Below are 118,396 nucleotides of genomic sequence, written 5' to 3' on the forward strand. Positions count from 1 at the left end.
GCTAACCCATAAAATTCCAATTTTTTTTTTTGCTAAAATTTAATACGGTTTGTATGTTTTGAATTGTTTTAATGTGCTAATGTCAAAAATAATTTTTAAAAATAAAAAAAATTATTAACATACATTTTAGCATAAAAAATTATTTAAAAAATAACTATTACCACACTACTAAACATAAAAATTAGCTTTGCCATTGGTAGCAAGAAGAGCCTGGAATTCACAAATAATATTTCAACGAGGATGAGACATTAGTCTGGCACTAGTTTTTAAAGAGAGAAATAAGATTATTGGAGGTTGATTATGTTTTGCACGAAAGAATTTTGAGAATTGACTTAACGGCAAGTAGATTCTGCTTTTTTTTTAAAAAAAAATATGAACATTTTAAGTAAGCTTTTACATGATTTGATTAATTTCACAGCTCCTGAAATTAATATTATATTCTGTTTTTAAATATTAATTAAAGAGAGAGGGGAATTTAAAATCTACTATTTAACATGATTTATGAGTAATTATTCAAATTATGTTTTGTGCAAGAATGGTCTCCCACCATGCTTCTCTTCCTGCTTGTTCCTGTAATTGTTTCCAGCATAAATTACACAGGTTAATGTTTCAGCTTTCTTCCGACTAGAAACAAAAACCCCACGTATTTATACACTCATGGAGGCTAATGTGTGGTGCAAGGGAGGTTGTACGGAATGCTTTAATGGAGTTGCCTATAAAATATGATTTTAGGGAGGCTAATGGCAAACTACCTGATCTCCACTTTGGACATGCTCTTTCCCTTGAGCAGCCCAATAAAGAAGGGTTTTTTTTAGACACGTTGAAAATAGATTTATCACATGCCATCAACTATAACAGTGACAGCTTGGCTCATATTAATATACAAGTAGATGCAGCTTGCCATCAAATTAATATTCTAAAGATTTTATATAATATTTATAGCCCATAAACCCTTTATTTCGTTAAGAAAAAGACATGGAGTGTAATCTTACCATGATAGTATTTAATGAGTTAAAAATATTATTTACATCTATATTAATATTTGATAGGAATATAATAGGTTTTTGAAGGATTTTTATACACTTGAAAGGTATAGAAAGATTAGGGTCCAAGACTTCAAAAGTAGCCAAGTCCTTGGAGGCTAAGTTTTTCTTCAAGGAAAAAGTTGATCATTTTCTTGGGTGTATCAAGAGAGGATGGTCATTCCCTTAGAAATATCTAGTCTAAATGTCTTGGATTTAACATGTTAATTAATCTCATGTTACTTCGGACTTAACGAACTGTCAAGTGTCTTGGGTCTAGTATACTTATCAAATATATGTTGTCTTGAACTTGATTGACTATCAAGTACAAGTGTCTTGGGTCTGATATGTTTGTCAGATTCACATTACCTCATTTCCTTGAACATGTCAAGGGAAGATGGTCATTACGTCAAGCATTCCAAGAGGGAATATGCATTCTCATGGGCATGCTAGGGGCTTAGCATATTGTCAAGCTTAGCATGCCCAAGACTTGGTCAAAAGCATCAAGGTTTGGTTGACGCCAAACTTAACATTTTGGAACTTGGCACATTATCAAAACCAATCATGATTGGGTCTAGCTAATGTCAAACCAAGTGTTTTTAGAGCTTGACACACTATCAAGCCCAATTACATTTGAGTTTGACTAACACCAGACCCAACATGCCCAAAGCTTAGCACACAACCAAACTTGTATTAATCCAGGCATGCTCATTACCTTGACCATGTCTAATGAAAAAGGGTCATGAGAATTTTTTAAACCCATTAAAAATAGGTTTATCACATGCCATCAACTATAACAGTGACAACTTGGCTCAAATTAATATAGGAGTAGTTGCAGCTTGCAATGTCATATACCAGAGAATAGCAATCTGAAAGCTACAAAAAGCAGCCTCCATCTAAGTTCCTAGAGTCGTGTGTTCTCACATGGCACACATGACAACATCAGCAACATCAAATATGAGCGAGGGAGAGGAGTAAAGTGCAGAACTTAAATGCATAGGAAATGATGGAATATTATTATGGCATTGCGTGGGCTTCATTAGTAAAGAATTTAAGAACCTGCACTGGGGATATTCACAGCTGCTCATTCGACAAGATCTCTTTGAGGATCAAGAACTTGAATCAGCCATTGACGACAAGACACGAGCTCTTCCCAGCAACGTGTGTACAGTACGCATCCATATTCCCTTGCTTCTCTCTTACAATCTTGTTGCCAATTATACCAAAGACTGACAGCTTCCTCAGAAGAAAGCTGAGACCAAAGATGGCGATGAACATGCTTGTGGATAAACACGATTCAATTCAAATTAAAGTGAGCTGCTAATTGTTACAGGTTTATCCTGCAAAAGCTACCTTCTGCATGATCCTAAAACAAGCTCAGCCAAAGTTTTTCCATGTGCAATAACTGAAGTCAAGCATTTTAGCTCTTCTCCGTTCAGAAGCAGAAGGCATCTTCAAATATGTAGATATCATGCAGTAATACCAGGCAAAGTGAACGTGATTCTAATACTAGAGGTGACAAAAAAAATCAAATCCTAAGAACAAACCGAAGAAACTAATTCGGTTTTAAAAAGACTGATTTAAATCACCATGTTGTTTCTTTTTATTTTTAAGCTATTTGAAGACATTAACTTTCTTTATATGTTAGAATTCCAGCGAATGAAAACTGAACAATAAAAATAGGCTTTTACATCTATTAAAAAGTTTTTAAAAGTCTATAAAAAGCCTGTAAAAACTCATCAAAAGTCTACAAAAACCTATGGAAATAAAAAAAAAAATACCAAAAAACCCAATAAAATTTAAATAGGTTTTTCTAGTATTTTTACATCAATTAACTAATTCAAAATTTATTGGTTTGAACCGATTTTAATTTAATATTAGTTTTGAATTTAAAAAAATAATTCAATCTAATTATTTTTTAAATAAAAACTAGAATAAAAAATGCTCCTAATTCTATCATTATAAAAAACAAAAAGAACCAAATGTAGATTCATTCAAAGGCAGAAAAAACGTGCAAAGAAAAATAAATAAAAACATTTCTTTTGACTAGGTTTGCAAAATACTGTTAGAATTTATTTTTTAAAAAATATAGATAATGGTTGTTCAATATTGTAAACTCATTTTTAGAATTAAGATTTTTTTAAAAATCATTAGTAATTAAAATTACTTTAACAAGAAATATTAACTTATTTAAAACAAATTATTAAATTAATAATCACAAGTTTTTGTAAACTCAACTCTTAATTTCATGTTGAAAGATTAAGAATTTTTTTATATTATATATAATGAAAAGTTAAAGAGTTAAAATTATATCTATAAAATACTAAAGCTTTTAAATAGGAGAGGTTCTAGGTTAAGTGAATTTTGGATTTAAACCACACACGGCTTCAAGGATGAGGCTTGAGTTTACAAAATAAAAATATTTTTTTGGCACTTAAAAAATTATTTTTTGGCTGGCTCATGAATAAATAGTTAAAGCAATAATTTATTTTTGTATTGAACAATCTATTTTCAAGGAAAAAACATCTTGTTTAACCAAGTTGCTATTAAATTATAAAAAAAATATATTGAGATTTTATTTAATAATTTAAACTATTAAATTAAATTAGTTATTTAATATGATATTAAAATTTTAATAACCAAGTAAATGTATGTTTAAATCTCCCAACCTTCATTCTAAAATAATATATTTAGATAATTTTCAAGAAAAAATATATTAAAGAGTAAAATAAAATTATTTTTTGAATATCTATTATGACAACTTATTTTTTTGGATTAAAATTGTTTGATAACATTGTGGTACCAACATAATCGAAAACAAGAAGTTCATTCCTTCCTAAATTCGAGGCCAGAGAATACGATCCCTATTATTTTCTGTTTCTTTAGAGGTGATGTTAGTGTTTATATATATATAAAAATTTCAATATTTAATTAATCCATGCATCACTTCAGATTTTACATCCCTGTTCGTCAGTTAGCTGGGCTATGAATCACAATTGGATCTTAATCACTATCAGTATCAGGACAAGGCTTCTTGATATCATCATCATCTACTGCCCTCTCCTCAGCAGCATCATTACGCACTGCTAAAAATTCGAGAGCTGTTACAACATCACTCATTAATGGCCTGGTAGAAGCTTCCTCTTGGAGACACATAGCTGCAACTGCAAGTGCTTGATACAGACCTTTCAAAGGGTAGTTGCCTTGTAGCAAAGGGTCTGCCATTAGTTTAAACTTTCTTCTGTCTTTAAACAATGGCGTTGCCTGCACAGAGAAATGCAAGTCAAGATAAGGCCTTAGATGTTAGGTTCTAGCAGTCAAATGTTCTGGTCATTGAGTAATGGAAAATCACATAGAACAGTTCAGGATCAGAAAAAAACAAGGATGGAGAGTTATGCCAATACATAATCTGGTGTCGTCACGACGAAATTTCATCAGAGGAAGAATTTAATGGAGAATCAAAAGAATTCTACACGTACCCAAGAAACTAGATTCTGCTCTTCAGTTTGTCTTGAATTGTCGATGACTCGTCTACCGGTGATTAGCTCCAAGAACACAACTCCAAAGCTGTAGACATCGGATTTCGCTGACAGTTGTCCTGTCAAAGCATATTCAGGAGCACAATAGCCATAAGTCCCCATCACCCTGGTGGATACATGTGTCTTGTCCCCGGTCGGTCCGAGCTTCGCCAGCCCGAAATCTGAGAGCTTAGGGTTGAAATTCTCATCTAACAATACGTTTGATGCTTTAAAATCACGGTATATTACCGGAGGATTTGCTGATTCATGCAAGTATTCAAGCCCTCTTGCAGCCCCTTCAGCTATTTTCATCCTTGTATTCCAATCCAATGGCTTTTTATCTGGTGCCAACTCTGAAAGAGAAACCCAGCTGATTAGAGTAAAAAACTAGCAAGAAACAGGAACCTATTCTCTAACAATGGCAGAAATGCTTCATCACAGGAATCGAATCTGCTTTAACCTGTAATCATTTATGCAATGAAATATATCTTGTATGCAAAAGTGCAGGATATCCAAATGAAGTTACTTCATACATACCAAGAAGGTGATCCTCAAGGGAGCCATTAATCATGTACTCATACACTAAAATCCTCTGGTCACCATCGGCACAGTATCCAACCAGGCTGACAAGGTTAGGGTGGTGAAGAAGACTCAGCATTAAGACTTCTACAAGAAATTCTCTGTTTCCCTGAAATCCATTTCTGTCTAGTTGCTTAACAGCAACAACCTAATTGAAACAGCAATAAAACGAGAACGTTTAACTCATTCTCAGTCTCTTGCAAAGTAAAAACAATGAAAGAACGCTAAAATAATACTGCAAGAGTAGTGGTACTTGGTTTGTTTTCTGTATAATCCCTTTGTACACCCTCCCGAAACCACCCTCGCCTATCAGATTTTCATGGTTGAAGTTCTTTGTTGCCGTAGTTAGATCGCGGAAGGTGAAAATATCAGCAGATATATTTCCCTTCCCGATTTTCCTGATTTCTTCAGCAATGTATCTTTTTCTGCTGCTATCTGTGGAGAAATCATGTTCATTTTGAATTAGACACTATTATCAAGTTCCAAATGGGCTTCAGAATCATAACTTGGAGAGTTGAGCAACATATTCTGATTTGCTGATGCCAAAATATTAATTATGAGATCCTTGAATGTCTTCAAGAAATGACAATTACATTCTGATGAAATGAAGAGGATAATTGCAACATATCATGGAAACATTGTTGATGAATCCACAATATGAGAACACAGCAAGTTGGCAAGGAAAAACAACATTAACATGAAACTTGGCTTGCTATATTCAGTTCGTAATTTCGTCCCCTGAGAAAAAACAAACGAAACTCTTACAACATGGATAGATTATATCAGGAGCACAAGATAGCACATAAAAATACCATCCAAAAGGGACACAATTGTTCTTCAGATATGAGATGTACGGATTGACAGCAATCAGATCTAGGCTGTGAGACAGACAAATTACAACCTTTCAAAATTATGATTGACAATTCTTGGCTTCGTGAAATTTAATGATTGCTCATTAGAACAGAACAGTTTACCTGTCTTAAATGAGATATTAGCAAAAGAGGCTAAAGTTCTGGCATCATGGTATTCCTTAATGCTTTTTTTCAGTGACTTTTTGCTTAATCTTTCCTTCGACATGCAACATTTAAAGCAGCCCATCGTGCCTCCCTTGTAATTCTTCAACCAGCATAAACATAGGAGTGGAATTCTTAGAAGGGTAGTACCAAGCTCAAAAGCTTAGCCTAGGTGCACAAGAAAACAATACGTCTGGTCTTGTCAGAAAAACAGAAGAAAGTTTTTGCCACCATGCTTGTTTTTAGTTCATCATCTATCTCAAAATCCATGGAGCTAGGAAAAGGAAAAGACTAGGTCAAAATTCTGCTAATTATAGCAACAGTTGCCTTGTCTTTTGCATGGCTACAGCCGCATTTGCAAAATGGGCTTTTTGACAGGCTTTGTTCTGGCACCTGTTTGCAAGTTTGTTAATTCCATTTGGTATTTTGTTTTTTAATTAAAATATAAAATTTTAGTTTTAAAGTGTTTTAACATTCTATTTTGGAATTGTACTATTCACACACACACATATATAATTCAACAAACATAATTTAAATTTAAAATAAATTATGCAATACAAACACAATATCAAATAAATATAATTTTAAAATTTAAAATATTCCTAAATAATCAAAATTAAATAGAATTTTAACTTAAAATAATTCAACTTAAATAAAATACCAAAATATTATAAAAGTAAAATATTATAACACAAAAAAAACATAAATCAAAATCCGAACTTTTCACTTCTAAAAAATGAAGCCACGCAAGTCATTTATGTCAAAACGTTACGACAATTAATTCTTGAACGAAGGTAGAGGGAGTTAGAATCTGAGTGTCACATTTAGGTTAACACACGAACATCACCTAATTAGTAATTTTTTTTAAAAAACCCTTAATTAAAACTATAAGTTTTGTTTGTCACCCCTTTAAATTCCCTTTAATTTACTCTTTCAATATCACGAGAAGATCATGCTTTTTTTAAGGATAATAATAAATAGTTCGGTGCTTTTTATATTATAATCGTATTGCAAAATATATTTTTATTATGATATTAATGGAGAATGATTTTTGATCTCCTAACATTTTATATAAAAGATGGGCAACTCATGTTTTGTTCAACCAAAGAAATCGAAGGAATGTAATAGATATTGGTGTCAATGAAGGTTTGTTAGGAGAGGGGAGTTCAATGAAGATGAATTTTTTTTTGACCATGCCAAAAAAAATAGATTAGGGTCCATAAATTTATTGTTATTATTGTTTTGTTTGATTTTTTATTTTTAGATTGATTAAATATTGTTTTGTAGTTGAAAATGAAGTTATTAATATTTATATGGTATTTTTAAGATTTGTTTTGGTTAAAATAAGTTGAATTTGGGTTCGATTCAATTGCTTTTTCAAGCCAAAAACAAAAAATATAAAATAAAATAGGAATATTTTCAGCCGAAATTTATTCAGAAAATCTAAAATAGATCAAGATTTAAAATAAAATGAAAATTATTTTATTTTGTTTTGTTTTTTGTATTAATACAAAATGTTTTAAACTTGGACTTATCGAAGTTTTGATCAAGTTGATCAGCTTGAGGGTTGAGCTATCTGGTCAATTAAGTCAATTCTCATCCAGCATAACATGAAACTTGATAGAGCTCGGGTCCTAGAAAATCAATGGGTCATAGCATTAACAAGTAAAGCCCGGCTAGGTATAATTAATAACAATGTTTAGAAATTGTCTAATGCAATCTTTTCTAATTTCATAATATTATTGCATTTTTCCCATCAAAACATAGTAGTTGTTATATGAATAAAATCATTAAATCAGGCTTGAACTTGGTCTTAAAATGTTTGTTAATTATTTTTATGACATATGACATATCTCTCAAACCATACATCAAATCAAGATGAAATTTTACGGGAAGATATTATATATATATATATAAATATATTATAGTAAATATTAAGATTATATGGAGTTTGAGAACATATTATTTCATATAATCAAAGTTACTAGAATAATCTTGTCAAATCTATCAAACTAGACATTTATGTATTTTTTGGACATATCTAGAACTACAGATGGGTTGTTGCTGTGATTTAAGTTGTGCTAGAAACTAGACATTTCAAGCTTTTCAACCATATATGGTAGGTCCAATAATTCATCCAGTAGAGAGAGATTGACGTGTTTTAAGTCAGGCTTGAAATTTTTCAAGAATGTGCAAAAATTTAAAACTCAAGTTACATGAAAGGATTTTAGCATGGAGACTTTGTTTTTATTATCCGATTTTATTTATTTAATGTTAAATAATTATTTTTAATATGAGTTTGTTCTGGTATATTAGACATTGTTTAGTGATTTATTTTATTCTTAGATTTATATTACTTGATTACTAGTTTATATATGTTAGTTTGCAACTCAAAAAAGGTCTATTAGGGTTAGTTAGAGGAGATTATATTATGGTTTTTTGAGCTGCGAATTTCTGAGGCAAGTTGAAGAATAAACATGAGTTTTCCTCTTGTTTGTTTGTTATAAAACAACATTTTTTTATAGGTACAAAAATCATACATTGATTTATCAAAGATTAATTAGCTTTATGATGTCATTCACATACTTAGAATTCTTAGATATAAGGTTATTTTTTGATCCAAGTGTTTTTTCAATACCTTTGGCTCTTAAGTACAAGGTTACTTCTAGGTTAGGGTTCTATCAAACATAATTTTTAGTTTTTAGGTTATTCTCTACTTTGTTGTTAGTTGCTTAATTATGTGATTAAAAGGTACACATCAAGTTATGAATTGGTTCTTATCACCAAATAGAGAATTGCAAAATATAACATGCTTTTCTTAGCCATTGTCCAAGACTTTTGTTCCATCAAGGAATCATCTATAATCGAGGATATAGACATGCCTATTTTTAAAATTATAACAATTCTAATTTTTTTAAACAACATTTAAACATAATTTTCTTATGATTAATTTGTTTCTTAGGTGAATTTTTTTATATATAGATTTGCAACTACAAATAAAATCTATCAAAATTTCAACAAAATCTCTCTTATATCAAGAGATTTCAAGTTATCAACTAGAGTCTATTCTTAAATCAACAATTATCAAACACAACTTGAACTTCATCGAATCATCCTGAATATTCTCATATCAAATGAATTACATTAACTATTAATCTTATATTCCAACACTTCCATCATTGTAGTTTATTTATCATATAAATATATAAACAAATATACAGGTTATCAATAAGTCATTTGCATACATTTAATTCTATCATAACAAAGAGATATAATTCATAAAATTTGATTAACATATTCTGATTTAAATAGTATAATAGGAAAAAAAAAAAAAGGAATTCACATTCCTTATATACCAAGTAGACATTACAAAAGAAATACATGATTACATCATCATTAAATTTAACAAAAAAGAGATCTTATATTTGTCTCCTCGTCTAGTCAATGATGTAAAGTACTTGAATTTAATTCAATATAAAATAAGGTGAATTTATTTAATAAATAAAATTAATTAAAAGAGATAACTTTAGAATATTACTTTCATTTCAATTGTATTGTATCCATATCAATAATTTCTTTTACAAACCAATTTAATCTTAATTAGATAATATGACTTAAAGTTACCTTTAACTCTAAGTTACGAGCCCAACTCCATAAATTCATTTATTCATCCAGATTTTTATTTTCATCCTTCATATCTGGGAGATTACCCATCACCAGGCAATTAAGTCTCCCTACCTATTTTCCGGGCACTACTCCCATCATTAGAAAGCTAATTTCTTTGCTCATCATTGAGCATTAGTTCCATTACTGGAAAACTAATTCTTTCGTTTATTATTGAGCACTGATTCCATTACGAAAAAACTAATTTATTCATTTATTATCGAGCACTAGTCTCTTTACCGAAAAGCTAGTTCCTCTACTCATTACCGATCATTAATCCCATTAATTGGAAATTAACTAATTCATTCTCTCATTACTGAACACTAGTTTCATTACCAAGAAGCTAGTTCTTATGTTCTTTACCTAGCATTAGTCCCATTACAAGGGAAGCTTAAAATTATACATTGGCAATTAATTTACTTTTAAAAAACTTAATAAACAAAAGAATTAAGGTGTTAAACTCTTACCGCTATCGAAACTTTCATAATGTCGCTTTGCTGTTGCACAACTCCCAAGACCTATTTAGTAATAACAAGTATATACCATTATAATTCATTTCACTCTACAATCACAACAATTTAGTTCTTACATTATAACAACTCTTAAGCAAAATAAACGTTAGCCAACCATCATTGGTCAATCCATCTTAACCATTTTAAAATACAATTTCTTTTTTTATTTATAACTAAAGTTATTAAAATTCAGTTCTGGGTGTTGCTTGTTTCTTATGAAATATAAGATTTCAAGCTATATATTTACTAAAGAAATGAAATCCTCGTCTACCATTAATGCGCCCAAATCATCTATTATCGTGATTTGTCAAAAATGTTCAATATAACTTTCAGCTTAACCTACCCTCAGATTTTGACCCATATCTAGAGTTTTAGAACTTCAAACTAAACAAGGTTAGTTCCGTTGGAAAACTAGCACCTCAGGCTACGACTTCTATGAAGAAGCATATCCCATGTTTTATCACTTTCATGCCTCAATCTCCCTCGTACTTTTAGAGACGAGGCTGTCTAGCTCTTCATTCTACAAGTTTACAATAAGCCAAACATTTTTATTCAATTTCTCACCTTTCAAAACAATCCTTACTATGTCATTTACATTGTAATATCTTTAAATATAACTTTATGAAACCTGGCTAGTATTTATTTAAAATCAACAAAACTATTTCAAGGAAAAACACTCTTATCATAGGAATTCCTACTTATTTTACTTTTCACAATACTAGCATAGTCGTATACACTTGTAACTTATTACAAACATTTATTATAATTCACACTAATTGTCATAATCCAATTCTAGGTTATTCCCCAAAATTCATTAATATTTTCAAAAAAATAAAATAAAATAAATAATGACTAACAACGTAGAGAAAGAAGTCCGAGGAAGATTTTAAAAATACATAAACATCAAGCTGTATTTTTGGAAGAAAATCGAGGTCTATTTGTATCTCATTATGCCCAAAATTGAGAAATGATGCAGATTCAAGGTTAAATTAAATGATTATTGGATGAATCTGCATAAAAATTAAATCCAAGAACATAATTAAATTTTTAATAGACCAATTTGATTTAATCATGGGACAAATCAAATTTTAATTATATTTAAAAAATAATTTGGGTCCAATTGAAGGATTTAATTAAGTGAAAGGACTTAATTATACTTTAAAAGGATCAAATTAATTTTATTAGAGGCTTAATTGGTGAAAAATTAAGTTTGGAAGCCCATTGAGCTTAATTGAGAAGATTAGAATTTTTAAGAGACCAAATATAATTTTTATCAAGTTAATTAATTGAAATTAGGGGCAATATTACAAGAACAATAAGTTTTGGGGTCAATTAGTAGTCAAATTGAAGAAATTCACAACCAATGACCATTTACAAAAGGTGTTGAACTATAGACGCTTAATTGACAAAAACCAAGGGTTCAATTGAAGAAAATTAAAAAATTGATGGTCAATTAAGGGTCAAATTGCATAAATCCTAGACCAAGGATCAAAGTACAAAAGGCACCGAAATCTGGGGTTCAACTTGAAGTTCGACAAGGGCTCAATTGCATTAAATCAAAAGTTTATGGTAAATTAGGGGTGCAATTAAAATTAATTGAAAGGTGGAGGACTAAATTCAATATTTTAAAAAAAACTAGACAACACGTTGTCTAGTCACTGTTTATTATCTTCCACAATTTTTAACTGAAAAGCTGTCCAAATGGCTACTTTTCAAGGTCATATAATCTTTATTTCTTCACCAAATTTGACAATTTTTCCAGCTTATGTTTCTCTCTCTTCTTTCTCGCCCCCAATTGCTTCTTTTTCCACCACAACCTTCTTCATGTCGTGACAAACAGTGGCTTAGCCTCCCTATGAACTCATCTCCTCGTCGACGCTAGGGACAACCACCATTTCTTCCTCCCTCTCACCTCTGCAAAATTCTTCTTTCTCCCTCTGACGTCGTCTCTACCACAGCCTCAGACACCGTCCTCATGTCAGCCCCACCCTATCATGACCAGCTAGACCTCCAACTAGGCACCCAGGTGCCAAGTGGGGTCACCCCTTTCCTCGCCGCTACAAGGTTGTTGTATGTAGAATGAGAATTATTTTGCATGCAGCCTAATTAATTAGGATAGTTGCTAAGTCGAGCCAGTAACCATGCGGGCTTGGGCTGAACCTGCTTTGTTTCGGCCCGACCCATAAAAAAAAAAAGAGATCTGTTGAGGTGAGATTGGCCCATCCTAACCTTTTTAGGCCGACTTTAGCCCAATTAGTTGGGTTGGGCCTAACCCATATATATTTAATATATAAAAAAACAAAAAAATTCAAAAAATAAATTTCAAAAATCCTTTCAAAAAATTTTGATTTTCTCAAATATTTTCCTATTAATTCTTCATAATATCGGGTTAGTATATTTACACTGTATGATACAAATCCAGTATTAAAATGTTTGGTTTTCTCTAAAAAAGTTCTAAAAAAAATCATAAAATAAAAAAAATCTCGAAACTTTTAAATTAATTTCTCTTTTCAAAGTGCAAAAAAATATATATTTTATTTTCATGCATACGTCCAAATCTTAAAATTTTTCCAAGCATATATTCATAAAAACATAAATTGCATCTTTCTCATGTTTAAAAATGCAAAATGAATATCGTAAACCAGTTTATGATTATTTATTAGGGTTTGGCCATAATATCGAAAATTCTTTTCCAATTTTTTTTAAGGGTTTAGATGTAGATTTTAATTATATGTGATGTGTAAAACTACATGATGAGTACACCTCCAAGTATAATAGATACAAGACATAAACTAAATACAATGCTAAAATTCATACTCTAGAATGGTTAGGATTTAACTCGATAAGGTAGAGACCCTCTCACAAAGAGAGATTTGCCTTAAACCTTAGAAAAGACCAATGAATAGACACCCGACTTAAAAAAACAATCAAATAACAATGCAACTTACCTTAGATAGAATGCACTAGAAGTGATGCGTCTTCTCTTTGCACAACCAATCCCTTACCAAGACTCTCACATACCATATGTTCCTAGTAATCATAATATTAAATGGTGACTTCTAAATCTTAATCATAATTTTACGATTAAATCCAAAAACAATTGTGTAATGAGATAAAAATGTATATCTTATATTAACTTCTCCTTTATACACAAAATCAACCAATCACAACGACTCTTATTTTCTCAATTCTTTAATCATTCTCAAGATTTTGATTCATAACGATATAATCAATTCAATCATGTTATACAATATAACTAAATTTACCAAAAATCATGTTACACACAAAACTATGAGTTGATAAATCATAATTCACTCAAATAAATACATGTTATTATACATCAATTAGTACTATTTGGCCGACCATGAATGCCTTTAGGATTACCATGTTTTCTTCATCAACTCCTACTAATTTAATATCCATTACAAGTCACTCTAACTCAATTAAATCAATTCATATTCAATTTATATTTTTCCTAAAAAATTTCCTTAAACCCTAACCTAAAATTTATAATTTTTACTTCAAATGTTATTAGAATTGTATAAAATTGTTAGAATAGGTCTATAACCCCTCAATAAACATTATTCTAGTCTTTGAATTATAGCTTGTTGAAATGTTTTTATCCTCCCCTCGATTCCTCACTACCATGAGTAGTACAACCTTCCCCGTTGGTTTTTCTCATTTTTCTCTCTTGATTATATGCTTAAGATGTAGCGTGTTTAACAATTTTCTTCATTCTCCTCTCATATCCTTAATTTTCCATGGTTTCTACAAAATAATTTTCTTCAATTTTATTGGTTTCTCTCTCTTATGTTCTTCAAGTGTGTTTGGCAGTGCGGTAGCGGTTACTTTTCAAATAGCTTTTCGTGCCGAAATACATGCTAATGATGTTTTTTTATTTTTTAAAAATTATTTTTAACATCAGCACATCAAAACGATCCAAAAGGTACAAACCAAACTCAATTTTAGCAAAAAAAAAAAAAAATCAAAATTTCAGCAAACACAAGTTCAAACTCACTACCAAACGGTCTCGTCTTTCTTCTGGCAGGCCTTGAGGAGTGAGAGGGAGGGAGTTTTTATAGCCAATTTTCTTCGCTAATTACATATTAACCCCTCCCATTCCTTTAACTCTAAACTTGTCCCCACAATTTTCTAATTGATTTCCTCTCTTATCATTTCCTTTCAATTTTGCCCCAAAAAACCCATAAATTGAAATTGGAAATCTCATGGTCGTGCTCTTGTTTCCCTGCATGATCTTTGCTTTTGACTAGGATTCCAAAAATAAAAAAAAATACAACAGAAAATATTAATAAATTATAAATTAGTTTTTTAAACTGAATTAAACAGTTTCATTAGTTTTATAAATTAATTAATTAGTCCTTGTATTCTTCAATCTATTTATAACTTAATCCTTTTATGATTTATTAAGTCTAATTTATTTTGTTTTTTGTCAAAGGAAAAAAAATAATATGGAAAAATTGATGAGAAAATAATATATTTTTTAGAAACAAAGAAATATTATTTAAACTATAGTAAAAGACTAATTTATTTATTTTTGAAACTAGAGAAACTATTTAATTTATTTTGAAAAATCAGATGGACTAATTTATACATTTACTTCAGAAAAGTGGATAGTAATTCTATGCATATTAGGAATAAAGTTTTTAAACCTAGTTAGGTTCAAGGTCTAGGTTCTAGGTTTTACCGGGTTGTTCAGGTCAATTTTGATTTTTTTTTTTAAAAAAATCAAAATAACATCATTTAGTATATAAAAAAAAAGTTAAGTGGTTGCAACCAAATTTTGACTTTTTTTATTTTTTTAAAACCTGACTCGGTTTTAGTGTTGGGTTGGTCTAATAAACGGGTCGGGTTTCAAAACTATGGTTAGGAAAATAAATTTTTTTTTTTTTAAAAAAAAAAACTTTAAAACTTGATGATATTAACTATTAAGAGATTTACATAGTGATTAAGGATACATGCTCCATTTTTTTATTTTTTTTTTAAATTTGAACTTTTTTTTTTTTATTTTATTGTTTCTCTCCCTCTCTCTCCTCTCTTTATTTTAAATTATGTCAGCCTTTTGGAGGGAGAGCTAAAAACAAAACAAAAAAGTCCCCTTTCCCCCCTCTTTACATCTAGGGCAACGACAACAAGAAAACCTCTCATGGTCTCATTTAAGCCCACCAACAAGAAAACTGCATTTCTCTCCTCTCCTTTCCTCTTCACCACAGCAAATGTCAAGAACCCTCTGTCATTGGAACCCAACTTCAAAAAATTTCGAATCAAGTACTAAAAAATGGCTAAACCATCTTCAAGTAACACAATCTTGGAGGAAAGGAAAGATTTCATGGTTTCACCTTTTGGTGATACTAAACCAACTTTAAGAACAGCCTATTTCTTGAAACCTACCGCAACCTCCATGGAGGAACCTGACCTTCCTTCAGACTCTATCTCTCCACTACCACCACAAACATTGCAACGCAATAACTTTCCACTGAAGGTCTCATCCATGTCTTGGATGCACCCCCAAGAAAATTGGATCACATGGGTATCTCGCATGCAATCTAAGCACGAAGCTGCTTGGAAGAAATCCGGTATTGATCAAGCAATATTGAGTTCTACTTATCAGATTAAAAAATGTTTTGAGTTAATTATTGGTTTATCAGAGAAATGGTGTACTGACACAAATACGTTTGTTTTTCCATGGGGAGAAGCTACTATTACTTTAGAGGATGTGATTGTTTTAGGGGGTTACTCTGTTTTGGGATCCCCTGTTTCATGCCCTGTTGTAAACAGAGAATGGAAGGTAATCGAAGAGAAGTTGATGGATGCTAGAAAGGAAGTGGTAAGAAGTAGAGCTAGGAAAGCATGCCAGGGTTCATGGATGAAGATGTTCATTAACGGTGGGAGTGAAATTGAACATGAAGCATTTCTTGCTTTGTGGTTATCAAGATTAGTGTTTCAAAATTCATCTCACGTAATTAGGAAAGAGGTTTTCCCTATAGCAATCCGCCTAGCAAGAGGGATTCCAATAGCTCTTGCACCAGCAGTTCTCGCTAGTATTTACAGGGATTTGAGTCAACTGAAAAGGGCAATTGTTGCGGGTAATATTGAATCTAAACTTGAATTTTTCTCGCCGTTTCAGCTGGTGCAACTTTGGGCTTGGGAGAGATTTCCGATCCTGCAGCCAAGGCCTGATGTTCTCAACTTGGGTGATCCAAGATCAGCTCGATGGGACAAAGCCACAATTTCCAAAGTCGAGAATGTGAGTTTGGCTTTGGATTCGGCCGCAGAGAGTTTTCTTTGGCGGCCATATGCCAAAAATTTGCAGAATTGGAGTTTCCCCAAGTTTTATAGAGAAAACGAAGAGTTGGTGATGGCTGATTCAGGATTCGATAGGCATGTGGAGTCATTTATTCGTTGCTTGAGGGTCTCCAAGATTTTTGGGTTGGATTATATGGAAAACTATTTTCCGCATCGAGTCGCAATGCAATTTGGAATGGATCAGGATCTTCCTGGTCGTGTTACTCTTGATAAGACACGAGAAATTGCATGGATGAACTTTAACAAGCCTACTAGTGATACAAAATTTCATATCCCATCACGGCTCTTTGAATCAGATGTTACCACCCGATACTTGAAGTGGTGGAAACAAATGGTTTTATGCCAGAACAAGAAGGTGAGTGGTTCTGCCCAACAGCAAAGAAGTGCAAAGAGATCAAAACCGGATCTGCAGGCTTCAAAGGGAAAGCAAACTAACATTGATCCTGATGTCCCGCCGCCTGGTTTTCGTCCCAACATGAACGAATCAAGAATTTCAGCTGAGAAAGACAGACCAGCAGCTGTGGAAATGTTTACTGGTAAAAATCAGCAGAGTTTTGGCAATGATGTAATCGCTAATGGTGATTTGCCTTGTCAATGCCAAAGTAATTTTGCTTCAAATACACATGATGGAACTGACAGGAATATGGGACCACCGTCACAATCAGCACAGAAGATATCAGGCAGCGAGGCTACCACGGGGGCATCAGGGAGTGCCATGGATCAGATGGAAGTTGGCCAAGAGAATAGAGCAGGCAATATGACTTCTTATAGAGTAGGCATCAATGGCAAAGCAGGAGAAGCTAATGCTTATAAACTTGATATAGCAGAGCTCGAAAACTGGATTGGATTGCTTGAAAGAAAGGTTGCTAAGCTGAAAGCAGCAAGAAGACTTGGGGCACAGGTTTGATCAAACCTACACAAGAACGCTGATCTTCTCCAACTACTTTTTCATTTAATTGCGTTTCTTATTCCATATCATTGACGCATTGTTAAATTGGATGAGATCATAGCATTCTCTATTTTGATGGTTCATGTTTTAGGCTTGCTAGAGAAGAACGTCTTGGATATTAGAAATTATATGAATGCTAGCTGTAGTCCAGCATGTCTCTTGGCAATTGTATCACGCTATTAGAGACCTAATTTCACCGGAAAAGCCATGGTAGTCTAGTCCGGTCAGTCACTATGGATGAACTATATGAACGCATGAACTTCGATCATCTTCATCCTCCCCGTTATAGTGATCAAACAAGCTAAGTTTATAATTTCCAAAGAAACTTGGATTTTCTAGATTTCCTTCATTTTAAAAGGTCAAGCAGCCATTGAACAAGCTTCAAAATAATACAAAACCTTTGCCCTCTCAGTCCATCAACAATGGTAAAGGCGGACCAATCTCTGCATTTATTCTGGCCTCTTTTATATTTAACAAATTAGTCTTAGTTATAAAGATTTAAAATATTATGTAAAATAGATACGAGTAGAAAACTTGACTTCAGGAACATAAACAGTGTAATGCTTTTAAAGAAGAAAATAATTGTCGTGGGCTGGGTTTTTATTATACAGTCAGAGTGGAAAAACTAGAGAGACAGGATTACAGGTGTTGTTTGTTTGTGTCGGTGCATCACACATAAAAGACAATACAAAAAACATAAAATATATAATTTTAAAGTGGTTGAAAATGTGATAATAATTATAGTGTAAAGTTTTTATTTTTTGAAAATATATTAAAATAATATATATTTTTTTTAAATTATTATATAAAAACGATTTTAAAATATTTAAAAAAAATTGAAAAAAAAATTAAATTTTAAAAAAACATAATTTCAATCTTTAAGTTCTGATTGTGAAAAAAAGATGTAGCAGCCTAACATTGGCAAGGGACATCTTGCAAAGCTCTATGTTACTGCATGGTGCATAGGCATAAAGCAGCCTGGAACATGGACATCTAGCAAAGCTCGATGTTACTGCATAAACGAAAACCCAGAAAGCCAAAAGGATTTAAGCAAAAAAAAAACTTTATAATCAAGAAAAATACAGGATTTGAGGTGGAATTAGAAGAAGAAACCTGCGTAAGAGAAGGTGAACAAAGCCCACCAGCTTGTTCTCCTTGATCACCACCACCTCGCTGCTCAAGAACCCAACCCAAACAGCTCCAACTAATCTCAACACAGCCCCACGCCGCCGTATCAGCCATCACCATGGACTGAGCAACATCCAAAACAGTAACTAGAAGCAGCAGCTAATGGCAAGAAGAACACTGCTGCAGCCCTCCACTCTTTCCTTTCCCGGAATCATTTCCTTCTCCCGCTACTGTCACCTCCACGCAAACTAAAGAGTGCTACAGTAGTACTCACTATATGTAGCTAGTAGTGTTCACAAAACTTGGATAGGGAGTCATTTGAGGAGCAACAATGCCATGGATGGAAAAAAAAACCTGCGAGCTACTATAGCTAAAGAGCCTCAATAGAGAGCATGGACGTGGATGCTCTAAGATAAGATAAAATTTGATTAAGAAATCCATTGAATTTCAGGCTAAAAGGCTAGAGAATTGGATAATCCTTTTCTCTCTAATCCTTTATCCTTTGTGTGATTGGAAATGGATCTATACTAATTAGCACCTTGCTAGAACTGACTTCACAGTGTAAACATGAAGCTCCCATCTTTTCTATTCATTCCAAACAAGATCATGACCTTGTGAACCAAAAACAGCAAAAGAGTCTGCCTAGTATTTCCAATTTCACAATTTAAAGGGTCAAGTCCAGTGACCTCACAGGACTTGACCCTAGCCTTTTCCACGAATAATTCTAACAAGCCCATGCGATTGCTTGTAGTTTGTTAACTGATCCTATATCCACTGATAATGGCTAAGCAAGCAAAGATTTTCACTATCAGTTTGCTTCATTCACACAGAGAAACTCAGCTAAGAACTGACTAAAAAATGAACCATTGCACAATGCTGGTGTATTTTACATGTATCATTACAGACAAACCTGCTAAAAAACTTGCGATTGTTTCTGCAATGACACAAGTTGGCTCCAAACAATTTGCTACTTAGTTCATGCAACATAGTAACTACAAAAAAAGCCAAAAGAGCTGTAGAACTCCATATATCTACCTCACTCGGCATGTTAATTCTATTTGTATTAACTACAAGTTGATATTGTTGGTCAGACAAACCTTCTTCTGGCTAAATTTAGCAGCCTTTAGCCCATCAATTTCTTTCCTAAGCTTGTCAATCCGAGCTTCAAGTTCTAATCCATCTGTGTGAATATCAAAACGACTCCTACTTCCTCTTTCATCATCTTTAAGAAGACCAACACCATGACGTACTGGACTAGGGCTATCTAATTTGTTTTTGCTGGTGTTTTCTGTGGTTGTGCTTTCTTTTCCACTCCTAGGTTCCTTCTGAAAGCTGTTTTCTTTCAATTTCATCTCTGCATCTGCATTTGCAACATCATTGTTTTCTGCAGAAGAATATAACAGACTATGCGTAGTTGCCAGTGAAGACTTGCAATCACCATACATTCTATGATCAACAATTTTGAGCTTTTTATGAGTAAACAACTCCTTCAATGTTAGATTATCCTCCTCATCAGAGTCCAAGACTTCAACATGTTGACATTTAGGAGGGAAACCAGGAGGGCACAGAGGATCATGATCTGACTTCTTCCCTTTGAAACTTGGAGCTGAAATCTCTGAACTTTTTGGATTTCCATTTCCATCTTTCCCACCAACCACTGATTGCTTCCACCATTCCAAGTATCTCATAGTAACATCTGGCTTACGATGTCTTGATGGAATATATAGCATTGCATTCTTGATTTGCTTATCAAAACGCTTCCAGGAAAGTTCTTGAGTTTCATTCCTTCTCTTTACAGGACCTGGAAGATCTTGATCCATACCAAACTGCATTGCCACTCGATGTGGGCTGTACTGCTCTACACACCCTATTCCAACTAGTTCACATGCTCGCAAGCATCGAGTAAAGGACTTCAATTCCTCATCAACATCACCATCAGAATCAACATCAAAAAGCACCCACTTCTCTTCATCACCATAGATTCTGTAACTCAAACTCTCCACCGCTGTGGCATAAGGGCGCCACTGGAAACTTCCTTCAGAATCTAGGGCCAATCTTACATTCCTAACGGTTGAACTATTCACATTATGCCATCTAGCTAGTCTCGGCACTTCCAAGTCAGTCACATTAGGCTTTGGTTGCAATTTTGGAAACCTCTCCCAGGCCCAAACCTGAACTATATGAAATGGTGACCAAATGGTGAGTTCTAACTTTTGATCATCATTGTCATCCTCAAAAGACTCTAAATTGGACAAAGCTAGAATCTTTTTCTTCAACAACCTCAAGTCTCGGTAAATGCTTGCAAGAAGGGCAGGTCCAAGTGCAATTTTGATACCTCTAGCTAGACAAACAGCAATTGGATAAAGATGTATGGAAATTCCCATAAATGGGAGACTGGGAAAAACAAACCTTGACAACCATAGTGATAGAAAAGCCTCGTGCTCTACTTCGCTGTTGTTTTCCATGAGATATTTAATCCAGGAATGTTGGTTCACTTTTTTCGCTTTAGACCGCCTCAACTGTTTTCTGATTTCCATTAGCTTTTGTTCAGCTTCTTTCAATTCCTCTGTTTCAGGAGGGCTAAAAACAGGGGACCCCAAAACAGAGTACCCTGCAACCAAAATATCTTCCAAGGTGATTGTTGCTTCACCCCAAGGAAAAATGAATGTGTTAGTTTCGAGACACCATTTCTCTGCTAACCCAAGAAGCAAATCATCGTTTCTTGCGATTTGGTAAAGAGAACTCATGACTGCTTGATAGATTCCAACTTTTCTCCATGTTGGTTCATGCAAAGCAGCCATTTTATCAACCCATTCTTTCCACTTCCTTTGAGGATATCTCCACCCATGGAACGTGATTCTTAAAGGCCACTTTCTGGGTTCAAATTTAGAGGGCAATGAGTTGTAGTGTGAAGGGTGTTTGGGAGTGTTTTCATCAATGGAGGAGGTAATTGAGGGTTTGATAAAATGGGCTGTTCTAAGTGTTGGCTGCGCATCACCAGAGAGTGAAACCATAAGTTCCTTTCTTGTTTCAACAATGGATCCTTCTGATTTGTCCATAAAAAAATTGGTAAAGTTTCTTGCAGAGAAAAGAGGATAGGTTAGGGCCTAGGGAGAGCCAAAGGTAGCGACATGATTGTTTTAAATTGCAACAGTAAGTTGACGTTACCTTACAATTTCAAGGACTCAAAGCTTCCTCTAGAATCAACCTCCACAAACCACTCGTAGTGACTACGTGGTAAATAATATAAATGATTATTTTAATAGTATTAAAAGTTAGATTTATTAATATTTTAATATTTAAAAATCATGTCAGAAACTATGTAATTTGATACTAACTATGTGAGATGCAAGACAATTAATTTTAGCATTAAGTTTTATAGGGTGCTTAGATTCATATTTTTTGGATCTGGTATGATAGTCAGATCTCATGCACTTGAATTTTATAATGTGTTAAACTCTAGGACACATTGAATTTCAAATGAATTACTAGATCCAAATATTTTAGGTTTGGTATAAGGCCATACTTAGGGTGTTTAGATTTGAGTAAGACCTTGCTATACCCCAATGCCTAAGGTTTAACAGGCCTTATCTGAACCTAGTGCTTGGGCCTGGCTGTTTTGCCACACCCAAACGTCCTGGGTCTAATCCCATACCATACTAAGATGTTTGAGTATGGTAATAATTCTATACTCAAGGCGCTTTGGGTCTAGTATTAATGTCACACCCTAGGTGCCTGTGTCTGGCATCAATGCCCATAACAAGGACCATAGGTCTAGCACTATTACCAGACTCACGGTGTCTAAATCTAGTGCCTTTGCTAGGCCCCAGGCCAAACTAAAAGCTTTTGGGTCTGACAATTAAGTGTTGGGTCTAGCAGCCGTATGAAAAACGATGAAAACACTCTTAAATACATCCAATCATCTTAGGTCTAGCAATTATTTCAAACCTAAGGCGTTGGGTTCTGATAGCCAGACTCGAGCACCTCGGGTTTGGCAGTCATGCCAAATACTAGTGTTTGTCTGTCAAACTCAAAGCGCTGGGGTCTGGCAGCCATATGAAAACGATAAAAAAAACCCCTATATTCAGCCTTGTTTTTGTTGAAACTCAAGGGTTATTTTGTATTTGAATTGTTTCAATAAAAGGAAAAGATAATGGAGACCCTCAACACATGCATATTCCCCTCCTCAGGGACATGGTTACATCTTACTATTTTTTTTTTTTTTTTTTAAAAAAAGACAAAAGAAGTCTCCAACCCAAAGGTTAAACTTTTGTGCCCTGAAAGACAAATCAATATCTATATTGCAGCTTACAAAACTCGAATAAAACATTTTATCCCTAATTATTCTTTCAATGTCAAATGTATCTTATGGAAAAGATAATCCTGCCTCCACTGCATGCTTATCAAGTTTCTTTGGTAAGAATAATTTTATCATTACACTACTCCAATCCACATAAATATGTGTCTAGATGAACAGTGAAACACTGATCTCTTTTAGTATTTGTTGTAATAAAAGTTATGTTATTTTTTTTAAAGTTATTTTAAAATAAAAATATTTAGATAATATTTTTTTTGTTTTTTAAATAATATATCAAAAAGATTAAAAAATACATAAAAAATTTAATTTGAAATAAAAAAATTCAATTTTTTTAAAAGATACAACCTCAATCTCAAATATCTTTTAAACGTATAGAAAAATTTAAAAAAACAAATCATATTTATAAGACTTGAATTAACCTAATAGGTTAACTAGTGACTCAAATGACTTCAAACTTGAATTAATCATGTATTAATTAATCTAGGTTAAGAAAAAAATAAAAATAACCCGACATCATATTTAGTACATGTTTGGTATTGTGATATAAAATGTTTTTTTTTTAATGTTTTTTGTTTAAAAATACATCAAAATAATTTTTTTAAAGATTTTTTTTATTTTTATAATAGTACATCAAAATTATCAGAAAAACACTAAAAAATATATCAATTTGATGTTTTTAAATATAAACACACATTTAAAAAAATACCTAAAAACAAAAACTACCGCATTTCCATACGAGCTATTTAAAAAGCAAGGAGAGAACTTTTGAAATGAATAAAATCAATAATTGCAATTGCTAAATTTTTTTAATGTGTTTTTGATGTGGAACACATAATAAAAGTCTTATCTAAAAATAAATCAAGTGTATCAAATGACATATATAACAAAATAAGACCATGACTTTTAATTCAATAATTAAATTTTAATAAAAAAAAAAACTGCTATAACATTTTAAAGGACTTATTCTTTATAGAAACATCAACACAATATCATTAATGTTTTATGTATAGAGGTATCAACTATAACTTGTTGTCTTATGATATAGAAATAAATATCTTCTAGGGCACTATAAGAGTTTTAAAGGTAGCATAAAGAACCATAATATAGATAGTTGATTAGCAAGAGAATTCCATAGCAAACTTTATTAAGGGGATGGATCAACTACTAGGAGGATGCAAATAAAAAACTTAGAGAAGAGACAGACGTGCTTAAAAACTTGGAGAAGAAACAGACGTGCTTAAAAACTTATCTTGAGATGAACCAAACCCTAGATCTATTTCTACAAACTCATAAAGACATCATGTCTATTTAGAAAGTGGTTTATACGATGAACTAAAAACTTCATTTATAGCTAAACTTTCATAGACATTTTTCTAATTTCGATGAAATTCCTTTTGTTGATGAGAATTTTTTTTTTAAAAAAAAAAAGGTTTGTTAGATTATTGTCAAAGTTAAAAGCTTACTTTTATTTCAACAAGATTTTTTTATTATCAAAATAAGGATTTTCATACATAAATTTACTTATTAAGTTGAAGGTTGGTGGTTCAATCTTGTGGTTGATGGAGCTTGTATTGATAAATTTATAATTTCATCATAAAAAAACTATAAAATATGTTAATTTTAGAGTTTGTACAATATGAATAAAAAGAGATTTTATTTTGGTAATATAATCACAATCAAGTTATTATTAGTTACCTTATGTTCAACTTTCAACAATAACACAAAAACAAAACATGGAGGAGAAGTAGCCTTAGGCTAAAATTATTTGAGTCAATAATAAGAAATAGTTGAAAAACAATTCAATTTCTAACTTAAACATACTTATTGTTCTTACTTTATTGATCAATCTTGTATTAATGGTGAATTAATTATTTTAGCTATAGTTTATTTTTAAAGAAGTAGAATAACCAAAATTATCACCATCCTTAAGCAACAACATGAAAGCATAAATATAAATATATTGAAAAACCAAAGTAACATGAAGTGGAGGTAACATTTCAAAGAACAATATGAAGATAAAGAATATGTTGAAATTAAACCAATGAATGAAAATGTAGAAAAGTTACTAATTTACTCAGGAAATTAGAGTTAAAATTAAAAAAAAATAGAAAAATATTATCTTCTTGAAATCACAAAAAAGTTTTGTCTGAAGGATGAAAAGAAAGAGACTCAAAAAATTTACTTTGTTAGCATTTTAGTAAATGAGGTTTAATTTATGAATATGTTAATTATAATGCTAAGTATTTTTTTTTTTTTGGGAATGGAAGATTTCAATTTTTAACTGTGAAACTCACGAATGAGTTCTTCTCAAGTAAAGAAGCTTGACACGGGATGTGCAACAAAAGTCTTAACTTAAGAGGAAGTTTGGATGTGTTAAATGATATTTTTGACAAAAAAAATAGTTATAATTTTTTATTCACTTGTTGAATAAAATTAAAATTTTAGAGAATGTTCTAAGGCCTTGTTTCATAATAGGAATATCAAGGCAACATCATCCAAGTTTAGGAACATGCCCACATTAGATAAAAAAAAAAAAAAAAAATGATGGAGATTTTTTTTTTTTCCTAGTTGTTTTAGGATTGTTTTTTATGTAAAGTTTTAGAATATTATTTGATTCATATTTCTATACCTAAGTTGGTGTTATCTCTTGTTTAAACATGTTAAACAATCTAAATATATAGACAAAAATACAAAAATAAGAGAGGAGGAGATTAAGATTTCATTGATATTCTATAATCAATATAATCTAAATGTATAAGTTTGATCTAAATACAAAAAAGATTATATATAGACTAAAACTAAAAAGAAAAAAAATATTACTCTACTCTTAATAAATAAAACAAAATAACTTATATTTCTTAACAAAATAGTCTTATGTGGAATTTTTCATTGGAGAAGATATTGGTTATTAAAAAATTTATTTAGAACTTTTAAGTTTTAGAGTTTTTTTATATAATTTAGAGATGTAATTTTAAGACTTGAAAAAATTTAGTTTCTTTTTCATAAATAGTTTATGGATGTAATTGAAGAATTTTGAGAGAAGTCTTTCTCTTTTCTTACTATTACCAGCCGTATGTTTGTACAATAAATAGGGAAGAGAAGCTAACCTACTGACCCTCAAAACAAGAAATAAATACTAGATAGGAAAGTATTCTACACTAAACTAGAAAGCAATAATCTAGAGAATCTGGATAGTTAATACCAAATTCTATTTCCTAAACCATAAATACTAAGATTTCTCTAAGATCCTAACTGATTTTGAGACTGATTTCCACACTCCCCCTCAAGTTGGGTTGTATATATGTTATACATGCCCAACTTGTGACTCAATTCTTCAAAATTAGTTATTGGTAAAGCTTTGGTGAGGATGTTTGCAATCTGAGATTTTGTTGGAGTGTAGATAAGGTGAACAATGTTCTTCTCAATCTTTTTTGTGATGAAGTGTCGATCTATTTCAATGTGCTTTGTCCTGTCATGATGAACTGGATTCTTTGCTATGATTATGGCTGCTTGATTATCACAATGCATCTGGATAGGTGTTAATGATTCCATACCAAGTTCCTTAAGTAATCTGAGTATCCATATCCCTTCACAAATACCAAGAGCTAGAGCTTTTAACTTAGATTTTGCACTGCTTCTAGATACCACATGTTATTTCTTGCTTCTCCAAGTTACAAGATTTCCCCAAACATAGGAGCAATATCTAGAAGTAGATTTCCTATCTATAATGTCTCCAGCCCAGTCTGAATCTGTGTAGATTTCAATATTTTTGTTGTTACATTTCTTGTATAGAAGGCCTCTACCAGGAGTCATTTTCAGGTACCTCAAGATTCTATTAACTGCTGCCATATGATCTTCTGTCGGGTTGTTCATGAATTGGCTTACAAAACTGACAGAAAAGCCAATATCAGGTCTGGTATGTGAGAGATAGATGAGTCGACCCACAAGTCTTTAATATCTCCCCTTATCCACTGGTATACTATCATTTTCTGCTCCTATCTTCTTTGTTGAATCCATTGGAGTGTCTGTAGGTTTGCATCCAAGCATTCCTGTTTCTTTTAGTAGATCTAAGACATATTTCTGTTGAGAAACATATATACCTTTCCTTGATCGTGCCACTTCCATGCCAAGAAAGTATTTGAGATAACCAAGGTCTTTGATCTCAAATTCCTTGGCTAAAATTTTCTTCAATCTCACCAGTTCTTGCTCGTAATCCCCAGTTAAGATGATGTCATCCATATATACTATTAGGATTGCTATTTTTTTTTTTGGAGAGGTTTTTACAAATAGTGTGTTGTCTGCTTGGCACTGGGAATATCTATACTGTGCTATTGTCTTTGTAAATCTGCTAAACCATGCCCGAGGTGATTGTTTGAGTCCATATAGTGATTTTTTCAGTCTGCATACTCTGTTGAGGTTGAAGGATGTTTCTAGTCCTAAAGGAATATCTATGTATACTTCTTCTTCCAAGTCTCCATTAAGGAAAACATTTTTGATGTTCTAGTTGAATGTAGTGGCCAGTCTTGATTGGCTGCTAGGGACAGAAGTACTCTTGATTGTATTAAGTTTGGCAACTAGGAGCAAATGTTTCTTGATAATTTATTCCATAGGATTGAGTAAACCCTTTTGCAACCAGACGAGCTTTTAACCTTTCAATACTCCCATCAGCCTTATGTTTGATAGTAAATAACCATTTACACCTAACTGGTTTCTTTCCAGGTGGAAGTTCAGAAATTTCCCAAGTTCTATTCTTGTTTAAGGCACTTGATTTCATCACTCACTACCCTTTCTCCACCCTGAAATCTTTGAGAGCTTCTTCAATAGATTTAGGAAATCTGTACACTGTCGATGGCTGAAACAAATGCATGATAGATTGGTGATAACCCTTCATATGAAACAAATTTGTTGATGGGATGACTTGTGCATGATCTAACACCCTTTCTCAAAGCAATTGGAATATTTGAACCATCAATAACAGAGGCAGTATTCTCACAGTCAGAAGTTTCCATACCTGAGTATATTGTGGCAGAATCTGGACTTGGTTCTGAATCTTGATCATGTGCAAGAGGTATTGTATGCTCTATTTCCTATCCAAGTTTTTTTCTTCTAGAATAAGTAAGAGGCTCATGATTTGTGATCTGTTTTGGTGTAGGATGAATCTGGTTAGGAGATTGGACTAAGGCTAGTGGTGCTGGGACTGATTGGATTGAGACTGAAGGTGTAGTGTAAGGACTCAAAGTAGGAAAGCTCATAGTGGAATTACTTTGGACAAGACTCTGTTGGTTGTCTCCTGAGTTAATTGCATGATCGGATTGTATATCCCAATTCTGATATTCTCTCATGGTTGCCCCCTGAAGATCAGACTCGGGATAGTATGCTTGATGTTCAAAGAATGTAACATCCATAGAAGTATAGACCTTTTTATGGGCAGGAGAATAACATTTATAACTCTTTTGGTGTGGAGAGTATCCTATAAAAATGCACTTGAGAGAGGTAGGGTCTAATTTTCCTCTATAGTGTATATGGACAAACACTGAGCAACCAAATACTTTAGGGTCTAAAAAAGAGAGTAGTTTGGTGTGTGGAAAGGCTTGTAGAAGGACTTGGCTGGGAGTTTTGAAGTTTAGAACTCTAGAAGGCATTCTATTGATGAGATAAGTTGTTGTGAGTACAGCTTCTCCCCGGAATTGTTTTGGCACATGAGTAGAGAGCATAAGGGATCTAACAACTTCCAACAGATGTCTATTTTTCCTTTCAGCCACTCCATTTTGTTGTGGGGTGTTAACACAAGAGCTTATATGGATAATGCCTTGATTTAGACAAAAAGTATTAAGGCTAGAATTGAAATATTCTTTGGCATTATCATTTTTTAGGATTTGGATTTTAGTTTGGAATTGGGTTTGTATCATGAAATGGAAGTTTTGAAAAATCTGGCTGACTTCAGATTTTTCTTTCACAAGAAATAACCAAGTCAATCTAGTGTGATCATCAACAAAGGAGACAAACCACCGAGTTCCAGTTATATTGTGCACTTTTGAAGGTCTCCATACATCACTATGAATCATTGTAAATGGATGTGATGATTTATATGAAATAGTGGGATAGCTACTGCGAACATGTTTAAAGAGTTGACATATTTCACATTTGAAGGATTGTGAGTTTTTATTGGAAAAGAAGGATGGAAACAACCTTTCAAGGTACATGAAGTTTGGATGACCAAGGCGATAGTGCCATAATAGAACATCACTATCTTTGTTGACATGAAAATTTAAAGCTGACTGACCCTTGGATGATACATAGCTTCTGTTTTGGGTTTGTCTTCTTAGATGAATCTCATTTTTTAGGAGATAGAGCCCAGAACACATCTTGACACTGTCAATCTTCTTCCCCGTATCCAGATCCTAAAATATACACAAATGAGAAAAGAATTTAGCAACACAATTAAGGTCACGAGTCAATTTGCTAATTGAGAGTAGGTTGCAGTCTAGGTTAGGAACATGAAGAATAGAGTTTAGGATCATGTCCCTTGAGAGTTTGCTCAGGCCTATTCCCTTAACTTGGGAGGAAAACCCATCAGCTATACGGACTGTAGAATTAGTAGTGCATTGATTGTATTCATTAAGAAGAGTGGCATCTCCTGTCATGTGATCCTCCGGAATTGATGATCCAAGGGCTTGAGTGTTTCTTACTAACAGTAAGGGCTGTTGAAAACTTACCTTTTTGTGCTAACAATCCAGATCCAGAACCAGAGGCTAACATACTTGGTTAAGACAGTGAATTCTGACTGAAGAGTTTTTGTAAGATCTTAAGTTGTTCCTTGCTGAAAGGACTTGTTTCTGTTGGTAGGATGGTGTTCTTATCTCAGTTGTTATCTGAGTATACATTGTTGGCACGTCTGTCTTTGTCATTTATTGATTTTGATGGTTTCCAATCAGCAGGTTTGCCATGAATCTTTCAGCAGTTTTCCTTGACATGTCCTGGTTTGTTGTAGTGATCACACCAAGGTCTTCCTTTCTTCTATCGATTATCATAGTTGCTTTTTGAATAGCCTCGAGCAGCAAGGGCAGATCCTTCCATTATATGAGTTGAGTTGTGAGGTCCCATCATCACTTTCTTTCTACTTTCTTCACGTCTAACCTCAGAGGATGCTTCTATGAGATTTGGGAGAGGTTTGGTTCCCATTATTCTTCCTCTAACTTCATCAAGATTCTTGTTGAGCCTGAGAAGAAATTTGAAAGTTCTTTTCTGCTCTACAATTCTTCTATATAAGACTGTGTCTTCAGGGCAATTCCAGTTGTGAATTTCAAACATATCTAGGTGTTGCCAATGACGGCAGAGAGTGTTAAAGTATTGAGTAATAAAAAGTTCTCCTTGGCGTAGATCATGTAATACTGCCTCAATCTCAAATAGTTCTGATGTATTTTCAGAACTTGAGTAGGTTTTCCTTGCTGCTTCCCAGATTTCCTTTGTTATCCCATATAGGAGAAAATTGTCGCCAATTTCATTGGTCATTGAATTGATCAGCCATGACATTACCATGTGATTTTCAGTCTTCCATGTTCGAAACATGGGATCATTCCTTTCTGATATGATGATATCCCCTGTGAGGTAGTCATCTCTACCCTTTCCACAAATAAACATTATGATTGATGATGACCATTGAAGATAATTATATCCATTGAGTTTGTGTCTTGTGATTGGTGTGAGGTGCCTTCAGTGCCTCTTGAGAGGCTAACAGCTGAGGTCATTTCTGGCTGTGAGGTCACCTTAGAGAGAGAGCTTTGTCCTGCTGCTGTTATGCCTTAGAGAAGTAGATTAGGGTTCAAGAGTAGGCTCTAATACCATGAAGAATTTTGAGAGAAGTCTTTCTCTTTTCTTACTATTACCAGCCGTATGTTTGTACAATAAATAGGGAAGAGAAATAACTACTAACCCTCAAAACAAGAAAATAAATATTAGATAGGAAAGTATTCTACACTAAACTAGAAATCAATAATTTAGAGAATCTAGATAGTCAATACCAAATTCTATTTCCGAAACCATATATACTAAGATTTTTCTAAAATCCTAACTGATTTTGAAATTGATTTCCACAGTAATTTTTAATACTTGAGAAACATTCTTCTCGAGAAGAAAAAAAGGAGATAAAAAGTTAAGGGCTTGGACTGATTGTGTTCTGGTGCTAAAGTCTAAAGTTTGGGGGTTATGGGGAAAGGGTTTTGCCAAGGTTCAAGAGGAAATGGGCAAAGCAAGGACAAAAGTGAGCAGAGTGCATGCAGCTGGGAATCGCGAAAAGGCACAACTTTCCTGGCACACCGGAAAATCAATAATAAATTAATACAGGTTAGCTGCTATCAATTTTCGAAATGCACTCTAGTAATTTGAAACATTTTTATTGCAAAATCGTCCTTAGCCCACAGGAAATGTATTTCAGTTTAGTGGTTTCTTTGTGATTAAAGTGGTAACAAGAAGAAGCAACCGCCGACAACAAGAACACTGCTGCTGCCCTCCACTTTCCTTTGTGAACTGTTCACAAAGCTTGGACAGGGAGGCACTTGAGAAGCAACAATGCTACATGCCTGATGGCTACTAGGTAAAGGATGCTCTTACAGACGCCATTTGAAGAAAAAAAAAAGTTCAGTTTTTGTAAAAACAATCTCGTAATCTTTTCAGAAGTTTACCCCTAACTGTGTTTCTTATTGTATTTAAGATAAGATTTGATTAAGAAATCCATTGAATTTCAGGCTAAAAGGCTAGAGAATAGGAGTATCCTTTCTCTCTAATCCTTTATCCTTTGTGTGATTGGAAATGGATCTGTACTAATTAATACCTTGCTAGAACTGACTTCACAGTGTAAACATCAAGCTCCCATCTTTTCTATTCATTCCAAACAAGATCATGACCTTGTGAACCAAAAACAGCAAAAGAGTCTGCCTAGTATTTCCAATTTCACAATTTAATGGGTCCAGTGACCTCACAGGATCCTTCTAGCCTTTTCCACGAATAAAATTCTAACAAGCCTATGCGATTGCTTGTAGTTTGTTAACTGCTCCTATATCCACTGATAATGGCTCAGTTTGCTTCATTATCAGTTTGCTTCATTCACACAGAAACTCAGCTAAGAACTGACTGAAACATGAACCATTGCACAATGCTGGTACACTTTACATGTATCATTACAGACATACCAGCTAAAAAACATACAATTATTTCTGCAATGAGACAGGTTGGCTTCATACAATTTTTGCTACTTAGTTCGTGCAAAAAGTAACTAAAACATAAGCCAAAAGAGCTGTAGAACTCTATATATCTACCTCACTCGGCATGTTAATTCTATTTGTATTAACTACAAGTTGATATTGTTGGTCAGACAAACCTTCTTCTGGCTAAATTTAGCAGCCTTTAGCCCATCAATTTCTTTCCTAAGCTTGTCGATCCGAGCTTCAAGTTCTAATCCATCTGTGTGAATATCAAAACGACTCCTACTTCCTCTTTCATCATCTTTAAGAAAACCAGCACCATGGAGTACTGGACTAGGGCTAGCTAATTTGTTTTTGCTGGAGTTTTCCGTGGTTGTGCTTTCTTTTCCACTCCTAGGTTCCTTCTGAAAGCTGTTTTCTTTCAATTTCATCTCTGCATCTGCATTTGCAACATCATTGTTTTCTGCAGAAGAATATAACAGACTATGCGTAGTTGCCAGTGAAGACTTGCAATCACCATACATTCTATGATCAACAATTTTGAGCTTTTTATGAGTAAACAACTCCTTCAATGTTAGATTATCCTCCTCATCAGAGTCCAAGACTTCAACATGTTGACATTTAGGAGGGAAACCAGGAGGGCACAGAGGATCATGATCTGACTTCTTCCCTTCGAAACATGGAACCGAAATTTCTGAGCTTTTTGGATTTCCATTTCCATCTTTCCCACCAAACACTGATTGCTTCCACCATTCCAAGTATCTCAAAGTAACATCTGGCTTGCAATGTCTTGATGGAATATATAGCATTGCATTCTTGATTTGCTTATCAAAACGCTTCCAGGAAAGTTCTTGAGTTTCATTTCTTCTCTTTACAGGACCTGGAAGATCTTGATCCATGCCAAACTGCATTGCCACTCGATGCGGGCTGTACTGTTCTACAAACCCTATTCCAACTAATTCACATGCTCTCAAGCATCGACTGAAGGATTTCAATTCCTCATCAACATCAACATCAACATCAACAAGCACCCATTTCTCTTCATCACCATAAATTTTGTAGCACAAACTCTCCACGGCTGTGGCATAAGGGCGCCACTGGAAACTTCCTTCAGAATCTAGGGCCAATCTTACATTCCTGAGGGTTGAACTATTCACATTATGCCATCTAGCTAATCTCGGCACTTCCAAGTCAGTCACGTTAGGCTTTGGTTGCAATTTTGGAAACCTCTCCCAGGCCCAAACCTGAACTATATGAAATGGTGACCAAATGGTGAGTTCTAACTTTTGATCATCATTGTCATCCTCAAAAGACACTAAATTGGACAAAGCTAGAATCTTTTTCTTCAACAACCTCAAGTCTCGGTAAATGCTTGCAAGAAGGGCAGGTCCAAGTGCAATTTTGATACCTCTAGCTAGACAAACAGCAATTGGAAAAACATGTTTGGGAATGCTCGTATTTGGGACACTGGGAAAAACAAACCTTGACAACCATAGTGACAGAAAAGCCTCGTGCTCGACTTCGCTGTTGTTTTCCATGAGATATTTAATCCAGGAAGAATGGTCAACTTTTTTGCTTTTTGACCGCCTCAACAGTTCTCGGATTTCCATAAGCTTTTGTTCAGCTTCTTGCAATTCCTCTGTTTCAAGAGGGGTAAAAACAGGGGACCCCAAAACAGAGTACCCTGCAACCAAAATATCTTCCAAGGTGATTGTTGCTTCACCCCAAGGAAAAATGAATGTGTTAGTTTCAAAACACCATTTCTCTGCTAACCCAATAAGGAAATCATTGTCTCTTCCGATTTGGTAAAGAGAACTCATGACTGCTTGAAAGATTCCAACTTTTCTCCATGTTGCTTCATGCAAAGCAGCCATTTTATCAACCCATTCTTTCCACCTCCTTTGTGCATATCTCCAACCATGGAATGCTATTCTTAAAGGCCACTTTTTGGGTTCAAAGTTAGAGGGCAAGGAGAAGTTGTAGTGTGAAGGGTGTTTGGGAGTGTTTTCATCTATGGAAGAGGTTATTGAGGGTTTGATAAAATGGGCTGTTCTAAGTGTTGGCTGCGCATCGCCAGAGAGTGAAACCATAAGTTCCTTTCTCGTTTCAACAATGGGTCCATCTGATTTCTCCATAGAAAAAAATGGTTAAGTTTCTAGAGTTCGGGCTTAGGGAGAGCCAAAGGTTGCTGACATGATTGTTTCGAACTAGCAAAGGAAGTTAATGTGACGATACAATTTCAAGTATTCAAAGCTTCCTCTAGAATCTATACCTTCACTACATCTCTTCCAAATAATGTGTTAAAAAGAATAAAAATAAAGGCAGAAGAAATGTCAATATAAAGTCACAGCTCATGATTGCATGAGGGAATTAATTTAATTTAATTTTTTTTTTTTTTTAATTTTTGATGCGTAAGAAGTGGGGAGAGAACTTTATAAAATGGATAAAAAGAGATTCCGTTTGTTTTTTTTTTTTTAAAAGTTTTTTTTAAATAATATTTTTTACTTTAAATAAATTTTTTTAATATTTTTACATCGTTTCGAAGAAAAAAAGAGAAACATTCATTGGGAAGAAAAAAAAAAAAGAGCTAAAAAGTTTAGGGCTTGGACTCTCCGTTTCGGTGCGAAAGTCAAAGTTTGAGGTTTTTGTGGCAAGGGTTTTGGACTGAAGAAAGCAAAGGTGGATGCAGCTGGTGATCGTGAAAAGGCATAACTTTTCTGGCAGACCGGAAAATCAATAATAAATTAATACAGGTTAGCGGTTAGCCCATTTATTTGACGTTTGAACTAGTAATTTGAAACCTTTTTATTGCAAAATCGTCCTTCGTCCATGGTGTGTACGCTGTGGTTTAAAATTGCATTTGAAAGTGTTTTAATTTGAAAAAGCATGCTGATATTGTTTGAAGTTGAGTTTCAACTTGTTTTCATTAAAATTTGATTTTTTTTAAAATTAAATTTTTAATATTTTTAAATTGTTTTGAAATGTTATGTTAAAAATAAATTTTAAAAATAAAAAAATTATTTTAATATATTTCTAAATAAAAATTACTTTGAAAAATAACAATCATCACGCTTTCAAACACTTTCTAAATACATTTTTGAGAGTGTTTTAATCTGTGTTTTGAGAGTGTTTAAAATATGTTTAATTGTATTTCAAAAATATATTTGTCTTGAAAAAATATTAAAATTGATATTTTTTAATTGAATTTTGATATATTGATATTAAAAATAAATAAAAATTTGAATTGATGTTTTTTTCAGTGTTTTTTGAAAAATTTTGATATATTGACATAAAAAAATAAAAAAAATTATTTTTATTTATTTTTAAATAAATAAAACTTTTTTGAAAAATACATGTATCATAATATCAAATGTGTACTAAATTGATGTTTTTTTTTTTATTAAATGTTTTTTAATAATTTTTTAAAAAAATACAGGACAAAAACATAAAAATGGATTGCAGCTTTGTTACAGAAATACTGCTCATCCTTGCAGCACGTACAGTTAAGGAAACAACCATTTTTCTGATCCTTACACTGCAGAAGTAAATAAAAACTTCAGACAGTCTCTCCATAGTTGTTGTCTTTATTCTTTTTAACATTTCAGTGTCTATCAATTTCTCGATACCAAGAACAAAACCTAGCTCTTTGCCTTTCCTTTGTGGAAAACGCCTTGAAGAGTTTCTGCAATAATTGGTTTCCTTCATTCTCCCAGGAAACAAACAAACTTTGGGATTCTTATCAATACATAATAGGTCCACTCACCACTGTGAAAACCTCTTGAAACCCATGAATGGAAGAGGTGAAAGAAACCATGCTCGATGTTAGAGAAGAGCAAATGGTGTCGTTCGCTGGTGGCAGCAAACCAACTCTAAGAACAGCCCATTTCCTCAAACCTACTGTGGCCACCAGTACAAGGTCAGTCCCCAAGCCCCCTACATGTTCTCTATCTTCTCTACCTTCAGCTTTTGAGCCTAAAGAATGGCCTCTGAAGATAAACTTCAGTGGTTGGCAGAAGCCTAAACTGAACTGGGCAACATGGGTTCATAAGTTGAAATTCAAGTATCAGCCTTTATGGAAGAAGGCTGGAATTTATGAAGCCATCATGCATTCTACATTCATTGTTGTAAGAGACTATGATTTTATCATTGGACTTGCAGAGAAATGGTGTCCTAAAACCAACACATTTGTATTTCCTTGGGGAGAAGCAACCATCACCTTAGAGGACATGATCATTTTGGGAGGGTACTCTGTTTTAGGCTCCCCCGTTTCTTCATGCTCTGATTATGAAAGCAGAGAATTGAAGGAAATTGAAGATAAACTAGCTGAAGCTGGGAGGAATATCAGCAGGGGTAAGGTTATTAAGCCTTGCCAATCTAAATGGATGGAGAAGTTCATGGACAGCGGCAGTGAAATCGAGCACGAAGCTTTTCTTTCACTTTGGCTGGCGAGGTATGTTTTTCGAGATTCTGATATTGCACTCAAGGGCCATTTTTTTTCCAATAGCAATTCAAATGGCAAGAGGGGAACGTATTGCACTTGCTCCAGCAGTTCTGGCTAGCATTTATAGAGACTTGTGTTTGTTGAAAGAAACAATTGTTTTTACCACCAAGTTAGAGACTTTTGAGGATGGTGTATTGGCACTAACAATTTGGTCACCGTTTCTGTTAGTCCAGATTTGGGGTTGGGAGAGGTTTCCGATGTTCCAACCGAAGCCCCTTTTCCTCAAGAATGGTGATCCCAGATGTGCTTTATGGGATAGTGTGAAAGGTGTCAAAGTTGAGAATGCAAGGCTGGCTTTGGATTCAGCTGGGGAGACTTTTCGATGGCGGCCTTATGCAAACCCAGGAGTAAGAGGTTGGCACTTCCCGGAGTTTTACAGAGAGAAAGGAGAACGGCTAGACCTGGGATCTAATGAAGATTTGTTGTCATTTTCCCTATGCTTGACAGTATCCAAGATGGATGGTCTAGGCTGTTCAGAACTGTATCTACCTCATCGAGTGGCAATGCAATTCGGAATGGATCAAGATGTTCCTGCTCCTGTAGCTCGATCAAATGAAAGCTGCAAATGTGCTTCGAAAAATTACATTAGGTCATTTTCCAACTCCAAATTCTATTTTCCACCTCGGTTATTCGAGTCTGATGTTACCATTAGATACTTGAACTGGTGGAGAGGGTCGGTGCAAGAGGTGACTAAGGATGTGACTGAAGGTGTTGTGCGAAGGAAACGAAGTTTCCGAAAGAGATCAAATCGAGTTCCATGGGTTTCAACAAAGAATGAAGGCAATGATTTAGATGTCCCCCCTGGTTTTCCTCCCAAATCTGGCAGGATGAAAGAAGGGGATGCGGCTGAAAATGAAAAAACAACTTTGGAAGATATATTAAGAGACTGTAGCCTTCATAACAGTTTAGACAGAAGGGAAGGTACATCTGTTTATACTTATGGTCTCGCTCACAGTCCTTCAATTGTAAAAACAGGTGGTGCAGGTTTTCGAAAGATCGAGGCGCTAACACAACCAGAAGGAAAAACCACGCAGGTTAAAGCTGGAAAGGATGGTTTGCAAAGAGCCTCAGAAGACGCAGATGTGTTCATAGTTGAGACTTCTGCTAACAACATGGCGAGCACCAGCAAAGATGCAGAAGAAAGCAACGGCTCCGTTCAGATCCCAGTAAATGAACTTGATGCTCGGGTTGCTAGGCTTGAGATTGTAATGGCCAAGATAAAAGCAGCAAGATCATGTTTGTCAAAAACGCCACAGAAGAATCTGCTCCCCTGATGAACTAAGCAGTATGATTTCATTTAAGTGCATGTTTCCTTTGATGCTTGCTAGGCTCGTAACTCTTGTAATCCTTAAATAGCTCTGCATTTCTGTGTAAATTGCTTGCTTGAATTACAAACCTTCTCTGGATGTATTACCCAGCCTCGAGTGTAATCAGTGAAAAGTAAAATCATGGAATATTTTCAGTATAAAGTGTAAACAGGATGATTTTATGGAAACACATGATAGGCACGTTTCGGTAAGATAGCTAGATATTAAAAAATTATTAATTTAATATATTTTCAAAATAAATATTTAATCTGGCCATATATATATATCTCATGTTGTGATTAGCATGTGACTTTTTGTTTTTCAATGAAGTATTGTTATGTGTTGGGGACTTGGTATTGACAAAACAAGGGGTAGATAAAGATATATATTTTTTTAAATTAACACGGTTTTTTAAAACACTTGAAAAAGTAATATGTTTTGAAAAATAATTAGCAAAAATAACATAATTTGATACATGTCGTAATTGAAAATTGCTGTATTTTTAAAATTGTCACTCAAATAAAATGTGACATTTCAAACAAATTGTTAAATGGCTTCACAAATTACAATAAGGAAAGATGAAAGAGAAAAATAAAGACTTTGAAACACATCAAAATTTTGATTACAATACTACCGGTATTATTAGAAAAAACTCAACGAAAAGAATCTAATGACACTAAGAAAAATCATCAATGGTGCAAGTGAGCAATTATAATGAGAAAACAAGATAAATAAAAAAAAAAAAAAAAAAAAGAAAGAAAGAGACATGGAGGTACACCGAAACCATGATTATGACACCACTGATATCATTGAAAAGATTTTGATTATAATAATCTAACAATGCTGAGAAAGGTCACAAATGGTGACTAGAATGGATCGCATATAGTGGGTGGCTTACTTGTCTTTGAATGGAAAGTGTGACTTACTTTGATCATCTTTGGTGACTCAATCCGGTCATCTTTGGTGATATTTCTTGGTGTTTTTGAATTATTTTCATCAAAATTTTTCTGATGGACCTTGTTGTGTTATAATTAAAGTTTTGATATGTCTTCGTAGTCTTTTTTTTCTTTTTTCTTTTTTCTTTATTCTCTGCTCATTGTAATTTGTGCAATTCATTCAACAATTTCTTTTTGAAAATGCTGCATTTCTTATCATAGGCGACTTTAAATGTCACTTTTTCCAATCAGACATATATCAACCATGTTTTTTTTTTTTTTTTTTTTTTTCAGGTTGTGTTATTTTACTAAATTTGTTTTTTAAATATGTTGTGTTTTCCAATTATAACATGTATTAACTGTGATATTTTATATAAAAAAATTCAAACTATTTTATTTTACTATTTAAAAAAAAATACTCGTGCTAATAAGAAAATTATGTTAGATAAAGGGACTTAGTGAGTATTAGCTTTTGTTTTTCAAAGTATTTTTAAATTTGTTTTCCTTAAAAAAGATTAAATTAAAATTTTTTAAAAATGTTTTTAGATAATTTTGATATGTTGATATTTAAAATAAATTAAAAAAAATCTACAATAAATTATTTTGATATATTTTAAATTTAAAAAACATTTTTAAAAAGCATTTTACATCCCAATACTTTACAAACACTTAATTTATAAGGTAACTAATGTTCGCACCCGCACAATTCTCTTTGTGGAGTGATAAAATGTATTATACTAAATTATATATCTCTTAAAATGTATGTAAAGTAATGAATACAGTTACAAAATGGTTTTCTCAATATTATATTAACAAGTCCCATGTTTCAGTTACGAAGCATATCTACCCATTTCTGGTGTTTCTCTTCGATAATTAACTTTTTTCAAGGAAAAACATGGTGAAATCTAGGGTTAAGAATAAAAGAAGAAGATGGAAGGGAAGATGAAGTAAAACAATCAGATTACCGAGAAGAAAAAGCATCATAGGTCTGGATGGATCAGAAATATCGTATTTTAACAAGAAGTTCCAGTTTTTCCAGGCTGCAACAGTAGAAATGACAAAGATCCCTGCTGAGAAGGCCAGTAAACTGTCGTGAATGAAGAAATTCATGGATAGTGGCAGCGAGATTTAGCATGAAGCATTTCAAGGTATATTCTCCCATATACTTGTGATTCCATCAGGAAGTTTGTTTTCTCTGTTGTAATTCATGTCCCTAGAGGCAATAGAATTGCACTTGCACCTGCTGTTCTTGCCTGCATTTACAGAGATATATATGACGTTGTTGAAAGGGAAAATCGCAGAGTCAACCTTGTTGGGGATTCCAAAGGGAAAACATGATGGTTTAACAGTTAAGCTTTGGTCATCAACGCAATCGATCTGTTGAGGTTGGGCTTTGGAAGAGGTTCAATGAACTGCAGCGAAGCCTAATCTGAAGAAGAGTGGGTACCCTAGGTTGGCTCAGTACTGGGACAAATTGAAACAGAAAGTTGAGAGTGTTTCGTTGGTTTTAATCTTTGAGGATTTCAATGCAATTCGGAAGTGATGAAGATCTCTCAGGTTGCATGGGCTGCTGCTGACTGCAGATGACACTTTACACCTATTATCCTGAAAAACACCCCAGAAATAGTCACAGTGTGCACTTACCACTTGACGTGTGATGACCCAACACGCAGTCTACGCGGCGCTGTTTGTTCAGCCGATCCAAAACCTGAACTGAAATATAAATATTTTTTTTAAAATTTTTTTAATATATATATATATATAAAAGAAATTAGTTTGAAGGAAATATTTTTTTTATAAATACTTTTAAATTGTAAAAAAATAATGTTGTTTGATTTTTTTATATTTTTTAAATATTTTTATTTTGTAATATTGAAAAACCATTAAACACACAACTCGATCATTAACTTCATTTATTCAACCTTCTTCTGTTTGCTCTCCTATTGAAGCGAAATGAAAAGCAAGAAGCTAATAAATTTAGAGTTTGTTTGGGAATGCAATTAAAACTATGTTTTTTTATATAAAAAAAATTCGTTTTTTTAAATTCTTTTCATGTTCTGATATAAAAAATAATTTTTAAAAAATAAAAAAATATTATTTTAATATATTGCTAAGTAAAAAAAATACTTTAAACAACAATTGCTACCAGAGACTCCCAAACATATCTATTGATTACAACAAACATACAATCAAAGCTTTTCATTTTGTAAATATTTCTATGCACTACAATGTATTCATGTTTTCAAGAAATATATATACACAAAAGGAAGTAAGAAAACCTCATCTACTTAGACTCCTATTCTAGGTAAGATAATAATCTGTACAAATAGATTTCATTACAATCTTGGAATCCATACATATCTTACTAGCTAATACACAATCTTGTTAGCTAACACTCTCCCGCAAATTGGTGCATAGATGTTTATTATGCCTACCTTGCCAATCATATTATAAAAATCCTTGTTTGATACTGCCTTAGTGAGGATATCAGCTATATGACTTGTAGATTTAACAAACATAAAACATATATTTTTTTATATCTAACTTCTCTTTGATAAAATGACGGTTTACTTCAACATGTTTAGTTCGATCATGTTAAACATGATTGTGTGCAATCTGAATTGCTGCGTTATTATCACATTACAAATTGATAGAATCTATATACTTGATCTCTAAATCCTTCAAAACACTCTTGATCCATAACAACACATATATTCCCTAAATCATTCCTTGAAATTCTGCTTCTACACTATATTTTGCTATAACTTTCTATTTTTTTAATCAAATTCCCTTCCATAAAGGTTGGATAACCAGACATAAACCTCCTAGGTGTTTGATTTCCTGCCCAGTCTGCATCAATATAGCCTTTAATATTTGAGACACCATTCTTCAAGTATAATTAACCTTTGTTAGGTGCACCTTCAAGATACTTAAGATCATGTAGACTGCATCCATATGCTTCTCATTTGATGCATGCATAAATTGGCTCACGATAACTATAATATATGTTATACCAAATCTAGTATGGGTTAGGTAAATTAACATATCCACAAGTCTTTGATACCGACCCATATCTGTAGGGAGTTAATCTGGAAAGATCCCAAGTTGATGATTCGTTTGTATTGGTGTTTCAATAGGTTTGCAAGCTAGTATCTCAATCTCACTTAGAAGATCCAATACGTATTTATGCTGTGAAAGGGAAATTCCTTGTTTGGACCTTACTACTTCAATGCCAAGAAAATAACTTAGTTTTTCCAAATCTTTCATTTTGAATTCTATAGACAAGTACTCTCACATTGTCCTCATTTCTTTAGGATCATTACCTTTCAAAATCATGTCATCTATATACACAATCAATATCGTTACCCTTCCATCTTTATGTTTTACAAATAACGTATGATCTATATTGCTCTATTGATAACTAATTGCTTTCATTGCCAAAGAAAACCTCTCAAACCAAGCGCAAGGAGATTGCTTTAAACCATATAGAGATCTATTTAGGTTGCACACTCTGCCTTCGTGTTTGGAACTTTGTTTTATTCCAAGCAGAAGTTCTATGTACACCTTTTCTTCTAGATCACCGTTCAAGAAAGCATTTTTTTTATGTTGAATTGTTGTAGGGGCTAATCTCGATTTGCAGCAATGGATATGAGAATACAGATGGTGGTGAGCTTGGCTAGTGGTGCAAAGGTCTCTTGGTAGTCGATACCATATTTCTAGGCATACCCCTTGGCCACGAGTCTCGTTTTATATCTATCAATGCTTCCATCCGCTTTAAGTATAACAATGTATACCGATCTACACACAATTGCTTCTTTTTTTTTTGCTGATAACACAACAAGTTCCTAAGTATAGTTCTTCTACAACGCTTCCATCTCTTCATTCATAGCCTTTTTTCACCTTGAATCTGCCAATACATCCTGCAAATTATTAGGAATAGACACTTTGCATAATTGATTAATGATTAGTGCATAAGATTCTAAAAGTCCATGAAAAGAGACATAGTTATTGATAGGATATTTAACATTGGTTTTAATGTCCAGCTTATATTGTTTCTTTGTAACACCTTTATGAGGTCTTTGTGAATACTTGGGAGTGGGTTGAGATGTATCCTTAGTGGTGGGATTATCTAGGATATTTTGAGCAGAAGACTCTCCAGTTGATGGTACGAGTAAGTCACTCATCGCAGTTTCTTCCTTACTGAGGTTCATAACTTCTGTGTCATCAGCACACAATTCAATCATCTCAGCTTCTTCCCCGTCATGTTTTACAACTTCTGTGTCACCAACATAATCCCTACAAAGGTAATTGTGCAATGATAAATTCCTCTCGTTTGGAATGGTTTAAGTATCAGTGAACAAAGTAGCATTATGCTTGTTACTACTCATCCTTTTTTCAAATGCCACTAGCTATATAAAAACTCCACCTCACTTTTATCAAAAACAGTATTGCAAAGCTTACCCTTTTCATACACATTCTCCCCCTAAAGAGGAGAGCCTAAATCATTTACTAAATACTAAGGATTCATTTCACGAAAGGAGACATCAAGAGATACATGTAACTCGTGAGTTTGAGGGCAGTAACATCTGTACCCTTTCTGAAAATCAAAGTAACTAATAGAAAATCAAAGTAACTAATAAATACACAATGTTGGGCATAGGGATCAAGCTTGCTACGCAAGACTTTGAGTATGTGAACATACATTGTATAACCAAAGGTTTTAGGTTCCAAGTTTGGTTGATGGGGTATGTAAAAGAAGGTTTGTAATTTTTAGTATAGGGTCTAGAAATCAATCACCTAAGAAGGCACTGTATTGGTAATGTAGACAGCAGACTTGACAGCCTCTCCGCAATAGAAAGGAGGCATATTCATTGCAAAAAAAGATGCACGTACCGCCTCCATGATCTACCTATTTTTCCTCTTCACAAAGCCATTTTATTGAGGTGTGTAGGTGTAAGAAGTATGATGTCTAATTCCTTATTGTCAAAGATAATCACCAAGCGAGTTCTCAAGAAATTCCATGGAATTGTCATATTGCCATACCTGAATTTGTTTCTGAAATTGAGTTTTCTCCATGTTGTAAAATTCCTAAAAAGTAGTACTAGCATCACTTATCTTATGTAATAAGGATACTCACGTCATACGAGTGCATTCATCAATAAAGGTAATAAAATAATGAGTTTTAGCCATAGACCGGATTACTGCAAATCCCCAAATATCAAAGTGAATAACCAGAAAGGGTTTAGAGCTTTTGTTGAAAGAGGGGAAGTAAGGTTTACAATGGCTTTTTGCCAATTCACAAATGTCACATTGAAAATCCAAAATATGCAATTCTATAAACAAATTATGTTTTAATTTCTGAAGCTAACTAAAGGAAAGAGGCCTTAGCCTCTTAAGCTAGAGCTACACCTTAGACAGCTTCCTATCACCCTTCGTCACAAAACATGCCTTAATGTACTACCATTTGTTAGTTGTTGTCAATTTCAAGTAGTAGAGGTTGCCCCATTAATTTAACATCACAACCAAGAGTCTTTTGGGTCAAAATATCCTGAAAAACACAATAAAAAGGCCAAAAAAGTAACAATGTAATTTAGTGCTAAAGTGATTTGGCCTACATATAACAAATTACATTCAAGACTATGAACAACCAATATTGTATTAAGAGTTATGGCAGTAGTTAGAGCAATGGAGCCCTTTCTAGTAATAAGGGAGGTATCATCATTGACTATAGATATGACTTGTTGGGATGATGAAGAAGATTTTGTAATTTACTAAAGTCTTTAATCAAATGATCGTATGCACCGGTATCAATAATCCAAGTATTATCCATAGTAATAGCAGAAAGAACACTAACCTTACCAATATTACCCGGCTGAGTTAAATTAGCAGTAGGCATTGAAGTCCCCTCCTAAATTAGATGGCTTTCACTTGATTTGACCATTACAGTTTTTCTAGTAATGTTCTTCCGTGATTTTTTTTCAAAAATCATACTATTCGGGATATCCAATAAGCTCATAGCAATGCAGTTTTGAATGGCTAGATTCACCACAGTGGATACAAACATAGTTATTTGGCTTTCCTGAATCTTGACTATTTTTCCCTTTGGCAGAACTAGAACCTATCCCTCGCTGGTTTTGATTAGCTATCATGGCTGTATTTTCAAAGACCGGTCGAGAAACTCCAATAACTTGTCATTGTTGTGACTCTCTTCTCACACATGCGTAGGCTGCTTCTAGGTCCAGTTTTGGTTCCTTTCAAAGAATTTCCCCATGGATTTGATCATATTTAGAATCAAGACCGCTTAAAAAAAATGTACTCACAATCTAATCATCACCGCATGAAGTTGTACAATCCCTTCAATAGATTCTTCTTAGAATGTGTTGCGATGATCGATTTCCTGAAAGATTGCAACAAGTTCATTATAATACGTGGATAAAGGCCTAACATTCTGAGTGGTTAAAAATGACTTTTGATTCAGTTTGAACAATTATGTTTCATCAGATCCATTGTAGAAGGTCCTTGACACTGCCTCATATATTTTCCTTGCTATAACAAGACGAATGAATCTCTGCATCAGGTGGGGGCTCATTGATTCGATGAGCCAGCTCTTTACTTTATGATTTTCGATAATCCATGTATCATAGTTCAGATCATTAGGTGCAAGTTTCACCGCTTTCCCAATTAGATACCTAACCTTGTTGCGGGTTCCAATACGCATCTCTATTAACTGCGACCATAACATATAGTTTGTTTCATTGAGAATAATATTGACAGGAGAGCCGGAGGTTTCTTGTTGAATGATAATTGGGTTTGACAAAGGATTGCATGGAGTGGCTGGAACAATTGGATCTCGCTCTTGTTCTGCCATTGTGATTTTGTTTGTAGGAGGAAGTCCCTGGAATACAAAGGTCAAGGGAGAATGCAGGGAAGAATAGTTAAAAAAAAAAAAAAAAAGTTTTCAAGCCTGCTATGATATCATGTTGATTAGGACATTCAACGGAAGCTTTTCATTCTGTAAATATTTCTGCGCACTACAATGTATTCATCTTTTCAGGAAAAAAAAAATATATATATATATATATATAAAGGAAGTAAGAAAACGTCCTAGTATGCCTAAACTCCTATTCTGGGTAAGACTATCTGTACAAGGAAACAACTACAATCTTGGAATCCACACGTCTCGACAGCTAATACACGATCTTGCCAGCTAACACTATCAAAATGGTAGACCCGTAATATTGCTGGAGAGAAACAATGAGGCCATTCTTGGCTCTCCCCAATCTATGCCCGAAGGTCGATGTGCATGTGATGTGTATTCCCACCATGATGATCCTGACAGAACAAGGCCTAACACTTTTCCCGTGTCCTAAATAGTTTGATTAATGTGTCTTCCCAAAAATCTACGCTTTTAACCACCAGATCTCAAGCAACACGCATTTTCTGTCCTTTTAAAAAATAATAATAATAATAATAATAATCAAAATATTAACTGAAAAGACAGAGGACACAAAATGCGTGTTGCTTGAGATCTGGTGGTTAGAAGCGTGGCAGTCTATTATTTATGAGAAACCGTTTTAAATCATAGAAATTAAAACAACATTTTCTGGCGTTATCGTGCGATATCGAAAAGATACGCGCGAGAGATCGACAGAGCTCGAGCGGAAGACTTGATGACTTTGTAGATTGATTACAGAGGAAACACAGGAAACAATATTGGGTACGAACCAAATCAGTTCAGGTTTGGGTTTGGAAGAGGTTCAATGAACTGATTTGGTTCGTACCCAATATTTTCCTGTGTTTCTATGTTTTTCTCAAGCTTTGGTCATCAATGCAATCAGTTCAGGTTTGGGTTTGGAAGAGGTTCAATGAACTGCAGCCGAAGCCTAATCTGATGAAGAGTGGGTACCCCAGGTTGGCTCGGTGGGACAAATTGAAACAGAAAGTTGAGAATGTTTCGTTGAATTTAGACTCGGCAAAAGAGAGTTTTAGCTCTGGAAAACTGGGATTTCCCCAAGTTTCATGGAGAAAAACAAATGTGGACGACTGCCACTACAAAATTTAATAGTTTTACGACGTAATTATTCCCTTGATATTTCTATTTATATTTATCAATTTTCTAGCAGTGTGGTGGTTCTAGTTTGAATGAAGATTTAATGGCATTTGCTCGAGGCGTCAGGGTTTCAATGCAATTCGGAGGTGATGAAGATCTCTCAGGTCAATGCTCCAACAGACCTGAGGTTGCGTGGGCTGCTGCTTACTGCAGAGGACACTTTACACCTCCTCAATTGACTTGTGATCACCCAACACGTAGTCTACTCGGCGCCGTTTGTCAAGCCGAACCAAAAGCTGAAGTTAATTATAAATAATATTTTTTTTATTTTTTAAAATTTATAAATATAAATATTCAACTTTTGCAGCTTAACCCCGTTAAATACGCAACCTTATCATTAAATTCATTTATTCAACCTTCTTACATTTGCTGTCCATGTCCTCTCCTGTTGAAGCGGAATGAAAACCTAAAAGCTCCAAGATTTAAGGGGGTGGGTTTGAAAATATAATTAAATCATGTTTTTAAAAAATTATTTTTATTTATAATTAATTTTTTTATATTTTCAGATCGTTTTGATATTAATATCAAAAATAATTTTTTTAAATAAAAAAAATATTATTTAAATATATTTTTAAATAAAAAACATTTTAAACATCAAAATTTTAAACTCCCATGCATGTCAAAATGGTAGACCCATAATATTTGCTGAAGGTCGATGTGCATGTGATGTGTCTTCCCACCATGTGATGTGTCCTTAATAATTTGATTAATTGCTGTTAATCTTTGATGTCTTTATTCACGATTTTTCCACAATAAGATACTGTGTCGATGGTCCTGCCATGTTCTAATTTAATAGCATATAAAAATAAAAATCAATACTTGTAAAAATTAAATACCAACTAGAGTGTTTATTTAAGTATTATAAGTTTTTATAAAAAAAAAATAAAAATATGGCTAATTAATATAAAAACCAAATAAATATTGAATATTAAAAATTGAAAAAAAAATATTAAAGGTAGAATTAAAAAAAAGAAAAAAGAAAATTGAGGTTGTTCATTGTTTATATGATGATCAAGCACCATAATATGCTTCAATCCTAAAGAGAGTAATATATAATTGGGTATTTTTTTTTTTTAAAAAAAAAACAATAACAATAACATCTTTAACTGAAAGGACACAATATGCGTGTTGCGCGAGCTCTGGTTGTTGAAAGCCTGGCATTGTCATTATTTGTGAGAAACCGTTTCATATCATAGAAATCAAAACAAGCATTTATGGCGTTATCGTGCGATATCGAAAAGATACGCGCGAGAGATCTACAAAGCTCGAGCGGAAGACTTGATGACTTTGTAGATTCATTTATACAGATCTGTAAACGGTATTGTTAAGAGCCCTAGTCATTGTATACACAACCTTTCAATTTCAATAGAAAGGAGGAAGTCAGTCAATACGGGTGTCTGCAACCATGGATTCGATCAAGCGTTTAGCCCCGAGCCGCCGTGTTTCCAAGTCCAAACACAGGAAACAATATTGGGTACGAAACAAATCTAGTTATATTTCCATGTTTTTCTTATAAAGATTATTCTTAATGCTTGTTTCTTGACTTGTTGTTGCTATATATCATGTCATTATCCCCAAAATTAAAAATTATTATTTTTCTTATACATGTTAAGAAGAACAAAGAGAGGAGGGAAACTATAGAACGATTGAAAACAGATATGATCGAGATCGGTGAGGGACAGCAACGCATCAGAGAAGGGCAGCGAGAAATAAGACAAAAGTTTGAAGAGATAGGATCTGAATGCCGCAAGCTCAAAGAGGAGACGATGAACATTGCCAAGCAGAGTGATTACAACCAAGTTAGGATCAACCTAATGTTTAGCATCTTGAAAGCCCGTGAAGACAACAACTTTGCCCATGCTGATCACCTTACTGGGCTCCTCCGGTTGGTTAAATTCCCTTCGCCATTTCTTTTCTTAATTTTGGGATATCGGATTCGATAATTAATCTTGCCAATGCTAGCTATTACAAGGAGGGAAACATAAGCTAACGAACTCATAATAAAAGAATCAAAATGCACTGTTGATGATTATTTTTCTCTCAATAATTGTGTTTCCTATTCGTTGTGTTGCCAGCGAGGAAATGGAAAAGCAGGAACAAGGAAAGGCAGGCCTCGTTGGCTGACTAATGATCATGGAAAACAAGGAGCAGTTTGCCTTTGCAGTCACGCCTGATCGTCTTTTCTTATTAAAATGAAATAATCAGTCCTAAATCTAGACATGTATTGACATTAGTCTTCTTGATGAAGTATTCATTTGATGAAGGATTTGCGTTCTCTGTTCCGAGTTGAATGTTTTGAGTTAAAGTATACATACTAGGTGAATTGCCGGGCGATGCCGCCGGTTGTTATATAAACAGTATAAGCATTCGGTTGAGTACAACCTGAGGTAATCGAAGAAGAAGATAGAGAAGAATACCTAAAGCATGGAGGTTAACCAATGCAACCACATGCTTTATGTTAGAGAAACTTAAAGTCTTAACTAGCCTGTTTAGCTTTGTATTATTCGGTTGTTTGTTTTTTTTTTTTTTAAATATTTTTAATATTAACATATTAATTTTTTTTTTTTTTTTACAAAACAACAGTGTTGCTTCAGTAACAAACAGTCTCAGAAAATCTAAAATACAGAGCCACAGGAGCACAATAAATCATTATTAATTAGAAAAATTTAGCTTCATTAGTTAAATTTTAAATTTATTATTCAGATATTATTAGTTTGAGTATTGAAAATCTTAAAGTTACTATATTCATAAAATAACCTAGATATCTATAATTATATATATAAAAAAAAAACATAGAAAAAAAGGAGCTACAGACTTTTTTGACCGTGCATTCTCATTTCACTTTTGAATTCCAGTGAAATTGTTATTTCTTTTTGAAAAAAAAAACTTGTTTAACTTCGTCAAAAAGGTGTTTTCAATGGGATTTTTTAGTTATTATTATTTTTAATAGGGACAAGTTAGTTTGTTTGTGTTTTAAATAAAGTGTAATGATTTAAATACTTTTAAAAGTAAGAAAAATTAAAACTAGTAGGAATAGTTTATGGTTTTATAGTAAAAGAATGATATTGCCCTTAAAAAGAAATATGATAAAAATTGTATTCAGAGGCATTTAGGATTTTTCAATACAGTTATTTTGTAATTATATATTTAGATTAAAGACAATTAAATCTTTTAATTATATATATATATATATATATATATATATATATATATATATATAAACAATTTTTAAAAATAGTTGATATGTGTCACGTACACGTTAATAAGTGGAAAGCCCTAATAATCTTCGGATGGTGTGCACCTCCCCTAACAATGGTTAAGAGTTTGTGTCAATGACGAATTGACCATGTTTAAAACGGTGGGTCATTCTTTTTGTGGTTGTGGAACACTTGTTCATGAATGAAGTATGGTTAAGCTCTTTATGAACATTTTTCTTTTCGTGTCTTTTCTCTCTGTTTTAGTTTAGAAATTGATGCCAACTCTTTTACAAATATATTGTGTATTTTAATTTATATTTTTATTAATTTTGATCATTATTCTTTTGATTTCTATTTATTTTTAATTTTAAAATATTTTGATCTTTAATTGTTTTGTAATTTTATCCATAAGAATTTTATTTCATTTAATTTTTATATTAAAGTTGATTATTTTTTTTTTTGTTTTTATACTTTTCTAGATTGTGTTTTTTTTTTTTTTCAATTTTACCTCTCATTATTTTATTTAATTTAATTTTTGTATTCAATTTTAATCCTTATTTTTTATTGCTATGTTTTTTATTTTTTTTTATTTTTAATTTAGTCTCTCATTGTTTTTTTCATTTAGCTTTTATGCTAGATTTAGTTATTGTTGTTTTTTGCTATTTATTTTTGTTTTTAATTTTGGATGATTAAGGATTATGCTTAGTAATTTTTTATTGTTTTTTTTTTATGAGATAATCTCAATCTTATGAACTGGTTCATTATTTTTGAGGATTAATCTGATTTAACTTTGATCTTTTATTTTTTTTTTAACAAAATAATTATTTTTTAATTTCATCGTTTGATTTTAGATTATTAGGTCTAGAGTTTTTTCTTTCTTTCTTTTATGTGGTGTTATTTCGGTGTTATATCTTATATTTTTCGAGATAACCCAAGTTTATTCAGGTTTTTTATTTTATTTTTTTTAATTTTATTTTTTCTAATTTAATGTTTTAAAGTCATTCAAATTTGAAACTTATATTTTGTTTTGAATTTATTTTTATAAGTTTAACATCATCTCGAGGTCATTGTATTTCTTTTAAATTAATTTTTTTAATCTGGAACTCCCATCACGGGTCACATGGGAGTCCAACTAATCTGAGTTAAGTTAAAGGTTTTTTCAATGTTTGTTTTTTTTTTAAAAAAATTTACCAGTCGCACTGTGTAGCGTTAAACTAAAAGTTGAATCATAAGAAATGTGTAGGACATGTGTAGGTCGGCTAATGCTGGCTATAAATGGCTATGTCTGTGAAGCTATGCACTAGTGGAGGCAAAAACACTTATGCAGAAAAGAGGGCCGTATGTTCTGGTAGTTCCAAAAAGAATCACATAAATAGTTGAGAAATTTAATATTTTAAAGTTGTTTTTATGGAAAACATGATGTTTCAAAAATAGAAAAAAAAATTGTTAAATGGCTTCACAATTTACGATGACGAAGGCATATCTACTTTTCTGGCGCTGCTCTTCGACAATCAACGTTTTTCAAGGAAAAATGGTAGGATTAAAAAAGATGAAAGGGAAGATGAAGATGAAGTACAACAATCAGATTAGCGAGAAGAACATGCATGAAAGTTCTGGATGGAAAATTATCGTATTCTGGAGGTAATAGAATTGCACTTGCACCTGCTGTTCTTGCCAGCATTTATAGATATATGAATTTGTTGAAAGGGAAAATCGCTGAGTCAGCCTTGTTGCGGATTCCAAAGGGAATACGTGATGGTTTAACAGTTAAGCTCTGGTCATCAATGCAATTAGTTGAGGTTCGGTGAACTGCGGCGGCCGGAGCCTAATCTGATTAGGAGTGGGTACCCTAGGTTGGTTCTGTTGGTGGGAGAAACCACTGGTGGTGGCTTTGAAACACTCAGAGGGGATAAAACACACTGTTTTATTACACAAAATCCGAAGCTTACAATTACACAAAGCAAAAGCTTAATACACGCCCTCTCTCTCTCTTTCTCTTTCTAGTGTTTCTCTCAATTCTCTCCACACATATAACATAAGCTGGACATTCTATTTATACACAAAATCAGAATACGAAAATTCAACCTTCAAGTGTGAAGGCGGCTGGCGGCAGTGGAGGCGGCTGGCGGCTGCGGCTGGTGGCTGGCGGCTGGTCGGCGACTGGTGGCTGGTCGGCGACTGGTGGCTGGTTGCCTTCCTTGACCTTCTGGGAGCTTCTGGATATATTGAGTTTAATATTCTACAGGTTCGGCGGAACAAATTGAAACTGGAAGTTGAGAATGTTTCGTTGGTTCTAGACTCGGATAAAGAGAGTTTTAGCTCTGGAAAACTGGGATTTCCTCAACTTTTATGGAGAAAAAGAAATGTGGGCCGGCGACTGCTGGTTCTAGTTTGAATGACGAATTAATGGCATTTGCTCGAAGCGTCTGGGTTTCAATGCTGTGTGGAGTTGGCTGTTCAGAACAGTATTTACCGCACAGTGTTGCAATGCAATTCGGAACCGACGAAGATCTTTCATGTTGTGGTGGTCAGTGCTCCCATTAACAGACCTCAGATTGCAGAGAGCTTAAAGCTTTTGTTGAGGAGCTTGAGCAGATGATCACACGAATAAAAACAGCAAGATTAAGACAAAAATTGTTAACCTAGCTAGCCTTATTTGAATTCATGGGTTCTCTTCTGCTGTTGACTATGCTACTAACATGGCAGTAGGCAATGCAGCAGGTTCCTATATGGATAACTCCCACCATTGACAACAGATGAGAACAAGTTTAAAAGGATAAAAGAAATAAATATATTCATATTGTGACCATGCACTCTGGCATGAAGTAATTGTCAGAGTGTGCAGACAAATGCTGTGTGCTGCTGGACCCAACGCAGAGTCTTCTAGGCGTTATCTGTTCTGCCCACCCAATCCTGACTAGATAAGCACTTGATAGTTTTTTATTTATTTTATTTTATCCGGTTGATTTGAAGTGTTGTTTTGATATATATATATATATATATATATATTTTTTTTTTTGTTTAAGGAAGATATATTTTTATTTAATATTAATTCCAATTTAATACACACACACAAGAAATTATAGAGCTGATTAAAGAGCAAATCAGGACATTTTAAAAGGCAGGGAGACTATAATAACCTTAACCAGAATTGTTATTTTGCAAATATAAATCTGTTCTCTCAATAATTGTGTTTCCTATTCGTTGTGTTGCCATCAAGGAAATGGAAAAGCAGGAACAAGGAAAGGCAGGCCTGGTTGGCTGACTCATGATCATGGAAAACAAGGAGCAGTTTGCCTTTGCAGTCACTCCTGATCGTCTTTTCTTATTAAAATGAAATCATCAGTCCTAAATCTATATATGTTTCACGCACATGTTAGTAAGTGGAAGCTGACAAGGTTGTCAAAATCACGATTCAACTCGTAAAATTATATGTTTTTACGAGCTGATATAAGCTTTACGTGCTAAATCGCTTGTAAAACTCGGAAATGGATAAAATTGGGTAAAATCGTTAAAATAGGATGAAATCACGTAAAATCACGATTTCACCACCGATTGAATGAGTTTACCCGCTGGAAATAAAAATGCAATGTTTCTGATAGGTGTCGACCGCCTATTGGCTTTAACAAAACAAATGCACATTCACTGAATCATCAATCACGTATGCAGTCTTCTCTTTACATTTCAGTTCATCATTCACGTTCAAAACAAAAAAAATCCCTAAATTGAAATCCCAAAATTCTAAATCATCACTGAGGATTCCTCAGTGACTCAGTCTCTATCTCTTTCTCTCAGCTGTCCACGATTCCACGGTCACCGTCCACCAGTACTCCACAACAGCCCTCACCCCTCATCGATGGTGTCCTTTTCACCAGTCACTGTGAGAACCAGAGTCCACCTAACAACAATGACGTCTCTCCAGTCTCTACCAGGTAAGTTACTCTGTTTATCTTGTTTCTCTGGTTCTCTCTTCTCTGTTGGTAACTACCAGCGACCGAGGGTGCTTTTTTTTTCTTGTTCGTTTCTTACTCTGATGCTAATATTAGTTTGATTGGATTTGCAGGCTCCAAGTTTGACTGCAATATTGATCTCCTCAGTGCTCATTACTCATAACAAAGGTAAGATTCTTAGTTTCTTACCATGTCCGTTTCTTACCCTGTTTGTAATCTGTCGTGACTGTTGTTTAGGACCTTTAGGTGCTTTAATCTTTACAGTTTAATGATGTTAAAGATTGAGATTTTGATTCAAAGTTTTTGTGACTGTCTATTATTGAGATATTGCCTGTGAATTTTAGATTTAAATTTAATTGTGTGTGTGTGTGACTCTGTTTTTTCACATAAATCAGTTGTCTCTGTTTCTTGATCTGAATAAGTTGGAGTCAAGTTAGTAACCCATTAAAATTTTTAAGTGTTGATTCTGTGTGTAATTCATATGCTGATTTCATTAGAAACCTGAGTTTCAGGATCTTTTGCTCACCACAAAATTTCCATAACCTCTAAGTATGCAGGTGCTTTTCCCTAGATGTTTTCCTGTTTGAGTTGATCTTGATAAGATGATGAATTTTTGAAGGTCTGGTACTGTCAATAGATCTGACTAGGTTCTCCAAAGTGCCTGGGTTTAGTAGTTTTGGTTCAGTTACCAAGCAACCTATTTAGTCCTTGTTAGTTGTTACCTCATCTGCAATGCTTGTGGTTGGCTAGTGAATTGGGCTTTGATTACATTGAAAATGCATGTTTCTTCTGTGTGCCTATGCACCGGCACCCAACATGCATTTGTTATCATGTTTTGGGTGTTTTTGTTTCTTGTCCTTTCCTTCTGGTTTTTATTTCTATTTTTTTGGAAGCTATAACGGTTACCTATATGCATAAAATGTTTGGATTGATTACAGGGTTGATTTGAATTGATTCTTGAATTGTTGAACTTATGTCATCTAGAAAACATTCTTCTGGTAATAGGCTTGTTGTGCGATGGCAGCATTGTATAGATATTGATAAGAATTCTAGAAAAGTTCAGTGCAAGTATTCTCAAAAAATTATCAGTGGAGGTATTTTTTGTTTTAAACAGCATTTGGCTTGCATTCGTAAGGATGTTGAGCCATGTTAGCAAGTACTAGAAAATGTTAAGCAGATGATTTTAGATGTTTTGGTGAAAAATCTAAAAGCAATTGAAAAGAAAAGAAAGGCCCATCAATGTAGTGTAAATGATGATGATGATGAAATAAAAGAAATTAGCTCAAAGGACAAAGGAAAGAGAGTAGCTAGTGGGAGTGGAAATACAAAAACAACCCTAAATCAATTGCTAAAAAAGGATATTAGAGAAGAAGCATGTCGACAAATTGCAAGGTTTTTTACACTAGTGCAATTCCATTTAATTGTGTAAAAAACCCTGAGTTTTTTAAGGCACTTGAATTGGTTGCAAAGCATGGGCCATGTTTCAAGCCTCCATCCTACCATGATATTAGAAAGAAGTATTTGAAGCAAGAAGTGGATCAAACAATGAATTTGCTTGAGGATTACAAGCTAGAATGGAAAAAAAATTGTTTGTTCAATAATGTCTGATAGATGGACAGATAAAAAAAGACATTGTATTTGTAACTTTTTGGTTAATAGTCCTAAAGGGACAATTTTTTTTGTCGTCGGTGGATACTTCTAATATGTCCAAAACTGCTAATAAGGTATTTGAGATGTTAGATGCCATTGTGGAGAGGATTGGAGAGGAAAATGTTGGACAATTATTGATGGAAAAAAGGAAGAGTTTGTTTTGGATATCATGTACTGCCCATTGTATTGACTTGATATTAGAGGGTTTTGAGAAGAAGTTAGAGGTTCATCAAATAACTATTGTGAAGGGGAGGAGAATCACCTCATATATTTATTCAAGAACTATTCTTATTTCCATGCTAAGGCACTTTACGAAAGGAAGGGATTTGATTAGGCCTGCTGCCACTTGGTTTGCTACTGCATATTTGACTTTGGGATGATTGAATGATCATAAAATGCAGTTGATGACTATGTTTACTTCTAATCAGTGGAGTTCATGTAGGTTTGCAAGAATAGAAGAAGGGAAACGAATTCAAAATTGTGTTTTGGACAACATGTTTTGGCATGATGTTACTATATGTATTAAGGCAGCATATCCTCTAATTAAAGTTCTTTGATTAATTGATTCTGATGAGAAACCAGCTAGGGGTTTTATATATAAAGCAATGAATGAAGCAAAAGAGAAGATACAAGTAAATTTTGGTTCCGTGAAAAAAAGGTATATATCTTGTTAATTTGTTTTTTCAAATGTTGTCATCTATTAATATGAATGTCTTTAGAATACTTTCAGTTGAGATATTCCTAGAGTGTAATGATATATATATATATTTTTTATATAGTTATATACCTATATGGATAATTCTTGATGCAAGATGGGAACTTCAATTCAATAGACCCTTACATACAGCAGCTTATTATTTGAATCCTCATTATCATTATAATCCTAATTTTAAGGTTAATGCCAACATTAAAATTAGATTATATTAATGCTTAGAAAGGATGTTTCTTAATGCAAGTGAAATGTGCAAAATTGACTTGCAACTTGAATCATTCAAGGATGGAAAAGGGTTGTTTGGCATTGAGGCTGCCAAAGACATCAAGAGATAAAAAAAAAAAAAAACAACTCCAGCTCAATGGTAGGATTCTTATGGAGATGAATGTCCAGAATTACAAAGGTTTGCAATCCGAGTTCTAAGCTTGACTTGTACTTCATCTGAATATGAGCGTAACTAGAGTGCATTTGAAATGGTGAGTTTTTTTTATTTTATTATTTTAAAATGTTAAAAATATTTGATAAAAATATTAAAATTTTGAATTGAATTGTTTATTTAAGTTCATACAAAATGAAGAAATTGTTTGCACAAGAGAAAAATGAATGACTTAGTATTTGTAATGTGCAATCTGAAATTGAATAATAATCAAGTAAAAAAAGCAAGGTGATGATTGTCATAACCCAATTTTGGGTTATTCCCCAAATTTCACTTTTTTGAAAAATAAAAAATAAAAAAAAAAAATAAAATAAAGGCCGGCAATGTGGAGAAAGCTGATAAAAAAGAACCGCAAAAATAGGCAAAAATCGAAGGTCAAATTAAATGCAAATTCGAAGGTCAAATTAAATGATTATTGGATGAATTTGCATAAAAATTAAGTTCAATGACATAATTAAATTTTTAATGGGCCAATTTGATTTAATCATGGGCCAAATTAAATTTTAATTATGTTTAAGAATTAATTTAGGTCCAATTGAAGGATTTAATTAAGTGCAAGGACTTAATTATACTTTAAATGGGTCAAATTAATTTGGGGGCTTAATTGGTGAAAAATTAAGTTTGGGAGCTTAATTTGGACTGAATTGAAAAGATTGAAAATTTAAGACCAAATTTAATTTTTACCAAGTCAATTGAACACAAAAAAATTAAGGGACCAATTTGGAAACCCGAAAAAATGTTTTGCCTATAAATAGCAGCTTTTAACTCAAAGTTAAGGGGGGTTCATTTTGTAATTTTGGGAGAAAAGGGAGAACCCTAAAAAACTAAACTTTCTTCTTCTCTACTGAAAGCAGCCGCCAGGGAGGACCCCCCCTTTTGGGAAATTTTTTCCTTCTTCTCCGATCACAGCTGCCAGCTTCCCTTTTAATTTATTTTCTCTTCTCCCTCAGCCGGTTCTCTTGAACCGGCTGCCACTCCATTCCTGATCCTCACCCGGTCTCCCCCCTTTCCGTTAATATTTGCAAAACAAACCGGGGGCAGAAGACAGCCCCGTTTCCTCTCGTTCCCCTGTGCCTTTTCGGCACCTCCATCTCCCCTTCCTTTTTGAAAACCAGGAGATCAAGGCAGCATCTCAACTCAGCCCTCATTTTCCTTTGGCAACAACTTCTTTTCCTCTCAGTTGCAGGAGCAAGAGACGAACTGAGCGGAGACCCAGCTCTCTCCTCACTCTGCCTCAGCAGCGCCGCCCCTCTCCGGCAGCAGCGGTCAGGGCAATCGACCACGGTCTTCTCCATCTCTCCACCACCGGCCACATACAAGTTCTCTTCCTCAGCCGACCGTTCCCCAGCTCTGTCCAACCTCTCTCTCAGCGACAGACCACCCTTTCACACTCCTCTCAGTCGGTCATCGCCGAAGAAATAGCTCCACCGTAGCTTCAACAGACCAGCTGCAACAGTGCCCGCAGGCCGGCCACCGAACGGAGTCCTGCACAGAAGCAAGCCGTCGTCTTCCTCCAGCGCTCCTTCCACAGCAGCGACGCCCCTCTGGTTCGGGTCCTTTTCCTTGCCGGCGATTTGAAACGGAGAAGAAGAGAAGAACCACGGACAGGGAACCAAAAAAAAATTAAAAACAGATCTGCAAAACATAAGAAAATGAAAGACTAAAATCGACTGTGTTGTGTGATTTCTGTCTTGCAGGTACCGGTGTTCCTCACAGCCGGCAGGGAAGGGAAGAGAAGGAGAAAACGGCTCAGATCCGGCCATCTCCATTTGCTTTCGGCGGCGCGTGGGAGGACGCGCCACCAGTGTACAACGATCACAGAAGATGCCCAGAATTCCCCAGCACTGTTCCCGAAGCTATTTTGGAATTTTCAAATGTTGCTGTGTATATTTGGGCATTGTTGTGTTTTGATTTATTTTGATTATTTTTTTTCTTTGTTATGTTGTAAACATGTAATTGTGGACATGCAATTGTGGGTGAGTCAGCATAATAAAAGGAGGAGATGTGTGTGTGTGTTTTTTATTATTATTATTATTTATTATATTGAATTATAAAAATAATAAAAAAAAGACAAAAAGAATTAACTGTTTAATTTGAACATGCACAAATTCTAAGGATGGATAAAAATCATGTTGTATTTTCCATGAAAATGTAAGAACATGTTTCTACATATATTCTGGGAATTAATAACTGATGTATCGTAGCCTTAGAAGTGGGCTAAAATTCTATTTTAAAAATTACATCAAGCTCATGAAGCTTGAATGTGGTGCGTGTATTTTGTTTATGAATCTTTTATGATGAGACAGCAAAGAACAAAGAAGGATTTAATATTTTGATCGGATCAAAGGTGTAGAAGTACAAACTTGTACGAAAGTTGTATTTCTAAATTCCGATGAAAAGACAAAATTTTTAAAACTTCTTTAACACATCAAGTCCACGGAGCAGCTTACCTCAGGTAGGGTGTGTTAGGGGTGCTAACACCTTCCCTAACCACAATCAGTCCCTTACCCGTGAATCTCTGACCATGACCAGTCCACCAGGGTTTCCTAGTAACCTCAATTAAATACTAGGTGGCGACTCCTAAACGAACCAACTCAAGCAATACAACGAGACATAAATCGCCAGCCGATGCCGCGCGCTCGTGGATTTTCCGACGTGCGACAGAATGGCGACTCCACTGGGGACAAGTATTGTTTCTGACAATATTGGACTAAGCTTTGTGTACTTGATGTGTTTAAATTTTGCCATTTTTGTCTTGCTTTATTTTATGCATGCATTTTATAGAATTGTTTCATGCATCACTTATTTATTTTTGAAAGCACACACAAGCTTCTAAGTTAGGCGGGGAGTAGCAGTCTACCTCATGACTTTCAGTCGGGGTTCAGATTTGTGAAACATCCAACTATGAGCTGAGTGTTTACTCGGTAATGGCGGTTACATGGTGCCCCAACCATTCCTTGTAAACCCCTATACTGCCTTCACGTGAGGTGGTCACTGGGCAGTTCATAGACCCTTTTGAGACCAGGTAGAAAACCTACCCATGTTCACACAATAAATAGAACCTGTCCTTAGGTTGTATGTGCTGTCATTTATTTGCATCGGGGCGAACCCTTCTTGGAGCATCTTGAACTCAAGATTTTTGGGTGACACAATGGCCGTCACTTTGAAAATTTTCATTGTAGAGTTTGGGCAAAAATCATGATTTTTGTTCCATCATACAAGAGTTACGACCATGTTGTCACCCCTCGAAGGGCGAGTTCATCATATAGACTTCATGTTCATACATTTGTCATGCATGCACCCGGATGAAAGATAGGTCCCCTCCGAGTCTACAACACCCGATTTTGAGAGAAACATTGGAGACAAAGAGCCTGCTCATCGTAGCATCTATTTCCAAGAAAAGTTAGAGTCTCTGAAAGCAAGTGTGGCTCGCCTCACTAGCTTACTCGAGCAAACACTTAGAAATGCCTCTAGTGAAGGTCCTTCCAATTGCCCAGTCATTTTTGTTCAAAGCCCCAACAAAGACTCAACCCGAAGAAATTAGGGGCCAACATGATCAAGAGCCTCAACACAATCTGAAGGGGAATTGCATCACCGTTGCATAATGGAGCCTGTTCTTGCTCTGCCAAAATAACTACCTCTGTTTAATCATGCCTGTAAAAACTTGATTTTTTGTTTCAACCTACCCCAGTTTTTGTTGGCAATTTAGCTCAAAATTCCACAAGACTTTCCCTGTCTATTGAGTCTGTCTTGTTAATAAGATCATGTGTTTTGCTGTGTTCATCACATGCCTTCTTTTTTGTTGTTTCATGTAAATAACACATTGAGCATAACCTTTAAGCATGAAACCACCGCGCCCAAAATCTTGTGGTGCGTTTTCCCTTTTCTTCCCAAAACAATACATGACCCCATGTTTTCATAAGGTTTTTTGGGAATTCAAAGTTTAGTACAAAAACAAAAATCATGTTGATGTTTGTCCGAAACAAACAAGTTCTGGAAATTCAGGTGATTCCTTAGAGAGGTAACCATACACCTAGAAAACCCAAAAAAAAAAAAAAAAAAAAACCATGAAGTGACTCCAAAAGCTGAGTTTTGATTGCATGAATAATGAGAAATCACGCTGCATACCTGCATGAAAGCAAGGCTTACCGATCCTAAATGCATGCATTTGAGATGAAGAAAGGCCATCTTTGATAATCTTTTCACAAGGCTGAAATATATCCTTTGCAGTCCCCATTTGAGCCTAATAAATTTTTCTTGAAAAATAACCTTGGCTAGGATCACACCCTACACTGGGGGCAAGTGCAAAAAAAAATTCCATAATAATTGAAAATGCCCGAATAACTCTTGGGGGCATGAAAAGGTCTTCAACAATGAAAGTGCCCAAACAATACTGGGGGGCATAAAAGAAAATTTTCAATCATCAAAGGTGCCCAATCAAAGCTAGGGGGCATGAAGAAAAATCCAAAGGATCCAAAAATTTTGAGCATAAAAAAAAAAAAAAAACAAGGTCAATGCAATGTGCTCAAAATCCAATGAAGAAAAACAAAGAGAAAGAGCCCATGCCCAACACTGGGGGGCACTGTGGACCATTTTACAAATCAATTCCAAGGTCCAGAAATGTATGAACAAAAGAGTTTGGGATATAAGCACTTGTGATCCTTAGTCTTAAAGTCCCTTAAACACCTTTTGAGCCTACATATATCATTTTCTTCATAGCCAAAAGCCCAAGCCTACATTACGTGCCTAATTAAGCCCTTTCTGATCAAAGGCAAGCAATCTGGATCGGTAGGTAGTGTTTTCTCATGCGAAATAAAATCATTATTCATGCAAATAAAATGAATGCTTTGAAAACGGTTCTCAATAACCCTCAAATTGAAATTTAAACCTTTTGTGACCAATCAGATGTCACTTCGTGTTTCTTCACATTTTCACCAACGGTTCTCAATAACCCACAAATTGAAATTTCAACCTTTTGTGACCAACCAAATGTCACTTCATATCTTTCACCAAAAATCAAAACAAAAAGTTTTCATCACTTCTGAAAACCTCTCCAATCACTTGAATTTCTTCAGAATGAGTTTGCTTTGAATCAATGTCAAAATGATTTCTGTGTTTGGAATAGCTTTGAAATTCCAAAAAATTCTGCATGAAAACAACTCCTTATCAAACCCTTTCTTCACACAGCCTCATCCCCAAACCCGAATTGAATACTTGGGGGCATGATCAAGCTAGGGGGCAATCAAAAACATCCGGTAGAGATGGCTCAATGATTCCCTTTCGAAGAAACTATTGGGCAAAATTGGCAACCCTTGAGATAAAAGGGGCGGCGAACAAAGAAATGACGACATCAAGTCTTTCCTGGAGGCCAAGATCGTAACATATTTCTTGAGTAAGCAAGGGGGACAAAAGCCATCAAAGCTTACTATCAGAGACTCAAACTTTTGAGAAAAGGAGAACTCCATGAAGAAAAGGGGACCTATACTTCTCAGGTAAGTATACATGCATATTGATCATGATGCATTACTTTCATCCTTGACAGATCAATGTCTAACCTTTTAGGTAGTGTGTTTTCCAACCCTACCTCCTCTGAGGGCGTCTTTTGGCCCTCACCTCTTAGGTAGTGGGTTTTCTAACCCTACCTCCTTTTTTAGTGTGCCTTTGAGCCCTAACCCTCTTAGGTAGTGTGTTTTCCAACCCTACCTCTTTTTAAGTGCCCCTTGGAGCACTTACCCCTTAGGTAGTGTGTTTTCTAACCCTACCTCCTTTTTTTAGTGAGCCTTTGAGCCCTAACCCTTTTAGGTAGTGTGTTTTTCCAACCCTACCTCTTTTTGAGTGCCCCTTGGAGCACTCACACCTTAGGTAGTGTGTTTTCTAACCTTACCTCATTTTAAGTGCGCCTTAGGGCCATTAACGACCTTAGGTAGTGTGTTTGCCAACCCTACCTCCTTTTGAGAGCTCCTTCGAGCCCTCACATCTTAGGTAGTGCATGTTTGTAACCCTACCTCTTTTTAAGTGCGCCTTAGGGCCATTAACGACCTTAGGTAGTGTGTTTGCCAACCCTACCTCCTTTTGAGAGCTCCTTCGAGCCCTCACATCTTAGGTAGTGCATGTTTGTAACCCTACCTCTTTTTAAGTGCACCTTAAGGCCATCAACCACTTTAGGTAGTGTGTTTTCCAACCATACCTCCTTTTGAGAGCTCCTTCGAGCCCTCACATCTTAGGTAGTGCATGTTTGTAACCCTACCTCTTTTTAAGTGCGCCTTAAGGCCATCAACCACTTTAGGTAGTGTGTTTTCCAACCATACCTCCTTTTAAGTGCGCCTTAGGGTCATTAACCACTTTAGGTAGTGTGTTTTCCAACCATACCTCCTTTTAAGTGCGCCTTAGGGCCATTAACCACCTTAGGTAGTGCGTTTTCCAACCTTACCTCCTTACCTCCTTTAGAGTGCGCCTTGGAGCACTCACCTCTTAGGTAGTGTGTTTTTCTAACCCTACAACCTTGCGAGTGCGCTCTTCAGCCCTCGTTCCCCATCGAGTCCTATCATGTCGTCCCTTTTAAACATTTTTGCCTTTTCGCCCGGGTAGGTCACTCATTATAATCAGACCTCTTTCAAAACTCTTTTCATCTTCCATTTGGGCCGGTTGCCCATAACAATAAAACCATTTTTGAGAAGTCCTTGCATTTCTCACCACTTTGAAAAATCTTTGCATTTTTCATTATTTTTGAGAAATCTTTGCATTTCTCACTTTCCATTTGAAAAATCTTTGAAAATCATTTTTCAATCACTTTCCATTTGGGCAAGTCGGGCCATCACAACAAGACCACTTTGAGAAATCTTCACATTTTGTTCTCACCACTTTGAAAAATCTCTGCATTTTTTCACCTCTTTGAAAAAATCTTTGTATTTTTCAAAACCTTTCCATCTCGGGCCGGTTGCCCATTACAACAAAACCACTTTGAAAAATCTCTGCATTTTTCACCACTTTGAGAAATCTTTGCATTTCTCACCACTTTGAAAAATCTTTGCATTTTTCATCACTTTCCATTTGGGCAAGTCGCCCATCATAACAAGACCACTTTGAGAAATCTTCACATTTCTCACCACTTTGAAAAATCTCTGCATTTTTCACCTCTTTGAAAAAATCTTTGTATTTTTCAAAACCTTTCCATCTCGGGCCGGTTGCCCATTACAACAAAACCACTTTGAAAAATCTCTGCATTTTTCACCACTTTGAGAAATCTTTGTATTTCTCACCACTTTGAAAAATCTTTGCATTTTTCATCACTTTCCATTTGGGCAAGTCGCCCATCACAACAAGACCACTTTGAGAAATCTTCACATTTCTCACCACTTTGAAAAATCTCTGCATTTTTCACCTCTTTGAAAAAATCTTTGTATTTTTCAAAACCTTTCCATCTCGGGCCGGTTGCCCATTACAACAAAACCACTTTGAAAAATCTCTGCATTTTTCACCACTTTGAGAAATCTTTGCATTTCTCACCACTTTGAAAAATCTTTGCATTTTTCATCACTTTCCATTTGGGCAAGTCGCCATCACAACAAGACCACTTTGAGAAAATCTTCACATTTCTCACCACTTTGAAAAATCTCTGCATTTTTCACCTATTTGAAAAAATCTTTGTATTTTTCAAAACCTTTCATCTGGGCCGGTTGCCCATTACAACAAAACCACTTTGAAAAATCTTTGCATTTTTCATCACTTTCCATCTGGGCCGGTTGCCCATTAAAATCTCTGCATTTTTCACCACTTTGAAAAATCTCTGCATTTTTCACCCACTTTGAAAAATCTCTGCATTTTTCACCTCTTTGAAAAAATCTCTGCATTTTTCAAAACCTTTCATCTGGGCAGGTTGCCCATTACAACAAAACCACTTTGAAAAATCTTTGCATTTCTCTACCACTTTGAAAAATCTTTGCATTTTTCATCACTTTCCATCTGGGCAAGTCGCCCATCACAACAAGACCACTTTGAGAAATCTTTGTATTTCTCACCACTTTGAAAAATCTTTGCACTTTTCACCACTTAGAGAAATCTTCGCATTTCTCACCACTTTGAAAAATCTTTGTATTTTTCACCTCTTTGAAAAAATCTTTGTATTTTTCAAAACCTTTCATCTGGGCCGGTTGCCCATTACAACAAAACCACTTTGAAAAATCTTTGTATTTTTCACCACTGTGAGAAATGTTTTGCATTTCTCACCATTTTGAGAAATCTTTGCATTTCTACACTTGAAAAAAACTTTTCATTTTCAACTTGGGCCGGTTGCCCATTACAACAAAACCCCTTTGAGAAATCTTTGCATTTCTCACCACCTCTAAAATTTTTCACCATCTTGAGAAATCTTTGCATTTCTCACCACTTTGAAAAATCTCTGCATTTTTCACCTATTTGAAAAAATCTTTGTATTTTTCAAAACCTTTCATCTGGGCCGGTTGCCCATAACAATAAAACCATTTTGAGAAATCTTCGTATTTCTCACCTCTTTGAAAAATCTCTGTATTTTTCACCTCTTTGAAAGATCTTTGTATTTTTCAAACCCTTCCATCTTGGGCCGGTTGCCCATTATAACGAAACCACTTTGAAAAATCTCTGCATTTTTCACCTCTTTGAAAAAATCTTTGTATTTTTCAAAACCTTTCCATATGGGGCCGGTTGCCCATTACAACAAAACCACTTTGAAAAATCTTTGCATTTTTCACCATTTTGAGAAATCTTTGCATTTCTCACCACTTTGAAAAATCTCTGTATTTTTCACCACTTTAAAACATCTTCGTGTTTTTCACCCGGGTAGGTCACCCATGACAAATTCGACCATTTATCAAAAAAAAAAAAAAATCTTCCTTTTTGTTTCTTCTTTACAACGCTTATTATCTAAAGTCTCTTACAAAACTTTCTTTCATAGCATTGTAAAGAGGGGGGCAACTGTCATAACCCAATTTTGGGTTATTCCCCAAATTTCACTTTTTTGAAAATAAAAAATTAAAAAAAATAAAATAAAGGCCGGCAATGTGGAGAAAGCTGATAAAAAAGAACCGCAAAAATAGGCAAAAATCGAAGGTCAAATTAAATGCAAATTCGAAGGTCAAATTAAATGATTATTGGATGAATTTGCATAAAATTAAGTTCAATGACATAATTAAATTTTTAATGGCCAATTTGATTTAATCATGGGCCAAATTAAATTTTAATTATGTTTAAGAATTAATTTAGGTCCATTGAAGGATTTAATTAAGTGCAAGGACTTAATTATACTTTAAATGGGTCAAATTAATTTGGGGGCTTAATTGGTGAAAATTAAGTTTGGGAGCTTAATTTGGACTGAATTGAAAAGATTGAAAATTTAAGACCAAATTTAATTTTTTACCAAGTCAATTGAACACAAAAAAATTAAGGGACCAATTTGGAAACCCGAAAAATGTTTTGCCTATAAATAGCAGCTTTTAACTCAAAGTTAAGGGGGTTCATTTTTGTAATTTTGGGAGAAAAGGGAGAACCCTAAAAAACTAAACTTTCTTCTTCTCTACTGAAAGCAGCCGCCAGGAGGACCCCCCCTTTTGGGAAATTTTTTCCTTCTTCTCCGATCACAGCTGCCAGCTTCCCTTTTAATTTATTTTCTCTTCTCCCTCAGCCGGTTCTCTTGAACCGGCTGCCACTCATTCCTGATCCTCACACCGGTCTCCCCCCTTTCCGTTAATATTTTGCAAAACAAACCGGGGGCAGAAGACAGCCCCGTTTCCTCTCGTTCCCCTGTGCCTTTTCGGCACCTCCATCTCCCCTTCCTTTTGAAAACCAGGAGATCAAAGGCAGCATCTCAACTCAGCCCTCATTTTCCTTTGGCAACAACTTCTTTTCCTCTCAGTTGCAGGAGCAAGAGACGAACTGAGCGGAGACCCAGCTCTCTCCTCACTCTGCCTCAGCAGCGCCGCCCCTCTCCGGCAGCAGTGGTCAGGGCAATCCGACACGGTCTTCTCCATCTCTCCACCACGGCCACATACAAGTTCTCTTCCTCAGCCGACCGTCCCCAGCTCTGTCCAACCTCTCTCTCAGCGACAGACCACCCTTTCACACTCCTCTCAGTCGGTCATCGCCGAAGAAATAGCTCCACCGTAGCTTCAACAGACCAGCTGCAACAGTGCCCGCAGGCCGGCCACCGAACGCGCAGTCCTGCACAGAAGCAAGCCGTCGTCTTCCTCCAGCGCTCCTTCCACAGCAGCGACGCCCTCTGGTTCGGGTCCTTTTCCTTGCGGCGATTTGAAACGGAGAAGAAGAGAAGAACCACGGACAGGGAACCAAAAAAAAATTAAAAACAGATCTGCAAAACATAAGAAAATGAAAGACTAAAATCGACTGTGTTGTGTGATTTCTGTCTTGCAGGTACCCTGGTGTTCCTCACAGCCGGCAGGGAAGGAGAAGAAGGAGAAAACGGCTCAGATCCGGCCATCTCCATTTGCTTTCGGCGGCGCGTGGGAGGACGCGCCACCAGTGTACAACGATCACAGAAGATGCCCAGAATTCCCAGCACTGTTCCCGAAGCTAATTTTGGAATTTTCAAATGTTGCTGTGTATATTTGGGCATTGTTGTGTTTTGATTTATTTGATTTATTTTTTTCTTTGTTATGTTGTAAACATGTATGTGGACATGCAATTGTGGGTGAGTCAAGCATAAATAAAAGGAGGAGATGTGTTGTGTGTGTTTTTTATTATTATTATTATATTATTATATTGAATTATAAAAATAATAAAAAAAAAAGACAAAAGAATTTAACTGTTTAATTTGAACATGCAAAATTCTAAGGATGGATAAAATCATGCTTGTTTATTTTTCCAATGAAAATGTAAGAACATGTTTCTACATATATTCTGGGGCGGGAAATTAATAATCGATGTATCATAGCTTAGAAGTGGGCTAAAATTCTTCATTTTTAAAAATTACATCAAGCTCATGAAGCTTTGAATGTGGTGCGTGTATTTTGTTTATGAATCTTTTATGATGAGACAGCAAAGAACAAAGAAGGATTTAATATTTTGATGCGGGATCAAAGGTGTAAAGTACAACTTGTAAGGAAGTTGTATTTCTAAATTTCCGATGAAAAAGACAAAATTTTTAAAAACTTCTTTAACACATCAAGTCCACGGAGCAGCTTACCTCAGGTAGGTGTGTTAGGGGTGCTAACACCTTCCCTAACCACATCAGTCCCTTACCCGTGAATCTCTACCATGACCAGTCCACCAGGTTTCTAGTAACCTCAAATTAAATACTAGGTGGCGACTCCTAAAGAACCAACTCAAGCAATACAAACGAGACATAAATCGCCAGCGATGCCGCGCGCTCGTGGATTTTCCGACGTGCGACAATGATTTTGGTGAAGAAGATAATCTTTCATCTTATGATGATTGGATAACCGAGGGAGAAAAACATTCAAACATTTTGATTTGCTTGGTGCTATTGACAGTGTGCAACACGAAAAAAAATGAAGTGAAGATGAAAGTGATGGGAATAAAATTCCTAGATGCTGAAATGGAGAGTAAGATACTGAAGATGATTTGGAGATTCAAATTGATGATATTGGTCCGGAGGTACTAGTAGAGCACTAATGCTATAATATTAGAGCGTGTTGGTAACTAGTAGTGACACTAATAATCCTCTTGATGCTAATGATATTGATGAATTTCTGAGGAAACACAAGGACTAAGAGGAAGATGACGCAATGAAAGTTGGTTTACATGACACACCAGCAAATTATTTGTTTTTAAGTTTGTTAATTATTAGCTAATGAAAAGTTATTTAAATTATGTATTGGATTTTTATTTGAATCATGCATTTTAAAGTGCTTGAAACTATGTATGGATTTTTATTTGAAGCATGTATTTTAAGGTGCTATGAATTTTTATTTGAAGCATAATTTTTTTTTTTAATGTATTTAAAATTCCTTACGATTTTACGATTTGAATTTGGTTTGCATGTTCCGTGCTGTGTCAAAATCGCGATTTTAACAACCTTTATATATATATATATATATATAATACAATTCCGAAACAACATGTCAAAACAATACAAAACTAAAATATTTTATTACAATTAAAAAAAAAATACTTACGGAAATGGGATTGGTAAGCTTAGGTATGCAAGTTTGCTGGTGGAGACAAACACCTATACAGGAAACATTGCCGTATGTTGTCGTAGTTTTTAAAAGAATCAGATACATAGTTGAGAAAATTAATATTTTAAAGTTGTTTTTGGTGGAAAACATGATATTTTTAATTATTATTTTTTTGTTAAATGGCTTCACAATTCACGATGATAAAAAGAAAAAAAAATAAAAACTTTATATACATATCAAATCTTTAACGAGGATATCATTGTATCATAAAAAAAAAAAAAAAAAAAACCTTACGAGATGAATCTAACAAAATTAAAATAAATTACACTCTTTCTAAAAAAAAAATTATAAAATGCACAATAGCTTTAATTATAGTATTATTAGTGCAATATAAAAAATCTTAACAAATAAATCAAACAACAACAATAAAAATGATCAATAATAATTGGAAACAAGACACATGTAATATGTGTTTTAATTTAATGTGTTTTATTTGTTTTTGGATAGAGAATATAGTTCACTCCAATCACTATTGATGATTGTTTTAGTGTAAATGAATTTATTTTGTTAAGATTTATTTTATGAATCTGATGATGTTATAATCAAAGATTTGATATATCTTCAAAGTTTTTTGTTTTAACTCTCATTATTATAATTTGTGCAATACATTTAATAATGATATTTTTTTGAAAAAGTTACATTTTTTTTTATCAACAATAACAATAAATATCTTATTTTTCAATCACCACATATATCTTTTGTGCTATTTCATCAATTATTTTTCAAGTTTATGTTATTTTATTATTTTTTAAAAATATCTTGTTGTGTTTTTCGAATCACGACATGTATTAAATATGCTTTTTTGTCAATAGGTTTTTCTTTTATTTTCAAAATATGTTATTTTACTATATATATTTAAAAACCATGCTAATAAGAAAAATATCCTAGGTAAAAGGATTTTAGTGAGTGTTTTTCTTTTTTGCTTTACAATCTGTTTTTTTAAATTGTTTTCATAAGAAAAAAATATTAAATTAATATTTTTAAATGTTTTTGGATAGTTTTATATGTTGATATAAATAATAAATAAATAATTATTGAATTTTTTTTAATTAAAAACACTATACAACAGAATACTATATACACAATTAATTTATATCATAATTAATGTTCGCATCTATTCTATTAATGCATGTAAAGTTAATGAATACAGTTACAAAATGGTTTTCGCAGTATTCCAAAAACAAGTCCCATGGTTCAATTATAAAGCATATCTACTTTTCTGGCGCTGCTCTTCGACAATCAACGTTTTTCAAGGAAAACATGGTGAAATCGAGGGTTAAGATTAAAAAAGAAGATGGAAGGGAAGATGAAGATGAAGCACAACAATCAGATTAGCGAGAAGAACAAGCATGAAAGTTCTGGATGGAGAAATTAATATCGTATTGTAATAAGAATTTCCAGTTTTCCAGACTGCAACAGTAGAAATGACAAGGACGCCTGCTAAGAAGGCCAGTAATCTGTCGTGAATTGGGGAAATTCATGGATAGTGGCAGCGAGATTTAGCATGAAGCATTTAGCTTGTTTTCTCTATTGTAATTCAAGTCGCGAGAGGTAATAGAATTGCACTTGCACCTGCTGTTCTTTTTTTTGAAAGAAGCTGTTATTAATAAGAAATGCAAATTTGTGCAATGCAATCATTACACAGAGAAAAAGTTTGCTGAATTAGCTAGCAAACCAACATAACAAAAACCCTACAAACTCAATAAAAATGATCCACCATCTGTTCCCTGCATAGGAGCCAAAAGAATGCCCCAATCAACATAATCTGCATTGGATTAAACAAAGTACCGATAAATTATCTATGAGGGTCATAGCCAAGCCACAAAATCAGATATTTTGTGCACTCCTTGTTTAGCGAGATGATCTGCTATGTGATTGCTTTCCCGGTAAGAATGAGAGTAGGTGATTGAATCAAAACATGAAGCTAGCCTCTGAGCTGAAGAGAAGAGTTTATGATGAATCCAAGGCCTATTATAAGAATTATTCATCCAGCTAATGACATTGGCAGAATCAGATTCGATAATAATATGTTTATGATGTAAGAAGCAGTTAGAGGCTGACAATTCGATAGCTTTGACTACTGCTCTCAGCTCAGCTACATTAGAGTCCAAGATCCCAATCGGCATAGAAAAAATACCTAAAAGTATTCCATGATGATTCCGCAAAACACCACCTATTCCAGCATTTATAGATGTATGACTTTGTTGAAAGGGAAAATCGCAGAGTCAACCTTGTTGCGGACTCCAATGGTTTAACAGTTAAGCTTTGGTCATCAATGCAATTAGTTGAGGTTCGGGTTTGGAAGAGGTTCAAAAAACTGCAGACGAAGCCTAATCTGATGAGGAGTGGGTACCCTAGGTTTGGTTTGGTGGGACAAATTGAAACAGAAAGTGGAGAATGTTTCGTTGGTTCTAGACTCGGGAAAAGAGAGTTTTAGCTCTGGAGAACTGGGATTTCCTCAAGTTTTATGGAGAAATCCCAGTTTTTGGTCAATGCTCTAATGAACAGACCTGAGATTGCATAGAGCTTAAAGCTTTTCTTGAGCAGATGATCACACGAATAAAAACAGCAAGATTAGGACTAAAATTGTTAACCTAGCCTTCTTCTTGAGAATGATTTGGATGATTTTGTTTGCTTTGCTAGTTATGTTAACATCTCAAGCTTGGCTTTGACAAATGAAGCAGATGAAAGTGTTTGGGCTTTAAGCTTTTCATGACCACCCGGTCGGAGATTGAATTCCTGGCTTCTCTTCTTCTGTTGGCTATGCTACTAACATGGTAGTAGAGCTTTCGACTGTCAGGCATGGCGTCACTATCGCCAAAGAGAGAATGTTCCTCCTCCTGTTCTTCGGTATCTTTTGGACGCTGATAGAATAGATATTGCAGCATGGATAACTCCCGTACCAAAAAAAAATTAACCGGTTCAGTTTGGTTTCGGTTTTATAAGTTTAAAACTGAAAAAACCGAACTAAACAGAACCCAAAAAAAAAAAAAAAAAAAAACCAAGTCAAATCGGTTGGAATAAGTTTTTATCTTAAAAACCGAATAAAAACCAGTCGATTTGAATCAATTTCGGTTCTTTTTTTTTTTTTTAATTCAGCTTAGTTTATTTTTTTGATAAAAATCGAATTAAACTGAAAATAAATCACTTTTAACTTTAATTTTGATATACAATAATATCAAGCAAAATTTTTTTTATTCAATATTAAGACAGATTTAAAATTGCTAGTTTAACTCATCAAAATTGTTATTTGTATCTCTAATAGTTTAATAATTTTATTTTATTTATTTAATTAGATAATAATAAAAATGAAAATTTATAAAATTAAAATATTTAATTGAAAGTGTAATAATTTTATAAATTATAATAACAAAAAAATTTTTTGCTATGATGAAGAGTCACCATAATATTTTTCAATTCTAAAAAGAGCAATATATAATTCTTGAAGGGATAGTATGAAAACGACAATAATAATTAAAGATTTTTATGAAAATTAAATTTATTGTCAGTCAATACGGGTGTTTGCAGCTATGGATTCGATCAAGCCTTTAGCCCCGAGCCGCCGCGTTTCCAAGTCCAAACACAGGAAACAATGGGTACGAATCAAATCTAGTTATATTTCTATGTTTTTCTTGTAAAGATTATTTCTTAATGCTTGTTTGTTGTTTCTTTGACTGGTTGTTGCTATATAACATGTCATTATATCCAGAAATTAAAAAATAATAGCTGTTCTTATATATATATATATTAAGAAGAACAGAGAGAGGAGGGAAAAGATGGAACGATTGAAAACAGATATGGTAGAGATCGGCGAGGGACAAAAACGCATAAGAGAAGGGCAACGAGAAATAAGACAAAAGTTTGAAGAGATAGGATCTGAATGCCGCAGGCTCAAAGAGGAGACGATGAACATTGCCAAGCAGAGTGATTACAATCAAGCCAGGATAAACCTAATGTTTAGCATCTTGAAAGCGCGTGAGGACAACAACTTTGCCCATGCTGATCACCTTACTGGGCTCCTCCGGTTGGTTGAATACCCTTCGCCATTTCTTTTCTTAATTCTTGGGATTCTGGATTTCATAATTAATCTTGCTAATGCTAGCTATTACAAGGAGGGGAACATAAGTTAACGAACTCAAAATAAAAGAATCAAAATGCACCGTTGATAATTAATCTTCTCTCAATAATTGTGTTTCCTATTCGTTGTGTTGCCAGCGAGGAAATGGAAAAGCAGGAACAAGGAAAGGCAGGCCTGGTTGGCTGACTCATGATCATGGAAAACGACGAGCAGTTTGCCTTTGCAGTGACTCCTGATCGTCCTTTCTTATGAAAATGAAATCATCAGTCCTAAATCTATATATGTATTGACATTAGTCTTCTTGATAAAGGATTTGTGTTCTCTTTCCGAATTGAATGTTTTGAGTTACAGTACATACTAGGTGAATTGCCGGGCGATGCCACCGGTTGTTATATAAACGGTATAAGCATTCGGTTGAGTATAACCTGAGGTAATCGAAGAAGAAGATGGGCAGACATAATTAAACAAAATGAAAAAAAAAAAAACCAGAAGTATTGAGGTTAACCGATGCAACCACATGCTTTATGTTAGAGAAACGTAAAGTCTTAACTAGCCTGTTTAGCTTTGCAGTATTCGGTTGTTTTTTTTTTTTTTTTTTTTTTAATTCTGTTTTTTAAGATTTATTTTTTCATATTAATTTTAAAATAAATAAATAAATCATTTTTTTTTTTTTACCAAAAAAACGGTGTGGCTTCAATAACAAAGAGTGAAAAGGTCTCAAATACAAAGCCATAAGTACATAATAAATTATAATTAACTTGAAGATATTACTTTTTTTAATTTGTTTTAAAGAGATTATTAGTACGAGTGCTATGAATCTAAAAGCTAATGTAAATTTATCTAATTGTTAATTTTAAAGCCTAAATTTTAAAGAATTAGTTAAGATATACATAAGCTCACTCAAATATTTATAATAATAATAATAATAATAATAATAATAAAGAAAAAAGAAAGAGCTCCAGACTTTGTGAACGTGCATTCTCATTTCACTTTGAATTCCAGTGAGATTGATATTTTCTTTCCGGAAAAAGAAACTTGTTTAACTTTGTCTCAGGTGTAGAAAGGTGTTTTCAATAGGATTTATTAGTAATTATTATTTTTAATAGGGACAAGTTAGTTTGTTTGCGTTTTAAATAAAGTGTAATGATTTAAACACTTTTAAAAGTAAGAAAAATTAAAACTAGTAGGAATAGTTTTATGGTTTTATAGTAAAAGAATGATATTTCCCTTAAAATAAATATGATAAAACTTGTATTCAGAGTCATTTAGATCTTTTCAATACAGTTATTTTGTAATTATATATTTGGATTAAAGACAATTAAATCTTTAATCATATATATAAAAAATAATTTTTAAAAATAATTAATATGTGTCATATATTTATTAGCAAGTGGAAGGCACTCATGCTCTTCAGATGGTGTGTGCCTCCCCTATCAATGGTTAAAAGTTGTGTCAATAACAATGTTTGTAACGGTGGGTCATCCTCTTTGCGATGGTGGGATGCTTATTCATGAATGAAGTGTGGTTGAGCTCCGTATAAACAATTTTCTTTTCCTGTCTTTTCTCTCTTGTTTAGTCCAGAAATTGATGCCAACTCTTTTAAAAATTTAGTGTGTCCACTGGTTTGTATTTCTATTAATTTTGATTATCATTTTTTTGATCATCATTTTTTTTTTAATTTTACCAGTCGCACTGTGTAGCGTAAAACTAAAAGTTGTATCAGACGAAATGTGTAGGTCGGCTAATGCAGCAATGCTGGCCATAAATAGCCATGTCTGTGAAACTATGCAGGTGTGCTAGTGGAGACAGAAACACTTATGCAGAAAAGTGTGCCGTATGTTCTAGTTCCAAAAAGAATTACATAAATAGTTGAGAAATTTAATATTTTAAAGTTGTTTTATGGGAAACATGAAATTTCGAAAATATATTTGTTAAATGACTTCACAATTTACGATGATGAGTGAAAAATAAAATAAATACTTTAATTATACATCAAATCTATCATCAAAAAAACTCGACGATGTGAATCTAATAAAATTAAAGAAGTTCACCAAGTAGATCAAACTCATTGAAGCCCTAATTATAATATTACTAGTAGCATTATAAAGTTCTGGACAAAATAAATCAAATATAAACAATAAAGATAATCAATGATAATGATAATTGAAGTGGGTCATATATAATAGGCGGAAAACTTGGTGAAATCTAGGGTTAAGATTAAAAAAGATGATGGAAGGGAAGATGAAGGTGAAGAACAACAATCAGATTAGCGAGAAGAACAGGCATCAAAATTCTGGATGGAGAATTATCGTATTGTAATGAGAAGTTCCAGTTTTCCAGACTGCAACAGTAGAAATGATAAGAACACCTGCTAAGAAGGCCAGTAATCTGTCGTGAATGAAGAAATTCATGAATAGTAGCAGCGAGATTTAGCATGAAGCATTTAACTTGTTTTCTCTATTGTAATTCATGTCGCTAGAGGTAATAGAATTGCACTTGTCTTGCCAGCATTTATAGAGATATGAATCTGTTGAAAGGGAAATTAAATCGTAGAGTCAACCTTGTTGCGGATTCCAAAGGGAAAACATGATGGTTTAACAGTTAAGCTTTGGTCATCAATGCAATTGGTTCAGGTTGGGGTTTGGAAGAGGTTCGGTGAACTGCGGCGGCCGGAGCCTAATCTGATTAGGAGTGGGTACCCTAGGTTGGTTCGGTGGAACAAATTGAAACTGGAAGTTGAGAATGTTTCGTTGGTTCTAGACTCGGATAAAGAGAGTTTTAGCTCTGGAAAACTGGGATTTCCTCAAGTTTTATGGAGAAAAAGAAATGTGGGCCGGCGACTGTTGGTTCTAGTTTGAATGACGAATTAATGGCATTTGTTCAGAACAGCATTTACCGCATAGGGTTGCAATGCAATTCGGAACCGACGAAGATCTTTCAGGGTTGTGTTGGTCAGTGCTCTAATTAACAGACCTGAGATTGCAGAGAGCTTAAAGCTTTTGTTGAAGAGCTTGAGCAGATGATCACACGAATAAAAGCAGAAAGATTAAGACTAAAATTGTTAACCTAGCTAGCCTTCTTCGTGAGAATGATTTGCTTGATTTTATGTTATTTGAATTCATGGGTTCTCTTCTGCTGTTGGCTATGCTACTAACATGGCAGTAAGCATTGCAGCAGGTTCCTAATTAATGGATAACTCCCACCATTTACAACAGATGCAGAACAAGGTTAAAAGGATAATAGAAATAAATATATTCATATTGTAACCATGCACTCTGGCATGAAGTTATTGTCACAGTGTGCAGACAAATGCCGTGTGCTGCTGGACCCGACGCAGAGCCTACTAGGCGTTATCTGTTCTGCCCACCCAATCCTGACTAGATAAGCACTTGAGAGTTTTTTTTCTTATTTTATGAAGTTGATTTGAAGTGTTGATTTGATTTAAAAAAAATTTAAGGAAGAGATATTTTTCCTTTAATATTAAGACCCAATTTGATATTTCTAGTTTATCCTACTAAATATAGGATTTGTATTTTTTATTTAATTATTTTATTTTTTAAAAATTATCTTTTATTTGTTTATATAATAGTTTAAATAAAAGCAATAGAAACTAGCAGAATTCAGCATTAATTAAATTGATTCAGATTCTGATAACTTTATAAATATTAAATCCAAGCAAATCATGATAACTAATTTAAAATTAATTAAATATTAAAAGAGTTTTTTAATATTAAAACGATGATATATTAAATCATCCTGAACTTTACGATTTAATTTGTAAAAATCATAATTTAAACCATGAACTCCACTTGAAAAATTAAAGTTGTAACAATCATCAAGGCCAAACAACAATAATAATTTAGGATTTTTACTGAAAGTAGAATCCATCATACATGTTGATTATTGAGTTATAATTGGTCCGTACATGAAAAAGAATGAATTTAGTACAGTTATTAAACTCAGTCGACTCGGTGGATGGATTGGTCTGGGTTTGTTAAAAGACCAGTCGGTGCAATAATCCAGCAAAACCCAGTCGATCCATGACCTGGATAAAACCTGATGTTTTTTTTTTTCAAATATGATTTTTCTTCTATACTCCTTTTTGTTTATTTATTTTTAGTTGGTTATTAACACTTTTTAAAGTTCCCTATATAAATACTAGAAAAATATTTTATTTTTTCAATGTAGAATTGAAACCTTTTATAATATACTCTATGTTACTAATAAAAAAGTTATATTTTTAATGTAAGATTTCAAGCCTTTTCATATATATACTTTATGTTCATTATTAAAAAAAGTTATGTTTTTTCAAAGTGAGATTTAAAACCCTTTAGTATATATACTCTATGTTCCCAAGAAAAAAGTTGTTTTTTCAATATGTGATTTGAAGCCATTTCGTATATATATTCTATATTCACAAAAAAAAATGTTATGTTTTTTCAATGCTAATAACAAGTTTTTTTTGTTTAAATATTTCAACTTAAAAGGATGATATAATATATTTTCAATATGAGATTTGAAACTCTTTAATATACATGCCTATATTTTTCAAGAATTTTTTTTTTTTTTTAAATTTTGAAGCTCTTCCATATACATACTCTATCTTCACAAGAAACAAAATTATGTGTTTTTTTTAATGTGAGATTTGAAAATTTTATTATACTCTATGATCTTCAAAAAAAAAAAAAATGTTTTAGATTAATCTAATTAACCTGTGTACCTTTGGAGCTGATTTAATAACTTTGGGATGGAAGGAATATCTAAAATAGTCTTAGAGCAACTCACATTTGTTTTGCTATCGATTTGAAAAGAGAAAGTTGCTCTCTCGTAATGGTCTGCTTTTAAAATCAAAAAGAATCTAACATTAAATGTGGGGTATTGTTGCCGTTTCATATTTTTATTTTCTGTTTTCTAAAAATAAGAACATTTTTTTTTCATAATTTTCAGGTTTTTTTTATTTTGTTTTAATGACTCAAGTTAGAGTGTTTGAGTTTTCAAAATGTATTTTATTCAGAAAAATATGCAAATAATATTTTTTTTATTTTAAAAAAAAATATTTTTAACATCAACCCATCAAAATAATTTGAAAAAATAAAAAATATATTAATTTAAAATAAAAAAAATTAATTTTTTCTTAAAAAACTTTTAAAACACACTCACAAACATGTTATCACCACCTTTATTTTCCCATATTTAGAACTTATTTTCAAAAACAGAAACCCAAGATACAAAACGGCAACCATGACCATGCCAGGGCTTAAACAAAAGCTCTACAAGACCAATCCACGAGAGTTAAACTCCATTAAATCAAGATTTGAATGTGCTGGGCAATGAAAGCCCACGATTATATAAAATAATAATAAAAAAAAAAAATCAAAGAGAGTGGAATGCTTGACTATAACTGTAAAACCAAGCCTAGTCCAATAAATCCATGTAAAAATCCGATAATTCAGAACCTAGATTAACTGCTACTCAGTTATTGATCATGATTTATGACCTAATCAATTTAATTACATTAATGCTGACCATGATTTAGTCAAGATTTATCCTAGTTAAAAGAAAAAAGAAATTCCATAAAATCTTAACCTGATAATCGAGGTCATTTTCTTCGAGCAAGCAACGAATCTCAAACAAGAAAAAAAAAATACACTAGGTGAAATCATCAGTCCTCAACCTAGATATGTGTTGGCATTCGTCTTCCCTTAATATCCTTCTTCCTTTGATGAAGTTTTCATTTGATTAAGGATTTGCGTTCTCTGTTCCGAGTTGAATGTTTTGAGTGACAGTACATACTAGGTGAATTGCCGGGCGATGCCGCCGGTTGTTATATAAACGATGTAAGCATTCGGTTGAGTATAACCGGCGGTAATCGAAGAAGACAGGCAGACAGAATTAAACAAAATGAAACAAAAAAATACCAGAAGTATTGAGGCTAAACAATGCAACCACATGCTTTATGTTAGAGAAACGTAAAGTCTTAACTAGCTTGTTTAGATTTGCAGTATTTCGGTTGTTTTTTTTTTTAATATTAATATATTAATTTTAAAATAAAAAAATTAATTAAAAAATCATTTTTTTTTTTACCGAAAAATAGTGTGGCTTCAATAACAAACAGTCTGGAAAAATCTCAAATACAAAGCTACATGTGCATATAACAGATCGTAATTAATTTGAGGGTGTCACTTAATTAATCAAGTTCTTAATTTACTTTTAAAACGTTATTAGTTCAAGTTCTGTAAATTTTAAAATTACTAAAGGTTTATTTGGTCGTTATCTTTTAGAGCCTGAATTTCTAGGAATTAATCGAATTACATGTAAGCTTACTTGAATATTTATAATTATTAAAATAATAATAACAATAACATAATAATAATAATAATAAATAAAGAAAAAAAGAGCTCCAGACTTTTTGACCGTGCATTCTCATTTCACTTTGAATTCTATTGAAATTGTTATTTTTTTTGGAAAACCAAAAATTATTTAACTTTGTCTCAGGTGTAGAAAGGTGTTTTCAATGGGATTTATTAGTTATTATTATTTTTTAACAGGGACAAGTTAGTAACAGATCAATTCAGATCATTATGAATATTCGAGTGTTAGTTTTTGCAATATATATTTTAAATTGCTTTTCATAAAAAAAAAAATTAATGTTTTTAAATGTTTTTGGATGGTTTTATATATTTGATATAAATAATAAATAAAAAATTATTAATTTTTTTTAATTAAAAAACACTATATAACAAAACACCATATACACAATTAATGTATATCATAATTAATATTCGCATCCGCCCAATTCTATGTGGACAGATAAAATCTATTTTATTAATGCATGTAAAGGTAATCAATACATTTATAAAATGGTTTTCTCAGTATTCTCAAAACGAGTCCCATGGTTCAATTGTAAAGCATATCTACTTTTCTGGCGCTGCTCTTCGACAATCAACGTTTTTCAAGGAAAAATGGTGAAATCTAGGGTTAAGATTAAAAATGAAGATGAGGATGAAGCACAACAATCAGATTAGCGAGAAGAACAAGCATGAAAGTTCTGGACGGAGAAATTAATATCGTATTGTAAAGAGAAGTTCCAGTTTTCCAGACTGCAACAGTAGAAACGACAAGGACACCTGCTAAGAAGGCCAGTAATCTGTCGTGAATGACGAAATTCATGGATATTGGCAGCGAGATTTGGCATGAAGCGTTTAGCTTGTTTTCTCTTATTGTAATTCATGTCGCTAGAGGTAAGAGAATTGCACTTGCACCTGCTGTTCTTGCCAGCATTTATAGAGATATGACTTTGTTGAAAGGGAAAATCGCTGAGTCAACCTTGTTGCGGATTCCAAAGGGAAAACATGATGGTTTAACAGTTGAGCTTTGGTCATCAATGCATTTAGTTCAGGTTGGGGTTTGGAAGAGGTTCGGTGAACTGCGGCGGCCGGGGCCTAATCTGATGAAGAGTGGGTACCCTAGGTTGGCTTGGTGGGACAAATTGAAACAGGAAGTTGAGAATGTTTTGTTGGTTCTAGACTCGGGAAAAGAGAGTTTTAGCTCTGGAGAACTGGGATTTCCTCAAGTTTTATGGAGAAATCCCAGTTTTTGGTCAATGCTCTAATTAACAGACCTGAGATTGCATAGAGCTTAAAGCTTTTCTTGAGCAGATGATCACACGAATAAAAACAGCAAGATTAGGACTAAAATTGGTAACCTAGCCTTCTTCGTGAGAATGATTTGGTTGATTTTGTTTGCTTTGCTAGCTATGGTAGCAACTCAAGCTTGGCTTTGACAAATGAAGCAGATGAAAGTGTTTGGGCTTTAAGCTTTTCATGACCACCCGGCCGGAGATTGAATTCCTGGCTTCTCTTCTTCGGTTGGCTCTGCTACTAACATGGTAGTTGAGCTTTAGACTGTCAGGCATGGCGTCAGTATCGCCAAAGAGAGGCTGCCCCCCCTTGAAGTTGAATATGACTCCTCGGAAGCTCTTCGATGCCTGTCTTCACATCTTAATGTATTCGCTTCTAACTTGTTTGGGGTCTTTTCAGAATGGATCTTGAGAATGTTCCTCCTCCTGTTCTTCGGTATCTTTTGCAGCAGGTTCCTTCATGGATCATAACTCCCACCATTCTCAACAGATGGAGAAGAAGGTTAAAAGGATAAAAGAAATAAATATATAGTAACCATGGCAGAAGAAGGTTATCACTGTGTGCAGACAAATGAGGTGTGCTGGACCCAACGCACAGTCTACTAGGCTTTATCTGTTCTGCCCACCAATTCTGACAAGATAAGCATTTGAGATTTTATTCGATTTTATCCTGTTGATTAGAAGTGTGTGTTTTGATATAAAAAAAATATTAAGCAGAAATATTTTTGTTTAATATTAAGGACTTGATTTGAAATTTCTAGTTTAACTCCTCAAATTTGTTATCTGTATTTCTAACAGTTTAATAATTTTATTTTTTTATTTAATTAGATAATAATAAAAATAAAAATTTATAAAATTAAATATTTAATTGAAAGGGTGCTAACTTTATAAAATAATAAATTAAAATAATAATAAAATAAGATTGCTATGATGAAGAGTCGCCATGATATTTTTCAAATCTAAAGAGAGCAATATATAATTCTTGAAGGGATAATATGAAAACAACGATAATAATTAATGATTTTTATGAAAATTAAATTTATTATATATGCTATTGGTTATTGGAAAATACCTATTCTACCTATAAAAAATATATTTAAATATTGAAAGGAGTTATTTGAAAAAAATATATAGGCCCACGAGGGGTGGGCTGGTTTAAATTTCTGGCGTTATCGTGCGATTACACGCGAAAATCTACCAAGCTCGAGCGGACGGAAGACGTGATATTGATTATTGATTACAGATCTGAATCCGATGTATAAATTAACTGCTATTGTGAAGAGCCCTAGTCATTATAAACACAACTTTCACTTTCAATAGAAAGGAAGTCAGTCAATACGGGTGTGTGCAGCTATGGATTCGATCAAGCCTTTAGCCCCGAGCCGCCGCGTTTCCAAGTCCAAACACAGGAAACAATGGGTACGAATCAAATCTAGTTATATTTCTATGTTTTTCTTGTAAAGATTATTCTTAATGCTTGTTTGTTGTTTCTTGACTGGTTGTTGCTATATAACATGTCATTATATCCAGAAATTAAAAATAATAGCTGTTCTTATATATATATATTAAGAAGAACAGAGAGAGGAGGGAAACGATGGAACGATTGAAAACAGATATGGTAGAGATCGGCGAGGGACAAAAACGCATAAGAGAAGGGCAACGAGAAATAAGACAAAAGTTTGAAGAGATAGAATCTGAATGCCGCAGCCTCAAAGAGGAGACGATGACCATAGCCAAGCAGAGTGATTACAACCAAATCAGGATCAACCTAATGTTTAGCATCTTGAAAGCTCGTGAAGACAACAACTTTGCCCATGCTGATCACCTCACTGGGCTTCTCCGGTTGGTTAAATTCCCTTCTCCATTTCTTTTCTTAATTATTGGGATGTCGGATTTCATATTTAATCTTGCTAATGCTAGCTATTACAAGGAGGGAAACACAAGTTAACGAAACTCAAAATAAAAGAATCAAAATGCACTGTTGATAATTAATCTTCTCTCAATGATTGTGTTTCCTATTCGTTGTCTTGCCAGCGAGGAAATGGAAAAGCAGGAACAAGGAAAGCCAGGCCTGGTTGGCTGACTAATGATCATGGAGAACAAGGAGCAGTTTGCCTTAGCAGTGACTCCTGCTCGTCTTTTCTCATTAAAATGAAACCATCAGTAGATGTGTTGACATTAGTCCTTCTTCCTTCGATGAAGTTTCCATTTGATTAAGCATTTGTGTTCTCTGTTCCGAATTGAATGTTTTGAGTTACATTACATTGTAGGTGAATTGCCCGGGCGATGCCGCCGGTTGTTATATAAACGATGTAAGCATTCGGTTGAGTATAACCGGCGGTAATCGAAGAAGAAGACAGGCAGACAGAGTTAAACAAAAAAAAGACCAGAAGTATTGAGGTTAAACAATGCAACCAGATGCTTTATGTTAAAGAAACGTGAAGTCTTAACTAGTCTGTTTAGCTTTGCATATCTGTTGTTTTCTGCTTTTTAATATTAATATATATTAAAATGATTCGGGAATAAAAAAATTAATTTTTTTAAAAACAATGATGTAGCCACAGTACAAGACAGCTCAGACTTTTTTACCACAGTACCAATTTAGTGTTTTTTTAGTTCCTCGCTGTTTTTTTCATGTAGCTTTTATGCAAGATCTAATCATTGTTGTTTTAATTATTATTTATTTTTAATTTTAATTTTTAAATAATTAGGGGTCTTGCTCGGTGTTTTTTTTTACTTTTTATATTTTATAAAGTAATTTTTATCTTATAAATATGACTATTATTTGTAAGGATTAGCACAATTTAACTTTAATGTTTTTTTATGTTTTTTTTTAAATAATTATTTTTTTAATTTTATCATTTGATTTTAGGTTATTAAATTTTTAGGTTATTAGGCTTTGAGTTGTTTTTCACATTCTTTTATGTGGTTTTATTTTGATATTATATTCTAGATCATAAGTTTATCGAGTTAACTTAAGTATATTTAGATTTTTTTTTCAATGTTTTTTTAATTTAATCTTTTAATATTAAGTTATTTAGCCATGATATATATATATATATATATATATATATATATATATATATATAATATATAATTTTGCATTTGTGAGTTTAACAAGATTTCAAATCTTGGATCTTAATTTTTTTTTCTAATGTTTTTAAAATTAAAGTTTTTATTTTATCATTTGAAGCTATATGATTAGGCCTTTAATTTTGTGATATTTTTTGTTTTTTTTTTAGGTTATAAAGGATTATGAGTTAGATAAGTTCAACCGAGTTAATTAAATATTTTTATTATTTTTTTATTTAACTGTCAAACTAATTGAGTTAACTTAAAGTGTTTTTCAAAGTTTTTTTATTTGTTTTTTTTAAAAAAATTTTACCTGTACACTGTGTAGCGTAAATCATAGGTACAAAACTAAAAGTTGTATCGTGAGAAATGCCTAGAACATGTGTAGGTAGGCTAATTCTGGCTATAAATAGCTATGTTTCTGAGTGGGTGTTTGGTTTTGTGGTTGCGGGTGAGGTTCACCCGCAACCACATATTTTAATGTTTGGTAATAGGAAAAGAAGTGATTTTCACTGGTGGCCCCATAAATTTTAACGGCTGCGCGCACAGGTTCGGAGAAGCAGCATTTTGCTGCTTCTCATGCTGAGAATAACGTAACAGTGGAGCCATGCTCCACTGCGCACTGTTCGCTAAGGGAACAGTTTTAAGTTTTTTTTTTTTTTTTAAAAAAAAAACCATGAAAATGATTTTTAATTTTTTTTTTGTGTTTTAAAAAATTATAATAACGTACCATTTATGAAATATGATCGCAATTTCAATTATGTTATTGCCGGGTCCGACCCAGTTAAAAAAAATTCAGTTTTTATTTTTATGTTAATTGTGTTCTATTTAAAAAATTAAAAGGAGATCGTTTGATGACGTAACAAAAGATTCAGTTTTTGTTGTGCGCGCTTAAGAAACCATGAAAAATATAGTCATTGTTGGATAGATTTCACATGTGATGACATTGCACATAGTGTAATGGAATAATAAAAAATATTTGATATCAATATTATTTATTTCATGATGTAATAACAGTAATTAAATTTACAATATTTAAATTAAAAATCATTAAATATAAATATATATATATATATATATATATATTTTAATTATTTTATAACCTCAATTTGAAAAGCATTTTTATTAACCAAACACATTAAACTACTTTTTCTTCCACGTCAATTTCAACCACAGTTTTAACCAAACACCTATTTTTTCAAACCAACCTCAATTAAAAGTACTTTTTATAAAACAACTTTTTTTAAACCACAACTATAAAAGCTACCGCAATACCAAACACACCTGAAGCTATGCAGGTGTGCTTGTGGAGACAAAAAAAAACCTGTTCTGAAAAGAGTGCTGTTTTTCTGGTAGTTTTAAAAAGAATCAGATAAATAGATGAAAAAATTTAATATTTTAAAAAATTGTTTTTTAGGGAAACATGATATATTTGTTCAATGACTTCACAATTTACAATGCGAGAGAAAAATAGAAGAAAAAAAAATAAAGATTTTAAATACCAGCCAAAACTTTGGTTTCTCGATATCATAAAAAAAAAAAAAAATTAACACTCCACTAACATTAAAGAAAGTCATGAATGGTATTTAAAGTTGCTCACATTTTTTTTCTAAAAGCAAGTAATTATAATAAAAAAAAACAGAAAAAAAATCCCAAATTACATTGAACTCTGTTTACGATATTACTGATATTTTCAAAAAAAATTTGACAAGATAAATCAAATAATGATAATAAAAATGACAACAGTTATTGTAGTTTTCACACGAGATAAATGGCTTACTAGTCTTTAAATAGAAAGTATGGTCCACTTCAATTACTATTAGTATTGATGATTTTTCTTGATGTTAATAAATTCATTTCATTAAAATATTTTTTATGGATATGATAATGTTAAAATCGAAGATTTGGTATGTCTTTGAAGTTTTTTTTTCTCTCTCTTCCTATTGTAATTTGTGCAGCACATTTAATTATTGTTTTTGAAATGTTACATATTTTTTTATCAACAAGAACTATAAATATTGTGTTTTTCAATTGCGATATATGTCAACATCTTGACATGTATCAAATGTGCTATTTCATGGGTTTTTTTTTTTTTTTTCAAAATATGCTATTTTACTATTTGTTTTTTTTAATAAAAAAACTATGTTAATTAGTGATTTTTTTTTTATTACAATCTGTTTTTTAAATTGCTTTTAATAAAACAACATTAAATTAATGCTTTTTAAATGTTTTTTGATGGTTTTTTATATTAATATAAATAATAAATAAATAAAATTATTTTTAAATATTTTCAATTAAAAAACACAATAAAACATAAATAAAAAAATCTGTTTGTGGACATATAAAATCTATTCTATTAATGCGTGTAAAGTTAATGAATACAGTTACAAAATGGTTTTGTCAGTATTATAAAAAACATGCCCCATGGTTCAATTATAAAGCATATCTACTTTTCTGGCGCTGCTCTTCGACAATCAACATTTTTCAAGGAAAAATGGTGAAATCTAGGGTTAAGATTAAAAATAAAGATGGAAGGGAAGATGAAGATGAAGCACAACAATCAGATTAGCGAGAAGAACAAGCATGAAAGTTCTGGACGGAGAAATTAATATCGTATTGTAATGAGAAGTTCCAGTTTTCCAGACTGCAACAGTAGAAACGACAAGGACACCTGCTAAGAAGGCCGGTAATCTGTCGTGAATGACGAAATTCATGGATATTGGCAGCGAGATTTGGCATGAAGCGTTTAGCTTGTTTTCTCTTATTGTCATTCATGTCGCTAGAGGTAATAGAATTGCACTTGCACCTGCTGTTCTTGCCAGCATTTATAGAGATATGACTTTGTTGAAAGGGAAAATCGCAGAGTCAACCTTGTTGGGGATTCCAAAGGGAAAATATGATGGTTTAACAGTTATGATTTGGCCATCGATGCAATTAGTTGAGGTTCGGGTTTGGAAGAGGTTCAAAAAACTGCAGCCGAAGCCTAATATTGAAGAGTGGGTACCCTAGGTTGGATCGGTGGGACAAATTGAAACAGAAAGTTGAGAATGTTTCGTTGGTTCTAGACTCGGGAAAAGAGAGTTTTAGCTCTGGAGAGTCAACCTTGTTGGGGACTCCAAAGGGAATACATGATGATTTAACAGTTAATCTTTGGTCATCAATGCAATTAGTTCAGGTTTGGGTTTGGAAGAGGTTCAATGAACAGCAGCGGCCGGAGCCTAATCTGATGAAGAGTGGGTACCCTAGGTTGGCTCGGTGGAACATTGAAACAGAAAGTTGAGAATGTTTCGTTGGGTTTAGACTCGGATAAAGAGAGTTTTAGCTCTGGTAAACTGGGATTTCCTCAAGTTTTACGGAGAAAAACAAATGTGGGCGACTGTTGGTTCTAGTTTGAATGACGAATTAATGGCATTTGCTCGATGCGTCTGGGTTGCAATGCAATTCGGAACTGACGAAGATCTTTCATGTTGTGTTGGTCAGTGCTCTAATTAACAGACCTGAGATTGCAGAGAGCTTAAAGCTTTTGTTGAAGAGCTTGAGCAGATGATCACACGAATAAAAAGCAGCAAGATTAAGACTAAAATTGTTAACCTAGCTAGCCTTCTTCGTGAGAATGATTTGCTTGATTTTATGTTATTTGAATTCATGGGTTCTCTTCTGCTGTTGGCTATGCTACTAACATGGCAGTAAGCATTGCAGCAGGTTCCTAATTAATGGATAACTCCCACCATTTACAACAGATGCAGAACAAGGTTAAAAGGATAAAAGAAATAAATATATTCATATTGTAACCATGCACTAATAGGGGGAAATAAATATATTCCTAAATGAATAACATGGCAGTAGGCATTGCAGTAGGAAGCTCTCTCTCAGAAAACCCAGCCAACGCTCCAGACAAACACAATTCCTTCACACAAACAAAGAAAACAACCTGATCTTCCATACAAGCCATATATATTACCCCCAGCCTCTCCTACCATCCATCACCTTAAACACCCAGACTTTAACAAACTACCTGGTTTTCACCTACAATGTTACTTTGAAAACTTCCCAAAATGGGTCGATTACCAGAAGCTCAAAGATCGTTTTAGAAAACAGGGCAAAGTTATTAAGTAGTTTGTTTTGTTAAAAGTAGTTGCATTGTGATTAGGATATGTTTAATAAATCCCTATTGTTAAGGGATGGTTTGTTGTTTTTGACCTGTTCTTTTGCTATTACACCACACGTCTAGAAAGCTGTTGTGTGGGCTGTATATTTTTAGTATTTCTGTTACTGTAAAGGCTATTTAAAGGCCAACTTTCAGATTCAATAATAACAGAGTTTTATCATCTTAAACACTTAAATTCTTAACATATCAGAGCCTGTTGTAGGGCCTGATCAAGATTTGAAAGCAGCCATTCTTTCAAGTGAGTAGTGAGAAGACGACAACAGAAAACAACTTTGTTCAACCAGCAATTCCAAAGCTTGATGCACACAATGATCATTGGGCTATGCTCATGGAGAATTTTTTGCGGTCCAAAGAATTTTGGAGCTTAGTGGATCATGGGATTCTTGAAGTAGCTATCCTTATTGAGGGACAAAAGAAGACCATTGATGATCAGAATCTCAAGGATCTGAAGGTAAAAAACTATCTTTTTCAAGCGATTGACACATCAATCTTGAAGACTATCTTGAACAAAGATACAACAAAGAGCATTTGGGACTGGACAACAATAGTCAAGCGAGCACAATTACAAGCATTTGGAAGGGAGTTCAAAATTCTACATATGAGAGCTGGAGAAACGGTGAATGAATACTTTGCTCGAACACTCACCATAGCTAACAAGATGAGGACTCATGGTGAGAATATGAAAGATGTCATTATCATTGAGAAAATTTTGTGATCTATGACTTCAAACTTCAACTATGTTGTTTACTCAATTGAAGAGTCAAATGACAATGATACTCTGACTATTGACTAGTTGCAAAGTAGTTTGTTACTACATGAACAACACATGAGTGTTTCTGTCATTGAAGAGCAAGCTCTGAAGGTAACTTATGAAGATAGATCAGGAAAAGGTACAGGACGAGGTTGTGGAGGATTTCGTGGTCAAGGAAGAGGCTTATCAAGTCTTGACAAGTCGATTGTGCAATGCTATCATTGCCATAAGCTTGGACATTATCAATATGAATGTCCCAGCAAATAGAAGGAAGCAAATTTTATAGAAGCTCGCGAAGAAATGCTTTTGATGGCATATATGGAGAATGACCAAGTGAAGAAGGAAGATGTGTGGTTTCTTGACTCAAAGTGTAGTAACCATATGTCTGGAAAGAAGGAATTGTTTTGTGATTTAGATGAAAATTCCAGAGAAACCATAAAGCTTGGAAACAATTCTAGCATGATGGTTAAGGGAAAAGGCAATGTGAGATTTCAATCCAATAAAATCTCATAGATCATTACTGGTGTATTCTATGTACCTGAACTGAAGAATAACCTGTTGAGCATTGGTTAGCTACAAGAAAAGGGACTAGCAATTTTATTTCAGCATGGTAGATGCAAAATCTATCACTCGAAAAAAGGCCTGATTATGGAAACGACAATGTCCTCAAATAGAATGTTCATTCTACAACCTATTTCTCAGCCAAATATGTTAGCTTGTTTTTATACCATCATTAAAGATCCAGCTCAGTTTTGGCATTGCAGATATGGACATCTAAGTTATAATGGCTTGAAGACCTTTGAACAAAAGGAAATGGTTAAGGGTCTACCTCAATTCAAGACTCCTTCCAGGATTTGTCAAGATTGTCTAGTGGGGAAACACAAAAGGGATCTTTTTCCAAAAGCAAGCACGTGGAGAGCATCTTAGGTTTGGAGTTGATGTGATCCAATCACACCCATTTCAAACAACAAAAAATGTATTTAATCACCTTTATTGATGACTATAATTTCAAAACATGGGTGTATTTTTTAGTAGAAAAATCACAAGATTTTGATATCTTCAATAGCTTTAAGAACCATGTGGAGAAAGAAACAAGTGAATCTATAAGGAGTCTACGTACCGACAGAGGTGGTGAATTCACATCCCAATAATTTACTGCTGTTTGCAAAGAGAATGGCATAAGTAGACAATTGACAACTACATACACACTATAGCAGAATGGTGTAGCAAAGAGAAAGAACAAAACCATTATGAATATGGTTCATAGCATGCTTTATAAAATGAAGATTCCAAGAACAAAACCATAATGGAAGTATTTGTCTCATTAAAAGTGTCCGTAATTCTCTACCTATATATTTTATGTCTTTATTTAAAATGCTGAAAGGGGTAGGCATGCTTCTTTCATCCATCTAAAGACATTTCTTGTGGTACGAATGTACCAAGCAGAGATCTTTCTGCAAAATCCAATGGAGACTAGTGATACGCGATAAGAAATAAGGAGGCCTTGGTGTAGGCTCCCTTATATCAAAAAACAGAACCTTGCTGCTAAAATGGATTTGGAGACTCTCTTCCCCAGGTACAAGTTTATGAAAAATAATTATCTCTTAGATATACAATCCAACTTATGAGAATGAGATCCTAATTTTCTGCAACCAACCCTCTAAGATATGGAAGGATATTATGTCTATTGCTCAAACTGACGTTTACCATGTCTTCACGAATCATTGCAAATTCATGGTGGGAAATGACAACTGGATTGGTGACTATACTCTCAAAATAGCCTTCCCCAGACTATATCTTTTATCTTCCTCTAAATTTTCTTTGGTGGTTGACATTGGTAGGTAGAGCAATGGAATCTAGCTCTGGTCCCTACAACGACGCATGCCTTTATTTCATTTTGAATAAGAACTATCACTTCTATCATTCTTACTGGATTCCAAGCCTTTGTTCTGCCACAAGATGGATAAAAAAAATCTAGACTCTTAACAATGATGGTCTCTTTAGTGTAAAATCTTGCTTCAAAATGATGGATCAGTTGCTCTATGCTGGTGCCAAACCATTCCAATCTTCTGTTTGGATAAAACTAATCCCATCAAAAGTAAAACTTTTCCTCGAGCTCCTTGTCCGAGACAAAGTAACAACAAGATATTTTCTTTTTTAGCATGACTACCACACCCTTCAAGAATCAAGATGCAGGTAGGCAGCATAATCTCTCATGACAACTTCTTTTCTCATGCGTTGTATGGAATCTTTAGCTCTACCAGAATGATTTTATTTTTAATGACGCTGCCCCTAACCTCCAAATCTATTTCTCCATGGTGCACCACAGTATTGCTCTATGGTTGAGGCTGGATTCTAGCTTTTTAGAGCTTAATATAGAGAATTTTCAGTAAAGAGGAGTTAGTTTCTTATGGTTTTTTTTTTTGTTCCCCCCAATTGCCGCGCTCCCCTGTTTCAAAGTTGCAGCATTTTTTATGCTTTCTTATTCTTTGTTTCCTTTCCTCTGTTTGTTCATCTAATGTTAGTTATGTTATTATCTTTGTAGCCATTTTTTTAATAAAACTTTCGACTATTACCAAAACAAAGTAACCATGCATTATGAAACGAAGTTATCGCTATGTGCAAACAAATGTCGTGTGCTGCTAGACCTAACACACAATCTACTAGCCACTATCTGTTTTGTCCATTCTGACAAGATAAGCACTTGAGAGTTTATTTGATTTTATCCTGTTGATTTGAAGTGTGTTTTTATATAAAAAAAATTTAAGAAGAAATATTTTTCTTCAATATTAAGACCAATTTGATATTTGTAGTTTAACTCATCAAATATATGATTTTTATTTTTATTTAATAATTTTATTTTTTAAAAATATTTTTTATTTGATTATATAATAAAAAAATAAAATTAATAGAAACTTGTAGAATTCAGCACTAACTAAATATTGTGATGTTTGATTTAGATTGTGATAACTTTATAAATAATAAATCCAAACAAATTATGATATGTAATTCAAAATCAATCAAATATTGGAAGAATTTTTTTTTATATTAAAATGATGACATATTAAAGTAACCTGAACTTTACGATTTAACTTGTAAAACCCGCGACTTGAATTATAGACTCCACTTGAAAAATTAAAAAAGAAAAAAAACTAAAGTGTTGTGATGTTCAAGCACCACAATATTTTTCAATCCTAAAGAGAGTAATATATAATTCTTCAATGGATAATACGAAAACAACGTTAATAATTCAAGATTTTTACTAAAACTAGAAGGATGGTGTTGATTATTGGGTTAAACCTGATTTATTTATATATAAAAAATAAATTTAATCCAAATATTCAAGCAGCTACTTAAAATAGTAACGGCTTATATATATATATATATATATATATATAGAGGCCGACAAGGAATGGTCTGGTCCAAATTTCTGGCGTTATCGTGCGATTACACGCGAGAAATCTACCAAGCTCGAGCGGGCGGAAAACTTTTGATACCATCGTAGATTGATTACAGATCTGAATCCTCTGTATAAATTAACTGATATTGTGAAGAACCCTTGTCATTGTAAACACAACTTTTCAAAATTATAAAGCATATCTACTTTTCTGGCGCTGCTCTTCGACAACCAACTTTTTTCAAGGAAAACATAGTGAAATCTAGGGTTAAGATTAAAAAAGAAGATGCAAGGGAAGATGAAGATGATGATGGAGTACAACAATCAGATTAGCGAGAAGAACAAGCATCAAAATTCTGGATGGAGAATTATCGTATTGTAATGAGAAGTTCCAGTTTTCCAGACTGCAGCTGTAGAAATGACAAGGCCAGTAATCTGTCGTGAATGAGGAAATTCATGGATAGTGGCAGCGAGATTTAGCATGAAGCATTTCAAGGTATATTCTCCCATATACTTGTGATTCCATCAGGAAGCTTGTTTTCTCTATTGTAATTCATGTCGCTAGAGGCAATAGAATTGCACTTGCACATGCACCTGCTGTTCTTGCCTGCATTTACAGAGATATATATGACGTTGTTGAAAGGGAAAATCGCAGAGTCAACCTTGTTGGGGATTCCAATGGGAAAACATGATGGTTTAACAGCTAAGCTTTGGTCATCAACGCAATCAGTTCAGGCTGAGCTTTGGAAGAGGTTCAATGAACTGCAGCCGAAGCCTAATCTGATGAAGAGTGGGTACCCTAGGTTGGCTCGGTGGGACAAATTGAAACAGAAGTTGAGAATGTTTCGCTGGTTTTATATAATAGTTTATATAATAGTTTATAAAAATTATCTTTTATTTGTTTATATAATAGTTTAAATAAAAGCAATTGAAACCAGCAGAATTCAACATTAATTAAATTGATTTAGATTTAGATAACTTTATAAATATCAAATCCAAACAAATCATAATAACTAATTTAAAATCAATCAAATATTAAAAGAGGTTTTTTAATATTAAAATAATGATATATTAAATCAATCTAAACTTTACACTTTAATTTGTAAAACCCGTAACTTGAACCATGAACTCCACTTGAAAAAAAAAAAATTAAAGTTATTGTGATCATCAAGCACAAACAACAATAATAATTCAGGATTTTTACTGAAAGTAGAATCCATCATACATGTTGATTATTGAGTTATAATCGGTCCGTACATGAAAAGGAATGAATTTAGCACAGTTATTAAACTCGGTCGACCCGGTGGATGGACTGGTCTGGGTTTGTTAAAAGACCAACCGGTGCAATAATCCGACAAAACCCAGTCGACCCATGACCCGGATAAAACCTGATGTTTTTTTTTTCAATGTGGTTTTTCTTCTATACTCCCTTTTTTATTATTTTTTTAGTTGGTTATTAACACTTTTTAAAGTTCACTATATAAATACTAGAAAAATATTTTATTTTTTCAATGTGGGATTGAAACCTTTTAGAATATACTTTATGTTCCCAAGAAAAAAAATTATTTTTTTATAATGTGAGATTTCAAGCCCTTTCATATATATACTTTATGTTCATAAGAAAAAAGTTGTGTTTTTTCAAAGTGAGATATAAAACACTTTAATATATATACTCTATGTTCCTACGAAAAAAGTTTTTTCAATATGTGATTTGAAGCCCTTTTCGTATATATACTCAATATTCACAAGAAAAATGTTATTTTTTTTCAATGCGGGATAAAAAGTTTTTTGGTTTAAATACTTCAACTTAAAAGGATGACATAATATATTTTCAATGTGAGATTTGAAACTCTTTAATATATATATGCACCTATGTTTCCAAGAAAACAATTAATTTTTTTAATGTGGGATTTGAAGTCTTTTCATATATATATCCTATCTTCATAAAAAAAAAAAATTATATGTTTTTTAATGTAAGCTTTAAAAATTTTATTATACTCTACGATATTCCAAAAAAAAAAAAATGTTTTGGATTAATCCAATTAACCTTTCTACCTTTGGAGCTAATTTAATAACTTTGGGATGTAAGGAATATCTAAAATAGTCTTAGAACAACTCACATTTTTTTTGCTATCGATTTGAAAAGTGAAAGTTGCTCTCTCGTAATGTCTGCTTTTAAAATCAAAAGAATCTAACATTAAATGTGGGGTATTGTTGCCGTTGCATATTTTTATTTTCTGTTTTCTAAAAATAAAAACAGTTTTTTTCATAATTTTCAGGTTTTTTTCATTTTGTTTTAATGACCCCAGTTATCGTGTTTGAGTGCATGTTTGAGTGTGATTGTGATTGATTTTCAAAATGTTTTTTTTACTCAAAAAAGTATGCTAATAATATTTTTTTTTTTAAATTATTTTTGACATCAACACATCAAAATGATTTGAAAAAAAAATAATTTGAAAACATTAAAAACATATTAATTTAAAAAAAAATAAATTTTTAAAAATACTTATACAGTGCCAAACATGTTATCACCACCTTTATTTTCCCATATTTAGAAGTTATTTTTCAAAAAACAGAAACCAAAGATACAAAACGGCAAACATGACCATGCCAGGGCTTAAACAAAAGCTCTACAAGACCAATCCACGAGAGTTAAACTCCATTTAATCAAGATTTGAATGTGCTGGGCAATGAAAGCCCACGATTATATAAAATAATAATAAAAAAAAAAAATCAAAGAGAGTGGAATGCTTGACTATAACTGTAAAACCAAGCCTAGTCCAATAAATCCATGTAAAAATCCGATAATTCAGAACCTAGATTAAGTGCTAGCTCAGTTGATGATCATGATTTATGACCTAATCAATTTAATTACATTAAAGCTGACCATGAGTTAGTCAAGATTTATCCTAGTTAAAAGAAAAAAAGAAATTCCATAAAATCTTAACCTGAGAATCGAGGTCATTTTCTTCGAGCAAGCAACGAATCTCAAACAAGAAAAAAAAAAAATACACTAGGTGAAATCATCAGCCCTCAACCTAGATATGTGTTGGAATTCGTCTTCCCTTAATATCCTTCTTCCTTTGATGAAGTTTTCATTTGATTAAGGATTTGCGTTCTCTGTTCCGAGTTGAATGTTTTGAGTGACAGTACATACTAGGTGAATTGCCAGGCGATGCCGCCGGTTGTTATATAAACACGATGTAAGCATCGGTTGAGTATAAGACAGAATTAAACAAAATGAAAAAAATAATACCAGAAGTATTGAGGTTAAACAATGCAACCACATGCTTTATGTTAGAGAAACGTAAAGTCTTAACTAGCTTGTTTAGATTTGCAGTATTCGGTTGTTTTTTTATTTTGTTTTTTTTAAAATTTATTTTTAATATTAACATATTAATTTTAAAATAAAAAAATTAATTAAAAAATCATTTTTTTACCAAAAAATAATGTGGCTTCAATAACAAACAGTCTGGAAAAGTCTCAAATACGTACAAAGCCACATGTGCATATAACAAATCGTAATTAATTTGAAGGTATCACTCAATTAATCAGGTTTTTAGTTTGCTTTTAAGAGGTTATTAGTTTAAGTTCTATAAATTTTAAAATTACTAAAGATTTATTTGGTTGTTATTTTTAGGGCCTGAATTTCTAGGAATTAGTCGAGTTATACGTAAACTGACTCGAATATTCATAATTATTAAAAATAATAATAAATAAAGAAAAAAAGAGCTCCAGACTTTTTGACCTTGCATTCTCATTTCACTTTGAATTCTAGTGAAATTCTTATTTTCTTTTGGAAAACCAAAAATTGTTTAACTTTGTCTCAGGTGTAGAAAGGTGTTTTCAATGGGATTTATTAGTTATTATTATTTTTAATAGGGACAAGTTAGTAACATATCAATTCAGATCATTATGAATATTCGAGTGTTAGTTTTTGCAATCTGTATTTTAAATTGCTTTTCATAAAAAAAAAAATATTAAATTAATGTTTTTAAATGTTTTTGAATGGTTTTATATATTGATATAAATAATAAATAATAAATTATTAATTTTTTTTAATTAAAAAACAATATACAACAAAACAACATATACACAATTAATTTATATCATAATTAATATTCGCATCCGCCCAATTCTATGTGAACAGATAAAATCTATTTTATTAATGCATGTAAAGGTAATCAATACAGTTACAAAATGGTTTTCTCAGTATTCTCAAAACGAGTCCCTAAAGAAAATCTGAAGACGTGAGGAGAACAATTTCTAATGGTTTGTTTACTGAAACGTGAACATACAATATTGATTAATGCATTACATTGCTATAAGCAGAGTATTTAAAGTTACTGAAGATGATATATACAAGGATTCAAAGAGCTAGCCAACTAAGGATTATCTCGAGTGTTTATCTTGATAAGCATGAACAAGGACATGAGGCGGCTTCCATGCATTGTCAATTCTGACTTGGAATCACAGAGTCCCTTTTACTTTCAGATGAATCACAGCAGTCTCCTTATATTGTTAGACTACCATTCTGACTTGAATTTGTTACCCTTGAAGACATCTTTATCTCCTGACTTTTCTCCATTAAACTCGAAAGTTTTGTAGAACAATGTGGGCAGCATCGTAGGGAGCTTTGTGAGAGAATTCTGCCTTATTACTCCACTAGCATAGACATCCTTATCTCTCCACTGAACTCTCACAAAGCTTGTTGTCAGATTGTGTTGTGCTAACACCCTCCCACAAACTTGGCTGGGGCTGGAGGCAAAGTTTGGTTTGGAAGTAAATGAGGGCAGCTTTTGACACTGGTTTGGTAAATATGTCAGCAATATGATTACTGGAGTTTATATGTCGAGTAATAAGATGTCCAAGTGCAACTCGTTCTCATACAAAATGATAGTCCAACTCAATATATTTACTGTGGGCATGGAATACTGGATTAATTGTCAAGTGAAGTGCACTGAGATTGTCACAGTAGAGTACTGGAGCAGATTTGAGTGGGATGTTAAGATCTTTGAGAAGAAAGGTCAGCCAAGTAATTTCGGCTACAGTGTTAGCCATGGACCGATACTCAGCTTCAGTGCTGGAGCGGGAGATTGTATGTTGTTTCTTCGAACACCAAGAGATTACATTTTTTCCGAGAAAGATGCAGTAGCCAGTAGTAGAGCGTCTTGTAATAGGATATCCTGCCCAATCTGCATCTGAAAAAGCAGAGAGATCAAATGTAGTTTGTGAAGTGAAAAATAACCTGGTATAGAGAGTTCCTTTCACAAAACGTAGGATACGATTGACCATTTTTAAATGTGTAGTATTTAGGGCATGCATGAATTGGGACACAAAATTAACACTATACGAAAGGTCAGGACGTGTGAGAGTAAGGTATTGTAAAGAGCCAACAAGACCCCGAAAATAACTCGGGTCATCCAAAGGGATGTCAGCGGAGGAGGTCTTTGTCTTTGCTTCAAGTGGTGTACTCATGGGTTTGCAATCTATCATGTCCGCACGTTCAAGGATGGTGAGGGCATAATGAGATTGAGAGAGGTGTAGACCATCTGATGTGTGAGATATTTCAATCCCAAGAAAGTGATGAACATGGCCGAGGTCTTTCATTGCAAATTCACCACTGAGGAGTTGTATAAATTCTGTAACAAGGGTTGCATTTGAACCTGTGAGTAGTATGTCATCAACATAGAGAAGAAGAATTAATGTGCCATGATCTGCATGAGAGATAAATAATGAAGGATCTGCTAAACTACAAAAGAAACCATATTTAAGTAAAAAGGTGCTGAACCGATCAAACCAGGCACGAGGTGCTTGTTTAAGGCCATATAGAGCTCGTTGGAGCTTGCAGACATGCATTGGATACTGGGAATCTGACATTCCAGGCGGTTGTTCCATAAATATATCTTCGGAGAGGAAGCCATATAGGAATGCATTTTTGACATCAAGTTGTCGAATGGACCACTGTTGAACAAGTGCAACTGTTATAACCATGTGAATGGTGCTTGGTTTTACCACAGGGGAGAAGATTTCGGTGAAGTCAATGCCATCAATTTGATGAAATCCTTTTGCAACAACCCTGGCTTTTAAACGATCAAGGGAATCATCAGGTTTAAGCTTTGTCTTAAGTACCCATTTGGACCCGATAACATGCATATCAGAGGTGCGGGGAACCAGTATCCAGGTTTGGTTTTGATGCAGGGCAGTTAATTCTTCATTCATTGCTGCTCGCCAACCTGGATGAGCTAGTGCTGCCTGAACACTCCTTGGCTCTCGTGGGACAGAACAGGAGTATGTTGTTGATAAAGCATACTTAGGATTTGGCTTAACAATCTCATGGTGTGATCGTGTAGTCATAGAATGAGGGAAAATTACCTGGGGAGACTGATTCAAACTAGGTGGATCAGCTGGTAGAGCTGATTGGGGAGAAAGGAAACTATCAGCGTCATTTGGTTGAACCATATGTAGAGTTGGTGTTGATTCATCTGATTCAGGCATAATAAGTTGGTTTTCCTCATGAAATGCAGCAGCAGGGGCTAAAGGAGCAGAGGATGTGGGGCCAGTTCTAGGAGAAGAACTATCATCTTCCCGCACACAGTGATGGGTGATACTATCAGTAGGAAGCATCATCGAAGCAAGTGACTCTGAGTCCTTAAACATTTGGGGGAGTGGGGTAGGAGACAAGGATACTTCACCAAGCGGGGTTGATGAAGGAGTGTCAGCTGTAGGCAATGATGAGGTTGCTGCTATCTTAGAGGACTCTGCAAGAATATTAGTACAAGGAAACCAAGCATCATAAATGCTAAGGGCAAGTTGTGGAGAAGGAGTAAAAGCAAGATCGTTGACAGGTTTATATGGAAAGAGCAATTCATCAAAGACCACATGCCGTGAAATGAAATTTTTTTTGCTTTTTGGATGGAAACATTTATATCCTTTATGAGTATTGCTATATCCTACAAAGATGCAGGGAACAGTTTTGGGATCAAATTTGTTAATTCGTGTGTCCCAAGTGTAAGGAAAGCATTTTGAGCCAAAAGTACGTAGTGAAGAGTAATTCGGAAGAGTATGATGTAGCTTAAAGTATGGAGTTCCAAAATTAATGGATGATGAGGGCAAGCGATTGATGAGATAGACAGCAGTAGTGAATGCTTCTGCCCATAGAAATAATGGTGCATAACTATGAAATAACATGGTCATACCTAGCTCTCGTATGACACGATAGCGTCGTTCAACCATACCTTTTTGTTCTGGAGTATATGGACATGATATCTGATGAATAATTCCTGTGGAAAGAAAATGACTGGAGAGTTTTGAGTTGATGAACTCACCACCTCCATCAGAATGGAAAATTTTGATCTATTTGTTGAATTGTCTTTTGGCATATTGTTTAAAGGCAAAATATGTATTCGTAAAATCAGATTTATATTTGAGTGGGATTATCCAAGTATATTTAGATAAGTCATCAACAAAACAAGCATAGTATCTGAATTTTCCAATAGATAAAGTTGGGGCAGGTCCCGCAAATCACAATGAATTTTTTCAAAAATATCAGTACTTGAGTGTTCAGAGCTAGAGAAAGGAAGTCTACTGAGTTTTCCTAACTGACAGCTATCACATAGATGTTCAGTTTTTATTGCTCCTATGACATCAATCAATCCTTTATTTTTTAATAATTGCAAAGCTGAAACTTGAGGGTGTCCTAAACGTTGATGCCAAATATCTGCTGATCCGGATTTAAAACGATGAGAAAAATAAAGTTCTGGTGAGTTGTGAAGAACATAAAGATCACCCTTGCATCGTCCTGTGATCACTGGTTGTCTAGTTGCTCGTTCCTTAACACAGAAATCAACATCATAAAATTCACAATTAATTGGAAATTGAGTAGTTAGTTGACTTACTGAGAGTAGATTCTTTTTCAATTCAGGGACAAACAGAACATTCTTGAGAGGTAAAGCAGTATTCTTTTGTTTAACAAGAGTATCACCAATACCATGAATTGGTAGGGAAGATCCGTTACCTATAATAACACAATCTGTACCATAATATTCACGAATATTAGACAACATACCTGGCTGGCCTGTCATGTGGTTTGATGCTCCTGTATCTGATGTCCATTCAGTTTCTGCTACTGTGTTATCAAGAGTAAGTGCAGCAAGAGCTTGCGGGATATCATCATGTTTTGTAGTCTTCTTGGGTACCCACCAACAGATTTTGGAAACATGTCCTATGGTGCCACAATACTGACATTTTTCATTTTGGTAGAGATTTCTTTCCACTAGAGTCATACGACGCTCTCCTAATGGAGGAGGACGTCCTTGTTGTGGAGCATCAGCATGCCGGTTTTGACCTTCATCTCTGGTTTGTTGTGCCTGAAAGCCTCTTCCATTAGATGAAAATTTTTGGGATTTATTACGATACCTGTAAGGGAGGTGGGGTTGTTGTTGTTGTTGTCCATAGAATGCTAACTGAGGGATGAATGGTGACACTGCTGCATCTGACTGACTGGAAAACCAGCTACGTCTTTGATCAAGATTTTGGAGTTGTGAGACCAACTCTGTATATGATGGTCTTGGAGGCTTTAGCATGATAGTTGTAAAGTTTTCGTATTGAGGTCCAAGACTCGTGAGAAGATAGAAGACTTTTTCTTTATCAGGGACAAGTTTTCCAATGGAAACAAGGCTATCACACAATCCTTTGAATTTTTGAATATGCTCACCTATGGTTTTGTCATCCTCTTTACGAAAATATGTTACCTGTTGACGCAGTGTGAATTCATGTTCTTGTGAATCTTGTGCATATGCATTTTTGAATGCTTCCCACACAGCATAGGTTGTGTCAAGTCCTACAACAAGACTTAATGTTTCCTCAGAAAGTGTTCCAATGATCCACCCTCGCAGAAGACGGTCTGCTTTTCTCCAAGCAATAAAGGCTTCTGTTAGTTTGGGTTCAAGTTTTTCTCCAGGTGTGATGTTACTGCCATCTAGTGTGATGTATTGGATAGGTGCAGGGTCTTCATTGGTGAGATGGCCAACTAAGTCTTGGCTTTCTGAAAGAGCCAAAGCTTGCTCTCGCCATAGGGGATAATTATTTGGGTTGAGTTTGAAAGTAATGAAATTTCCAATATTTAGAGACAGTGAAGACATTATTTTTTTACTTGTATGCTCACACAAGTTCTGATACCATAAAGAAAATCTGAAGACGTGAGTAGAATAATTTGTTCTAATGGTTTGTTTACTAAAACGTGAACATACAATATTGATTAATGCATTACACTGCCATAAGCAGAGTATTTAAAGTTTACTGAAGATGACATATGTCGCACCCGACATCGCGGCGGCCCTAAAAATTCTATAATTCTCGATTATGGAAAAAAAAAAAGAACAGATTTTGGCATCCGGTTCTTTTAGAAAAAATGTCTCGTTTGAGGAGTCGCCACCTAGTATTATGGTCACTAGGAACCCTAACTGGTCAACAGAGATTCTATGACTCGGGATTGGTTACGTAAAAGGAAAGATATTATCACCCCTTAAACGTTCTGCCTAAGGCAGACTGCATTGTTGGTTTTGTCTTAAATTGCTAAATATTTATTAATTTATGCTGTGATGATTTGTTTAAAATATTCCTGACTCTGGCGTCAGTGAATATTCGAGCTCGAATAATTCCAACTCTGGCGTTGGTAAAAATTCGTAACTACGAAAAACATTAGATCAATATATTTTTTCCCTACTCTAGCGCCAATAATTAAAAAAAAATTATTTTTAAGCATGCACATATTTTATTTTTCTAGCTAAATAAAATAAAAATACAACGAATAAAAATAATATAAATTTAAAATATGTAAATTTATTCATGACTCTAGCGTCAGTGAATAAACCAGTAAATTTACATTATTTTTATTCATGCATACACGTTTTTTATTTTTTTTTAATTTTTTGTTTTTCCTATTTTTTTTATTTTTTTGAGCTGGGCCCAGCTTAGCCCACATGAGCCGGGCTGAGCCCAGCTGGCCCAGCCCGGCCACTGGCCCAAGCCAGTGGTCCGACTGGGCAAATAACACGCGTGAGCTGGTTCACACGTGTCTAAGTGTTTAGTGAATTAAAATTCACATGAACAGTATGGCTGAATTAAAACTGAAAAGCGAGAGGAGATGAAGAGAAACTTACATGTTGGCTACTGCTCCTGAAGATGAAGACGAAGTTAAGGGCGGTTGGTGCTATTCCCTTTCTTAAGCTCTTCCTCTATTATTCCTTCTCTCTGCTTCTGGAGACGATCAACATGGCTGCAGGGGATTTTGACTCTGGGTCGTTCTTTTTTCCTCTGTTTTCCCAGCTCCCCTTTGTTCGTCTCTGTTGTCTTTCTTCTTCTTCTTTTTTATTTGTTTATTATCCTCCCCTGTGTTACTACTTTGAGTCTGGAAAAACCTCTTCTCTCTGTTTTTGTTCGTGGTCTTCTTTTCTCCAGTCCAGTGCCCTTTCAGTCCCTGTGATGAAGAAAAGTGTACAGTGCTGGCTTCCCTCTCGAAATTGGGTGTCGTTTTTTTTTTCTCTGTTTGTGGCTATGTTTTTGGTTTGATTTTTCTGCAGGGATGAAGGCAATGGAAGAACCGGTTCTCCTCTCTGTTTCAGTCTTCTGTGTTCTGGGTCTCTCCTCTGATTTTCCTCCCTTTTTTTTCCTCCTTCTTTTTTGTCCCTCGTGCATGGACTATCTCTGGCTCTTATAGCCAAAGAACAAAGCCGTTTCTTCAAGCCATAAATTATGTTAATTGCAGGCGTAATGGTGGGAGCGGCGGTGAGCAGTTCATTTCAGACGGGAAGAAGATGAACAGTTTACGGGAAAATGGCGCTGTTTCTTGTGTTTAATGGCTATTTGCATTTTGGACCTTGAATGTTTGACAATTTTGTAATTAAGTCCCTAGTTAAAATTAATCGGACCCCTGCACTTCGGCGCCTTTTACAAGTTAATCCCTAGACTTTAATCTGTTGCAATTATGCCCCCAATTAACCTCTAAACTTTGATATTCTTCAATTAAGTCCCTGATTTCATTAATTTAATTAAATCCAAAGTCCAATTAAGTCTCAAAACTTATCAATTCTCCAATTAAACCCTTAATTGGATTAATTAAATCAATTTCAAGCTTAATTAAGTCTCAAAACTTATTAATTCTCCAATTAAATCCTTGATTGGATGAATTAAATCAATTCCAAGCTTAATTAAGTCTCCAAATTTATCAATTCTCCAATTAAACCCTTAATTGGATTAAATAAATTAATTCCAAGCTTAATTAAATTAATTTCAAAGTTTAATTAAACCCCAAAACTTCCATTCATATTGCCCTTAACCCAAAATTTAATTTATTCTTCATTTATTTCATTTTACTTGTTTTTTCATTATCATTATTATTTTTTTTATCAAATTTTTTTTATCATTTTCAATAAATAAAAATAATAATAATAATAAAAATAAAATAATCAAAAATTGAGTTATGACAAGATATACAAGGATTCAAAGAGCTAGCCAACTAGGATTATCTCGAGTGTTTTATCTTGATAAGCATGAACAAGGACACGAGGCGGCTTCCATGCATTGTCAATTCTGACTTGGAATCACAGAGTCCCTTTTACTTTCAGATGAATTACAGCAGTCTTCTTATATTGTTAGTGGCTATTTGGGAACGTGGCTGCGGGTGAGGTTCACCCGCAGCCACGTTAATTACCGTTTGGTAACTCAAAAAAAGTTGGTTTCGGTGGGTAGGACCCACATAAAACCGGCGTTTCATGAGAAGCAGCATTTTGCTGCTTCTCATCTGACAGTGGAGCGTGGCTCCACTGTGGAGCCATGCTCCACTGTAGCTGTTCACTATAAAAAGTGAACGAGTTTTTTTTTTTTTTTTTTTTTTTTTTTTTTTTTTTTTTAATTTTGAAAAATCAGTACACTGTTAAAAGTTTAGGTTTTTTTTTTTTAAATCAGTCTAATTAATTGATTTTACTCGTACTATTCATGTGAACGTGAATAATATTTTTTTTGTTTGTTAAAAAAATAGTTTAAGATAAATTAAATTTACTCGTACTATAATTCTAATTTTATTCCTGATAATATTTTACCTAATTTTATTGCATGCTCAAAAAATCATGAAAACTATAGTTCTTGTCGAATAAATTTTGTACGTAATGAAATTGGAATTTTTTTTTTTTTTAAATTGAGTTTTACTCGAAAAACTAGTTTTTAATATTATTTAATAACATTACATAAATTAGAAGGATATCGCATAATGACGTAGCATTTATGGAATTTGATCGCAATTCTAATTATGTTCTTGTCGGGTCCGACTCAGTTAAAAAAATTCAGTTTTTATTTTTTATTTTAATTGTGTTTTATTCAAAAAATTAGAAGCATATCGCTTGATGACGTAACAAAAAATTCAGTTTTTGTTATTGCATGTTTAAGAAACCATGAAAAATATAGTCATTGTTGGGTAGATTTCGTATGTGATGATATTGCATATAGTTTAATTGAATAATAAAAAATATTTGATATCAATATTATTTATTTCATGATGTAATAATAGTAGTTAAATTTACAATATTTAAATTAAAAATATTTTTAAATTATTTTATAACCTCAATTTAAAAAGTATTTTTTTAACCAAACACATTAAACAACTTTCTATTCAACCTCAATTTCAACCACAGTTTTAACCAAACATATATATTTTTCAAAACTAACCTCAACTAAAAGTACTTTTTATAAAATAACTTTTTTAAAACCACAACCACAACAGCAACCACAATACCAAACACACCCTTAGACTACCATTCTGACTTGAATTTGTTACCCTTGAAGACATTTTTATCTCCTGACTTTTCTCCATTAAACTCAGAAGTTTTGTAGAACAATATGGACAGCATCGTAGGGAGTTTTGTGAGAGAATTCTGCCTTATTACTCCACTAGCATAGACACCCTTATCTCACCACTGAACTCTCACAAAGCTTGTTGTGAGAATGTGTTGTGCTAACAGTCCCATGGTTCAATTGTAAAGCATATCTACTTTTCTGGCGCTGCTCTTCGACAATCAAAGTTTTTCAAGGAAAAAGGGTGAAATCTAGGGTTAAGATTAAAAATGAAGATGGAAGGGAAGACAAGGATGAAGATGAAGATGAAGCACAACAATCAGATTAGCGAGAAGAACAAGCATGAAAGTTCTGGACGGAGAAATTAATATCGTATTGTAATGAGAAGTTCCAGTTTTCCAGACTGCAACAGTAGAAACGACAAGGACACCTGCTACGAAGGCCAGTAATCTGTCGTGAATGACGAAATTCATGGATATTGGCAGCGAGATTTGGCATGAAGCGTTTAGCTTGTTTTCTCTTATTGTAATTCATGTCGCTAGAGGTAATAGAATTGCACTTGCACCTGCTGTTCTTGCCAGCATTTATAGAGATATGACTTTGTTGAAAGGGAAAATTGCAGAGTCAACCTTGTTGCGGATTCCAAAGGGAAAACATGATGGTTTAACAGTTGAGCTTTGGTCATCAATGCAATTAGTTCAGGTTGGGGTTTGGAAGAGGTTCGGTGAACTGCGGCGGCCGGGGCCTAATCTGATGAAGAGTGGGTACCCTAGGTTGGCTTGGTGGGACAAATTGAAACAGGAAGTTGAGAATGTTTTGTTGGTTCTAGACTCGGGAAAAGAGAGTTTTAGCTCTGGAGAACTGGGATTTCCTCAAGTTTTATGGAGAAATCCCAGTTTTTGGTCAATGCTCTAATTAACAGACCTGAGATTGCATAGAGCTTAAAGCTTTTCTTGAGCAGATGATCACACGAATAAAGACAGCAAGATTAGGACTAAAATTGGTAACCTAGCCTTCTTCGTGAGAATGATTTGGTTGATTTTGTTTGCTTTGCTAGTTATGTTAGCAACTCAAGCTTGGCTTTGACAAATGAAGCAGATGAAAGTGTTTGGGCTTTAAGCTTTTCATGACCACCCGGCCGGAGATTGAATTCATGGCTTCTCTTCTTCTGTTGGCTCTGCTACTGACATGGTAGTAGAGCTTTCGACTGTCAGGCATGGCGTCAGTATCGCCAAAGAGAGGCTGCCCACCCTTGAGGTTGAATATGACTCGTCGGAAGCTCTTCGATGCCAGTCCTCACATCTTAATGTACAGTCAAATGAGGTGTGCTGGACCCAACGCACAGTCTACTAGGCTTTATCTGTTCTGGCCACCAATTCTGACAAGACAAGCATTTGAGATTTTATTCGATTTTATCCTGTTGATTTGAAGTGTGTGATTTGATATAAAAAAATATCAAGCAGAAATATTATTGTTTAATATTAAGGACTTGATTTGAAATTTCTAGTTTAACTCGCCAATATCTCTAACAGTTTAATAATTTTATTTTTTATTTAATTAGATAATAATTGAAAGGGTGATAACTTTATAAAATAATAAATTATAATAATAAAAAAAATAAGATTGCTATGATGAAGAGTCGCCATAATATTTTTCAAATCTAAAGAGAGCAATATATAATTCTTGAAGGGATAATATGAAAACAACGATAATAATTAATGATTTTTATGAAAATTAAATTTATTATATATGCTATTGGTTATTGGAAAAGACCTATTCTACCTATAAAAAATATATTTAAATATTTAAAGGAGTTATTTGAAAAAAATATATAGGCCACGAGGGGTGGGCTGGTTTAAATTTCTGGCGTTATCGTGCGATTACACGCGAAAATCTACCTAGCTCGAGCGGACGGAAGACGTGATATTGATTATTGATTACAGATCTGAATCCTCTGTATAAATTAACTGCTATTGTGAAGAGCCCTGGTCATTATAAACACAACTTTTCCTTTCAATAGAAAGGAAGTCAGTCAATACGGGTGTTTGCAGCTATGGATTCGATCAAGCCTTTAGCCCCGAGCCGCCGCGTTTCCAAGTCCAAACACAGGAAACAATGGGTACGAATCAAATCTAGTTATATTTCTATGTTTTTCTTGTAAAGATTATTCTTAATGCTTGTTTGTTGTTTCTTGACTGGTTGTTGCTATATATCATGTCATTATTCCCAGAAATTAAAAATAATAATTATTCTTATATATATATATTAAGAAGAACAGAGAGAGGAGGGAAACGATGGAACGATTGAAAACAGATATGGTAGAGATCGGCGAGGGACAAAAACGCATAAGAGAAGGGCAACGAGAAATAAGACAAAAGTTTGAAGAGATAGAATCTGAATGCCGCAGCCTCAAAGAGGAGACGATGAACATAGCCAAGCAGAGTGATTACAACCAAATCAGGATAAACCTAATGTTTAGCATCTTAAAAGCCCGTGAAGACAACAACTTTGCCCATGCTGATCACCTGACTGGGCTCCTCCGGTTGGTTAAATTCCCTTCTCCATTTCTTTTCTTAATTATTGGGATATCGGATTTCATAATTAATCTTGCTAATGCTAGCTATTACAAGGAGGGAAACACAAGTTAACGAACTCAAAATAAAAGAATCAAAATGCACCGTTGATAATTAATCTTCTCTCAATAATTGTGTTTCCTATTCGGTGTCTTGCCAGCGAGGAAATGGAAAAGAAGGAACAAGGAAAGGCAGGCCCGGTTGGCTGACTAATGATCATGGAGTACAACGAGCAGTTTGCCTTAGCAGTGTCTCCTGATCGTCTTTTCTTATTAAAATGAAACCATCAGTCCTAAATCTAGATGTGTTGACATTAGTCTGCCCTTAATATCCTTCTTCCTTCGATGAAGTTTTCATTTGATAAAGGATTTGTGTTCTCTGTTCCGAATTGAATGTTTTGAGTTGCATTACATTCTAAGTGAATTGCCCGGGCGATGCAGCCGAATAAAAACAGAAAGATTAAGACTAAAATTGTTAACCTAGCTAGCCTTCTTCGAGCGTGTTTGGCAGTGTGGTAGCGGTTGCTTTTCAAATAGCTTTTCATACCGAAATACATGCAAATATATTTTTTCATTTTTTAAAAATCATTTTTGACATCAGCACATCAAAACGATCTAAAAAGTACAACCGTCACTCAATTTTAGCAAAAAAAAAAATTAAAATTTACCAAAACACAGTTACAAACGCATAAACAAACACTTCCTTAGTTGCTTGATTTTATTTTATTTGAATTCATGGCTTCTCTTCTGCTGTTGGCTATGCTACTAACATGGCAGTAAGCATTGCAGCAGGTTCCTAATTAATGGATAACTCCCACCATTTACAACAGATGCAGAACAAGGTTAAAAGGATAAAAGAAATAAATATATTCATATTGTAACCATGCACTCTGGCATGAAGTTATTGTCACAGTGTGCAGACAAATGTTATGTGCTGCTGCTCCCAACGCACAGTCTACAAGGCATTATCAGTTCTGCGCATTCCAGGGTGTTCAAAATAATCGATTAACTGAGAAAACCGACAAAATAAAAAAAAATTAATTGAAATAACCAAATCAAAATTAAAAACTGATTAAACCGATTTAAAAAACCATAAATGTTAACAGGTCTGGTTCGGTTTCGGTTTTAACCAAAAAATCAAGCCAAACTGAACCGAACCCATTAAACAATTAAAAAAAAGACAATATAAATAGTTAAATTAACCTAATCGGCCTCTCTCCCTAACATCTTATTCTCATCTCAGTTCTCAGTTCTCAGTTCTCTCACAAAGTCATCTCCTTCCTTCCCACTTCCAACAGAAACCCAATCTTCCTCACTAATTAATTCACAATCTTCCTTTCCCAAAAACCTTCTTTATTTAAGCAACGACAGCAAGGTAAATTCCATCTTCTTTGATTCTTTTTTTCATGGGTTTGAAAGTATATCCTAAATCTATTCCATTTTCATCTTCATATTTTCTAGAAACCGTCTCCATCTTCATCTTTCCTAGAAATCATCTCCATCTTTCAGGCGTCTTCATTTTAGCAATGACAGCAAGGTAAATTTCATCTTCATCTTTGATTCTTTGTTTAGTGGATTTGAAAGTTTATTTTAAGTCTATTCCATCTTCAACTTCATCTTTTCCAGATACCGTCTCCATCTTTCAGGCTTCATCATTTAATTCCATCTGTTGTCTGTTGAAAGGTAAATTTCTGTTACATACTTCTTTTATTCCATATATATTGCTTTAGATTTCAAATAATCTGTTGAGTGTTGATTGTTGCTTTACTGCTACCCTTGTGATTTTAAGCTTAAATTCTTATCTTGTTTTGTTTTGTTGATGTTTTGTTTAGTTAACAGAAGCAATACATGCTTCCATTTTGTTGACTGTTGCATTTCCTCTTCCAGATGTGAATATACGTTTCAATTTCATGCTAAATTATTAGTCTTTTGTTTACTGTTGATAAAAGCTCTATATTTTCCTTTGTTGAACATTCTACTATTATACCATTCTGTATTGCTTGCATTCTGTGGGGATTTGGATGTTATTTTAGACTATGCATATTAGATTCAGTGACTAATGAGTCAATTGCTTGCTTAATTCCAATCTTGGTAATGTTGTCATTGGCTTGTTACGTGTCTTTTCTCTATGTATTGTTTCTTGTAACATTTTCTAAAAATATACATAACAAGTACTTGCACCATATATTGTTATATTTATCAGTGAATTCTATACATGTCCCGAGAAAAAACTGTAAGAGGTTTGTAGATGTTATTCTTCATTTGTAATAGTTTGTAAACATGCTATACCTAAGTAGCAGAACATTTTTTGAATTACTCCAGACAAACAACTGAATCCATTTATGATTTTTTGCTTAACATATAAATGATTGTTACTCAAACTTAACATGAGTGGGTTTATTCCAAGTATCTTTTGTTTACTGCAATGTATTGCAAAATATATCATAGGCTTTTTTTCTTGCTTTTGTATTAACTAGTAGAATAGTAGGCAAGGCAATCTTAGGCTATTTCTGCATGTATTGCATCTGCATGTTTGCAAATGTATCATAGGCTTTTTTCTTATTTTTGCATTAACTGGCAGAATAGTAGGCAAGACAATCTTAGGTTATTTTCGTATGTATTGCATGTATTGCAAAATGTATCATAGGCTATTTGCAAAATGTATCTACATAGCTAAAAATAATTGTTTGATTGATGTTGTTGTTGGTTTCTTAATTTCAGATGGATAATCGAGAAGATCCTACACCAATTGAATCAAATCCTTCAAGTTCGGAACCCAATTCTTTGCCTATTCCAATTCCAGTTCCAGTTGCTACTTCTAATGCAAATAGCAACACTAAAAGTGAAGGTAATCCAGCCTCTAGATCTAATAAAATAAAAACATCTTAAATTTAGGATCACTTTAAAAAACTAGATAGTAATGTTAAGTCTCCTAGGGCTACATGTATGTATTGTGGAAAAGACTATGCATGTCATACTATACTTAATGGGACTAGTAACATGTGGAGTCATCTAGGTGTATGCAAAAAATTTCCTTTTATGATTGACCAAAAACAAAAAACTTTAGTCTTAAAACCTAAGCCTATAATAAAAGGGGCTAATAATGGAGATGATTGAGTCAGGTAATTTCTTTTACAAATTTAAATGTAGTTATTTTATAATATCATTTATTTACATATGTTTAATCTAACATTTTAATTTATGTTTTTGTAGAATTTGGTGAAAGTTTAAAAATCTCAACTGATTGTTTGTAAGTTGTATTGATGATGTTGGTGCAATCTTGAAATATAATTGTTTTTGGTAATTAATTTACTTTGCCTTATTAATTCCTTTTAAAATTTTGCATTGCTAATTTTTTTAATTGTCGAACTGTAATATGTTGCTAATTTCCTAGTGTTTTTTTTTATAGCAGTATCCTTACTGAATTTTTTGGCTTTTGCTATTGTTGGAAGTTTTGGAAGCTACTGTAGTGCTGGTGTTGGATTTTTTTCTTCAACTTATGCCGAATGTTTATGATAATTTATTACTGGTTGCTATTTGCTAATGTAAACTTTTTTAGTGTGAACACCTCTGTTAATTTGAGGTACCCAAATTTGATCATGCATCTTGCATATTGCATTGATTTCAATTTTCATAGCTTATTTCTTTGCATATTAAAGATAGTAAAATAGAACATTTCAAATTTATTGTTACTATAAGCAATTAAGCATTTCAAAAAAAATTTCAATATTTTTAATTTCATTAAAAAACATATAGCAAAATTAATCAAATTATAACATTTTAAAGAGTTTTAATTAAAAAGCCTATAAATTTAGCCCAAGAAGAAAATTTTACAGCCCAATTTAATTTAAGCCCATTAAAAAAAAAAGGTAAAAAAAAACCCATTAATTTAATGATTAGGTTTCCCGGTTTTTTAGCTACAAAAACGGATTCAACCGAACCAAACCGGTTCAGTTTGAACTGGAATCCAATTCAGTTTGATTTAAATTTTAAAAATATGAGGTTCTTGGTTAGGTTTGGTTTTTATGGTTGAAACCGAACCGAACCGAACCCTTAACAAGCCTCGCCCACCCAATCCTGACTAGATAAGCACTTGGGAGTTTTTTTTTTTTTTTTTTTTTTTTTATTATCCAGTTGATTTGAAGTGTTGTTTTGATATAAAAAAATTTTAAGGAAGAGATTTTTTCTTTAATATTAAGACCAATTTGATATTTGTAGTTTAACTCACTAAATATATGATTTTGTTTAATAATTTTATTTTTTAAAAACATCTTTTATTTGTTTATATAATAGTTTAAATAGAAACAATAAAAACTAGCAGAGTTCAACATTAATTAAATATTGTGATGTTTGATTTCAATTGTTATAACTTTATAAATATCGAATTCAAATAAATTAGGATGATTAATTTAAAATCAATTAAATATTAAAAGAGTTTTTAATAATAAAATAATAATATATTAAATCAACTTGAACTTTACGGTTTAAATTTGTAAAACCTATAACTTGAATCATGAACTCCACTTTAAAAAATAAAAATAAAAAATAACATTGTTAGGATGATCAAGAACAAAACAATAATAATAATTCAAAATTTTACTGAAAGTAGAATCCATTATACATGTTGATTATTGAGTTATAACCGGTCCTTGTATGCAAAGGAATGAAATTATGTTTTATATTATTGGATAAAAAAATGTTTTGGTTTAAATATTTCAACTTAAAATGATAGTATAATATTTATTCAATATAAGATTTGAAGCTCTTTAATATATATACTCTATGTTTACAAGAAATAAGTTATTTTTTCAATGTAAGATAATTTTTTTTTTTAATTTAAATATTTCAACTTAAAAGGATAATATAATATTTTTCAATGCAGGACAATTATTTTTTAAAATATTCTATTAAACTTTATTATTTGCAATATATATAGCCTATATTCATATATATATATATATATATATATATATATTTTTTTTTTCTTAAGTTTTTCATATAAAATATTAAGAATTTAAATTTTTTTTTTTAAAATTTTTTTTTACTCAAATTAACCTATAAAACTTAAAACTCAATCTTTTAACCGAGCCAACTAACCGGTCGGATTTGATAATCATATAATTTAGTCCAAAGTAGCTACTAAAAATAGTAACTGCTTTCCTTACCTTTATATATATATATATATATATATATATATATATATAGGCCCATGAGAAATGAACTGGTCCAAATTTCTGGCGTTATCGTGCGATTACACGCGAGAAATCTACCAAGCTCGAGCGGGCGGAAAACTTTTGATACCATCGTAGATTGATTACAGATCTGAATCCTCTGTATAAATTAACTGATATTGTGAAGAACCCTTGTCATTGCAAACACAACTTTTCAAAATTATAAAAGCGTATCTACTTTTCTGGCGCTGCTCTTCGACAACCAGCTTTTTTCAAGGAAACCATGGTGAAATCTAGGGTTAAGATTAAAAAAGAAGATGCAAGGGAAGATGAAGTACAGCAATCAGATTAGCGAGAAGAGCAAGCATCAAATTTCTGGATTGAGAATTATCGTATTGTAATGAGAAGTTCCAGTTTTCCAGACTGCAGCTGTAGAAATGACAAGGACACCTGCTAAGTGTTGGTGGGAGAAACCACTGGTGGTGGCTTTGAAACACTCAGAGGGGATAAAACACACTGTTTTATTACACAAAATCGAAGCTTACAATTAATGAAAACTTAACACAATACACGCCCTCTCTCTCTCTTTCTCTTACTTGTGTTTCTCTCAATTCTCTCCACACATATAACATAAGCTGGGCACTCTATTTATACACGAAATCAAAACAAGAAAATTCAACCTTCAAGTGTGAAGGCGGCTGGCGGCTGGCGGCTGTGGCAGCTGTGGGGGCGGCTGGCGGCTGCGGCTGGTGGCTGGCGGCTGGTCGGTTGGTGGCTGGTCGGTGGTCGGTGGCTGGTGGCTGGTTGCCTTCCTTGACCATCTAGAGGTTGAGTTTAATTCAACAAATCTCCCCTTTAAACTCAATCAAGAGATATCATGCCAAGCATGAATACTTCTCCCTTCAATGCCTTCTCTCTGCTTGTAGCGTTTATTCACTAATTTGGCTTTCGTCTTTTCTGGTGGGTCCTTATCTGCATGGAAACAAAATAGAGTTGTATCTTCCATAACCTGAGTGGTATCGTACAACTCTTCAAGATTCCGCATCTTTCTTTGGTTTCCTTAAAATTCTGACGAGGATGCTGATGGTGGTGTTGATGATGATGCTCCTGGTGTGTTCCTCCTGTTGAATACAGGGAATCTGTGCACCGGACTTTGTGGTTCAGCTGCTGGTATAAACACTGGACTTTGTGGTTCAGCTGCTGGCACAATCAGTTCTTCTGCAGGTACAATCGGTTCTTCGACAAGTACTGTTGGTACTTCTTCACCTTCAAGGATCAAATCAAGATTGATCCATTTGATTGCTTCTTGATCACCATTCCATGCCCCAAGATTTAATCTCTTCAAAGATAACATCTCTACTCGTAATCACCTTCTTCGTGATGGGATTATACAACCTGTATCCCATCCTTCTTTCACCATATCCTACAAAGATGCATTTCTCGCTCTTATCATTGAGCTTTTTCCTTCTTGCATCTGGGATCTTTGCATATGCCACACAACCAAAGACTCGTAGATGAGTAACACTTGGTTTGTGACCACTCCATGCTTCTTCTGGAATGACTCCTTGCAAACTTTTAGTTGGGCAACGATTCAACAAATATACTGCACATGATACAGCTTCAGCCCAGTATTGCTTGGGCAATTTCTTTGCTTTGAGCAGACTTCTTGCCATGTCAAGAATCGTGCGATTCTTCCTTTCTGCTACACCGTTCAACTGTGGTGTATAAGCTGGCGTCGTCTGATGTCTGATGCCTTGTTGTGTACAGAAGGCTTCAAAGTCATTGGCTGTATATTCTCCACCTTGATCAGATCTTACGGTTCTGATCATGTAACCACTTTGCTTCTCCACAATTGCTTTAAAATCTTTAAAACAATTGAATACTTCTGACTTCCTCTTCAGAAAGTATATCCACGTCTTTCTACTAAAATCATCAGTAAAAGTGAGGAAGTACCTATTTTGTCCAGTCGACATAGGCGTAATTGGGCCACACACATCTGTGTGTACTAACTCCAGTGGCCTCTTTGCTCTCCAGTTGACTTCTTTGGCAAAACTGGAGCTGTGATGTTTGCTGAGGACACAACTCTCACAGACTTCATCTGGATGATCAATGTGAGGCAAACCTTTGACCATCTTCTTGCTTGCTAGCATCTTCAAACTCGTGAAATTCAGATGTCCAAGTCTCAGGTGCCAAAGCCATTCTTCACTGTTGGTGATGGCGCTCAAACACCTTGCTGCATCATACTGGATGTTCAAAGGAAACATCCTATTCTTGGACATTTTCACATTAGGCCATTTAATCTCCAATTGTTTGTCTCTAATTGCCAGATGACAATTCTCCGAGTAAAATGTATAGCCTCTCTCCAAAAGTTGACCTAAGCTGATTAGGTTCTGTTTTATGGCTGGGACATAATACACATCGGCGATGTAGCTGGAATCGCCATTCTTCATCTTGACTGGGATGTTGCCTTTACCTTTGAATGGAACCTTTGTGGTATCTCCAAAAGTAACTAGACCTTGCTTGGTCTCATCTAGATTACTAAATAACTCTCGGTAGCCGCACATATGATTGCTGGCTCCAGTATCTAGATACCATATGTCCTCCTTTTTCTTATCAAGTCCTTGTTGGACAAGAAATGCAGTTTCTTCTCTGTCATCCTTTTCTGCAAAGTTGGCTTGCTCACGTATCTCTAACGGAGCTTTTCTTCTGCATTCAGTGCTATAGTGCCCAAATTGATTGCAACTATAACATTTGATATTCCTCTTGTCACGGTTATTGTAACCGCCTCCTCTTCCTCTGGGAGTGAATGCTTGTTGTCCTCGGCCTCCTCTGGTGGTGTTTCTGCCACCTCTTCCTCTAAAACTTGTATTCCAAGAACCTCTTCCTTGGAATTGCTGGAATCCTTCTCTGGATTGTTGACTTCCTCCTTGAGTGGTGTAGCCACTTGATGAAGTCTCCCCTTGCTCATATCTTTCCTTGAGAGACAGCTTTGCTTGTAAGGCATGCTCAATTGCCTTATCTCCATTTCGCTTTACAATCTTCTGCTCATGAGCTTGCAAAGAACTCATAAGCTCATCAACCGTCAACTTGTCCACATCTTTGGACTCTTCAATTGCGACAACAACAAAATCGAATTTTGGATCTAGGGATCTCAAAATTTTTTCAGTAATTCGAGCATCGATGATGGCTTCTCCATTTCTCCTCATCTGGTTGACTATCACCATAATCCTTGTGTGATAATCAGAAATAGACTCCGAGGACTTCATTTGCAATAACTCAAATTCTCCTCGCAAAGATTGAAGACGAATCTTCTTAATTCTGTCAGCACCTTTGTATTTCTGTTGGAGAGCCTCCCATATATCATGTGATGTTTCAGCGGAAGCTATGATCTCGAATGTATCTTCATCAAGACCTTTGGTAGATGAATGGTCTTGGCTTTGTTTGTCCTTCTTTCTGTTGACTTTCAAGGCTTGCTTATGTGCCTCTTGTAAAGCATCTTCTCTTTCTTTGGACTCTGGTTCATCATAACCAGTTTGTACAATATCCAAACACTCTTGTGACCCAAGAAATGCCTTCAATCTGATGCACCAACTATCATAGTTGTCTTTGGTCAGCTTTGGAATGAGTGTATGTGTACCTTCTGTAGTCATTTTGCTCTTTTAATGACTATATCGCCTTCTGGGAGCCGAATTTGACCAAACGGACACTGTAGATCGATCCGGAATGGTCCAAATAGTCGGGAACCGGTCTGACTTTGTTGAAATCGGGTCAAAAAATGGGTGAACCGGTCAAAAAACCAATTTTGTACGGCGGGCGGTTCGCTGGGTTGAACCGGGAATATTCTGTGGAATATTCCTTCGACTCGGCTGAGGCTGGAACGCGGCTCGGCTCGGCGCGAGATACGGCTCGGCTGGACTCGGCTTATGGCTCGGCTAGGTCTCGGCGTAAGCGGCTCGGCGCGGCTCCAATATGGCGCGCGTGGACGTCAGTCGTCGTCTTCCTCTGGCGCGAGTGGCTGCGCGTGGGCTAACAGTGCAGAATCTTCAGGCGGCGCGTGTGGGCTACCTCCTCCTCCGATCAGGCTGATTCTTGCGGCAGTGAGTTCATCTTGATGAGCTCTACACTTTGGAATGATCAAAACTTGTTTTTGACAATTTTGAAAATTCGGATATACCCCAAAACACTTCTGTTTTCCGACGAACGGGGCTCTGATACCAATTGTTGGTGGGAGAAACCACTGGTGGTGGCTTTGAAACACTCAGAGGGGATAAAACACACTGTTTTATTACACAAAACCGAAGCTTACAATTAATGAAAACTTAACACAATACACGCCCTCTCTCTCTCTTTCTCTTACTTGTGTTTCTCTCAATTCTCTCCACACATATAACATAAGCTGGGCACTCTATTTATACACGAAATCAAAACAAGAAAATTCAACCTTCAAGTGTGAAGGCAGCTGGCGGCTGTGGCAGCTGTGGGGGCGGCTGGCGGCTGCGGCTGGTGGCTGGCGGCTGATCGGTTGGTGGCTGGTCGGTGGTCGGTGACTGGTTGCCTTCCTTGACCATCTAGAGGTTGAGTTTAATTCAACACTAAGAAGGCCAGTAATCTGTCGTGAATGAGGAAATTCATGGATAGTGGCAGCGAGATTTAGCATGAAGCGTTTCAAGGTATATTCTCCCATATACTTATGATTCCATCAGGAAGCTTGTTTTCTCTATTGTAATTCATGTCGCTAGAGGCATGCAATAGAATTGCACTTGCACCTGCACCTGCTGTTCTTGCCTGCATTTACAGAGATATATATGACGTTGTTGGAAGGGAAATCGCAGAGTCAACCTTGTTGGGGATTCCAATTGGAAAACATGATGGTTTAATAGTTAAGCTTTGGTCATCAACGCAATCAGTTCAGGCTGGGCTTTGGAAGAGGTTCAATGAACTGCAGCCGAAGCCTAATCTGATGAAGAGTGGGTGCCCTAGGTTGGCTCAGTACTGGGACAAATTGAAACAGAAAGTTGAGAGTGTTTCGTTGGTTTTAGACTCGGCAAAAGAGAGTTTTATTTGGTGTCCGTATGCTATAGCTCTGGAAAGCTGGGATTTCTTCAAGTTCCATGGAGAAAAACAAATGTGGCTTTAGACTGCTGGTTCTAGTTTGAATGAAGATTTAATGGCATTTGCTCGACGCGTCAGGGTTTCAATGCTGCGTGCAGTTGACTTCTGTTCAGAACATTATTTACCGCATACCTGAGACTGCATGGGCTGGTTACAGATCTGACTCATGGCTTCTCTTCTTCTGTTGGCTCTGCTACTAACATGGTAGTAGAGCTTTCGACTGTCAGGCATGGCGTCAGTATCGCCAAAGAGAGGCTGCCCCCCCTTGAAGTTGAATATGACTCCTCGGAAGCTCTTCGATGCCAGTCTTCACATCTTAATGTATTCGCTTCTAACTTGTTTGGGGTCTTTTCAGAATGGATCTTGAGAATGTTC

At 34.1% G+C, this 118,396-nt stretch overlaps 5 protein-coding genes, 3 long non-coding RNA genes and 1 pseudogene across 9 annotated transcripts; 5 read left to right on the forward strand and 4 right to left on the reverse strand.

Annotated features, from left to right (window-relative positions):
- Positions 1 to 3,942: 3,942 nt before the first annotated feature.
- On the reverse strand, positions 3,943 to 6,391 carry LOC118040959 (probable serine/threonine-protein kinase PBL23). The gene is made up of 5 exons (XM_035048041.2): positions 6,094 to 6,391; positions 5,373 to 5,554; positions 5,078 to 5,267; positions 4,502 to 4,893; positions 3,943 to 4,286 (listed from the first exon to the last, which is right to left on the reverse strand). The coding sequence occupies exons 1-5, from the start codon at positions 6,215 to 6,217 to the stop codon at positions 4,026 to 4,028; spliced, it is 1,149 nt and encodes a 382-aa protein (XP_034903932.1). The 5' UTR covers positions 6,218 to 6,391; the 3' UTR covers positions 3,943 to 4,025.
- A 13,165-nt stretch (positions 6,392 to 19,556) lies between these two features.
- LOC118040960 (uncharacterized) lies at positions 19,557 to 21,875 on the reverse strand. Its single transcript, XM_035048043.2, has one exon. It carries the CDS (start codon positions 21,765 to 21,767, stop codon positions 19,776 to 19,778), a length of 1,992 nt encoding a protein of 663 aa, XP_034903934.1. The 5' UTR covers positions 21,768 to 21,875; the 3' UTR covers positions 19,557 to 19,775.
- Positions 21,876 to 30,043: 8,168 nt separating this feature from the next.
- On the reverse strand, positions 30,044 to 30,667 carry LOC140955296 (uncharacterized). Its single transcript, XM_073407562.1, has one exon. The coding sequence runs from the start codon at positions 30,665 to 30,667 to the stop codon at positions 30,044 to 30,046; it is 624 nt and encodes a 207-aa protein (XP_073263663.1).
- Positions 30,668 to 32,133: 1,466 nt separating this feature from the next.
- LOC118040961 (protein MAINTENANCE OF MERISTEMS-like) lies at positions 32,134 to 34,377 on the reverse strand. The gene has a single exon (XM_035048044.1). The coding sequence runs from the start codon at positions 34,359 to 34,361 to the stop codon at positions 32,373 to 32,375; it is 1,989 nt and encodes a 662-aa protein (XP_034903935.1). The 5' UTR covers positions 34,362 to 34,377; the 3' UTR covers positions 32,134 to 32,372.
- Positions 34,378 to 35,869: 1,492 nt separating this feature from the next.
- Positions 35,870 to 38,045, forward strand: LOC118040947 (uncharacterized; annotated as a pseudogene).
- A 10,138-nt stretch (positions 38,046 to 48,183) lies between these two features.
- Positions 48,184 to 49,444, forward strand: LOC118040962 (uncharacterized). 2 transcript variants are annotated; one of them, XM_035048045.2, is made up of 3 exons: positions 48,184 to 48,553; positions 48,693 to 48,964; positions 49,155 to 49,444. In XM_035048045.2, exons 1-3 carry the CDS (start codon positions 48,485 to 48,487, stop codon positions 49,201 to 49,203), a joined length of 390 nt encoding a protein of 129 aa, XP_034903936.1. In that variant the 5' UTR covers positions 48,184 to 48,484; the 3' UTR covers positions 49,204 to 49,444. The 2 variants fall into 2 exon arrangements, with proteins under 2 accessions (XP_034903936.1, XP_034903938.1); XM_035048047.2 differs by having other exon boundaries at positions 48,185 to 48,553; positions 48,696 to 48,964; positions 49,155 to 49,442.
- Positions 49,445 to 72,969: 23,525 nt separating this feature from the next.
- Positions 72,970 to 73,621, forward strand: LOC140955477 (uncharacterized). The gene is made up of 2 exons (XR_012169607.1): positions 72,970 to 73,236; positions 73,428 to 73,621. It is a non-coding gene; the product is annotated as an uncharacterized lncRNA (long non-coding RNA).
- An 8,280-nt stretch (positions 73,622 to 81,901) lies between these two features.
- LOC118040963 (uncharacterized) lies at positions 81,902 to 83,399 on the forward strand. The gene is made up of 3 exons (XR_004686225.2): positions 81,902 to 82,348; positions 82,500 to 82,771; positions 82,964 to 83,399. It is a non-coding gene; the product is annotated as an uncharacterized lncRNA (long non-coding RNA).
- A 23,638-nt stretch (positions 83,400 to 107,037) lies between these two features.
- LOC118040964 (uncharacterized) lies at positions 107,038 to 108,210 on the forward strand. Its single transcript, XR_012170517.1, has 3 exons — positions 107,038 to 107,285; positions 107,437 to 107,708; positions 107,900 to 108,210. It is a non-coding gene; the product is annotated as an uncharacterized lncRNA (long non-coding RNA).
- Positions 108,211 to 118,396: the final 10,186 nt, after the last annotated feature.

The sequence above is a fragment of the Populus alba genome, chromosome 1 (assembly GCF_005239225.2).
Source record: "Populus alba chromosome 1, ASM523922v2, whole genome shotgun sequence".
In the NCBI taxonomy this organism is placed as follows: Eukaryota; Viridiplantae; Streptophyta; class Magnoliopsida; order Malpighiales; family Salicaceae; genus Populus; species Populus alba.

Coding starts and splice junctions, on each gene's coding strand:
- LOC118040960 (XM_035048043.2), bottom strand. CDS start 21,767: ATGGACAAATCAGAAGGATCCATTGTTGAAACAAGAAAGGAACTTATG.
- LOC118040961 (XM_035048044.1), bottom strand. CDS start 34,361: ATGGAGAAATCAGATGGACCCATTGTTGAAACGAGAAAGGAACTTATG.
- LOC140955296 (XM_073407562.1), bottom strand. CDS start 30,667: ATGTTTATTTGTGGAAAGGGTAGAGATGACTACCTCACAGGGGATATC.
- LOC118040959 (XM_035048041.2), bottom strand. CDS start 6,217: ATGGGCTGCTTTAAATGTTGCATGTCGAAGGAAAGATTAAGCAAAAAG. Junction 5,555..6,093: donor TAATATCTCATTTAAGACAG/GTAAACTGTTCT, acceptor ATTTCTCCACAG/ATAGCAGCAGAAAAAGATAC. Junction 4,894..5,077: donor CCTTGAGGATCACCTTCTTG/GTATGTATGAAG, acceptor TTTCTCTTTCAG/AGTTGGCACCAGATAAAAAG.
- LOC118040962 (XM_035048045.2), top strand. CDS start 48,485: ATGGATTCGATCAAGCGTTTAGCCCCGAGCCGCCGTGTTTCCAAGTCC. Junction 48,554..48,692: donor AACACAGGAAACAATATTGG/GTACGAAACAAA, acceptor ATACATGTTAAG/AAGAACAAAGAGAGGAGGGA. Junction 48,965..49,154: donor CACCTTACTGGGCTCCTCCG/GTTGGTTAAATT, acceptor TTGTGTTGCCAG/CGAGGAAATGGAAAAGCAGG.